The sequence below is a fragment of the Hevea brasiliensis genome, chromosome 14, assembly GCF_030052815.1.
Source record: "Hevea brasiliensis isolate MT/VB/25A 57/8 chromosome 14, ASM3005281v1, whole genome shotgun sequence".
NCBI classification, from domain to species: Eukaryota; Viridiplantae; Streptophyta; class Magnoliopsida; order Malpighiales; family Euphorbiaceae; genus Hevea; species Hevea brasiliensis.
In genome coordinates, this window is record NC_079506.1 from 18,952,024 (window position 1) to 19,089,267 (window position 137,244).

General features: G+C 32.2%; 10 protein-coding genes, 3 long non-coding RNA genes and 4 pseudogenes across 20 annotated transcripts in view; 10 read left to right on the forward strand and 7 right to left on the reverse strand.

The window, feature by feature from the left end:
• LOC110640978 (transcription factor GTE7) overlaps window positions 1–2,188 on the reverse strand; it is a 3,149-nt gene extending 961 nt beyond the window's left edge. The window contains exons 1-3 of one of the 2 annotated variants that reach the window (XR_002492203.2): window positions 535–2,187; window positions 207–411; window positions 1–110 (exon numbers count right to left, since the gene is read on the reverse strand). The exon at window positions 1–110 is cut by the window's left edge and continues 30 nt beyond it. Coding sequence is in view for 1 of the 2 variants with exons in the window: in XM_021792556.2 (XP_021648248.2) it covers window positions 58–110; window positions 207–411; window positions 535–1,950 (1,674 nt within the window). In the remaining variant the exon portion in view is untranslated. Of the gene's footprint in view, window positions 111–206; window positions 412–534 lie in introns of both variants that reach the window. The other variant, XM_021792556.2, reaches the window with a different exon arrangement.
• A 5,475-nt stretch (window positions 2,189–7,663) lies between these two features.
• Window positions 7,664–8,526, reverse strand: LOC110646891 (uncharacterized). The gene is made up of 3 exons (XR_002493252.2): window positions 8,296–8,526; window positions 8,096–8,192; window positions 7,664–7,851 (listed from the first exon to the last, which is right to left on the reverse strand). It is a non-coding gene; the product is annotated as an uncharacterized LOC110646891 (long non-coding RNA).
• Window positions 8,527–11,949: 3,423 nt separating this feature from the next.
• On the forward strand, window positions 11,950–24,705 carry LOC131172515 (uncharacterized). The gene is made up of 4 exons (XR_009143032.1): window positions 11,950–12,447; window positions 20,010–20,066; window positions 20,644–21,048; window positions 24,073–24,705. It is a non-coding gene; the product is annotated as an uncharacterized LOC131172515 (long non-coding RNA).
• On the forward strand, window positions 22,479–23,905 carry LOC131172516 (uncharacterized). The gene is made up of 2 exons (XR_009143033.1): window positions 22,479–22,569; window positions 23,641–23,905. It is a non-coding gene; the product is annotated as an uncharacterized LOC131172516 (long non-coding RNA).
• A 10,781-nt stretch (window positions 24,706–35,486) lies between the features above and the next one.
• LOC110646887 (uncharacterized) lies at window positions 35,487–37,313 on the reverse strand. Its single transcript, XM_021800478.2, has one exon. The coding sequence runs from the start codon at window positions 37,103–37,105 to the stop codon at window positions 35,744–35,746; it is 1,362 nt and encodes a 453-aa protein (XP_021656170.2). The 5' UTR covers window positions 37,106–37,313; the 3' UTR covers window positions 35,487–35,743.
• A 3,893-nt stretch (window positions 37,314–41,206) lies between these two features.
• LOC110646889 (fatty acid amide hydrolase) lies at window positions 41,207–56,127 on the forward strand. Of its 4 annotated transcripts, none has more exons than XR_002493251.2 (21): window positions 41,207–41,418; window positions 41,547–41,626; window positions 41,765–41,874; window positions 42,005–42,065; window positions 42,879–43,069; window positions 43,153–43,282; window positions 43,472–43,549; window positions 43,647–43,794; window positions 43,952–44,064; window positions 44,154–44,229; window positions 44,405–44,476; window positions 44,957–45,008; window positions 45,359–45,439; window positions 45,533–45,616; window positions 45,753–45,856; window positions 46,034–46,126; window positions 53,297–53,365; window positions 53,795–53,981; window positions 54,763–54,824; window positions 55,526–55,621; window positions 55,710–56,127. XR_002493251.2 is itself a non-coding variant. In XM_021800481.2 (21 exons), the coding sequence occupies exons 2-21, from the start codon at window positions 41,548–41,550 to the stop codon at window positions 55,770–55,772; spliced, it is 1,827 nt and encodes a 608-aa protein (XP_021656173.2). In that variant the 5' UTR covers window positions 41,209–41,418; window position 41,547; the 3' UTR covers window positions 55,773–56,127. The 4 variants fall into 4 exon arrangements, 3 of the variants coding, with proteins under 3 accessions (XP_021656175.2, XP_021656173.2, XP_021656174.2); XM_021800481.2 differs by having other exon boundaries at window positions 41,209–41,418; window positions 53,795–53,859; XM_021800482.2 differs by lacking the exon at window positions 41,765–41,874 and having other exon boundaries at window positions 41,209–41,418; window positions 53,795–53,859.
• A 343-nt stretch (window positions 56,128–56,470) lies between these two features.
• On the reverse strand, window positions 56,471–61,730 carry LOC110646890 (phosphoglycerate mutase-like protein 1). 4 transcript variants are annotated; one of them, XM_058135027.1, is made up of 10 exons: window positions 61,626–61,730; window positions 60,901–60,971; window positions 60,639–60,746; window positions 60,432–60,511; window positions 59,342–59,504; window positions 58,865–58,943; window positions 58,639–58,723; window positions 57,320–57,439; window positions 56,860–56,904; window positions 56,471–56,773 (listed from the first exon to the last, which is right to left on the reverse strand). In XM_058135027.1, the coding sequence occupies exons 2-10, from the start codon at window positions 60,955–60,957 to the stop codon at window positions 56,659–56,661; spliced, it is 852 nt and encodes a 283-aa protein (XP_057991010.1). In that variant the 5' UTR covers window positions 60,958–60,971; window positions 61,626–61,730; the 3' UTR covers window positions 56,471–56,658. The 4 variants fall into 4 exon arrangements, with proteins under 4 accessions (XP_057991010.1, XP_057991008.1, XP_057991009.1 ...); XM_058135025.1 differs by having other exon boundaries at window positions 58,639–58,727; window positions 58,869–58,943; window positions 61,626–61,728; XM_058135026.1 differs by lacking the exon at window positions 61,626–61,730 and having other exon boundaries at window positions 58,639–58,727; window positions 58,869–58,943; window positions 60,901–61,584.
• Window positions 61,731–65,947: 4,217 nt separating this feature from the next.
• LOC110646886 (receptor-like protein EIX1) lies at window positions 65,948–69,410 on the forward strand. Its single transcript, XM_021800477.2, has one exon. The coding sequence runs from the start codon at window positions 66,114–66,116 to the stop codon at window positions 69,255–69,257; it is 3,144 nt and encodes a 1,047-aa protein (XP_021656169.2). The 5' UTR covers window positions 65,948–66,113; the 3' UTR covers window positions 69,258–69,410.
• Window positions 69,411–75,810: 6,400 nt separating this feature from the next.
• On the reverse strand, window positions 75,811–76,426 carry LOC131172824 (uncharacterized). Its single transcript, XM_058134360.1, has 2 exons — window positions 76,224–76,426; window positions 75,811–76,143 (listed from the first exon to the last, which is right to left on the reverse strand). The coding sequence occupies exons 1-2, from the start codon at window positions 76,422–76,424 to the stop codon at window positions 75,811–75,813; spliced, it is 534 nt and encodes a 177-aa protein (XP_057990343.1). The 5' UTR covers window positions 76,425–76,426.
• Window positions 76,427–77,103: 677 nt separating this feature from the next.
• LOC131172825 (putative F-box protein At4g17565) lies at window positions 77,104–78,643 on the forward strand (annotated as a pseudogene).
• A 6,451-nt stretch (window positions 78,644–85,094) lies between these two features.
• LOC110645288 (receptor-like protein EIX2) lies at window positions 85,095–88,285 on the forward strand. Its single transcript, XM_058135640.1, has 2 exons — window positions 85,095–87,245; window positions 87,396–88,285. Exons 1-2 carry the CDS (start codon window positions 85,095–85,097, stop codon window positions 88,233–88,235), a joined length of 2,991 nt encoding a protein of 996 aa, XP_057991623.1. The 3' UTR covers window positions 88,236–88,285.
• A 2,706-nt stretch (window positions 88,286–90,991) lies between these two features.
• On the reverse strand, window positions 90,992–94,148 carry LOC110645295 (receptor-like protein EIX2; annotated as a pseudogene).
• A 1,501-nt stretch (window positions 94,149–95,649) lies between these two features.
• On the forward strand, window positions 95,650–101,630 carry LOC110653231 (disease resistance protein RGA2-like). Its single transcript, XM_058135618.1, has 5 exons — window positions 95,650–96,025; window positions 98,070–100,731; window positions 100,999–101,097; window positions 101,296–101,357; window positions 101,448–101,630. The coding sequence occupies exons 1-3, from the start codon at window positions 95,723–95,725 to the stop codon at window positions 101,055–101,057; spliced, it is 3,024 nt and encodes a 1,007-aa protein (XP_057991601.1). The 5' UTR covers window positions 95,650–95,722; the 3' UTR covers window positions 101,058–101,097; window positions 101,296–101,357; window positions 101,448–101,630.
• Window positions 101,631–110,966: 9,336 nt separating this feature from the next.
• Window positions 110,967–112,549, forward strand: LOC131173352 (protein trichome birefringence-like 12; annotated as a pseudogene).
• A 6,937-nt stretch (window positions 112,550–119,486) lies between these two features.
• On the forward strand, window positions 119,487–121,362 carry LOC131172826 (receptor-like protein EIX2). The gene is made up of 3 exons (XM_058134361.1): window positions 119,487–120,204; window positions 120,306–120,705; window positions 120,753–121,362. Exons 1-3 carry the CDS (start codon window positions 119,487–119,489, stop codon window positions 121,360–121,362), a joined length of 1,728 nt encoding a protein of 575 aa, XP_057990344.1.
• A 5,549-nt stretch (window positions 121,363–126,911) lies between these two features.
• Window positions 126,912–130,012, reverse strand: LOC131172827 (receptor-like protein EIX1; annotated as a pseudogene).
• A 4,836-nt stretch (window positions 130,013–134,848) lies between these two features.
• Window positions 134,849–137,062, forward strand: LOC131173224 (putative disease resistance protein RGA3). The gene is made up of 2 exons (XM_058135225.1): window positions 134,849–136,705; window positions 136,980–137,062. The coding sequence occupies exons 1-2, from the start codon at window positions 134,965–134,967 to the stop codon at window positions 137,036–137,038; spliced, it is 1,800 nt and encodes a 599-aa protein (XP_057991208.1). The 5' UTR covers window positions 134,849–134,964; the 3' UTR covers window positions 137,039–137,062.
• Window positions 137,063–137,244: the final 182 nt, after the last annotated feature.

Below are 137,244 nucleotides of genomic sequence, written 5' to 3' on the forward strand. Positions count from 1 at the left end.
AGAACCTATCCTGCAAAGCTTCAACGCATATTCCCACATCCTTCTATCTCAAAGTCTTTACGAATGTGCATCCTCAGAATCACTTCCGGAAGAGCTTCCTGAATCAGAATCTGCAATTTTTTTTTCCAACTCACATTTAGTGTTTGTGGCAACAGAATTTCGCAACATTACTCTTCAAGATTGATCAGAAGGATTTAAAATCATACCACTAGATGAGGAAGATTCATCACTTGAACTACTTGAGCTGCTAGAACTACTACTCGCATGGCCATTGTCCTTTTCAATCTCCACAGGAGGGAAACTGCTAATTGGGATCTCATCACCAATGTCCACATCCTCATCACCAGCATCACCTTTCTTTGGCTTCTTTGCCTCAGATGCAACATCCATCCTCTCATTTACAAGTGCCTCCTACATCAAATACCAATAGCAAATCAGAACATGCTATAAGTTCAAGTAATGCTGGAATTTAAGCAATGCTATCTATCTGCAACATTATGAAGAACAACAATCGAAATCAAGAGAGAAGTATACCTTATTGCCTTCGCTAGCAGTAGTGGCCACATTGTTGATACCCATTAATGCTTGACGCTTTATCTTGCTAACCATCTTCTTATAATTGGTCACAAACCGATCAAGCTCCCAGAGAGTCTCCGTATCAACAGCTTCAATATCTAGCTCAATCTCATCTCCCTCCTGCCTCAAATGCCCATTCCTCTTCTTTATTATCTGCACCACTTGCTCCATCTTCTCTTGAGGCAAGCTCTGCAGCCCAATCCCCAATTTGTGCTTCTCCTCAAGAGACATCTCTCTCTTGTTAGGATCTTTGGCTTTGGGTTTTGGTAGTTTAACAGGCTTCACTGGAGGAGCTCGCATTGGGGAAGGAGTTCGTACAGGCAATTGCGATGTAGATTGAGCGTTAGACCCACTTGTTGGCATTGATTTCCCAATTGGATCAGATTTAGGTAAATTTTGCATTATATTTTCCTGATCTTTTTTTACCCTGTCAATGTCACCACGATTGGGTATGTGATCCCATGAACTAGCTTGCACTTCTTGAATTTGCCCAGGCTCATATTCATGCACCTGATCTTGATCATCATCTCCCACTTTATCTCCAATGGGTCGGTACCATTCCTCAAATCTGGAAAGAAACTGCTCGGCAAGATTATGCACTTCGTGACCTTTAGGGTTGTACTTCATGGCATTGTTGAAGGTCAATCTCACATCAGCAGCAAAATCCATGGGCGAATCGTACAAAAATTTCCCCAATTTAGACTTGACGGTACCCAAATCCATAGGATTCTTGATTATATCAAAATAATCATGAAGCTTCATACCCTCAACATCCACCGGCACATTAAATACATGAGCATGCTTGTGCTTCATCAATCTCGTCAAAATCTGGGCACATTTCTTCATCAACAGGCCGTGCTCGGGTTGATTCGATCGCTTCATATCTTTGGCCCCAAATCCAAAATTTGCTGCTGGAAACGGTCGTTTATTCCCCAAAATTTTCTTGTTGCTGTTGGTTGTTACGATCGATTTCTTGTTCTGGAAATTGGAGCTAGATCTGAACTGGAACCCAGAGGAATCGATTCGATTCTTCAACTGCCGGATCTGTTCCAGCTCCGCAACCAAACGATTCTTCAGCTCCACCAGCTCCTTCTTCGAATACGTCGCAATATTAAACGTCATATATCCACCACTGTTGATATCGCTCGCCGGCCTCCTGTTTATCGAGGACGCGTCGTCTGATGCAGCGGGTTGCGTCAAGGCTGGTGGCCCATCGAAGTTGATGACAGGCTGAGCCGCTTGGAATTGCCTTTTTTTGGACAATTTAGGGTTAGGGTTAGAGAAAGGGACTTTGCCCATGAATTTAGCACCGCCTCTCGGCTGTGACTGCGTCCAATTCGGTTCGTTACGATTAGCTAAGACTGCAGACGCCATGAAGAGTCCGGTAGAATTCCGGCAGTTCTCTGGCGAGGGCTTCCCAATTTGGATGAACAAGAAATCATGAATCGTATAGAGCGTGCCCCCCACGCGCAACCTCTATTAACACACGCGCCACTGAAGTATTGATCTGCGAACTCAAAAAATTTTAAGGAAGAAAAAAATAACGACTAGAGAGATATGCGCTAAGGGTTAGGGTTTGGGGATTTCCCTGGTAAGAGCGAGGAAGATAGGAGGGCAAGGGTCGCTTCTTAAAGGCGATGAGATCTGCCCGGCAAAATATCGGGCAGGATCTTAACCGTTAAAATAATTTGATTGCTTGATCTGCAGCCCGTGAGGCTGACCGTGTGACCTGGCATGGACGGTTAAGATATGGAGTTGGGAATACGTGGCTTTGTTCAAAGCCGTTGGATGGAGAAAACTGGTTGGGATTGTGATTTGGTACTGTCGTGAATTTGGGTTGAATTTGTCGTGAATTTAGGGTTTTTGTGGAGATGGGGTCCACGGGGTTGATGACGTGGTAAAAGCCAACTGGGTGGTCCGGCGTGAGCGAGAAGCTGCGCGCATGTGATTTGCGAATGCAATAGCGAGTGCATATGAGAGAGGATATTTTGGGCAATTGCAAGTGAGATGATTGGACTGCTGTACACAGAGCTCAAATTACGAAATCACCCTTTGCTAAAGCACATGCTGACATGCACACACCCAAAGAGAAATTGTAAGGTAGAGTCAGGCAACCAACTCAGACATCGATTCAACCAATGAAATATTGACAGATAAGCAAATGAGGCCAAGTCAATAAAACTGTTCTTTTCATTGTCTTCTTAACTACAGTTAACGACGAGAATGGTGGGGAAAATTCCCGCCTTTAAGTTCTAAGCCTAATATTTTATATATTTATATATGTTTTCTTTTACAAACATTTGAATTTAATTTAAGATTTCACAATTACTTGACTTAAAAACTGAATGGTTTCATATAAATGAATTTTATAAAATTTTAAAAAATTTATTTATAAATTTAAATTTTTAATATTTAATTTAAATAAAAATTAATTTAAAATTTTTAATAATTAATTTTATAAAATTTATTACAATTAAATTAAATATCAAACTTAAAATTATATATATTTTAAATAATAAAATTATCTTTTATTATATTTTATTTTATTTTTTTATAATAAATATAAAATTTATTTTATTTGAAATGAATTTCATATTTAATATAAAAATTTAAAGGTAGAGTAAAAGATAAAAAAAAAAACCTTTTTTTTTAATTTAAAGATAAATAAAATATTTTATATTATTAAAAATCTTTTAATTCACGTTAAATATAGATAAAGTTAATCCCTCAATCATAGTTCATAATAAATAACACTCAATTTGTAACTTTCTTTTTTTTTATTTGTCACAAATTGTAGTCCATTTTCCTTTTTGAAATAGTTATTTACTTATTAATTTACTTATATGTCCTTATTCAATATGCGTTAAAAATGAAAATTTATTAATTTCAATAATTTTTTTGTTAATTACATGAAATTTAATTTTTAATAAAGCAATATGAGTAAGGGTATATTAGGAAAAATTAAAGAAAATCAAATGTTTTAACTATATTAATTATATTTTTAATATATGTGAAATTGAAAGTAAATGTAAATCTCTCTTTGTGAGACGGAGAAAATAATAACTAAATAATAAATTTTAGAACATGACAAACATTCTACAATATTGAATAGCATAAAAAAAAAGTAAAATTTATTAATTCCAATAATAATTTAGTAACACGAGATTTAATTTTTAAATAAAGCAATAAGGGAGGATGGTATATTAGGAGAAAATAAATAAATAAATAAAATTTATTGCTTTTAACTATGTTAACTACATTTTATTAATCCATGGGAATAAAAGTAACTTATATTTGTTGATAGAGGGAATAATAATTAATAAATTTTATAACATGATTTATGAGATTAAAATAAAATAAAGCAAAATGGTGAAAAATATTAATTAAGAAGAGCAAATAAAAATAGGGGAAATTATAAAAAAAAAAAACTTTGTGATTTAAGCCATTTTTCATTTCAGGATATGTAATTCATTTTGTGACCAATAGTACCCTAAGATTTTATACCATTAGCAAACAATGACTTTTTGTCTTCTCTGCATCAAAAAGTGCTGACATGAAAAGAAAGCTGATCACATAAAATATAAAATAATAAGAAAATTATAAAAAAAAGGTACTATGTAATTTTACTTATTTTTTACTTTAGAGTCTGAGATTTACTTTGTAATAAAGTATTACTATGTAATAACGTTTCGTTAATAAATTAAAATGTTTTATATACTGCTGTTAATTTTCATTGATGTGCATTAAAATAATATTCTTAATAATAAAAAAATTTAAAAAAAAACATAATTCACGCAATGCCAAGATATTTCATGGAAGAAAGAGATTTTATTCACTTTAGTAATGCTGAATCCATAAGTGAAGATATACTTATGTAGAGTTTTATATGAAGACTCTAACTTTTAAAATCACTATTACCAGATTTCTGAACCTAAGTTTACATTTTCACTTTTGGAATCATTATCAAGAATCGCTGATGCATGGCATAAACTCAATGATGAGTTACTGGATTAGTATAACTAAGAATTTGGATAAGAGTCACGATTTTGCCATTGAGTGGCTTGATTGAACCGGTGCTTTTGATTGGCTAGTCACTTGTTTCTCCATTTTATGAGGTGACTCATACATTTCTTCACTTTAAGCACAGCTTCTATTCTCATTGCCTTGAGGAGTTTATGGTTGAAGTTGCCCCCAAACTCCCTAGCACTTCTAAACATCATGTTAGATTATTCAAGCTTAGAAACATGGCCATAAAAAAATATTAAAATTGACAAATTGAGTTTTTCAAAGAGCAGAATATATATAAATTTTTTTATGGTATTCCGAAAATGAAAGATCTCAAATTCTGGCTGTTATTATGAGTTAAAAAATTTACTTGATTTGCTAACTGTATAAAACCTCAAGATATCACTTTGTCATAAAATTAATCACAGACCCTGAAGTGAAAATAAGTGAAACCATGTAATATTCTTTTATAATTTTTTCTTTTTTAATTTAACGTTAGCACGTTTTGACAAAAAGAATATGAAAAATTATTGTTTACTAGTGGTGTAAAACCTTAGGATATCACTATGCCACAAAGTGAATCATAAACCTTGAATTGAAAATTATTGAAATCACATGATACTTTTTTTTGTAATTTTTCCTTTATTACCTTTATGTATTTCATTTGTGCTTTTATGTTACTTATTTTACTAAAGAATCCATCTCTCTTCTTTAATTTTTGTAGAAATTCTGAACCCAAAATAGAGAGGTTCTATTACATACTAAATCTTGGGTTTATATATATAGAGATGGAAATTTTTTTAAAAGAAAATTAATATAGCAATTGATGAAAAATCTAAAATTAAAACTTTAAAAGAATCAAAATAATTAAAAAAATATATATATATATATAATCATATTTCTATGTAATTAAATAAGATTTATAAAAATATATTATAAAATTAAGAAATTACAAAATTTTTAAAATTATAAAAGAGAGTGATATATATTTAGCAAATTAACAATAAAAAAGATTAATTAAAGAATTAGGTTAAAAAGCAGGTTAGAATAGTGAAACATTACTAACTAAGAAGGATTCATATATATGGTGAAATATTATTGTTATTATTATTATTATTGTACTTTTTTTGTAATAATCTCTGATTGGTTTTCAAATTCAAAGATTCATAATTCTATAAATAATTTTAATATTACTAATCTAATTAAGAGATTATAATAAAATTTTCATATCACTTAAAAAAAATTGATTAATAAAATTCAAAGTTCAATCTAGTAGGAGTATTAATTGATTTTTGTCAACTTGATGAATGGTGACTGATGGGGCTGGTACAAACTTGAACTGTTGTTGTGCTTTGAATCTAGAACATTCCACAAGCCAAAGGTTGTTCTTCTTACAGGTTATTGGCATATGCAGCATGCACATTTTGACAAGCTTCAAAATTCCCATCAGGCTGATCTGTAAAAGCATCTTAATTAATTAAACAAATGGAAAAGAAAGACCTCCCAGTCTTTTATATATATATATATATATATTCAATTTCATTTGACCCATGTAACGTTCATTTTTTTTTTAAAAGAAGAATATTTCCCAATTTTTGAACAGTATCGGCACAATGGTTTTGGGCACAGGCTTAATGCTTATTTGACATTATTATTATTAAAATTACTGTTTAAAAAATTATTTTTTTAAATATATTAGTTAAAAAATATTAAAAATTAATTTTAATTAATTTTAATCATAAAAATATTAAAATAATAAAATTATTTATTTTAATAATATCTAAAATAATATTTTTATTTAAAAAGAGAGTTTCAATATCAATTCAATGCTAAACAAACTGTTAGTTCTCCCGGTGAGCCTTTGCCTTTTCACTCTTTCTTGGATATTTGGTTTCAGAAATCTCGCACAAGATTTAAACTCCATTTGTCTTATAAAAATATTTTATATAAAAAATAAAAAAATATTTTTATTATACTATTGAATTAATAATATATATTTATATTATATATAAGTAATTTTGTATTTTAATAAAATTAATAATTTAAAAAATAAAAAATGAATTTTCTTTTGAAAAAAGAAAATTATTTTACTTAAAAATAATTTATTTTTTTTATCAGTAAAATATTTTTTGTTAATTCATTTTTTTAATATTTAAATATTAAAAAAATATAAAAAATATTTTCTAACCGTGAAATAAAAGGAGTCTAATAAATCCTAATGATTTTCTTTAATAATAAAAAATCTTTAATTAATCCTGATAATTGGTATAATTCTCTAAGTCAATCATCTCAAAACATGCTAACAGTTTTTTTTTTTTTTTTAAATCAAAGCTAACAGTTTGTTATATAGTTACATAAATTCTTCTGCAAATTGATCATTGAATAATGTGATTTATATATAATTTTTCTGTTAAATTTACACTGAATAATGTGATTTTATAATCACTCTTGCTTGGAGCTTAGGTTCTTGTTGAGTCATTTCTTGAAGTTTACTTAAACAAGAAAAAAAAAATCATTTCCCCAAATAATAATAAAAACAAAGAGGGATACCCAGGTTTTACTTTAGTGGGTAGTTGGCTCTAATATAATAACCACATAGAATTTAGCATAGGAAGTGCCAAAATATTATTACTTACATCGGGTTAACTGAGAATACAAGATATAAGATGAATGATAGGACTCATTTATTAAATATATAGCTCTCATATAGTTGTATATTGAGTTTATAATAACGGATAAAAATTTCTCTATAAAATATTAGTAATTTAAAATTATTTATTTTTAAATTTAATTTTGATGCGTAAAAGCTGAATTGAAGATATCTAAATGTAAGCATTAAAAAAAAAATCACTTTATCTATCAAATGATTTGTTCCTTTCTTTACATCATCAGTTACTTTCTATCAGAAGCATATTAAATCACTTGAATAGCACTCTTTCTTTATTAGTTACACGTATATTTTAATCACTGTCAAATTGCAGTAAACAAACATATGTTATCCAATTAAATGTCTGTTCTGTTCTGATCAATATAATAAAGAAAGAAATTTGATCACAAGAAGAAAGAGATAACACAAGAAAAAGCATCAATGGAATTCTCACAGCAGATCTCTATATATTTAACATAAAAATAAATTACTGATATATATAAAAACTGGTGAGAGACTTTTTGCAGTAAATGACAGAGGCATGCATGGATTAGGTCACAAACACAACTGAAGGTTCACAGCAACAACCATCCAAGAGACAGCAGCAACATAAAGCTGCAAGGCTGCATATCAAACAAATAATAATTAATCTTTTAAAATTAATTCTTGTTCAGAACAACTGAGTTTTACTTAATTTAATCGTAATATCTAAACATGATATATTGAAATCGTCTCTAAAACTATGAGATGGTGATTTCAAAAACTTAATCAACTTTGAAATTAGCGGCAACTTAATTTTATATATTTTTTTTTTGTTTTGCAGAGAGGCAAGAAAGAGCAAGTTAATCTTAAAGAAAATATAGATACCATCCCTCAAGAAATCCAACTTGTTTTTGGGTTTGCGGTGGAGGAGCTGCATAATACTGAGGAGGAGCCATCACAGGAGGAGGCCCTTGATAAGCACCTGAAGGGTATTAATTAAGTGGCATAATATAAACCATTAGGCGCATGATCATGATTAATGATGAGGAATTAGATAGAGAAAGAGGTTTAAATTAATTAATTACCTGGTGGAGGGTAAGGATAACCATACTTGGAATCATTCATATTCTCAAGAAAAACTAAATACACAGAGCACTAGAAAGAGCTGATGGATATGGGATTTGCATATGAGGGTTTAGTCACCATAGCAAGTTATCTCTCTGTATGTACGTAGATATAGCAGTAAAGCAGAGGGAATGTATTGGGTTGAACGAAAGCGAAAGATGATGAAACATATGTCAAGATCAAAGTATAAACTTGGTGTGTTGTCTGGATGAATTAGAATATGTCCGTTTCCACACGGTTTTCTCTTTATATATGGTTTCTACTTGGTTGTAAAGCTAATCAAGTGTATATTTCACAATACAGTAGGTCATCAACTCATCATTTGAAACAACTAGTTTAAATCTATGGAAAAACTTTTATAGATTAGCTCAATCATGGAACAAATAATAATTTCATTTATTTTGTAACAATCTTATTTTTTTTATATAAAATATTTTTAATTAAACTATTAATTTATTACTATTTTATTCATTTTGTTAAATTAATATTTTTCATAATAATATTTTTTAAATGTATAGTATTTTACATGTATTATTTTTGTTACTTAAACTTTATTTTAAGAGAGCTATTTTAGAGTTGGACTTAATTGAAAGAAGAAATAGGAGTAAAGTGAAAAGATTAGAAAAGTTCAAAGATTTATTATGTATTTAAAAGTAAAAAAAAAAAAAAAAAATTCAAAACGTAGAAGTCCTCCCCCCCCCCCTCCCACTACTCCCTCCTTCCCCATCTTCTTCTCTTCTCCGGCGACCCACGCAGGCAATGGCGGCTATTTAGGCAACCACTGGGCGACTGTAGCACCCCATCCAATGAAGATCTGATGCAATTTTGGAGGAGAGAGAGTGATGCGAAGCGTCACTTTCCAAGCCAATTACGGCGGCTCTCGGCAGTGGCTGGACCTATCATCAGTGGCAAATGATGATAGGCAGCGAGTTTGGTGCCCATAATCACGAGAACTGAGTTAAGAGAAAATTTGTAGATTTGAAGCTTTTTAGTCAGATCCTGGATGATTCGAGAGTTAAATTGATGATTCGGGACCATCATTGAATTCAGCGCGATGAATGGGACCAACCCCACTCCAATTAGGCATCATTTGAAAAATGCGATTATTGAACGATCCAAATTGTTTTGTAAGATTTTCGAACCTTTTTTATTCTCACAAATTAAAAATAATTATATGATAATTTTTAACAATTTATGAGTTTCATTTAGGTATGATCGGATCGATGATAGCTCACTAGCACTTAGGACTAAATGACCCGATCTTGACTCCCGGTAGGCCATCTCGGAAGGTGTTCGTGCTTATAGTCATTTCCAGTATTTTTAGACATTTCAGATGCATTCCAGGTAGCAGAATTTGCAAAGGTAATCCATAACTCAACTTATGTAGCTTTTATCTTATTTAAGCTAGCTAATTAAATCTATAAAATATTAATGACTTGGTAAAATTAAGTAAAATGAGTTTAATTAATATAATAATAATGTAAAGGACCTCCAGGAATATTTTTATAATTTTTGAAGTGCTAAAAATAATTATTTTAAACTGTAAAGGAGTGAGAGACTCGAGTTAGAGTTTGAATGATTGAACTTAGATTAGGTTCTTGTAAGTCTCGGATGGGCATGTAATGTTGTTATTGTGGGCTTGAGGCATTGTGTATTGTTTTTTGCTGAATTTTCTTGCAAGAGGTTAGGTTCAATTATAGAGAAGACTACTGAAATTTTAGTAAGACCTTAAAATTTATTCTTGCTTCTCTAAATTGAATTAATTAGTTAATTTTTGTTAGACTTTTAATAAAGGTTAGTGTCTTTGTAGGTTACTGGGGCCGGTCGTTTTCTACTTTCCAACTGAACCAGCTGTAATTGTGTCGATCAATCTGTAAGTTGGATATTGATTATTTTTGTAATTTTAATATTATTTATAATTTTGACATACTCATATATTTTATAAATATATTTATATACTTGGTTAAATAAAATATGAGCATTATTATTATTGTATATTTAATTATTATTAATTACTTGTATTTGTTGTCCTGAAGATAATTTGGAGCTTTGTGTGTGTGTTTTTATAATGTATATGATGGATATGAATTAAACGGGTAGTCATGATTTGAGCTAGTTTTGCTGAAACTCGGTCCTTATGGATATAAAAAATCGGGTTGAGACACGACTTTCAGTTGATCTCGTTGACCCCTACACGTGGATTTAAGTTAAAGTTTTGCTTAAGTTGAGCTCGTTGACATAATTTAGATTGAGAGAGTTGTATAGGAGGATTAACTTCTATATTTATATATTGATGTGATATATTGGATATGTGATTAGCTCCAAATTATCTTTTTATGCGAGTATTAGGTGAATTATTTATTACATGTGTTTAGCTATTTTATGTAACTAATAATTGATTACTAATAATTAATAGTTATTGTTGACGGTTGATAAGTTGATATATGTTTGAAATTATATATAATTATTATTATTATTAAGTAAAATGATTAATAAGGGTATATATTATATAATTTATTTTATTATTAAAATAAATATATAATTATTAATTTAATATATTATATTATTAATTTTACTAATAAATAAAAATTAAATAATTTAAAAAGTATAATTATAAAATAATATTATTTGATTACACTTAAAATCCCGTGGCCATCTTATCTAATTATAAAAAAATAATAATAATAAAATTAGTAGCACTAGCATATTCTCATCGCCATCCTTTGCAAAATAAAGTAAATCCCCAACAAGTAAGGGCTCCTCGCGCTTGTGACGATAACATGTTGGGCTTTTATGGTTTTCAAGCTAATTGAATTTCAATAAAATCAATTTAGGTAATAGATAATCAAATTTTAGTGGTATTTAATTTTGAAGAATGATATTTTTGATGAATTTAAATTACATTCATATTTTATATATTAGACATCTATTATACGAATTTATTTATATAAATACTTAATTAAATATAAAATATAAGTTTTATATAATAATATTTATAAATTTTTATATATTTTATTTTAAATTAAATAGAATTTAAATATTTTATAAAATTATTAAAATTTTAAAATATAAATTATTAAAAAAATAATTTTGTATGTAAATTATTAATTAAAATATATAGAATAAAACAAATTTGGGTATTTTTTTAAAAAATAATGATTGAGTTTGGGACGGAATTGAATAATTAAAAAAAAATTTTAATCAAGTTTGAAATAGGTTAGAGTTTTGAGAATATTAATCAGGTGTGAATACCCTATCCATTATCATCACTCTTCGTGGCTAGTGAGTGATGGCTGTATACAAATATCTTTTACAAAATGAAGAGAAATGAGGGACGAAAATTAATAAAAGATATTTTTGAAAAACAATAAAAAAAAATTACATAACTTTTCACTAACATCTCTAGTATTTAGAGCTGATACAAACTACAGCTAATAAATACTCTATCAATTATTTTTCAGCTATCAGTTAAGTTTATCAAACACCTTAATGTAACAACCCTTAAAAATAATAATAAAAAAAAATATTTCAAAAGAAAAACGGGAGGAGGACCCCCCCCCCCCCATTTCTCTTCTTTCCCTCTCCTTCCCTTTCTTCTTCTTCTTCTTCCTTTCTCCGGTGACCGGCCGGCGACCCTCCGGCGACCACCAAGACCACCAGAAACGGCGGCAAGAGAGGGAGAGGAGAGAGAAAACGCGCGCACAGTGGGCAGCGGCTTTCCGGTGCGATTCTGGCTTCGTCCGACGTCCGATCGAGGCGATTCCGGTGGCGTTGGAAAGCTTGTTCCGAGAGCTTTCTTTTGACACCAATTTTGAAGCAAATGGAGGTCGGATGAGTGAGATATGGAGGAGAGAAGTTTCGGATTTTTCAAGCTTTTTCGTCAGATCTACGACGATCCGACTGTTGGATCGACGATCCGAGACCACATATGGACTGAGGAAGATGAGAGGAACATGGTGGTATGATCAGATCCGGCAAATGTCGCCGGTGACCGGCGGCCGGCCACCGTGCGCGGTGGTGCCGGCGGTGGCCCGGTGAGCTATGGAGATGGTTCAACTTCCAGAGGCTTCCTCATAAATTTTTGGAATTTTTGAGACACAGATAAACTTCGGGTAAGACAATTTTTATTATTTCTCTGTCTGTGGAGCATAAATACAGTGTTTCTTAAACAGGAAAAATTGGAGAAAAATTCTAAGAAAAATATATGATGAAAGTAAAATTATTTGAAGATATTCTATGGTGTTAGTTGAATTTTTGGGTGATCGTAGAATATTTTTGAGAAATATGGATGGATTTTAGTTATATTTTTAGCATGTGGGCATATAAGATTAATTGAAATTAAGATAATTAAATTTTATATAATTGGTTGAAGCTTGAGGATGGAGGTTTAAATATGTGAATATTTAATTGGGTTGAATTAGGAATATGTTAGTTGTTGGAAACTTATGGAATCGAGTAAAATTCTTGAATAAAATATTCATGGGTGATTAGAAAATTACAATTCATTTTGCAATAGCCTTATAATATTATTAAGGATCATGGCAAAATTTTAGAAATTTTAGAGCTTGTTTGAGTGGATTTTGGAAAAATGTCAATTATATGGACTAAAACGTAATTTTTAAAATTTTGAGTATAGTCTGATTTGGAGGGCCCAGGAGGGGCCATGTGATATTAATGAGATGTGATTGTGGAAATTGAGAATTTAGAAGTGTTATTTGAGCCTCTTTGCAGGTTGGGTAGGTCCTGTATAGGGAAACTCACGGATTTCCAGGTATGAATTAGTCATCTATTGCCTCTTTAGAGTTTTATTTTGAGTTAGTACTAATAAATTTATAATTTAATTATTAGGTGATCGAGATCAACTATTTTCCCGCATCCAATGACCACAATAGTCGATTGTCATCGTGAGTAAAATATTAATTTTAATTGTAATTTCGATATTATTATATGTTCAGCATGCCCATGCATCACTTATATGCATATATTTATGTAGTTAAACTCTAGGCACGAATTATGTTGCATTCATAACTGTTAATGTGCCATGAGTGTTGTTGTGGTAATTTGGAGCAGTGTGCGTGCGTTGGCGTGCGTGTGATGTGGTGTGGACTATGGATAGGACGGGGTAGTCACGGCTTGAGTTCTTCGCTGGGACCCGTTCCTTCGAGGGGTAGTCACGGCTTGAGTTCTTCGCTGGGACCCTCGATTTGGTATTTAAGTGGAAGTCCGATTGAGTTCTTATTGGCACTGTGTTGGATTTAAGAGAGCTGTATAGGGGATCAGCTCCCATATATTATGATTGATGTTACAGGGTGCGTGAGTGCTCCAAATTGCCTTTTTGATGTTATGATGTGAAAATGTTGTGTATGTTGCATTTCACTCTACAGGGTGCATTAGTTTCAGATAGTTATAGAGATTATGGTTAAAATTGATATTTTACTCTCTGAGTCGAACGCTCACTCCTGTTCAAAAATTTTTACAGGCCACAGGAGGAGTTATTTTACAGAGCAACCTGTTTTCTTCCTCGCAGGTTTAACGTCAATTATTTAATTGTTTTACTATCTTTTCTAAATTAAAAATCTAGAACTCCGCATGTGTTAGAAATAGTGTGGACCTTGGTAGAGGTTGTGTGAACTTAAATTTTTAAGATTAATAAATGAAGATTTGTATGGTATTTAAACAGTTTGTAAATGAGGTAACAGGGTTGAGCTGGGCTCCCCTGATTTTAGTTTCTGAAAATTTCTGGGCTAAGTTGGCTCGAAATGAAATTATAACAGTTTGATTTAAATTATTTTATATGCATATTGGGCCTAAATTGTGGGCCTGGTTATGGATTTGAGGAATAGTTAGGCTTACTACGGGCCTCAGGGGCTTTAAGTCGCCTGTGTCCTAGTACGGCCCTACCATAGGTTGGGTCGTGACAAAGTTGGTATCAGAGCTTAGGCTCTAGATTCATGGGAAATAATATACTTGGGAGTGTAAAAGGAGTCTTGTTAGGATGTTACATGCGGAGTATAGGATTCTGTTTCGTCTTTTCCTGTAATTCTCTGTTTCTAGATTCTACGTTATACCTCGGGAAATATAAAAGTGCCTCAATTAGTGTCTTGATTTTCGTGGAGTACACAGAAATGTGAAATAGAGTTAGTAGACATGTGAGGTCTATCATGAGGATACGTACTCCAAGAAATGTTATATTTTGTCAGTATGAGTTTAAATGGTGTGCCCATTTCGTGCAAGGCACGAGTACATAAAGGTGAGTCTTGAAAGTACAGTTGCCCTAGATAAGGATGAGGATACCACTGCTGGCAGTCATCAATGGATGACCCAGTTAGAATAAGTTTGTGATAATAGAATATTCAAGAGAGATAAGAGATTAGGAGACCTAGTCCGCAGACGTATCGTAGTAACTATACAATGTTCTCAATGTCCGCTCTGTAGTCGCAGACTAAGATCGACATGAGATTATTGTGTAGAGCCGCGTGCATCCCCGTGGTGCTCCATAATGAGGGTGTTTATCGATGGCCTCTGCTTTGGTACAAAGAATACCGCAATGCAGTTCTATATCCGCAGAGGAGTTGGGAACTCTGGTTAAGAGTCTAGAGCTAGAATATCGAAGGTTACAGCTTAGGTGGTAACTAGAGTCAATGACTTCAGTTACCTAGCATGAGCTAGAGTTGCATTAAGAGTTGCCATCAGACCAGAGGTTTCGGACTAGTTGCAAAGTAAAAGTGACACCTATAGAGTGAGACCATCTAGTCTTCGGTATGGAATTTTGGATGATTTTTGCAGAATGACAGACGTTTTGCTTAGAACTTAGTGAGAATAGGATACCTTGTGTGTATTAGCAAGGTGTAAAGTGCAACCCTACTACCTAGGGACGGTCAAAATTATGAATTGATGATTCATAGAGATATGATATGATAGGAGAGTCATTAATTTGACATGGTTTGGGCAAGGTGGTAAATGTAGTACCTTTGTTGCAGCAAGTTAAGGTGTAGTCCTATCTTTTCAGAAGGGATCAAAAGTTATTACTAATGATGATGACCAACCAAATAGTGTCCCAGATGGGACTGTAGAGTGTGGTAGAGAGTAGTTGGCTCGGGTATCCTGGAGAGGATACAAGTTCCATTATAGGAATCATATATAATCAGATCATGATGGATGTAAATTCTTTGAATTGGATGACAGGTTTGGGTGCCCGGAATCTTAAGTTTTGGCTAGTTGAGTAAACATGGAAAATAATAATAATAATAATAATAATAATAATAATAATAATAATAATAATAATAATAATAATAATAAAATTACTGCAAAATTAGTTCTCGAGGTAGTAAGGGTATTATGTAAGCTAAAGGATAAGAATAGAGATCATACAATAAAAGTATGACTGTAATTTGCTGAGTTCCTTTCTAATTTCAAATTATTCAAAACAATAGTATAATCTAATTATAATAGTGTTAAGAGTAATAAATTAGCCAAGATAAATCACAGAAGACCAATGGATAAAGAAAGTGCAGAATGAAAGTTTGGACAATTGATTGCAGATGCAATATAATCTAAATGCTAGTGGAAGTACTAGCTAGAGTGGTCAAAGGACCAAATCTGAGTAGCACAGACATATGATAACGCGATAGAGACTCTGAAAGATATAGTTAGCAAGTACAGCTATTATGTTAGGAAAAAGAATGGAACCAGGGATAGAATAGTCAAGTTCTATTTTGGGTAAGACAAAGGAAATAAATGAAAGGACAACCTAAAGAGCGCATAATAAAAGGAACAAAGTTAAGATATAGGATAGGCTAAGTGTTATTCTTGGCAAGGAGAATGATAAGGATGGAAAACCCAAAATGGGACCACATTAGTGAGAAAAGTGAAGGAGGTATGGAATACAATAATAATGAGTAAATGTTAGAAGGTGTGCGATGGTATTGCGGACTACCTAAATAGGTAGAGAAAGAGAAGTTAGTAAGCGATAAGTTGAATAAAAGTCATCTAAGGGATCAAATAGGTATGATGAGGAAAAGAATGATAGATAATGACACATAGGTTTTAGGTTAGACTTTTGAGATAGTGAGAAGGTAGTTAGAGGTTCGTTATGAATGTCAGCAAACATTTTTAGTGTGATCAATGTAATCACTTTGCTGACGCAATAACGACAGAGCAACAGTAGGGGTAGAATAAAAAGTGACAAGTATGGATGGTAATAAATCACTAGAAAGTTTAAGGATCAAATTAATTACCATAGATAAGGGTGGAATTAGTGTTTGAAGAATCTATTAGCGAGAGAAATCTTTCAGGAATCAACAAAAGTTAAGGGCACAATATAAACGATGATAGATATGAATCATTGGTCGAGTATAAGTAAAGTTAATAAATTATAAAATATTATGTCAGGAAGGACGATGGTACAGTAAAGGGTTCATGCAGATGATGCCTTATAGGTAGAGCACAATTGTGCTAGGAGATGATGAAATTTGAAGAGAAAGACCAAGAAACATAGATTAAACGTTATTATATGGACAATCGGGCGTAGTTGAATATAAGAGGATATTTTTCTTTCTTTTCAAGTTTAGTTTGTGCTATTGGTTCTAGAGGGTTATATAAGGAACGGAGACAGAGTCAAGGAGACCTAGTTATTTGAGAGTTTGGTAGGCACCAATTCATATACAATTTCGTGATATGAGAATGACTGTAAGTGCATACCTAGTGTTAAGTATGAAAGGACGATTACAGTAATAACAAGAGTCAAATTGAGTTAGCTACTAAGGCTTGTGACTATTTTAAATTATGAGCTGGAGAGAATACTAATTGTGAATGAGTTACAGCGAATGAGATTGTTGCTAATAGGAAAAGATGAAGCTGAAGTTTGGAAAGCTATGGGCAGTATATGTGATTTTATTAAGGAGAATGAACATGTGAAGTATTTTGTTTAGGATTAAGGCATGGCACACATTTCTCACAGCCGTGTTAGTTCAGATGGAATTTATAGTTTCAAGGGCTCATATCCATCTAGGATGTGTAATTTCCTACTAAGAGAGGTAGGGAATGATAATGTTCTGATAGTTAAGTTGGTAAAAGGGGATGCAAAAAGAATTTTCTATGGTTAATTATAAGTGTTACAAAAGGTGAAGAATGTGCTGGTAAGAGAAAATCGTAAGGTTAGAATTCCCGAAGTAATAGAACTAGTAACTAAGAAATAAAATGAAAGTTAAAGTTGATGATGGGATGGACATCCTTGAAGGAAAAAGGTGTAAGGGTGAAATAGGACTAAAATTAAGGAATAAGTACAGCAGGTTGAAAAGATATCAACAATACCAAAAAATAGGAAAAGGAAAGTGGATAAGATGCAAAGGACAGAAAAAGAGCTCGATAGAGCCAGTTATAATGATGAGGATAAGGAGGAATAGGTATGCTAGGAACACACTAAGAGACGTTTAAAACAAGTTATTATGAGATGATAGATTAAAGGAGTAGTAGAGCCTCGATCTGAGTGCTAATGTGTCAGAAGTAGGCCACATACTAAGAAGCTATAGGAAGAAGTCTAGATATTTATATTCCAGAGAAGGAGTGAGAATTGATAAGTCGCATGGGTTGAGTTGTCAGAGAATATAAACACTTTTGTTACCTAGAAGGAGAGACCCAGTTTACTTTCCAATATTGATAAATGATACACTTGGCTCTTGGAGGAGACTCTACCTGACTAGTTACATAAGATCGATAGAGGTTGGTCTAAGTACCTTAGTAATGACACAAGAGAGATTAAAAATTTAAAGTATAATGGGAGTGAGAAGATTTATAGGTATTAACCATCAAGTCATAAGAAGAGTGAAGATCTCAACAAGATGCCTAGATTAGGTGCTACAGGAAAGCTACTCATAGGATATCATGGAATAAGGAACATAAGTTATGTCATTGGGGAAAACAGAGATTATTAAAACAAAGGAATGATGACTGAAGTCACCAAGAGACATGTTGGGGCGTAATAAAAGTGAGGTAAGCACTAAAGTTGATTGAAGTTATGAGACATCAAGTCAAGAACAGTGAGATATAGCGAATACTTGAAATGTCAGAAGAATGGTCAATGAATAGCCAAGAGATAAGAGCATCTCTAGATAGAGATGAAGACAAATAGGACGCCATAGTAGAATAAGAGAGTAATAGAATGTCATATATAATGTACAAAGAGTTTGAAGAATAAATGTTTTACCAATCTCTGCAAAGCTGGAGGAGTAATGATTGCACTTGTTCTGATAATCTTCTTTTCCATATCTCTGGTTTATTCGAAAATTCGAGGACGAATTTTTCTTAAGGGGGGAAGAATGTAACAACCCTTAAAAAAAAAAAAAAAAAAAAAAAAAAAAATCAAAAGAAAAACGGGAGGAGGACCCCCCCCCCCCCATTTCTCTTCTTTCCCTCTCCTTCCCTTTCTTCTTCTTCTTCTTCCTTTCTCCGGTGACCGGCCGGCGACCCTCCGGCGACCACCAAGACCACCAGAAACGGCGGCAAGAGAGGGAGAGGAGAGAGAAAACGCGCGCCGATGGCGGCTTTCCGGCGCGATTCCGGCTTCGTCCGACGTCCGATCGAGGCGATTCCGGTGGCGTTGGAAAGCTTGTTCCGAGAGCTTTCTTTTGACACCAATTTTGAAGCAAATGGAGGTCGGATGAGTGAGATATGGAGGAGAGAAGTTTCGGGTTTTTCAAGCTTTTTCATCAGATCTACGACGATCCGACCGTTGGATCGACGATCCGAGACCACATATGGACTGAGGAAGAGGAGAGGAACATGGTGGTATGATCAGATCCGGCAAATATCGCCGGTGACGTGGCGGCCACCGTCTTGGCGGTGGTGCGTGATGGCAGGTGAGCTATGGAGATGGTTCAACTTCGAGAGCTTCCTCATAAATTTTTGGAATTTTTGAGACACAGATAAACTTGGGTAAGACAATTTTTATTATTTCTGCATGCATGGAGCATAAATACGGTGTTTCTTAAACAGGAAAATTGGAGAAAAATTCTAAGAAAAATATATGATGAAAGTAAAATTATTTGGAGATATTCTATGGTGTTAGTTGAATTTTTGGGTGATCGTAGAATATTTTTGAGAAATATGGATGGATTTTAGTTATATTTTTAGCATGTGGGCATATAAGATTAATTGAAATTAAGATAATTAAATTTTATATAATTGGTTGAAGCTTGAGGATGGAGGTTTAAATATGTGAATATTTAATTGGGTTGAATTAGGAATATGTTAGCTGTTGGAAACTTATGGAATCGAGTAAAATTCTTGAATAAAATATTCATGGGTGATTAGAAAATTACAATTCATTTTGCAATAGCCTTATAATATTATTAAGGACCGCGGGGCAAAATTTTAGAATTTTTAGAGCTTGTTTGAGTGGATTTTTGAAAAATGTCAATTATATGGACTAAAACGTAATTTTTAAAATTTTGAGTATAGTCTGATTTGGAGGGCCCAGGAGGGGCCATGTGATATTAATGAGATGTGATTGTGGAAATTGAGAATTTAGAAGTGTTATTTGAGCCTCTTTGCAGGTTGGGTAGGTCCCAGGTATAGGGGAAACTCTGCCGGATTTCCGGCATGAATTAGGCTGTCTATTGCCTCTTTAGAGTTTTATTTTGAGTTAGTACTAATAAATTTATAATTTAATTATTAGGTGATCGAGATCAACTATTTTCCTGCATCCAGCAGCCACAATAGTCGACGGTGTACTGTGAGTAAAATATTAATTTTAATTGTAATTTCGATATTATTATATGTTCAGCATGCCCATGCATCACTTATATGCATATATTTATGTAGTTAAACTCTAGGCACGAATTATGTTGCATTCATAACTGTTAATGTGCCATGAGTGTTGTTGTGGTAATTTGGAGCAGTGTGCGTGCGTTGGCGTGCGTGTGATGTGGTGTGGACTATGGATAGGACGGGGTAGTCACGGCTTGAGTTCTTCGCTGGGACCCGTTCCTTCGAGGGGTAGTCACGGCTTGAGTTCTTCGCTGGGACCCTCGATTTGGTATTTAAGTGGAAGTCCGAGCTGAGTTCTTCGCTGGCACCAGGTTGGATTTAAGAGAGCTGTATAGGGGATCAGCTCCCATATATTATGATTGATGTTACAGGGTGCGTGAGTGCTCCAAATTGCCTTTTTGATGTTATGATGTGAAAATGTTGTGTATGTTGCATTTCACTCTACAGGGTGCATTAGTTTCAGATAGTTATAGAGATTATGGTTAAAATTGATATTTTACTCTCTGAGTCGAACGCTCACTCCTGTTCAAAAATTTTTACAGGCCACAGGAGGAGTTATTTTACAGAGCAACCTGTTTTCTTCCTCGCAGGTTTAACGTCAATTATTTAATTATTTTACTATCTTTTCTAAATTAAAAATCTAGAACTCCGCATGTGTTAGAAATAGTGTGGACCTTGGTAGAGGTTGTGTGAACTTAAATTTTTAAGATTAATAAATGAAGATTTGTATGGTATTTAAACAGTTTGTAAATGAGGTAACAGGGTTGAGCTGGGCTCCCCTGATTTTAGTTTCTGAAAATTTCTGGGCTAAGTTGGCTCGAAATGAAATTATAACAGTTTGATTTAAATTATTTTATATGCATATTGGGCCTAAATTGTGGGCCTGGTTATGGATTTGAGGAATAGTTAGGCTTACTACGGGCCTCGGGGGCTTTAAGCTGGCCCAGGTCCTAGTGCCGGTCCGGCCCATAGGTTGGGTCGTGACACTTAATGTAATTGTTTAGATGTCTATAAACACCTTGATGCAATTGTTAATTCGGCGTGCTTAGCAAATTGCAATAGGAGGCTATCATAGTGTTCAAATTTGAATGTCAATGCGTTCAAATTTCAGTATATTTCTTACACACGTTCAGATTTGGGGGATGTCAATGTGTTAATAGTTTAATAATAGATTATTTATTTTGTAATATAAAAATTAAATTACATATAAATAATTAAAAAAATTTATTTAAATTTACCACGAATTTAAGGCATAAAAATGAAATTTTCATATTGAGAATCATTACAACCTTTCATATTGAGTTAAACTAACCGGCAAGTCTACTATAATTTTCAACAATTTTTTTTTCTTATTTTGCCTGATATATTTCAAGAAAAACTTATTTAGATATGATTTTTCATAAATTAAGATATAAATAAATAAATTTTATTTAGGATTAATTATAAAAAAAATATGAAATTTATTAATTTTTGTAATTCAATTTTAAAATTTATATAATTATTAATTAAACTTTCACGTTTGATTAGTATCTCAAATTGACTTAACAGTTAATAAACCGTTAATATGTGATACTTGATAATTGTAATAATTTTTGTTTTGATTAAGAGCTGTACTTTATAAATTTATTAATAGCCGATATTAATAGATAAATAATTAAAGAGAATAATTATTTTTTATTTTAGTGATTTGATCCATTTTATAATGGCCTAGAGAATGAGCAACTAACACATCTGCTTTAGCGAAGAAATGATTTTAAGTAGAAAGTAACAAGATTGAAAAAAATTAACGATAAAATTATTAAAAAATTAATGCAACTCAGTGAACAATTTAATAAAAATGATACATTAATTAGTTATTTATAAAACACAATTTAAGTATTGATAAAGATAAAAATTATAATAAAATTTAACTTGTAATTTCTTATTTGTTAAAATATATTAATAATTTATTGACAATCAAATCAATTAAAACATTAATCAAACATGATTTAATTAATAATCATACAAATTTTAAAATTTAATTAAAAAATTAATAAATTTCATATTTTTTAGATAATTAATTTTTTTAATTTATTTTATATATAAATTTAATTATATATATATTAATCGACTCTAAATTTTTGAGATAAAGACTTAATTGAGTTGGGATGTATATATATATATTAAGGGCCTGTTTGGATTAACTGTTGAATATAACTGATAACTGTTACTTGATGGCTGTTACTGATAGCTGATAGCTGATAACTGATAGCTGATGATAGCTGTTTTTGTAACACCCCTGATTTTTTATATATTATTATTGGGCTTCGTGTAGGTATCCTCAATTCGCGGAAATTCGACAGTTGTCCGGATCTGTGAATTTCCGCATGCACTACCTACCGGAAAAGTCTCCGAATTGGATCGAGGTTTTGGCTACCCCACCATTGTCAGGCATCCCGAGCGCGTTCCCGAAGTCGGAATCGGCAAAGGTAAACCCGAACCTTGTTTTTTCGTAATTTTCTAGTGCTTAAATAGGATTAAAAATCCATAAAATATTCGTGGTAGCTTAGAAAATTACGATTCTTTTTGCAATAGCTTAGTAATATTGCTAAGGACCGCGGGGCAAAGTTTTATAATTTTTAGAGCTTGTTTGGGCAGTTTTTGCAAAAATGATCAATAATAAGGACTAAATTGAAATTTTGCGTATTGTGATGGGTGATTGATTTGATGGGCCCAGGAGGGGCTGTGTGATGTGATTGAGTTGTGGATATATGGATTGTGGATATAGAAGTGTGTTTTGAGCCCTTTTGCAGGTTGGGTAGGTCCTAGGTATAGGGGAGATTCTGCCGGATTTTCGGCACGACTTAGGACGTATTGGGTCTTTTCTTGATTTGTATTGGGTCATTTGTATTAAATAATTGTAATATAATTGTCAGGTGAGCCGATGCCTTCTTCATCCGCCCAGCCACAGTGATTGCCGTCAAGTCTGTGAGTAAAATATTAATTTTAATTGTAATTTCGATATTATTATATGTTCAAGCATGCCCATGCATCACTTATATGCAAATATTTATGTAGTTAAACTCTAGGCATGATTTATGTTGCATTCATAATTGTTAGCGTGCCATGGATGTTGTTGTGGTAATTTGGAGCAGTGTGCGTGCGTTGGCGTGCGTGTGATGTGGTGTGGACTATGGATAGGACGGGTAGACACGGCTTGAGATCTTCGCTGGGACCCGGTCCTTCGGGGTAGACACGGCTTGAGTTCTTATTTGGGACCCGATTTGGTTATTAAGTGGAAGTCCGAGCTGAGTTCTTCGCTGGCACCAGGTTGGATTTAAGAGAGCTGTATAGGGGATCAGCTCCCATATATTATGATTGATGTTACAGGGTGCGTGAGTGCTCCAAATTACCTTTTTGATGTTATGATGTGAAAATGATGTGGGTGTTGCATTTCACTCTACAGGGTGCATTAGATTTAGATAGTTATAGAGATTATGGTTAAAATTGATATTTTACTCTCTGAGTCGAACGCTCACTCCTGTTCAATATTTTTCCAGGCCACAGGAGGATATTTTTGAGGTTAACCTGCTCCCTTTCCTCGCAGGTTGTTTATCAATGTTTGTGTAATTTTATTAACTCCTAGAATTTCCGCATGTGTTAGAAGTATTTATTTGATTATGGTCTGTAATATTATTATCATGTTGGACCTGTAAACGTATAATGATATGCATGTTTGATGGATTGGATGAGGGAGCTGAGCTCCCATTTATTATTATGTTGATGAGTATGTGGAGGGTGAGCTGAGCTCCCCAATTGACTATATATTGTGTTTACAGGTCGGGTGAGTCGAAAACTCCCCGTTGGTAAGTCCATTTTATGGCCGGACTCTGTCCGTTTGTTTTCTTGAAATTGGGCCCAAATGGGCCTTAGAGTTGGGTTAATGAACAGTTAGGCTTACTACGGGCCTCGGGGGCTTTAAGCTGGCCCAGGTCCTAGTGCCGGTCCGGCCCATAGGTTGGGTCGTGACAAATGTGGTATCAGAGCTTAGGCTCTAGATTCATGGGAAAGAATATAATTGGGAGTGTAAAAAAGAGTCTTGTTAGGATGTTACATGCGGAGCATAGGATTCTGTTTTGTCTTTTCTGTAATTCTTTGTTTCTAGATTCTGCGTTATACCTCGGGAAATATAAAAGTACCTCAGTTAGTGTCTTGATTTTCGTGGAGTACATAGAAATGTGAAATAGAGTTAGCAGACATGTTGAGGTCTATCATGAAGATACGTACTCCAAGAAATGCTATGTTTCTGTCTGTATGGGTTTAAATGGTGTGCCTATTTCGTGCAAGGCACGAGTACATAAAGGTGAGTCTTGAAAGTACAGTTGCCCTAGATAAAGATGAGGATACCACTGCTGGCAGTCATCAGTGGGTGACCCAGTCAGAATAAGTTTATGATAATAGAAGATTCAAGAGAGATAAGAAATTAGGAGACCTAGTCGGTCAGGACGTATCGTAGTAACTATACAATGTTCTCGATGTCTGCTCTGTAAGCTGCAGATTACAGTACCGACATGAGATTATTGTGTAGAGCTACGTACTTCCCTGTAGTGCTTATGATGAGGATGTTGCAGCGGTCTGCTTTGGTACTGAATACTGCAAGCAGTTTTATATCTGCAGAGGAGTTGGGAACTCCTGGTTAAGAGTCTAGAGCTAAAATATCGAAAGGTCACAGTTGGGTGGTAACTAGAGTCAGTGACTCAGTTACCCTAGCATGAGCTAGAGTTACAGTAAGAGTTGCCATCAGACCAGAGGTTTCAAACTAATTGCAAAGTAAAGGTGACACCTATAGAGTGAGACCATCTAGTCTTCGGTATGGAATTTTGGATGATTTTTTGCAGTATGACAAACATTTTGCTTAGAGCTTAGTGAGAATAGTATACCTTGTGTGTATTAGTATGGAATAAAGTACAACCCTACTACCTAGAGAAGGTCGAAACTATGAATTAATGATTCACAGAGCTATAATATGATAGGAGAGTCATTAATTTGACATGGTTTGGGCAACGTGGTAAATGTAGTACCTTTGTTGCAGCAAGTTAGGGTATAGTCCTATATTTTCAGAAGGGATCGAAAGTTATTATTAACAATGGGGACCAACAAAATAGTGCCCCAGATGGGACTGTAGAGTGTGGTAGAGAGTAGTTGGCTTGGGTATCCTGGAGAGGATACAAGTCCCATTATAGGAATCATATATAGTCAAGATCATGATGGATGTAAATCCTTTAAATTGGATGGCAGGTTTGGGTGCCCGGAATCTTAAATATTGGCGAATTGAGTAAATATAGAAAAAAATAATAATAATAATAATAACAAATAAATAAAATTACTGCAGAATCAGTTCTCGAGGTAGTAAGGATATTATGTAAGCTAAAGGATAAGAATAAAGATCCTACAATAAAAGTATGACTGTAATTTCCTGAGTTCCTTTCTAACTTCACATTATTCAAAACAATAGTATAATCTAATTATAATAGTGTTAAGAGAAATAAATTAGCGAAGATAAATTATAGAAGGCCAATGGATAGAGGAAGTGCAGAATGAAGGTTTGGATAATTGATTACAGATGCAATATAATCTAAATGCCAGTGGAAGAAGTACTAGCTAGAGTGGTCAAAGGACCAAATCTGAGTAGCACAGATATGTGATAACGTGGTAGAGACTCTGAAAGATATAGTTAGCAGGTACAGCTGTCATATTAGGAAGAAGAATGGAACCAGGGATAGAATAGTTAAGTTCTATTTTGGATAAGAAAAAGGAAATAAATGAAAGGACAACCTAAAGGGCGCGTAACAAAAGGAACGAAGCTAAGATATAGGATAGGCTAAGTATTATTCTTGGCAAGGAGAATGACAATGATGGAAAACCCAAAATGGGACCACATTAGTAAGAACAGTGATGGAGGTATGGAATACAATAATAATGAGTAAAAGCTAGAAGGTGTGCGATGATATTGTGGACTATCTAATTAGGCAGAGAAGAAGAAGTTAGTAAGTAGTAAGTTTAATAAAAATTAATCTAAGGGATCAAAAAGGTATGATGAGAGGAAAAGAATGATAGATAATGACACAGAGGCTTTAAGTTAGACTTTTGAGATAGTGACAAGGTAGTTAGAGGTTCATTATGAATGTCAGGCAAACATTTTTAGTGTGATCAACAGAATCACTTTGTAGTGAAGCAATAACGACATGACAACAGTAGGGGTAGAACGAGAAGTGACAAGTCTGGGTGGTTATAAATCACTAGAAAGTTCAAGGATCAAACTAATGACCATAGATAAGATTAGAATTAGTGTTGGAAGAATCTATTAGTAAGAGAAATCTTTCAGGAATCAACAAAAGTTAAGGCACAATATAAACGATGATGGATATGAATCAGAGGTCGAGTATAAGTAAAGTTAATAAATTATAAAATATTATGTCAGGAAGGACAATGGTTCGGTAAAGAGTTCATGCAGATGACATCTTATAGGTAGAGCACAATTGTGCTAGGAGATGATGAAATTTTAAGAGAAAGACCAAAAAACATAGGTTAAATGTTGTTATATGGACAATCCGGCATAGTTGAATATAAGAGGACATTTTTCTTTCTATCCAAGTTTAGCTTGTGCTATTGGTTCTAGAGGGCTGTATAAGGAACAAAAATTGAGGCAAGGAGACCTAGTTATTTGAGATTTTAATAGGCACCAATTCATATACAATTTCCTGATATGAGAATGACAGTAAGTGCATACCTAGTGTTAAGTATGAAAGGACGATCAGAGTAATGACAGGAGTTAAATTGAGTTAGCTACTAAGGTTTGCGACTGTTCTAAACTATGAGCTAGATGAAGTACTATTTATGGATGAGTTTCAATAGATGAAATTGTTACTAATGGGAAAAGTTGAGGCTGGAGTTTGGAAAGCTATGGGCAATATATGTGATTATATTAAGGAGAATGAACATGTGAAGTATCTTGTTTAGAATTAAGGCATGGCACACATTTTCCATAGCCGTGTTAGTTCAGATGGAACTTATAGTTCTGGGGCTCATATCCATCCAGGATAAGCAATTTCCTACTAAGGCTGGTAGGGAATGATAATATTCTGATAGTTAAGTTGGGAAAAGGGGGATACAAGGAAAATTTTCTATGGTTAATTACAAGTGTTACATAAGGTGAAGAATGTCGATAGGAGTAAATCGTAAGGTTAGAATTCCTGAAGTAATAGAACTAGTAATCAAGATAAGACTAAGAAACAAAATGAAAGTTAAAGTTGATGATGGGATAGACATCTTTGAAGGAAAATGTGTAAGGATGAGATAGGACTAAAAATTAAGGAATAAGTACAGCAGGTTGAAAAGATATCAACAATACTAAAAAATAGGAAAAGGGAAGTGGATAAGATCCAAAGGACAGGAAGAGAGCTCGATAGAGTCAGTTATAATGATGAGGATAAGGAGTGTCTAACCACTGCCCCTGTGTTAACACTACCTATGAGCGGTGAAGGATACAGGTGTCTTGTGACGCCTTGAGTTGGCCTAGGGTGTGTTTTGATGCGAAATGGAAAAGTAGTGGCTTATGCTTCAAGGCGGTGAAGAGGCATGAGCGAGAACTATCCCACCCATGATTTGGAAATGGCGGTGTAGTCTTTGCACTAAAAATGGAGACACTACCTATATGGTGAAGTGTGCGAGATATACACCGACTATAAGAGTTTGAAGTACATCTTCCAACAGAGGGATTTAAACTTGAGACAGAGGGATTTAAACTTGAGACAGAGGAGATGGATGGAGCTTCTGGAAGACTATGATTGCACCATCGGTACCACCACAGGAATGCCAATGTAGTAGCAGATGCTTTAAGCGAGAAAATCTTCAGCGGTTTGGCGCACATTTGTGAGAGAAGAGACCGTTGATTCGAGAAAGTACATGAGTTGATGGATCAAGGTTTAATCCTAGATCTTTCAGATGAGGGGTCTTGTTGGCTCATTTTTGGTGAGGCGGACTTGTGAGATAGAGTTAGAGTTTCCCAACACAGAGACCAACAATTAATGAAGATCATAGAAAGAATACAGCAGGGTGAAGGTGGTGAGTTTGGATTTGCCAATGATGGCGCCCTAGTGCAAGGTTCTAGGATATGTGTGCCCAATGTGGACAACCTCAGGAATGAAATCATGCGAGAGGCACACTATACACTCATGAGTGTCCACCTGAGTTCCACCAAGATGTACCATGATGTGAGAGATAGCTATTGGTGGAATGGCATGAAGAGAGGCATAGCAGACTTTGTGTCCAAGTGCTTGACTTGTCGAAGGTGAAGTTTGAACACGAGAGACCGTCGTGAAGTTGCAAGAGCTCCTATCCCGGAATGGAAGTGGGAAATGATTTCTATGGATTTTGTGGATCAAGGTTGCCTCGTACCACGCGAGGATATGATTCGATATGGGTAATTTTATACCGCCTAACCAAATCATCTCACTTCTTGACTGTGAATACTACATATTCTGTGGCATATTACGACCGGCTCTAAATTCGAGAAATAGTCAGATTGCATGGAGTTCCGCCCATAATATCTCAGAGGGCCCTGATTCACTTCTCGGTTTTGGAGAAAGTTGCAGGAGGCACTTGGCACAAAGTTGAACTTCAGTACGGCTTTCCACCCTCAGACAGATGGACAGTCCGAAAGGACAATCCAAACACTGGAAGACATGTTTCGCATGAGTGTTTTGGATTTTGGAGATTAATGGGATGAGCAGCTAGCTTTGGTGGAGTTTGCCTACAACAACAGTTATCACTTCAGTATAGGGATGCCACCCTATGAGGCACTATATGGAACAAAGTATAGGTCTCCTCTGTGTTGGACGGAAATGGGGAAGCGAAGGTGCATGATGTAGACCTAGTGCAAGACACTTGAGATAGTTCCTTTAATCGAGAACGATCAAAACTTTTCGATGGCGTAAGAGTTATGCACCCAGACGGAGGGATGTGGAGTTTGCAGTGGGCGACTATGTATTCCTGAAGATTTCTCCAATGAAGGGAGTCATGAGATTTGGAAAGAAGGGCAAGTTGGCACCTCGGTATATTGGACCTTTTGAGGTTACTGATAGAGTTGGAGCAGTTGCCTACCGGTTGGAGCTACCACCCAACCTTTCTCACGTTCATCCCGTGTTTCACATCTCTATGCTCAGGAAATACATTCCCGATCCTTCTCATGTACTACAGTCGGATGTAATAGAACTAAAGGAGAACTTGACATTTGAGGAGCAACCTGTAGCCATAGTGGACTACCAAGTGAGACAGCTAAGATCAAAACAGATCCCTATGGTTAAGGTTTTGTGGAGGAGCCAGTCAGTAGAAGAGTGCACCTGGGAGTCAGAACGGGACATGCGTAGCAAGTACTCTTATATGTTCAATGTGTAATCATGTACTTTATTCTGCCTTGTGTAAAATTCGAGGACGAATTTTCTGTAAGGGGGGAAGAATGTAACACCCCTGATTTTTTATATATTATTATTGGGCTTCGTGTAGGTATCCTCAATTCGCGGAAATTCGACAGTTGTCCGGATCTGTGAATTTCCGGCCAGACAGACCAGCTACAGGAAAAGTCTCCGAATTGGATCGAGGTTTTGGCTACCCCACCATTGTCAGGCATCCCGAGCGCGTTCCCGAAGTCGGAATCGGCAAAGGTAAACCCGAACCTTACTTTTTCGTAATTTTCTAGTTGTTTATGAGGATTTAAATTCCATTAAATATTCGTGGTAGCTTATAAAATTACGATTGTTTTGCAATAGCTTAGTAATATTGCTAAGACATGGGGCAAAGTTTTATAATTTTTAGAGCTTGTTTAGGCAGTTTTTATAAAAATGATCAATAATAAGGACTAAATTGAAATTTTGCGTATTGTGATGGGTGATTGATTTGATGGGCCCAGGAGGGGCTGTGTGATGTGATTGAGTTGTGGATATATGGATTGTGGATATAGAAGTGTGTTTTGAGCCCTTTTGCAGGTTGGGTAGGTCCTAGGTATAGGGGAGATTCTGCTTGATTTTCGGCACGACTTAGGACGTATTGGGTCTTTTCTTGATTTGTATTGGGTCATTTGTATTAAATAATTGTAATATAATTGTCGTGAGCGATGCCTTTCTTCCTCCGCCACCGCCACGGTGATTGCCAAGTCTGTGAGTAAAATATTAATTTTAATTGTAATTTCGATATTATTATATGTTCAAGCATGCCCATGCATCACTTATATGCAAATATTTATGTAGTTAAACTCTAGGCATGATTTATGTTGCATTCATAATTGTTAGCGTGCCATGGATGTTGTTGTGGTAATTTGGAGCGGTGCGTGCATTGGCGTGCGTGTGATGTGGTGTGGACTATGGATAGGGCGGGTAGACACGGCTTGAGATCTTTGCTGAGACCCGGTCCTTCAGGGTAGACACGGCTTGAGTTCTTCACTGGGACCCCGATTTGGTTATTAAGTGGAAGTCCGAGCTGAGTTCTTTGCTGGCACAGGTTGGATTTAAGAGAGTCAGTATAGGATCGGCTCCATATATTATGATTGATGTTACGAGTGCGTGAGTGCTCCAAATTACCTTTTGATGTTATGATGTGAAAATGATGTGGGTGTTGCATTTCACTCTACGAGTGCATTACATTAAGATAGTTATAGAGATAATGGTTAAAATTGAGATTTTACTCTCTGAGTCGAACGCTCACTCCTGTTCAATATTTTTCCAGGCCACAGGAGGATATTTTTGAGGTTAACTTGCTCACTTTCCTCGCAGGTTGTTTATCAATGTTTGTGTAATTTTATTAACTCCTAGAATTTCCGCATGTATTAGAAGTATTTATTTGATTATTGTCTGTAATATTATTATCAAGTTGGACCTGTAAACGTATAATGATATGCATGTTTGATGGATTGGATGAGGGAGCTGAGCTCCCATTTATTATTATGTTGATGAGTATGTGGAGGGTGAGCTGAGCTCCCCAATTGACTATATATTGTGTTTACAGGTCGGGTGAGTCGAAAACTCCCCGTTGGTAAGTCCATTTTATGGCCGGACTCTGTCCGTTTGTTTTCTTGAAATTGGGCCCAAATGGGCCTTAGAGTTGGGTTAATGAACAGTTAGGCTTACTACGGGCCTCGGGGGCTTTAAGCTGGCCCAGGTCCTAGTGCCGGTCCGGCCCATAGGTTGGGTCGTGACAGTTTTATATTAAGTGTTTGGTAAAATTATATTTAGCTGTTGCTTTTAACGTGTGAAATGACTAATAAGGGTATATATCATATAATTTATTTTATTATTTAAATAAATATAAAATTATAAATTTATTACATTATATTATTTATTTTATTATTAAATTAAATATATAATTATTAAATTAATATATTATATTATTTAAATAAATATATAATTATTAATCTTTTATATTATATCATTTATTTTATTATTGAAATACGAAAATAATTATTTTTTAAGATAATTAAATAATTTTAAAAATATAGATAAAATAATAAAATAATTATTATTGTTAATAGAAAAATTTATAATTAATTTTAAGTTTTTGGATATAAATAAATATTTTATATTTTATGTTATTAATAAAAAATATTTTAACAAAGCTGAAATACATTAATTAAAATATTAAAATTATAAATAAAAAATAAAAATATTAATAATATTAATTTTTAAGTTAAATAAAAAAAGATAATATAGTCAAAATAAAAAATAAAATCAAATCAGCTATCAGCTGATGAGAAACAACTCTATTTTTAGAGCTGATATAAACTGCAGCTGATGGGTATCATATCAATTGCCCATCAGTTATCAGCTCTATTTTTTTAAACTTGTCAAATACCATAATTTACCTGTTTATATGTCTATCAGCTATCAACTGCACCCAACAGGTAAATCAAACACCTCCCTAAATTTAGGATAAGATAGAGGCAAGTCGTGTCGTAGGTGAGGTTGCTGGGAGTCGGTGGTAACGTTCTCCCAACAGTGATGCCACTTCAAGTCAAAGTAAAAGCAACTACTAAGCCCACATATGTATAATGTTTTTGTTTTTTTAAACTAAAACCACACAATAAATTGGTGCCACGCTATCTCTTAAACAATATCAAAGACAGTGAAATTTTATTTATTTTTTTTATTTATGTCTGACAAGTACACTTGTTAGAAATTATATTTTTTAAAACTTAAGAATGATATAAATATACTTAATATATAAATTAATTTTTTTTAAAAGTAATTTATTTTTAAATTATAAAAGACAATAATATTTATAAAATAATTTAAAGTATAATAAATTCAAAAATAGATTGCATCCATCATAAAATAAATGAAGTTTCTGATATTTAATAAAATTTATATATATTAATCTCTTATATAAATTACATAACGATTTAATTATTAAATTTTATTTTAAATAATAATTTGATTCTAATATTTTATTTTAATTAATAAATTAATATTTTTATAACTAGTGAATTTTAGAACAAATTTATTAATAACATAAATAACTAGAGGCATATTGAGCCCATTATAACTACATCTCTTGCACTGTAGTGATGAATAATTTTGGAAGAGGCAGATAAAAATATTTAAATTCAAAATCTTTTTACTGTTTATACTTTTTGAGAAGTAAAAAAACTAACCAGTTTGTTCTGATTGATCAAATTAAGATATATATATATATATATATATATATTTTTTTTTTTTTAATTTAGTTTTGAATTGATTGCCATCAAGTGAGATTGAAATTTAATAGAAAAAGGAAAAACATGAATTATAATCCTAATTGAGTTGATTTCCACACAACAGATGCAATCAAATTAATTCAGGATTTTGTAAAAAATAATATCAATTCTAAACGTTTTATCGGTTCGGTTCAATGATATTTTAATCACTCTTCTCAATTTCAATCCTATATATAGGGGTTTTATTAGATTTTGAAAAATAAAAAAATTTGAGATTTTTCAAATACACGTCGGTTATATAGACAACAATCAACCTTTGAGTTCATTATCACATATGGACACCATAATCAGAAGACTAATTGATATCCCAAAAGACCCTCTCAACTTGTTTGACATTAAAACTTATTTATTAGTAATATAAAACTTACGTATGAACGCCTTTTTAGTAAAAATGTTGTTTCCAAATAATAATAATAATAATAAACCTTTCTTTAAATTTCAGATTTCCGCAGTGTAAGCCTTTTTTTTTTCTTTTAGAACAAGCAATATAGTTAAATCATTTATTTATAAAAAGCTGATCCAAAAATTATAATTTTTTTTTCAATAATATTAACTATTTTAGTAATCATTAATTATTTTAATTCCTATCAGTTGTTTTACTATCCGTCAGTGATTAATTGTTTATACAGTGATTTAAAATATAAGTATTCAATAAAAATAGTTATTACATTACACGTTAAACGTGAAAATAGTAATATCATCTTATTGACCTGGTCAAAATATTTCCTCAATCTTTAAAAGTACTACAATAAGTTTTCAAGAATTACTCTACAACATCGATCAATAGAAATAAAAGAGATGGTATTTTGATAAGTCAAAATACTATAAGCTACTTTCAAAGCCATTGCCCAACAAGACATATGTTTACCAAAACCAAAATCACCAAAACCAAAATCAGCAATACAGTGTGTATATATATATATATATATATATATATATATATATATAGATATATATATATGTTAGTTTGACAATTAAATGCTCTGAATAAAATCTTTTCGAGAATAAAGATTTTACAAGCTTACTCTCTAAATTCTTTTCCAAAGGGACTAAAAATTCTTTGCATTACTGAATCCACATTGATGCTTTTCAAGACCTATTATGATTTATCACAAAGCAAACTCACCATTCATCGTTCCACGTTTTCTACCTTAGAATCAGAAAACATGATCTACGCTGAATTCAACTCTCAACGTTGAAAAGACAAGACAAATGAAATATTGCTTCAAGATTTCTTTTTTTTGGTGGGAAGAAAGAGAGGGGGGGGGGGTTGGGTTGGTGGGTGTGTGTGTGTGTGTGTTAATGAAGGTTGACCACCATCTTATTCCTGGAAGAAATACAGTAAATGGAGCACAATCACCATGTTTACAAGAAGTGTCAATAATGGCAACTTGACAGGAATCTAAAATGAGGCTGAAAGATACCCGAAGATACAAAACAGAAGACAAGAATCTGCAATATTCCTAGCTTTAAAATTAATGAAAACACGAGTAAAATGTTAAGCTCCGATGATGCACCTCAGTCCCTTTAGTTCTCCACACACAGATAATGAACTAAACAAGCTATTGAATCCTACTACTAAATGTTCTGGAAAAGCACTGGTTTACAAACCTTCTTTATTCAAAAGGGTTGGCCCCTGGGCACGGGTTAGTAAACAAGTTGGATATCTCTGAAGACAGTTCAAAGTTATAATCCACAAAAGAGTAGACTATTGAGACTATCGACAAAAGCCTAGTTCCAAAAGTCCAATAAAGAAGCATATAACGATTTGAAGATGAAGGTGAACCAGTTTGCAACCTATAGGAAAGAGAGCTGAGGCCAATAAAACATGACTTGAGATGTGGAGGATGTCTTTAGCTTATCATATAGAGAAGGCTTTATGGCTCTAATATCACTTCAGCTTGAATAGTCACAACAAGTACAACTATTCTTGTTGGTTTAACTAATTTGTTGAATTGTGGCTTCTTGACGATAATTAAAAAAAAAAAAAACACTACAACTATTCTTGCCATAACAATAGCTATGGCTTACCAGTATTGACTCGAACCTTTTCAGCTGGAACCTTAGCACAGATGCATATTCTTCTTGTTCACATGGTTCCCAGCTTTCAAGGGAATAATCCAATCAACAATGACAAAAGGAACTCCAATCATTTTGTTCTTCCAAAATTATTGAATTCTACCCCTTCAGTGAGCATTCACGTTCACATTTCAACAATTATTCATCTATCATATAATTAGATAGCTAACAATTGTGCGTGTCTGTGATTCCATAATCGTTCCTGTTACAATTTTCGAATAAAAATCAAACCAGTAGGCTATCCTAACAAGTCAGATCAAGATTCGCACCGTTTAAGCTAAAACTAAAGGAATAGCAAATTAATAAATCAATGATCAACCTTTGACAACACAAAATACTACCTTATTAGCAAAGGATATCACTAAATTCAGCAGCTAAGAATTTTGTGCATGCACATACATAGAACATAGAACAACTAACTAACTAACAAATTGGATCAAGATTCACACAATGGTTTAGCTAAACCCTAAACAATTAGCATAGAACACAGTAACGACTAGCTAATTACCCAAAAAAGAACACATATTTTAGAGGTCAAACAAAATTAATAATGATTCTATTTTGAGGTCAAACAAAACTAACAATGATCAACATTGATCTCAAACACTGTATACAAAAAAAAAAAAAACCAACAATTCCACATAATATTAACCTTAAAGCACATAATTAAGCTTAAATTAGAAGCATATCTATATATGGGTAATTAAATATTTATAGCTTCATTTACCATAATCACACAGAAGATTGTGAAACCTTGGAAACCACCAACTTACCATCCTGATTCAGAGCCCACCGCCACCAATATGTCTCATTTCACCACTTACTGGCATCCCACCAACCCCCTGGTAAGAAGGAGGTGCCTGCATTACACCTCCCTGCGCAGTGTAGTAGACCTGCCTCCCAACTGTGCTATCATAAGCCACCGGTGCGTAACCGGTATCCGTTACCCCCACTCCCGCCCCACTTGGCCTCACTACCCCCATGGGTCCCGTCGCTGCAGATATTTGAGGTGGCTGTTGTTGCTGTTGAGGGACCATATTGTACACCGGTTGCTCCCTGTAAACATCAGGTCCTCCCATCCTCTGCATGTAATATGGTTGACCTGTTTGGCTGGTGACTGGTCGCATTACTTGAGTGTGATAAACTGTGCCTTGAGCTGGACCCGGAAACACGTAAAACTGTTGTTGTTCCAGTGGAGCCGGCGTGGTTGTCACAGTCACCGCCGAGGGCTGGTAACCCCCGGTGGCGATCTGTTTCTCAGGCCAATATCCAGTAGGAGCAGTCAACGTTGGCGCGACAGTTACCGGCGAAGTCACCGGAGGAACTTTATCAGGCAATTTTTGAACGTAATACTCACCGGGGTAACCGGCCACCAAATTATCATCACTGTTTTTTCTATACATAGTTTGCTGCTCCTGTTCTCTAATCTGTATCCTCTGCAACTGGGTCTGAAGGTTAACTGGATCCGACCCTATAACCCGATCATCGTGACCCACCCCGACATGCACTTCTGGTAAATCAGGCACTTTGACCTGCGGCGGAGGAGTAGGAACACCCTTATCTAACCCAAACAAGAAATCAACATTATTCGGCGGCGGTTTGTTGGTATCAGGAACATGACAAGGAGCGGAATTCAAGGCCTCAACGAAACGGTCCCGTTCCGATTTGGATCCTTCGGAGCCGAAACTCGCCGGAGAAGGATTGACCGGGAACAAGAAGAGGCGCATACGTGCAGGTTTAGCGGAAGCTCGATAAAGACGATCATACTCATGCATCATGTGTTCAAGATCATCATCATTAGTAACAGAAATCAAAGCATCAAGATCTTCACCTGAAAGCTGATACTTAAAAGAAATATCAGTATCTCCGCAAACGGCAGCAAGCTTACTGATCATGACGGAGAACTTAATATTCCGATCAACGGCAAGAATTTTGGTCTCCCCACCAATGTAAGAAAGCTGGTTATCATGAGGGCGAGGATGGATCTTGCCGCCATAGCTGCACATAAACTTAGCTTTATAATCCTGAGGCTGCTGCTGCTGGGATTGGTCCTCCCATGGCGTGGGATTCTCGAACTCAATTTCGCGGGATCGAGGAGAGGAGTGGCCGGAATCTGGGTATGAATTATAAGAATAGTTCTCCATGTTTGTGGGTTTTGCAAAGGGAGTGGAAATGGAAAGAGAGCAGAGAGGGTTTTGAGAGGCGGGTGGTGGAGGGTGGAAGGGTAATTAAAAGTCCATGAGCAAGAGCAAGAGCAAGAGTGGGAAGCGAAATAGAGGGGTGAAGATGAGGAGATTTTTTGTAGGATTTTTTTGGTTTTTGAAAGAGGAGGTTGGATGGAATTTTGGTGCTGCTAATGGATGGGACAGGTGGTGGCGAACGAAGAGAGGGTGAGGAAGAGAGGGTGAGGAAGAGTGGTGGAGGATAGTTGGATTTGAGGAGGCTGGTGGGGCCCTGCCAGCACTCAAATTGAGATAACATTTTAATATTTGTTTTCAATTATTGTTAAATTGACGTTTAAAATTGTAATTTTTATTTATTTGAGGTAAATTATTATTTTATTTTTATATTTTAAAAATATATTATTTAATTTATTATTTTATTTTTATTAAATTATTAAATTTATTTATTATTTTTTTATTAATAAATACCGTCACATTATTATTAATTTTTTTTATTTTAATAAATTTATTTAATTTAATTTTATATTTTAAAAATATATTAATTAATCTATAAAATTTGATAATGTTAACTATTTAATTATGTAATTAATTTTATATTTAAAATATTTTAATTTTTTTTTATTTCTCTTTTATCTTTTTTCATTCTTTTCGCTTGTTTCTTTTGTTTTTGTTCGTAATTTTTTTTATTTTTTTTATTTTTATTTATTGATAAAAATAGTATAGATTATTCAAATAAAAAAATTAATTAATTTCTTTAAATTCTTAAATAATTAAAAATTATTATTTTTTATTAAAAAATTATAAAAAATAATATCTAATGAAGTGAAAATTAAAAAAATATATAAATTTAAATTTAATCTCTATATAGTAAAATTTTTATTTTTATTTAATAATATATTTTAAAAAATATTATATTTTTCAAAATATATATATTAATTAATTAGTTTAATTAAAATTACAAAATTAAACAATAATAATTTTTAAAATATAAAAATTAACTAATTAATTTTTTTAAATAATAATTTAAACTGCATAATAATAAAAAATTTAATAAATAGACTAAATAGTTTAATGAAAATATTTTAATATTAAAATTATTATTTTAATATTTTATTATTTAAAAATTATAAAATAATATTTTATTATTAAATATAATATTTATTAAATGTAAATTTATTTAATCTTAATTAAAAAGTACATAAATTTATTTAATCAAAAACTTAATTTTATATTTATTTAGGTCTTAATTGAAAATACAAATACTTATTTTATTATTTTCTCACAATAATACAATATTTGTTTAATATTGAGATCGGAAAATAAAATTATTTTTTTAAATAAAAATATTATTTTAAATATTAAAAAAATAATTTCCTTTAATAATACCCAAGAGGCCATGGTGGCCCTAGGAAATGAGTTTCGAGGAAAAAACAAATTGCCGTGAAGAGTGGGCACTGGGCAGTTGGAACCATTGACAATGAGGTTGTGGAATGCTTAATCAGTCTACCATGGGGCCATGCATACTTAATTTGTTGACTAACATAAAATCTTGCTCATCATATCAATTTATTTTACATAATATAAATTTTTATTATTACATATTTTACCAATTTTAAATAATATATATTAACAATCAAATAAATATGTAATCTTATAAGAATATTTTTAAGAAAAAAATTAATATTAAAAATTTTCTTCATCAATTTAAAATTACCATATATACCAAATTATCATATATATTATTTTTTTTTCTCTATAATTCTCCATTTAAAAAAATAGAAAATTTTCATTGAAAACTTTAAATCTTTTATTATTTTTGTTTAATATTTGATAGACTAATTAATTTATTTCCTTAAATGAATTAAAGGTGTATATTTTTATATTTAATAATATATAAACTTTTATTTTTGAAATGCCACTATGAAAATCAAATAAAAGAAATACAATAATTATATATTTTATATTTGTACACACTATTTTTGAAAAAAGAGCTCAAAAAATAAATAAAAAAATAATAATTTTGCATAAAATGCCTGCACTATTGAATGGAAATTAATGGGTGGGAGAAATGAGAAGCATATTTGATTGGAAACTCATAGTAAGTGGAATCTTGGTGTGTGCAAATGATGAGTTGGTGAGTGTGTGTGTGTGTGATGTGCAATTATAAGCAAACAAATTGGATTAAATCACAAGCAATAGGAAGCCTAAGACAAGCTTTTTCAAAGCATGTCAAAATTAAGATTGGAAGAACATGATTGATAAGCCTCCTTGCCAATTAATCACACCAAAAATTATAATAGCAATTAATTAAAAATTGATTTATCATGTTCTCCACCTCTATATTTTTAGAAAATATCAATGTCACATCATCAATTTTATCGGGTTACAATAAAATTTACAGATTATCCATTAAAAATGATGATTAATAAAACTTAAATTCTCAATTTAATAAGAATGCTAATTGAGTCTTATTTAGCTAAAAAATAATTTTTTGCTGAGATGTATCTTTATTGAAATAATGTCAATTTCTGTTGAGATGTATCTTTACTAAAATAATGGTAATTTTTTTTTTAGAATTATTAAAATTTGATTTTGTTTAAGTAGATGCATTAAATTCCCAAACCTTATCTACTCATAGGAAAGTCAAAGAATGCTAATGAAACTTATGAAAGCAATATGGACCTAGATGAGCTAAACATCTAGATAAGATAACCCATTTGCTTAATTATTAATATAAATACAATAATTGATATATAATTTATTTATAAAAAATAATTACATTTATTATTATTTTCAAAGTTTTAAAAATATCAATTTTGAATTTAAAAATTGATAAAATTATAAATATGATTATGGTCTTCAACACTCCACTCTATTATAATATATTGAGTTCTACATAAGTTCTTATATTAGATGAAGTTTTAAAATGCAATAAAAACAAGCTATTGAGTGTTGGGATAGATTAATGAAAAATGGCACTTCACAAAAATCCTTCTGAAATTTAATGTATTTTATATTCTGATATTTGTGTTCCTAAATGTGAATTTTTAATTAATATTTATATTGGTGGAAAATGCTTAAAAAATATTTTTGAGAAATTAATTAGTTAAATTATAGAACATTAAGGTAGTTTTTTTTAAAAAAATAAAATTTATATTCACATTCCAAATTTTTAAATAAAAAAATTAATTTCTTAAAATTTAATTAGGATTTGAAAAACTATTTTCATTTATAATAAAAATGTTATTTTTCAATTATATTAAAAAAATAATGACTTTTTGTAACTAAAATTATAGTTAATTTTCTATAAATAAAATTAAATAATTATTTAAAAATATTTATTGGAAAGAATAAAAAATAATCATATAATTATAAAATAAATGAATAATATATATTAAAATTTTAAAAATAAATATATTTTTAATTATAATGATTTATTTTTCTAATTGTGAAAATTTATAAAGGAAAAATATTTTACAATTTTGTATTATGAAATTATTTTTTATTACACACTGAAGAATATACTTTTTTTATATTTTCCTTTAATTTTTATAAAAAAACATATTTTTTTAAATGGAAATGAAAAACAAAGAAGTTGAATATTAAAATTTTGAAATTAAAACTAAGTAAAATTCTAATCATTAAAATATGGCAATTTTTTAATAAAAATATTCCAAAATTTTTATACTAAGTTGAATAAATTTCCCTAAAAGCAAATTACCTTCGATTCAAGGGATGGATTTTAAAATAATATTTATTATTTTAATTTTAATTTTAATTAAAATTAAAATTTTTTATTTATATTATTTAATAATATAATATTTATATTAATTTTTAAAAATTTAAAAATAATTCACCGTTATTTTAAAAAATTATATAACAATTAATTAAATAATTAATATCTAATAATTATCCATGAATGAGACAAATAGCTTTTACTTAAAAGCAGCAAAGTTGGGCCAAAAATAATGGAGGTGGGCCCAACAAAAAAGGAATTGGAGGCCGGAAGACGTAACTTCTGTCCCATATAAATTTGCCGGGAGTTGAATGCATCAGCAAGAGAGTAATGTAATTAAACGGCAATAATTAAAAACATCCAACGGCTATCAACTACCACATCGTCTCTCTCTCTCTCTTAGTCTTCAACGCCTTCTATCTATACATTTTGACAACCTTTTTCACTCTTCTTACTAAATCTGCAAGACCCTTTCTCCCTCTCTCTTTCTAAAGTTATTTTTTTTTTCTTTCAGAAACTGACTTCCGCCAATCTTGAGGTTTGTGAATCTTTCCATTCGTTTTGATTATTTGTTCTTTCATCTCTTTTGATTCTTGATTTTATCGACTTAGCATGGACCCTTTTTTTTCTTGATAAAAAGTTATTTTTTTGTGGTTTTTGTTACAGAATGGGAAAGAAGCTTGTAATGGTTCCTGCTAAGGATTTGGATTTGTCCGCTGTCGAGTATAAGCCTGAGGTTATCCAAGGTTGCTATCCAATCAAACCCACATTTTCTTAAATCTATATATGTGCTTGAATTTTTGTATGTGTTGTGTATACTTGAATGATTATGCATATAGATGCAGAGAAGACGTTTAATTGATTTTTGTTTGTTTAAATTATAGCTCCACATTTGACCGGATTGGGATTTAAGTTGTTTGTAAACTTACTTGAGGCTCCAGTTATAGGTTCTCTTATCATATCTTACTTAAAGAAGCAGAACAAGATGGATGAGGTTGGATTTCTATGTGGATTTTTTTTTTCAAAATTTCCTTTCAATTCTACTATTTCATTGTTTATTGGGTTGGTGTGCTGTGACAAAGATGATTTTGACTAAGAGGGCTTTCAATTATTGTTACTATCAGATGTTGCGAAACACTGAGATACCAGAAGCACCCATGTTTAAACCTGAATTCCCTCCTCAAGGTTTGTTCTTATTCTTTTCTTTCTTAATTATTTCTGTTGATAAGTGCACACACAAATGGTTGCACTTATGCTTCCACGCATTCCATGTTAGTTTGAAACATTAAGCCACACACGGAATCAGTGAATTTGAAGAAAGGCCGGCCTGTTGATGAATACAAAGTCAACAGAAAAATGTGTTGGGCCTATGTGGATCTCATTTTAGGGATATTTGGAATTGCATTATTGTAGAAATTCTACGAATTATAGGCTTGCTGCAATGTATTTGCTCCCCTTATGTGAAAAAGCACGTGTTTGTTTCTCTGTTTTCTTGTCGAAGATAAAAGACACATTTTTTTTTATTAACGTTAGTTATCAACTTGTTACTTCAGTGAGTATCCCTTCTCCTCTTGGTTTTCTTGATTTTGAACCGTAAATTGTGTCATCATTTCCTTTTTCCTTAAGAGGCACTGGCATATTTTCAAGTTACTTTTGATTGCCAGTTTGTGTTTTGCAAAAACAAACCTTTGTATGGATCCTGGATAAATGGAGAGAAGGAAAAGGAAAATGATGTATAAACTCTTAGAAAAGCTGGCCATTCTCAAACATTATCAAGTCATTTTCTTCCTTTTCTGCTATAAATTTTCAAGACTAGTTGGGTCTTGTGTGAACGTTTCTGCTTTATGAAGACAAGATGGAGAATTTGATAATGTCAATAGGAAAAAATGAAACTTTTATTTTGAAATGCTTGGACAATTGGAAAAAAAAAAAAAATCATGCTTTATTCATTGTGGTTCTTTCCATGAAGCTGACAAAGTGATTATAATATGAGTTCAGAACCAGAACCTGGTATGGTTCTTGTGGATGAAGATGGAAAACCAGAAGATCGGGTTGAATCAGCACTGAAGTGTCTTCCTCATTATGATCCTGCTAGCTGCTGGAATGGGGACTCAGCTCCATCATTCAGATATTGGAAGATACGTGATTACGCACATGCTTATCGATCTAAGATTGTAACTCCATCTATGGTAAGTCATTCCTAGCGTCTAGACTAAAGTCTCAGTTTTGTTTTTGTATTAAATTAGAGAGGAAGGATCTTTTTATCTTGTAGGTTGCAGAGCACATAATCTCAGTTATAGAGGAGTTTCAAAAGAAGAACCCCATGGCACCATTGTTGATTTCTTTTGATGAGGAGGAAGTCAGGAAGCAAGCTGCAGCTTCCACACGGAGGCTTGAGGAAGGTACTGCTGAATTACATTTGATGATGTATTGTAATTTATGGATAATTGCCTGTGGTAAATTTTACTCTTTTCTAAGTTCTTATTTAATTTAATTATAAATGGTCACAAAATGTGATCATAAAATTCCAAGAAAAAGTTCTTCCAAGATCCAAGACTGTCTTTTGAAATTTACTGCTGCAATTGGTGCAGGAAATCCAATATCCATATTGGATGGAATTTTCATAGCAATCAAGGATGACATAGATTGCTATCCCCATCTGTCTAAAGGTGCATTTTCTTCTCTTTCTTCCTCTTGTTAATATTTCTTAAGAATAGTAATAGTATAAAACTAACATCTTAAAAAACTACTATATCACAATGACAGGTGCAACAACATGGATGCATGAGGTTCGTTCTGTTAACAGGGATGCAGTTTGTGTTTCTAGATTGCGCAGCTGTGGTGTGATATTTGTAGGGAAGGCAAATATGCATGAATTAGGCATGGGCACAACTGGAAACAATCCAAATTATGGGTCAGTTAGTTGTGTGGGATTTTAGTGATTTCTAATATATATATATATATATATATATATATATACACACACACACACACACACACACACACACCTTTATCGCATGATTGGCATGATAATTTTAGTTTTAGTTCTTAACAGTTACATTTAAGTGCAGAACGACAAGAAACCCCCATGCATTCGAAAGGTACACAGGTGGATCTTCCTCGGGCCCAGCAGCAATTGTAGCTTCTGGAATATGCTCAGCTGCCTTGGGAACAGATGGCGGAGGTTGTATAATGTGATATATCAGGTCTGACTAATAGTTAATGCATGTGGCATACTAATATTTTATTTTAATTTAATGCTGGAAAGGGCAGGTTCAGTCCGCATACCCTCTTCCCTTTGTGGTATAGTGGGCTTGAAAACAACATATGGACGGACAGATATAGGAGGGTAAGAATTTAATCACCTGTCAATTATCGCATATTACCACAAGCCTGAAACTTAGTATTTTTATGATTTGTTTATTCAAAGAAAAGAAAATAATGATCTTGTATGGCATGATATTTGAAGTTATAATTTTTCAGTAGTAGAGATTTCTTATAGTGCTTTTTTTGTTTTGACACAGTTCAATATGCGATTCTGGTACTGTGGAAATTATTGGACCAATGGCATCTTCAATGGAGGATGTCATACTAGTGTGAGTATGTGAAGCTTGTGATGGCAGCTATGTGATCTCTATAAGAAGTCAGACAATACATATTTGCATTATACTGGAACAAGCTGCAGGTTTAGATTCTATTGGTACCAGTGTCACTTTCAAGGCAATACAAAGTGTGCTTCCTTTGGCAGTATAGCTTCAGAGTATCTGTTAAAATGTTTCCTGTGCTGGCCATTTTTACCCCTGGAACACCCCCCAAACCCCCCCCCTTCCACAAATAAAACAAAAATCAGTCCTCAATCCTCCCTCCTAAACAAAAGATAAGGAGAAAGAGAAAAACGAGATGGTTGCATTTTGGTGTCATTTATAGTTTACTGGTCATCATACTTCCCAGGGTCCACTTTTATTTGATGTTTGAACATGTAAACTGTGTTCCTTGATGAAATGAACAGTTGAGTTGAGTTTTGGTAATTACTTGTTGGAAAATGTTGGTCACCTTGCATACTATTGATTCCTCAGGTATGCTGCAATGTTGGGCTCCTCTCCAGCAGATAGAATCTGTTTGAACCCGGTAACTTCATAAAATACAACAGCTATCCAAAGCAATTGTAAATTTATTTAAAATTTGTTTCTGTCCCTAATCTTTTTAAAGCTCTAGTCATTTGGCTCTACCAATAATTTCAAGTCTTAAATAGAGCTGGGATTTTATTTTGAAGTGAATAATACAAATTTACTATTGCTGGTAATGGAAACTTGTTTTTCCTAATATCTAGTTGCAATTGTAGTCATACTTGTATCTTGTTCTGTGTTGACATACTTTGTACATGCTAAGGAGGTTAAATTTTAAGTTCTGACTACTTGCTAGGCTTCATTTTTCTTTCAAGATATGATCCTTACAATGTTCTACATGTTTTTTTGCAGTCTCCCCCATGTTTGCCTAATTTGTCATCCTATGGAAATACAGATATTTTGGGATCATTGCGACTGGGAAAATATACAGCGGTGATCACACTTCTCTTTTTTCTGAATGTGAATCAAATTCTCTATTTTTAGCAGTCAAATTATATTTGTTAACAAATGATAAATACCTTTCAGTGGTTCAATGATGTGCACTCAACTGACATCTCCGATAAGTGTGAGGATATTCTTAACCTTCTATCTAAAACACATGGCTGTGAGGTAAGTCCATCACTACCATAGTGTGCTTCATTATTGCTTTAAAATACATTTTATACTTAATTAAGTAATGGCTTCAACTTTATATAAACATCTCTCACTATACTAAGAATGAAACTTTCACTGGATATGATTCAAGATGGTAGAGATTGTGGTGCCTGAGCTTGACGAGATGCGCATTGCTCATCTTGTTTCAATTGGATCCGAAACGCAGTGCTCATTAAACCATGATATTGAGGATGGGTATGTTTCTTTGACTTTTCTGGGGAATATATCAATTGATAAACTATAATGTCTAACACAAGCTGAATATTCTTGCTGTGAATAACTGATAACTTGAAGATGATTGTTATCATTGCTTCGTAGATGAAATAAATTTTGGATTGATAATGTCTCGAATTCTTTCATTTCCTTTCTCAGGAAAGGCAAGAGATTGACATATGATACCCGTACCAGTTTTGCACTATTTCGATCATTCAGTGCAGCAGACTATGTTGCTGCACAGTGTTTCAGGTGAGACTAGATAAAAAAAAATGTAAATTTATAATTTTCTTTTGCAACTGAATGTTAAAGCATTTTCTGTGCATATGGTTGAAGTTTCCATTTTTATAGCTTAAGTTTCTGAAGGCCTTATGTTATGTTATATAAGAGGAATGAGATTTCTGGGCATGTTATTATTTCAAATTTTGAAAATATATATATATATATATATATAAAGTTTCTGAAGGCCTTATGTTATGTTATATAAGAGGAATGAGATTTCTGGGCATGTTATTATTTCAACTTTTGAAAAAAAAAAAAATATATATATATATATATATATATATATATATATATATATATATATATTTGCTTGATTATTTTGATATGCTTGGTATACCCTCTCATTCCCTCTTCAAATCTTAATAATTTCATTTCCTAGTTATCTTTGGTGATACTATAGAATCAAATCTTTTCTAAATGAACAGTGTCAATGTGATAAAACATAATTGGTGTTTGAATGATGCCTGTCTCAATAGACACACTAATACTATTTTAGATGACGTTGTCATAATGATGATTATCAGAAACAAGAGGGATCATTGTGTGACTGAAAACAATTATGCAGTCACTTTGAATTCATATGCTAGTTTGGATGACAATTATGTTATGATGATTATCAGAAAAAGCAAATCTCTAAGTTTAAGCTGTTTGGTGAGGATCATAAAGGTTTTTATCTTTAGTATGCTTGAAAGCATAGATCCAAACTCCAGACCACTTGATCAAGGTGACTTGCATGTCAGATTATAGAATTGCTTAATGATATTTGTTAAGCTATTAGGTGAGTGCTCATGAATAGGGTTCACTTTGTAACAAATGATGACAATGACTTTTTCAAATCATATCACAGGACCAGTAGCCTGATAGCTTTCAAATTCTAAAGCTTATTCAAGATGCAAGTACATTGTAGTGGTATCCATATTCCTGGAAGGACTTAAATATTAAATTGGAAATTCAGGAAGGCTCATCTGCTTCAGTGTTGAATTTACTTTTATACTGTGGTGTCTGCCTTTTATTTTCTCAAACTGTCCACATATAGAATTCACTTGTAAATGAGGATTCAAAACATTCATTCCTCAATTAATCGTTGTGTTTATATGTTTGTAGTTTTCTACTTCCCTCCCTTTGTGAATGAAGCTAAGATAACGAATTATTGGTAAGACAGATTTAATGGGGGATTTGAGGAACTCTTATCCATATTTCTCAGATGATCTCTCTCTAGAAAATAATAACAGAAAGTTATTCTCTGTTTCCATGTTCCAGAGTCTGCAAAGAATGATGGTGGGCTTTGTCATTTTCGCCAAATCCCTAGTTTGAAAATTCAAAAATAGTCATTTGGTTCATGTTTTATGCCTAGTTTTATTAAATGAATAAAATGGTTTTATATTTGGTTCCAAACAGGTAATACATATGCATACATGGGAATGTTAGTTCTAGGATACTTAATGGAGATTATGATGTTCCTCCAAGGATGTAGTTTACTTTTCAAGGTATCATATCCTTGATTTTTAAAATAATGCAGTTTCAGGATCCTGTCAGTAGTTACCTAGAATTAAGGGTTTCTACTGACTACAGAGAGTTTAGAAGAATATAGACAGAAAGGAGGAAGAAGAGAGAGAGAGAGAGAGAGAGAGAGAGAGAGAGAGAGAGATAGGTACGAGAATTAGAATAAGAGAGAGAAGAAATTTAGAGAGAAAGAAGTCTGAGATTTTATTGATTTCAGAATGAATCTCAATTACATGAATGACAGCTATTTATTGTATTACTTGATAACTGTAATTGAGTAATCTCAACAGCTATAACAACTTCTCAACAACTAACAGTTTTTTCCCTCCAAAACTGCTACTCTTCTTTTCTATTTCTAAACTTTCTCCTCCTATACGTGACAATTTCCCTCCCTTTAGAACCTTTTTGACCCCAAGAAGGTTTGAATGATGGAAACTAAGCTTGCAAAAATGACTGGTCCTCCCAAGTTGCATCTTCTTCACTGAAATGCAGCCATTTAACTAAGCCCTGCAAAATTGGAATCCCATTTCTTTCAATAGTTCTAATATGCAACAGCTTCTCTGGAAGCACTTCCCAAGTATGATCTTCTTGTAAAGCTGGAAGGTCCAAGATTGGAGTGATATTGTCCCCTACCTTCCTTTTCAACAAGGAAACATGAAAAACTGGATGAATAGTAGAGGAAGGAGGTAATTGCAGTTTAAAAGCCATTGCACCCACTTTAGCGACTATCTGAAATGGCCCATAATACCTTGCTGATAACTTGAGTGACCTTCTAACTGCAATAGAAACTTGTCTGTAGGGCTGCAACCTCAAACATACCCAATCTCCAACCTGGAACTCTTTTTCTGCTCTTTTCTTATCTGCTTGCTGTTTCATTCTATGCTGGGCCTTAGTTAAATTCTCTCGTATAATTTCTGTCATATACTGTCTCTCCTGAAGTAAATTAGTAACAGCCTGGACAGGAGTGGAATCAGAAAAGGGAAAATGAATTTCAGGAGGGTGATAGCCATATAAAGCTTCAAAGGGACTCATCATGAGGCTGCTATGGTGAGTACTATTATACCACCACTCAGCTAATGGTAACCATTTGTTCCAAGCAGCAGGCAAATGATGTGTCATACACCTCAAATAACATTCTAAACACTGATTTAACCTCTCAGTCTGCCCATCAGATTGAGGATGATAGGCAGTAGTGTAATGCAATGAAGTCCCAGACAACTTGAATAACTCATTCCAAAAGAGGCTTGTGAAAACTTTGTCCCTATCGGATACAATGGAAAGAGGCAGTCCATGAAGCTTGTAAATGTGACTGAGAAACACTTTAGCAATAGAAGCAGCAGTGTATGGATGAGAGACAGCTAAGAAATGCCCATACTTAGTCATTCTACACACAATTACCAAAATAACATCCTTGCCTTCAGACCTAGGCAATTGCTTAATAAAATCCATTGAAAAATGGTGCCAGGCTTGTGTGGGAACTGGTAGTGGCTGCAATAAACCACCAGGTAGGCTATGGTCACTTTTACACCTGGCACACACATCACACTTCTTAACCCATTGGATCACATCCTGCATAAGACTTGGCAAAAAAAAAAAGTCTTTTCAACCTCAAATAAGTAGGGTGAATACCAGAATGTCCTCCCATAGTAGAGTCATGATAGATGGCCAGCAATTTCTGTCTAAGTGAAGTAGCAGGGCCCACAAACCGCCTGCCTTTAAAGTACAATATCCATTTTTTGCATTCATAACAAGGATGAGAGCTATTATCAATAACTAATTGAGCCAATAATTGCCCAATTTGAGTGTCCCTTTCATAACTGGCTATCAATTCATTAGTCCAAGCAGGCTGGATGACTGTAATGACAGTACAAGTAGATTCTTGCTCTACTTCCCTCAATGGTATCCTAGAAAGAGCATCAGCCACTTTATTCTCCACCCCTTTTCTATACAAGATCTTGTAATCCAAACCTAATAATTTGGAAATGCCTTTTTGCTGCAAGTTAGTATGTAGCCTCTGTTCCAAGAGGAATTTTATAGACTCATGATCTGTTTTGATATAAAATTGCCCTTGCCCCAAATAGTGTCTCCACTTAGTAACAGCAAATGTAATAGCCAATAATTTCTTCTCATAGACAGATAAACCCTTATTTCTTGGTCCAAATGCCTTTGAAATGAAAGTAATTGGATGTCCCTGCTGTTGCAGCACTGCCCCCATACCAAAACTGCTAGCATCTGTTTCGACAATGAATGGCTTTGTAAAATCAGGAAGTGCAAGGACTAGAGCTTGAGACATTGCAATTTTAAGGTGATCAAAAGCACCTTGAGATGTTGAATTCCATTGAAATGAATCTTTTTTTAACAATTCAGTCAGTGGTTTGCTAATAGAGCCATAGTGATGGATGAATTTCCTATAATAACCAGTGAGGCCAAGAAAACTTCTCAATTCTTTAACATTCTGTGGCACAGGCTAAGTCACCATAGCTTTGATTTTATTAGGATCAGTAGCCACTCCATTTCCAGATATGACATGCCCCAAATACTCAACTTGTCTTTGAGCAAAAGCACACTTAGACATCTTAGCATACAACCTTTACTGCCTTAGGACTTGAAATACTGCCTCCAAATGCTTGACATGAGTAGAAATGTCTGGGCTATAGACAAGTATATCATCAAAGAAAACCAAAACAAATTTCCTTAGAAAATGATGAAAAATATGATTCATGAGAGCTTGGAAGGTTGCTGGTGCATTTGTAAGACCAAATGGCATAGCCTTGAACTCAAAATGGCCATGATGTGTCCTAAAGGCAGTCTTGGGAATATCAGCAGGCTCCATTCTGATTTGATGGTAACCAGCTCTCAAATCTATTTTAGAAAACATAGCAGCCCCATGTAACTCATCAAGTAAGTCATCAATCATAGGTATTGAAAACTTATCCTTGATTGTGAGATCATTTAACTTCCTATAATCAACACAAAACCTCCAAGTACCATCCTTTTTCTTAACCAACAACACAGGTGAAGAATATGAACTAGTACTAGGCTGAATAACATCATTAGCCAACATTTCAGATACCAACTTCTCTATTTTTGCCTTTTGGAAATGTGGATGCCTATAAGGTCTCACACTAATAGGTTGTGTATTTGGCTGCAATGGTATGGAGTGATTATGGTTTCTAAAAGGAGGCAATGTCTTAGGCTCCTCAAACAAATCTTTATAGTCATCAAGTAATCCTTGAATTTCATTATAATCTGTAGAAGAATTACCTGAAATTGCAGCTGTCACATAAAAGAGCTCAGGTAACTCAGAATGCTCTGCTAGTTGTGGTTGCATTAGTGGCACTTCAATATAAAATTGAGGGCTTTGGAAATCCTTCCCCTTTCTCTGCCACATTTTATTAATGTCTTCACATTGCAACATCTTACAAGTAACAGCTTTATCATTGATCCCATACAATGTGATCTCCTTCCCATTCTTCTTGAAAGTGACTCTAGAGTTTACAAAGTCAAATAAAACTGGACTAATAGTCCTCATCCAATCTACTCCCAATATAATATCAAAACTCCCCAGCTCCAACAATTTGAGATCAAACACAAATCTATGCTTTCCCACCTTCCAAGGAAATTCAAAGTGCAATATGAAATTAATTTTCTGCCATTAGCTACAGAAATAGGTACTGCAGAAGTTTGGACTATAGGTAGCTTTAATTCCCTAGCCACTCTAGCATCAATAAAGTTATGGGTGCTACCACTGTCAATTAAAATCAGCAGCTCTCTATTCAAATACTGACCTTTCACCTTAATAGTTTCAGTCCCCAACTTCCCATCAATGGCATTAAGGGAAAGTGTCATCTCCTCCTCCATACTACCCAACACATCTTCCCATTGCTGAACTTCCATGTTGCCTTCCCTTTCAATCTCCTCATTTCCTTGCTCAATCCATTCCTTCCTACTTGAATCACTCCCACATAAAGCCATAACAGTCTTTTGCTTGCACACATGCCCTGGAAATATTTTTCTCCACATCTATAACAAGGTTTGGGCTGTTTTACATTTGTTTGGTCGTTAGGTTTTGTGGATATAGGTGTTTTAGAGGCTTGAGAATTGGCTGCATTGTTGGAAGTGACAGACTGAGATTGTTTTGGATTAGAGACTGTGAAATTAGGTTTAGCTTCATTGTTTGGGGGTTTTGTCAATTGAGGATAATTTTGATGTAATTGAGAGGTTCTAAAGGAAGGGTTATAAGTTGAAGTTTGAGATCTGAAATTACCAGCATAGGATCTTGAGGGATAAGTGAACTTCTTGTTGCTTTCTAGTAACTGTTCTTGAAATTTTGCAATCTCAAATGCATGAGAAAGGAATGCAGGCCTAACAATCCTTACCATAGGACGGATTTCATCCCTTAATCCTCCTATGAAAACTGACAGAAAATATCCCTCTTCAAGATAAGGCATAACCCTCTCCATCTTTATCCTCATCTCCTCAAATTTATCCTGATACTCCATTACATTCCCAATCTGCCTTGTCTTCATAAATTCCTCCACAACATCTTCCATTCCTTCTTCCCCAAATCTAGCACATAATGTCCTCTCAAATTCATCCCACAACATTTCACTTTTCCCTTTATATCTAGCACATAATGCCCTCTCAAATTCATCCCACAGCATTTCACTTTTCCCTTTACTCCAATTCTGAAACCAAGAATCTCCCTTGTCAATCAAGAAGAGACTAGCAATTCCCACACGTTGCTCCTTAGGAACCTTGTAAATCTCAAAATACTTTTCACACTTTCTAAGCCAAACCCTAGGCTCACTATCATCACAGGTCACCAACTCAATCTTGGGCAAAATTCTTGGATTATCATCAGTGTTTACTGCAAAGGATGTACTGAATTGATCCTTAGCAGTTTTCTTAGGAGGATTTGGCAGAATCCCCTTACTTCCCTGTCCTTCATGTTCACTATTCACCTCAACTTCCTTATTCCTTTCATTAAAGAAGCCACACATCATTTTTTTCATCTCATCCATTATTTTTTTTCCCATATCATCTAATTTCTGCTCCATTTTCTCCATTTTCAGATCCAGCTTCCTCTCGGCAATTTCTTGCCAATTGCGCACCTTTTCCTCCAGCTCTTCAATTCTAACAGTTTCTTGATTCACCACTTGACTTCTAGGCATCTCGTGACACCCCTGATACTGATCTGGATCAAAGCCCCCCCAGGAACCAGGCTCTGATACCAATTTGTCAGTAGTTACCTAGAATTACTGACTACAGAGAGTTTAGAAGAATATAGACAAAAAGGAGGAAGAAGAAAGAGAGAGAGAGAGATAGGGACGAGAATTAGAATAAGAGAGAGAAGAAATTTAGAGAGAAAGAAGTCTGAGATTTTATTGATTTCATAATGAATCTCAATTACATGAATGACAACTATTTATAGTATCACTTGATAACTGTCATTGACTAATTTCAACAGCTATAACAACTTCTCAACAAACTAACAGTTTTTTTCCCTCCAAAACAACTACTTTTCTTTTCTATTTCTAAACTTTCTCCTCCTATACGTGACAGATCCTTTGCTCAAATTAAAGTTCTGCAGTTGGTTACATTTCATTCTTTTTCATTCTATCCATTTTGTTTCAGGCGAAGATTAATGTACCATCACATGGAAATTTTTAAAAAGGTTGATGTCATAGTGACCCCAACAACTGGGTATGCAATCTTTACTGTTCAGATTTTACTGTGCTGCTGTCAATGAAATCACAATACTGAGACAACATTTATTGAATCACATAATTTGCTCTTGAGCTATTTTTCTTTTACAATATAGGGTGTGATTTATTCTTTAAAAATTGACACTAATCAAGGCATCTTGAAAGTGAATTATATTCTATGAATATGATATATATCTAGTATGTTATGTAATCACCATGACAGATTACTAGCTGCATAGGGAAAAATTTGCACATAGATTTATAATTTTCTTTATAAAAATGCTATTTTCATTAAGAAAAACATTCACTATTACTTAAAATTATCTGGCGTTGCTTATATATGCGATATTCTGTGTAAAGTTTGAACTAATATTATATTTCCCTCTCTCTCTCTCTCTTTCTCTCTCTTTGCATCTCTGAGTGACAGCATGACAGCACCCAAAATACCTCCTAGTGCGCTTAAGTATGGGGAGACTGATATGCAGGTTGCAGGTTTGAGTTCATCTCTCTTAAGCTTGTATAGTATTACAGTAGACTTTTGTAATCAGGTGGTGACAAATATAAAGCATGACCTCAAAAAAAAAGAAAAGGAAAAGATTGTTGCAAATTTCCAGGTCAATAGATGTGATTGGAATGTAGATGAAATCTATGTTGACTGTTATAAGTAATCTCAGATGCATGTGGTGCAACCTAGTTTGGTTTATTCTTGATTAAGTTATCTTCTCTGAGAAATCCAATCAGAAATTTTCAAACTGGAGCAATTCCAAATCACATCTTTATTTTTCCAGTTGCCAGGTTCAGGATTTGCATTACCATAATGAACTTGTCTGGAAATGATGCTTTGGCACATACATATTTTAATATCGATAGACTTGCATCACCAATTTGCATCATAGAACTCATTGTCAGCTTTAATGGTAGCAAGTGCTTAGTTCTTGCTCTTAAAATGTAGATGTTTCTTGTCAGCTTTAATGGTAGTACGTGCTTAGTTCTTGCTCTTAAAATGTAGACGTTTCTTACATTAGGATGATTAATTTGAGGTTGGATTCCTTTTAAGCCTCAATTATGCACATCTGAAACCATGCTATGGAATAAGATTCAAGGTATTTCATGTTGGTTCAAGCCTAATTGGACATAGTTTTTTCTCAGGGTTGATATCTCAAAATTTGCCTAAAACATGGGATCCTAGTACTCCAAATTCAATGTAAAAAATGGAAGATTTAACATCAAAGAAAATTAAAATCCTCCTGTCAAATAAGTTGTCGACCGATAATTCTTCTGTCATTTGCATTTGAAGCATATGAAAAAAAAAATGGTGGTGGTGCTGCTGCTATTAATGTTAGTCAATGGTAATTCAGCATGGTATCTTTCTGATCATATCTTTGTTGATTTCAGCCTATCTTATGCGCTTTGTTATTGCCGCGAATCTTCTTGGCCTTCCCGCAATATCTATTCCTGTGAGTCATACTTATCGCCCTTGGAAACATATAGTTTGAAATGTTCCACTTGATCTCAATTATTTGACATGGAAACTAAGATTTTTTTTTCCATTTTCCTGTTTTGGAGGAATTTTCTGTTATTTTAAGATATTATTGCAAATAAACAACTAAAAATGCAGTTGTTACTGAATTCTCTCTTCTTTCTCCCACTACTGTCCTTAATCATAATAAATGAAAATTCAAATTGGCCACGTTAAAGGTATGTTAGTCCTCTATCTTAATAAACAACTAATCTCAATTTTTTTTTTAATTTTAAAAAATAAAACAAGAATAATGAAAAGAAGAAATTTAAAGGCTAATTTCTTAACTGCTTTACTCAAGGAATATGCAAGTGGAATGATCTCTAGAAAGTAGCCATATGAAGAGCAACTATTTGCATAAGTCAGGATTTTTCCAAAGATCCATAATCTTGGTAGTCAATCATTTTAATTTGGCCACCCTAAATCAAAATTATTAGTCAAGTGGCACTGCCTTCATGTGGGGGTGTGAACTAATTCACATCAATATGTACACGTGTGTGCAGGCACTTTAAAAGTAATAGGTGATGCATCTATGCTTTTAGTGCCCTTCTGAGTTGCAATGCCTACTCTCAGGATGAATAACTGAAAATTTTGTTAAGCAGATGTTTCTAGCTTACTCATGTAGTGTTTGACTTTCAGGTCGGTTATGACAAACAAGGGCTTCCAATAGGTTTGCAAATAATTGGCCGTCCATGGGCAGAAGCAACAATTTTGCGTTTGGCTTCTGCAGTAGAGGTATGATTTCTCGTCACCTAGAAGAAAATTGCTATTTTCCCTGTGACTGGTGCTTCAGTTGTATAAAACAATCATTTTATGTTCTCAGGAACTATGTGGAATGTCTAAGAAGCAGCCTGAATCATTTTATGATGTTCTGAGGACAAAATGAATCATCATGTGCAATCTTTCTGGTTCAGTGTGGCCTCAGCTGAAATTCCTCTTGAGGAATCTGGCATGAGTACTGTCTCAAAAAAGACGATTACTCATCAAGGTTCATAAGTACTGTTTCAAAAAAGACGATTACTCATCAAGGTTCATAAACTGATGTTAACTATTGTCATCACTTGTTATGACAATAACTAGAAAAAATGTCTTTTAGTGCTTGTTATTCTAAGTAGAGGAGTTGCAAGGTTGATTCATTGATGTGGGATTAGAATGTGAAAACATACAAGAATAATCTTGATAATTGTTTGGAACATGATGCTCGGATTCATGGTAACAAAAATATTTGAAACTTACGCGAATGATGGCTTGTATCGTGACAGAAGCTGAAAATGGCATTTATGCCATGTTGGAAGAGTATACATTGCCTCAAGATGCATTTATGAATCAAAGATCATTGAGAAGAATCAATTTAAAGGCTAATGTAGTTATTTAGTCGAAGTTTCACAATCCTTGCTTTTGATCCAAATAGAGTACTGATTTGCCTGCATATCCCAGCAGTAAAGACCTGAAATTTTATTCAAAAGCTCTCAGGTTTGAATCTTGATGCGATTTGCGTAGGTAATGTCCCCGTTGTTTAGCTCATTAAATGAACCCATAAAATGAAAAGGAAAAAAAAATACGTTTGAATATCATGGTACCATCTCAAGCAAGAATTCATCCCAGTTTTCATTTCAAATAAGCAGCCTTTGTCTGTTTTAACAAGCCCAACTCTTAAAGCATCCTAGTTCTGTGCAACATAAGTAAATTTTGCATAGTACAGAAGCCATAGTCTTCTCAGAATGCCAATACTCGACTAAGAATGCTCAACTCAATTACAATCCGCTTACTGCTTAGATGACCGAGTTTGTTTTGGGTCCCTCCTCCTCTGAAGCATCGCTAGGAAGATCCAGCCCTTGAGGAATCTTTCCAGGATAGTTTGTTGTTGCAGGATCTGATCCAGTCATACTGAAGGAAAAGTTACAAGTTTGCAAAATTCCTGAACAAGACAACAGGAATGCCTCTTTATACTTTATGAAAGATTACAAACTCACCTTCTGTCAACAATGACCATGGATCGAAGCTCGCAATTTGCAAAGCTGCGTGAAACAAGTCATTACTGGCTTTTAGGATAGGTAGAACAAAAACACAATTGAATTTCATACCAAGTGCAGTAAAAATGTACAGCAGAGCCTACTCCTAAACCAATGGATATCACATTAAAACAAGAGGGATGCATTTCAAGAACATAAAAACAAAAAGCATAAAGGACCGAAGCTGCAATCATTTATGTAAGTGGTAGAGCAAGTAAGAGCTTTGTTAACTCCACTTTTGTTGAAAAATAATGAAAATGGAAAGTGAATAAGTTATAGTTAACAAATCCGAAGAACAAAATTGCAGAATCCCTAAGAAACTCTGAAGCCTGCACAAACAATCTACTAAGCTAATTGTTGTTGCATAAAAAATGCCAATTGATATCTTGAAGCCAGGGTAACAGGCATCAAGGACACTTACCGATCGCACATTTCTTTTTTCATCAATGGGTGACAGTCATTTCCAAATGCATTTAAGGTATGAAACAAGAACCCACTGTGGGTAACTATAGCTATCTCTTTCTCTTTCCTTGTCCACAACCTGCAAACTGAAATGTTGAGGTCCAAGGTGCAACATGCTGCACAAATTTACATAAAAGTATACATATATGCCAATATATGACTTCTTTTAAAATAATCATTATCTACTTTAGAAATTTTACTGCAATACACAATAAATTACATCTAAAATGGGCCATAAATTAGTGAAGCACACACTTGTAGGGGTGAGCAGATTTCGGTTCAAACCGAAAAATCGAATCGAACCGATTCTATTCGGTTCAATGGGTTCGGTTTTAAAATTTAATCGGTTTGGTTCGGTTTTATTTTAAAAAAATTTCGGTTATTTCGGTTTTAAAGAGAAAAAATCGGTTAAACCGAACCGAACTGAATAATAATTTATATATTCAAATCGAACCAAATCGAACCGAATCGATTTTTGAATTGATTTAATTCCAGGGGGAATTTATGAATTATATTTAATTTCACATATATAAATTATTTAATTTTATTGATTAATATTTATTAAGTTCAAACCAAAGTCAAAATTAGACCAAATAACTTAAAAATCAAGTCTAAATTAAAAAATCAATCAAAAATCAAAACTGATTGGTTTGAACCGAACCGAACCAAAATAGAATGGTTCGGTTCGATTCGATTTTTCATCTATTTCGGTTAGATTCGGTTTCTAAAATAAGTAATTCGGTTTTCATAATTTAATTCGGTTCGGATTGAACCGAATACTCACCCCTACACACTTGCTTCTTGTTTTTTTCTTTTTCCTATTTACAGTCGGGTATTTTGCTGAAAATTATTGGCTCTATAAATGATGTTAAATTCAAGTCAAGAGAATAGTTGGAAAATTTTGCTATATTCAATCCTGTGAATGATGAGATCTTGAAAGAACAGGTTAAATATGATATAGAAGGCAAGAAAATTAAACATAGCAATCAAATGAGGATGAGACAACTGGAGTAACCTTTTTGCTTCGGAAGGTATTTAGTTGATCATACTGACACACATTGAATATATAATAAAAATAAGGCTCTCAAAGGCTAGCATCATTTATAACCCAGATAATTTAGTGATCTTGGTTTTATATGCTCAAATGCAAGAAGATTTTGTAAAACCCTAGAAGGTCCACAGTTTTTGCAGATGCAATTTAAATATCCTATTGTTTCCAGAATTATGAAATGAAAAAAAAAAAAAACTAGAGTTCTATCATTACTGAGCAGTATTTACCAGTTCATGAACTTCAATCCTCTGGCAATAAGATCTTCTGTTGGCTCTCTCACATTGGCCTTCCACAGTACATCCTCATCAGTTTCTACCTGAAAAAGAACCTCAAAGGTTATTGAACAGGACAACTAGAATTTAGTCTAACCTAGAGAAGCTACCCAAAGATGACTGCAAATAGAGGAGCTTATAACAGTTACTTGTTCAATTTATCTTAAAAGTATCCAAGTACTTGCCAGTGAAAAGTCAATTGCGGGGAAAAGAAACTGATAGTCACTCATGTTTCCCCTCCTGTCACAAGGACGCACACCCTGCAAACAAATATGACTCATTAGAAAACTGTGTAAGGCTTCATTTATGTACTTCAAGTGCAAGAAAGTATTCCATTTTCCTCCAAGAGAGAGACAGAGAGCCATTACGAACGAAGTTTTCTAGGACCTCAAATTTTTTTTTTTTTTTATATGCAAAAAAGTAAAGGAATTAGCATCAAGGTCAACATCTAATATTATTATATGAGTGCATCAATTATTTCCTCTAGATGCTCTCAAGAAACTTCAATGCAAAGGTAAAATCCTAATTTCCTTGGCACGATCCAAAGGCTTATCCTGGAACAGAACTATATTATGAAGCAATTGACAATTTGCTAAAACATTCTTTCAATTAGAAGGATCTATGACATCAAGAAAAGAATATATCATAGAAAGCATACAAAATGTTCTCGACAAAGTTCTACAGCAATGAAAGGTGGGGAATTAAGACTTGAAATTGCTGCTCGACCGCTGTTTCCAGCATTTGCCACCATCAGTGGCAGTGCATCTGCTCTATCTGTATAGCCGTCGCCACCAAAAACTCCAGCAGCTGTTTGTAATGTCCTAAAAGTCACAGTTATCATTGCTTTAATAAGTCATATTAGAAAAGTATTTGATTTTTTGGGGCACTGAATCAATATGAACGAACCAAATTTTCTAAAAGAAAAAAGAAAGAAAGAAAAGAAAATCCCTACATTCCCACACTTCCATCCAATATAAGATGTCCCTTTAAGTAATTTGGAAATTGCTGATAGTCTACTTATGCAATAGGTTCCTGATAATAGCTTATCACTGAAAACAGTGCCAGCAGTATCTTAACTCCACCCAAGCATACAAGAACCAAAACTTAAAATTGAACTACTCAAATGAAAAAGCTGCTGATACTAGTTAAATGAAACCTCAGCCAGTAATTAATAAATAAGATTCAAAATAGCCAGTAATTAACATTCTTATTTGACTCTTCATTCTTGGAGGTTCTGATCTTTTTGCAATTCTTAGTGGAAGAGGGTGTTTAAACATGTGTCTGTCTTGACAACAATGGCATCAATACCATGTCTTCCACTAGGAGGAATACAAGTAATAAATATAGATGTCTATTGCTTTCTAGCTGGACACAACTTAAAAAATGTCATGAATCTCATTGAACATACAAAGCTCAATAAAAATTTAGAACATCAGAGTGAGAAAGAGGTGACCATAACAAATGACATCCGTCAATAATGGAAATTCCATTTATCCAAAATAGCGTGATGTCAATTTCCTTACCGATTAACTATATAAACCTTTCAAATGCAGAAAATGACAAATATATAGATGTATATCGTTCATCATTGAAAGCACGAAGACTGCTTAAGAAAATGCTGAATTTATTGCTAGTCAAAAAACAAACGAACCACAACAGCAGGAATAAGTACACTGTTTAAGGACTGACAAATGAAAATTTATCAAAAAAGTGCTATCAACAGAATCATAGGATGTCAGCTTCAGCACCTTAGCATAGGGGATGCAATAACCAACTCAGTCCTCTTGAAAAGCCCACATGTCCGAACATGCTTACGCAAATTGTCAACCTATAAAAGCAGCGAAAAGAATTTTTATCATAGTTTTTCTGCATATGTCCACAACAGATGTCAACAACATTAAATGAATGTGTGTATGCGTGTGTGTGTTTTGTAATGCTAATGGGTTTTGTGTTACCTGCTGCCAACCTAGTTGTGTAAGTTGTGCATCAAAATATTCGTGAGACAAGTAAGCTTTGAAGTTCTTTTCTCCCTCTACATTGTGCAGTCCTTGTGCATGCCTCACCTGGATGAGTGGTTTTATAAGACCAGAATGCCTTGTTTTGCGAGCAAAAGCCAAGAAAGAATGCAATCGTTGACGTCCTTCAGACCAAATATGTAGCAACTTCATATCCACAATGGACACAGTTGATAATTTGAAAAACAAATTTGATACCAACCAGGTGAAGAGTTTTGCAGCGGTGCAATGGAAACAGACTTAGACCTGGACAATCCATATCTGCAACTGAACCTGATAAAAATTAACTTTCAAATATAAGGCAAGACATGTAATAGCATTAAACCCAAAGCCGACATCAAGTACAATTATATAATCAAAACATTTTAGCTTCCAAGGCAACAGAGGGAAATACAAGCAAGTGTATAAGAGAAATTATTAAAAAAGAAAAAGAAAAAGTGCAGAGCTTTTTGTGAATATGCCAAATAGCTTAAAGTAAATAACGTATACTCCCTTGCGATCAATTGTCACAGGCCCACAGCACTCCTAATTCTTAACAGTAGTTCAAATTTCCACTACACTCCATATCCAGTGGCCTGATGACACTCTGATTACAGTTTAAGGATCTTCACTTCCTCTAAAACAAAATCAATCAAACTGAACCAAATCTAACAAAATAAACCCAAAAGAGAACAAACAAACACAATACACATCCCAATGGAATCAGAGAAAGACGCAGAAAGTCAGATGCAAATGACCAAAAACCACAAAACCCGAAATACACCCAAGAAAAAAAAAAGAAAAGAAAACCCAGTAACAATAAACATAATACGTAGCCAATAAAGCAAACCCAGTAACAATAAACACAACACATAGCCAATAAAACATTATCCATGCATGGTGAAGTTTCAAGAACTATAGGTTTGAAGGGAAGATGATGAAAGCTACCCGGAAAGAGAGAGGAAGAGGAACAGGAGAAGCAGACAGGAGGCAAAAGAAAGTTGAGATGTAACCTAATAGTATTAAAAAAAAAAAAAAAAGCTTGATGATTGATTGGACTGATAAAGTTGCAAATAAAAACTATTTTGTGCTGTCTTTGTCTTTACTCTTCAGTCTGTGTAAGTGGCACGTCTCATTGAATCCATCCCAGATCTAGCATAAGAATCTTTGGGTCTTGATGACGTGGGAATAGGAATTCTAATTGGGTAAATTTAAAATTAATTCAATTACAGATTAATTTCATTTCTGCTGTTTTATAATTATAGGTGAAAATTCAGTTTTTGAAGTTTGATTTTGTTAATAAAATAATTTTTAGTATCTAAATTAATTATTAATTACATTAATTTTTATTTAAACTAATTTAATTTTAAATTTTACTTTATTAATAAAATAATCATTACATTTAAATTTTATATTCATATAATTAATTATTTTATATTTAAATAACTATTTTAGTGTTAATATTTCATATTTAAATAACTGTAAAAAAATATGCAGTTATTTAATATTATTATCTAATATAATGATCAGAAAATTATATTATTATATGAGAAATAGTTATCGACTTTTTAGTATGAACAATATATTATTATTTAAATATAAAATTTATATAAAAATTATTTGATCAATAAAATAGAATTTTAAAAATTAATTTATTTTAAATTTTAAAAAAGTACCAGAAAACGAAATCAAATTTTATAGAGTAAATTATTATTCATAAAAAAATAGATTGATATGTAATTTCAAATATATTTTAAAAATTAATTTGTAATTTATCCATTTTAATTTTACAATAAATGGGCTTCTAAATTATATTAAAAATTATGATTTTATCATATTATTTAAATAATTTTATCATATAATATTGGTTTTGACAATTAAACAACAAAACCTTATATTTCTTTAAATGTTCATATAAGCTTGTTTTGGCTAATTATAAATTAAAAAAAAAATAAAGGATTAGTTGGTAAAAAAAATTCTAAAATTTGATAATTTTTATAATTAATTTCTGAAATTTACATAATTATTAATTAAATTATTATATTTAATTAATATTTTAAATTGACCTAACCATCGTATTTGCATTATAAAAAAAAATCAACCATAAAAAAGCATGCTTTTGATTTTTTTTAAAGGTTTCATTAAAAAAATTTAATTAAATTTTTACATAATTATATTTATTTTTATTTTTTAAATAAATTTTAAATTAAATAAATTAATTTTTTATTTTAAATACAAAAATAAAATAAAAAATTTAATTTGATCAAATTCTTATAAAATTTTATTTTTCATATAAGAATTATAGCTATAATTTTATGGAAAAATAAGAGAGTGAATATAGAAAAAAAAATAAAGGATTTAATTTGAAAATTTTATTTCATTAAAATGGATTATAATTAAAGCAAAATTCTATTAAATTCGATGGAATTTAAAATAAATTTTATAAAATTTATATAATAACATTTATCAGACTTCATTGACTTAAGAAAAAGATGAAACCACAAACCAGCTTTTTGATTTCTAAGTTTATTGTAAATTTAGTAACAATACTATTTATCTTGTTATATGAATTTTTTAGAACTATGTGAGTTTATTAATATATCATTAATTTTTTATAAATTTATTAATTATTATAAATTTATTAGATGTGATTTTTTTATAGAGTAAATTATTATAATTTTTAATTTTATTTCCAAGGGTAATATAGAAGGTGATCACAAATGAATTTTAATTTTGAAATTATACTAAATATAATGTGAATTATGTGAAATTTAATTGAATTTTGTATTTTAAATTGTGACATACAAAATAATAAAATTTATTTGAAATGAATTCTAAGCATGTGATTGAATTAAACTAACACTATGTTAGTGATTTGGTATTGCATCATGACTTTCCTTTTACTGTAGATTTTGATTGTTGAGAAAGTGAATGGATTCACAAAATTGGAAATTGTATTTTAATTATTGATTCTATAGCTTTTTTATTATATATATATATAGGGGTTAATAGTGTTTGGTTTAAACTAAATAAATCAAACCAAATTAAATTGCTTTAATTCAATAATTTGATTAAATTTTTAAGGTAATTTTGTTTTTTTCATTTCAGTTTTAAATTTTAAAAATTTCAATTATTTTAGTTTAATTCAATTTAAAGAGAAAAAATCAATTAACCGAACCGAATTGAATTGTTCAATTATTATTATAAAGAATTCATATAATATATATATATTTTATATATAAATTATTTTTTTTCATTGATCGATGATTATTAGGTTTAAATTAAAGTCAAAATCATATAAGATAACTTAAAAACGAAGTCTAAATGAAAAACCATCAAAGTCTAAAATTCGATTTTTTTGTTAATTTTTTAGCATAAATTAAATTGGTAGAAATGAATTAGTTATAAAAAAAAATTAAAAACAAAAGTCAATGGTTTAATAACATCATTAAAGTTTTACCAATAGAAATTATAAAATTTTATTATGATATTGTCACGATTATTTTTCAATATTAACTATTGGTATAAAAAAATGCAGTTTAAAAAAAATAAAGTAATTTTAATTTTAAAAAGTGTTTGTCTTACATTAATTTATAAGCTTCAAAAATAAGTTGACATAATATTTTTTAGATTTATAAATTAAATTTATAAGTTAAAAAGAAATAAGTTAAGGGACTTAATTTTTTATTTTAATATTTATAAGTCTTGTATTTATAAATTAGTTTAATTAAATTATTTTAATAATTAATGCACTTACAAATTATTTTTTATTAATATGTATTATTTATTAATTACTTATAAATAATTTAATTAAATATATAATTATTCAAAATTTTTAATAAATATCAAATTTTAATTTATATTGATTGACTACATAAAAAATTATTTTTTTATTAAAAAATAGATATAAATATTAGATTTTTATTTGTTAAGTCACATGAAAAAAAAAAAAAAACATAGTTATTTCAATCTCTGTCGTCCATTTTTTGCCTTGGTCCATCTCAATACCATAGACGGGTTACGCCCTTCTTGACATATGCAATCTGAATCAAGGCGCAGCTCCTTTCGAAATCTGCTTGTCAATTGCTTTTTAATATCCAGCAGCTTCTTCTTCTTCTTCTTCTTCTTCTTTTTAATTCATAGTTCATTCTTAAAGAAAAAAAATAATAATACTCTAAACTTTTCAAACCTTCTATTACATGACTTAATTATTGTAAATATTTTATAATATATTTTAATTTTTATAAAATAAAATTAAAATATCTTTTAAATCTTAATTAACAAATCACCGTAATAATATGAATGGGCTTAATATTTTTTAATTTAAGATTTTAAAAATATTTTAATTTAATTTTTCAATAATAAAGCGTGTTAATGGACGTTGAAAAAGTCAAGATACTATGAGAATTTTTGTTTTTATCAAATTTAGATATAAAATAATGAAATAATGAAGTCCATTTTTTTTTTTTAATAATAGTCTAAAAACTGCAGAATGATGAAAGGAATTTACTATTCTATATAAGTTATGCTATATGGAATAACCTATGTGCTATATAATTTCTCCGACGGATCAGGGACAACAAAGAAACAAACGGCGTCGTTTTCCAGACCAGTCATGCGCAAGAGTGTAAATGGATAACGAGTCCCACAAGAAATGCATGAACTGCGGCTGAACACAAAAGCCATAAGTGCAACTGCCGTTGCCAATGCATTTGCGCTGACGAGCAAGGGCATTTGTGTAAAATAACCGACTAGAAGATGAAAAGGCAAAAAAGTCCAACTTCTGTAGGTAAACCAATCGTAATTTTCAAGGGTAAATTCGTCATTCTAACCATCCGAAATCAATCCTTGACGTACTGTTTCAATACAATACGGCTTCTATTTTAACTTTGATGGATTATCATGATTCCTCTGTTTGGTTAGTGTGAAAATGAGAAAGAAAATATTCGAGCCAGTCATCATTCACGGAAGTAGACTTCAAATCCGTTACAACTTTAAATGGGTGCATTAGATTTCGGTCTCTAAGCAAATCCATAAAGTTGCGGCTCCATCATAGGATTGCGTACATCCGTTGACCTTACTCATATGAACATTCTTAAAAATTTAGTTCAGTTTACGCACCTTTTTTTTTTTTACTATAAAATGTCAGCTACGTGCGGGCCATGTTGTTTAAAAGCTTGAAAACTGCAAACGACATTTGATTTTCCATTGTTTTTCAAAGTTTCCCAAATTTTTTATTTGCAGAACCTTATCATCTCTACTAATTTATGTGATGCTTTTTGACTTTCTGCATTAGTTCTCCTTATTTATTTCTTGTTTTCTCCATTTAATGGATGAAATGAAACTCAGACTTTGGCGCTTTTAAATAGTATTCTTGCAATTCAAGAAAATAGACTACATTTATTGAGGGACTCTTGGTCTGCATTAATCCACAGAATGAGGGTTGAACTAATAATGGGGAGAGTTTCAGTTCTTGGTTTCGTTCTTGCAATTCTTAGCATCCTAACTAGTGATTTTGGTTGTAATGGAGATGGCCTTTCCAGGACCTGTTCCCAATCTGATCTACAAGCTCTTATTGACTTCAAAAATGGCCTTCGAGATTCTGGGAACCGGCTCTCATCATGGCAAGGGAGCAACTGTTGTCAGTGGGAGGGTATCAGCTGCAATAATAGAACTGGTGCTGTCATTTCCATTGACCTCCACAACCCATATCCAGTAAGTTCTGCATATTCTTTGAGTACAAGCAGGCCCGAGTTTTGGAACTTGAGTGGTGAGATCAGACCATCAGTGCTAAAAATTAAGTCTTTACAGTACCTGGACTCGAGTCTCAACACATTTAATCAAATCCCAATTCCTGAATTCTTAGGATCCCTGCAAAGTTTGCAATATTTGAATCTATCAAAAGCTGGGTTCAGTGGAGCAGTTCCTCCAGCTTTGGGAAACCTATCTAGCTTGCAGTTTCTTGATGTTTCTTCTGAATTTTCAGATCTTTCTGTTAATAGTTTTGATTGGGTTCCTGGTCTTGTCTCAATCAAATATCTTGCTATGACTGGAGTTGACCTTTCCATGGTAGGATCCACCTGGGTTGAGGTATTAAACATGCTTCCACATTTGACTGGCTTGTATCTTTCAAACTGTGGCCTATCTGGTTCCATTGCATCTCTTAATCCGGTTAATTTTACTTCACTTGCTGTTCTAGACCTCAGTTTCAACAACTTTAACTCCTTGTTCCCAAACTGGCTTGAAAATGTTAGCAGTCTAGCATATTTTGATCTAAGTAGCAGTGGCTTGTATGGTAGTATACCACTTGGTCTTAGTGAACTTCCAAATCTTCAGTACTTAAGTCTTGCTATGAACAATAATCTTTCTGCTAGTTGCTCTCGGCTGTTCCAAGGCAGTTGGAAGAAGATTGAGGTTCTGGATTTTGCTATGAATAAACTTCATGGTCAACTTCCTGCTTCCATTGGAAACATGTCAACCCTCACCAATTTTGATCTGTTTGTCAATAATGTTGAGGGTGGGATTCCTAGCTTCATTGGCAAACTCTGCAACCTGCAAACTTTTGACCTCTCTGGCAATAATTTGATAGGCAGTTTGCCTGAAGTCCTTGAAGAAACAAATTGTCTTCCAAATAGTCCGCTTCCAGGTTTAATGTACTCGAGACTAACCAGCAATCATTTAGTGGGTAATTTGCCAGACTTGTTGGGTCAGCTTGAAAATCTTGCAGAACTGTCTTTAGACAACAACTTGTTACAAGGTCAAATTCCTGCTTCTTTAGGCAACTTAAAAAACCTAGCCAATTTGGGACTTGCAGGGAATCAACTTAATGGGACTCTCCCTGATAGTCTCGGTCAACTTTCTCAGCTCTCTACCTTGGATGTTTCTCTCAATAATTTGGCAGGTTATATTTCTGAAGCACATTTATCAAGGCTTAGTAACCTGAAATTCTTGTTCTTGGCTTCCAATTCATTAGTTTTCAATGTCAGTTCGAACTGGTTACCTCCATTTCAGGCTCAGAATCTGGATTTAGGTTCATGTCATTTGGGTCCTTCTTTTCCAGGTTGGCTTAGAAATCAAAAAAAAGTAGTGGCTCTAGATATCTCCAATGCTAGCATCTCTGATGCCATACCCAACTGGTTTTGGGATATTACCTCCACCCTATCATTGTTAAATGCTTCTTTTAATCAGTTAAGTGGCCAGCTCCGAAATCCATTCAGTGTAGCTCCATTTGCAGATGTTGATTTCAGCTCCAATCTTTTGGGAGGACCTATTCCACTTCCTGATGTGGAGATAGAGTTACTTGACCTCTCCAAAAATCAGTTTTCAGGTCCCATTCCACAAAATATAAGTGAATCCATGCCAAACTTGATTTTTCTCTCTCTTTCAGATAACCAATTGACAGGAAATATCCCGGTCTCAATAGGAGATATGCTGTCTCTCCAAGTTATTGATCTCTCACGCAACAACTTGATGGGAAGCATTCCTGCAAGCATAGGGAATTGTTCCTTCTTAAAGGCTCTAGACCTTAGTTTGAACAACCTATCAGGGATGATTCCAGTGACATTAGGCCAACTAAATCAGCTTCAGTCACTTCATTTAAGCAACAACAAGCTTTCAGGAAACCTCCCATCATCTTTTCAAAAATTATCAAGCTTGGAAACCTTGGATCTTGCAAATAATGAGTTATCAGGTAAGATTCCATGGGGTGGAGGTGGCTTTTCAAGGCTTAGAATTCTCAGCTTAAGGTCAAATGCAATTTCTGGTGAAATTCCCCCCACACTGTCAAATTTGAGTTCACTGCAGGTCCTTGACCTTGCCGTAAACAATTTGACAGGCAGCATGCCAGTCAATTTTGGAGATTTTAAAGCCATGTCTCGTGAGCAATACATAAACCAATATCTGCTCTATGGGAAGTACAGAGGCCTCTACTATCAAGAAAGCTTGGTGGTGAATATAAAAGGGGGGCCTAAAAAATACACTAAAACTCTTTCCTTGGTCACCAGCATAGACCTTTCAGGCAATGACTTGCGAGGAGAGTTTCCTGATAAAATCGCAAAATTGGTGGGTTTGGTTTCTTTGAACTTGTCAAAGAACCAAATCATTGGCCACATTCCTCAAGGCATTTCAAACTTGCGGCAATTGTCATCTCTTGATCTCTCGAGCAATGAGCTTTCAGGTGCAATTCCTTCTAGCATGTCCTCATTATCATTTTTGTCTGCCTTGAATTTGTCAAAGAATAACTTCTCTGGCATGATCCCTTATACTGGTCAAATGACAACGTTCCCTGCTTCCTCTTTTGCTGAGAACCCTGGTCTATGTGGAGCTCCATTAATCCTTAAATGCTTAGGTGATGATTCAGATAGAGGAGGGACTGTTATAGAAGAAACTAGCAGTGATGGCTTCATTGATAAATGGTTTTACCTGAGTGTTGGTCTGGGATTTGCAGCTGGGATTCTTGTTCCTACGCTAATTTTAGCAATAAGAAAACCTTGGAGTGATGCCTACTTTGGTTTTGTGGATAAAATTGTTGACAGCTCGATGCGGGCGAAACGCAGAACAGCTACAAATAGAAGAAAGTGACATGTCTCTGGAGATAGCTCTTTTCCTTTGGTTTTCTAAATTGTATATGTAAATTGTAAAGCCTTTTACATGTTGTTATGTAATTTTCTGAATTTGGGAAATGAGTTTGGCGAAGAAAGGAACTGAGGTTTTTAAGCTTCCACTGCATGTAGAAAAAACAGAAATGATTTTACAATGGCAACATAAGAGAGTTGCTTAATTCTGTTGGAAATGCATGATATATGATGTTAAAAATGTATTTGAAATTTAGAACAGAAGGCACTAGCAATTTTAACAGGCTACTCTAAATCAAGTTCTAATCTATATCTATCTGTTTATATAAGTATAATGAAGCTGGCTTCTAAAATAACTTCATCGAAAAGTGCCAAGTGGCATTCCATTAGATTTTTTTTTTCTTTTTGTCATTCTTGCCCCTCTACCCCTAATAATTTTACATCATTCTTGTTGAATGGTTAGTGCATATTTAGTAGAATGCAATTAATCAAACAAAAATGAAACTGTCAAATTTAAACATCCAACTCTCAATAATCAAGCTTTTAAGAAGAGTTCATGAATACCCCCTCAATTCCTATTCCCCTTAGCATAAAACATGGACATAAAGGACTCATCTCTGATACTTAAAACAATAGAGAGGGACCTGTACCTTGCCAAGAGTGTAAGCAAAAGCTGAACCAGCAAGAACAGCACCAACAATGATTATGTCAGTTGTTGTTGCTATATCAGAGAAACATATTTTTGTTCTGGAGCTCTTCAAAATCCCATCTTTTAAGTTCTTTACTGAAGAACTCGTCTTCTTTCCTCTGAAGACATACCAAAAAAGCACTGCAAAAATAGAAGTTGTAATTGCTCCCAACCCAAGCAGGAATCCATCTTCAAAGATAAACGTAAAATGTGAGACTGATTGCTAATGCTTTTCAAGTGAGATTTCTTTTAGTTGCACTTGTGACAGAACCTAAGAGCCTTTTATACTCTTCACTTGCAGGTAAATGTTATTATTAGTCAAAGAACTGCAACAAGATAGTACTTGATCAATAACTGAATTAGTCAACTAGAATTGAATAATGAAAGGTTTCAAGGATTTCAAAGCCCACAGAAGCCAAAGTTACCACTGATAAGGTTTATTTACCACTGATCGTCCCCACAGAGGGCTTAACTGGTAAAAGGGAGCCAAACAGAAGAATCAATATATAGAAAAAGAGATAGATATCATAAAAAAAATGTAAAGATGCAATTAGCAAATTTAAATCATTCGATGGTGCTAATAAATATTTTCACAGCACTAGCCATCATAAAATCAATTCTGATTGGGGCTTCAGTGGAATTCAGTGAGAAACCAAACACAAAACCATGGGATATAAAAAGTATTCAGCACATGAATGGTTTAAGACAGAACCATCATAGCATCATGGCTTCAAAAGGTTCACTTTCTCAACCATTAACCAGTGAAGGGGCAGATTGAGAACGGCTGTATTATGGAAAGTCAATCACTATATTATTTCTTTGTATATTCTGTATTCTGTATTCCTATTTAAGATTTCTTATTTAGGATTTCTTCCTAATTAATAGAGCATAATTATAGAAATCAATTGTATATATATACCCATGTACAGATTAATTGAAATTAAGGAGAATCATCTCTTTCTACATGGTATCTGAGCAGGTCATCTATCTAAGGTGACTATTTGTTCTCACCACCCAGCTCAGGAGAGACCTTGGCTGCCAACCGGCTGTTTCAACTCCGATCAACATCGCCGGCATCGCCTCAACCCCCTCATTCCACCACTATATGCTGTTGCCTGATCCAGTACACCATTAAAAGACTTCTTAGGTTTGGCTCTCAGATCCTATTTCTGTATTTGCTTAATTTGTAATTTTGGGTTATTTTGCTGCTGTAAATACTTTGGATTAGCGTTTTGACTAGTTTTCTTTGTCTCAACAAATGGCAGATATAATAAGAATATTATTTCTGATGTGATTCCGGTGATGACTAAGATCATGGAATACAAACTTAATGGTTCGAATTATCTGGAGTGGAGTAAGACTGTTAGGGTCTATTTGCGTAGCATTGATAAGGATGATCACCTTACTAAAGATCCACCTACTGATGATACACGACAAACTTGGCTAAGAGGGGATGCTCGGTTGTTTTTGCAGCTTCGGAACTCGATTCACAGTGAGGTAATTAGTTTAATTAATCACTGTGAATTTGTTAAGGAATTGATTGATTACTTAGATTTTTTGTATTCTGGTAAAAGGAATATCTCACGTATTTATGATGTTTGTAAGGCATTCTACCGTGCTGAGAAAGAGGATAAGTCTCTCACGGCTTATTTTATAGATTTTAAACGGGTATATGAGGAACTTAATGTATTGTTGCCTTTTAGTCCTGATGTGAAAGTTCAGCAGGCCCAACGGGAGCAATTGGCTGTTATGAGTTTTCTTGCAGGCCTTCCTTCACAGTATGAGACTGCTAAATCTCAGATTCTCTCCAGTTCTGAGATTTCCTCTTTGCATGAAACGTTCACACGGGTCCTTCGTACAGAAAGTATCCAATCTTCACAACCTGCCAGTAGTGCTCTTATTAGCTGTAATCCAAATGGACAATAGGGTAATAGAAGAGGAAGTAGAGGAGGAATTACAGGCAACAGAAGTAATCAGCGTAATGGAGAGGCTAGTTCTAATCAGGACTCAAGAGAAGTCATTTGTTATTATTGCCATGAGCCTGGCCATACAAAATATAATTGTCCGCAACTTCAGAAGAAAAATCAGCGATCACAGATGGCAAATATGGCAGCAGAGGATTCTACAGTATCTTCCTCTAAGAAAACTATTTTGGTATTTGCAGAGGATTTTGCACAGTTTTCCCAGTATCAGGCATCTCTAAAACCTACCAGTTCCCCTGTCACTGCGATCGCTGAGTCAGGTAAATCCACTACATGCCTTGTGTCTTCCTCATCCAAATGGATTATTGATTCTGGTGCGACAGATCACATGACAGGTAATTCTAGTCTTTTATCTGCTTTTCAGTCTAATCTCACTTCCTCTACGGTTACTTTAGCTGATGGTTCTACTTCTTGTGTCATGGGTTCTGGAACTGCGAACCCGACTTCGTTAATTTCTTTGTCATCTGTTTTGTGTCTACCAAAATTCTCTTTTAATCTATTTTCTGTTAGTAAACTTATTTGTACCTTAAATTGTTCTGTTTCCTTTTTTTCCTGACCAGTGTTTGTTTCAGGATCTTATGACGAAGCAGATTATTGGTAGAGGACGTGAGTCAGGTGGTCTCTACATTCTGGAAAATCATGTACTGCGGTCGCTTGTTTGCTCCAGTACCTTAACACCTCTTGAAGCTCATTGTAGATTGAGCCATCCTTCTTTGTCTACCATGAAGAAGCTGTGTCCTCAGTTTCAGTCTTTATCAGTACTAGAATGTGAGTCGTGTCAGTTTGCAAAATATCATCGTTCGCCTTCTGTGTCTAGAGTCAATAAACGGACTTCATCCCCTTTTGAGTTAGTTCATTCTGATGTTTGGGGTCCTTGTTTTGTTACTTCTAAAACTGGATTTCGTTATTTTATTACTTTTGTTGATGATTACTCTCGTGTTACCTGGTTATATTTAATGAAGAATCGTTCTGAGTTATTTTCTATTTTTTGTGCCTTTTGTAATGAAATCAAAACTCAATTTAATATTTATGTGCGCATATTAAGAAGTGACAATGCCAAAGAATACTTTTCAACACAATTTCAGTCTTATATGACACAAAATGACATTCTTCGTCAGTCTTCCTGTGTGGATACCCCATCCCAAAATAGCGTGGCCGAAAGAAAAAATCGGCATCTTCTTGAGGTAACTTGTGCTCTTTTTTTTCAGATGAAAGTTCCTAAACACTTTTGGGCGGATGCAGTTTCTACGGCATGTTTTTTGATCAATCGTATGCCGTCTTCTGTCCTTAATGGGGAAATTCCTTATACTGCTTTGTTTCCTACAAATCTTTGTTCCCTGTTGAACCCCGTATTTTTTGTTGTACCTGTTTTGTGCGTGATGTTCGTCCACAGATTACTAAATTGGATCCAAAGTCTCTCAAATATGTCTTCCTTGGGTACTTCTGGCTCCAAAAAGAGTACCGCTGTTTCTTTCCTACTCTTAATCATTATCTTGTTTCTGCAGATGTCACATTTTTTGAGTCCACTCCATTTTTTCCTCTATCATCTGTGTATGAGAGTCAGGGGGAGGAGGATAATCTCTTAATATATACTGTCCAACCAATGTCTAGTCCTCTCCCACAGCCTGATCCTTCTGTCTCTAGACCTACTCGACCTCCCGTTGTTCATGTTTATTCCAGGAGATTGGAGATTCCTGACTCAGATCCTCCACCAACTACTTCGTTGGGAGATCCTGTACCTCATACTGATCATGATTCTGATATAGACTTACCCATTGCTCTTCGTAAAGGTAGACGTTCATGTACTTATCCTATCTCTTTTTTTGTTTCTTATAATCAATTGTCTTCTTGTTCTCGGTGTTTTGTTATTTCTTTAGACACTGTTCCTATCCCTAATACTATTGGTGAGGCACTATCTCATCCTGACTGGTGTGCTGCTATGAAAGAGGAAATGGAGGCTTTAGATGCTAATGGTACATAGGAACTGTTGCCTTTGCCCACTGATAAGAAAACTATTGGTTGCAAATGGGTATTTACAGTAAAGTTAAATCCTGATGGTTCTGTGGCTAGGTTAAAAGCACGCTTTGTAGCAAAAGGATATGCTCAGACATATGGGGTTGACTACTCTGACACTTTTTCTCCTGTAGCTAAACTTACTTCTGTTCGCTTGTTTATCTCTTTGGCAGCTACATATGATTGGCCCCTACACCAATTAGATATCAAGAATATTTTCCTTCATGGTGATCTTCAGGAGGAGGTGTATATGGAGCAACAACCTGGGTTTGTTACTTAGGGAGAGTTGGGTAAAGTTTGTAGGCTTCAAAAGTCTCTTTACGGCTTGAAACAAAGTTCTAGGGCCTAGTTTGGGAGATTCAGTAAAGCAGTACAGGAATTTGGTATGCAAAAGAGTAAGTGTGATCACTCAGTATTTTATAGGCAATCTGAAGCTGGTCTAATTCTCCTGATAGTCTATGTGGATGACATTGTCATCACTGGGAGTGACTCTGCAGGTATTTCATCTCTTAAAACCTTCCTCCAAACCCAGTTTTATACCAAAGACTTGGGATTGTTAAAGTATTTCTTGGGTATTGAAGTTATGAGAAATAAGAAGGGTATTTTCTTATCTCAAAGAAAATATGTCCTCGATTTATTGACAGAGACAGGAAAATTAGGTGCTAAGCCATGTAGTGCACCAATGACTCTAAATTTACAACTGTTAGTAGGGGACAGTGAGTTGTTTGAAGATCCAGAGAGATACAGGAGATTGGTAGGAAAATTGAACTACCTTACAGTTACTCGTCCTGACATTGCTTATGCCGTTAGTATGGTAAGTCAATTTATGTCTTCCCCAACTGTTGCTCATTGGGAAGCCTTGGGACAAATCTTGTATTATCTGAAGGGCGCTCCAAGAAGAGGTTTGTTATATGGTAATCATGGGCATTTGAAAGTTAAATGTTTTTCAGATGCCGACTGGGCTAGATCTAAGGTTGACAGGAGGTCAACTACTGGATATTACGTTTTTGTTGGAGGAAATTTGGTGTCTTGGAGAAGCAAGAAGCAGAGTGTAGTTTCTCGATCTAGTGCTGAATCCGAATACAGACCCATGGCACAATCAGCATGTGAGGTAATGTAGATACTTCAATTACTAGATGAAACAGGTTTTAAGACCTCCCTGCCTGCGAAATTGTGGTGTGATAATCAAGCTGCTCTCCATATTGCTTCTAATCCGGTGTTTAATGAGCGGACCAAACATATTGAGATTGATTGTCACTTTGTTCGTAAAAAGATTCAACAACAGATCATCTCAACAGGATACATCAAAACTGGAGAGCACAATTAACATCTATGCTCCAACTTGAGGGGGAGTGTTTACAAAAACTCTGAATGGAGCTAGGATTGACTACATTTGTAACAAGTTGGGCATGATTAACATCTATGCTCCAACTTGAGGGGGAGTGTTATGGAAAGTCAATCACTATATTATTTCTTTGTGTATTCTGTATTCTGTATTCCTATTTGGGATTTCTTATTTAGGATTTCTTCCTAATTAATAGAGCACAATTATAGGAATCAATTGTATATATATACCCATGTACAGATTAATTGAAATTAAGGAGAATCATCTCTTTCTACAAGCTGAAATCGTTTTAAGGATTTTAGAAGCTACAGAAATATCATTTTCGAAATCAAATTGCAAAATGAGTAACAGATATGGTTACTACAACCTACATCACAAAACAGGATACTGCCCAAACAACAATCCAAGACAGACAATTATGCTGCTTACAAGGATTCATGATATCAATATTTAGATTAACAATAAAAAAAAAAACTCACTCAAACTTACCAGTTTGGACTACCAAAGCATTACAATTCAAGATTTGGAAACACTAATGGTTGTTGCCATCTTCTTTGTCTGCTGATGAGGGGTCCAATGTGGCTTTCTTCATTGGGCTTGATTCGGCTGAGCCTGTACCCATCAACACTCGTTTGACTCCTCTTCCCACAACACCAAGATAAGTGACCGCAGCCCTATTTGTGTGAGCAGTGGGAACAGTTGGAGAGTCAAAACCTCCACTGCTGTTAGCAGCCGCCATCTGTGAAGAATTCACAATAGCTGGAGCTGCATTTTTCTCACCGCCTCTTGCCTTGGCAGATGCCATTCCCAGGATTTCAGAAAGAATAAATTTTGGGTTCAGGGCCAGCTGTTGAAGATCTTCAAGCTGCAAATCCAGAGATTTAAAATAAACACAGGATAGCTCAAAAGAATATTTCTAATATCTGATATAGTCATAATACTTGCCTTCTTTTCCAGCTCTCCAGATAGGCCATTTAGTGTTTCAATCTCTGATTCTTTATCTGTAACAGCTTTATCATTCTGCAAGCCATTGGATGACTGCTGGACACCCTCATCTAATTCAGAAATTGCCAATGATTTTGTTGATTCTGAGGAACTCTTTACTTCATTCACAAGCTGCTGCAGCCTTGACTTGCAAATTGACATTGCTTCCTTTTACCAGTCAGCATGATCATTTTAATCCATAAATTAATGAAAAAGAAACAGATGACAAATGGGACAAAAAAAAAAAAAAACCACAGAATAACTTCAATAACATTAAAATAGACCACAATAATGCAGTTTGGGGAAAACAGAATTTGGGTCTCCATTCTTTTTTCCTTTAGAATATGCCATTGATATCTAGTTTGGAAGAAGAAAATGAATTTACCAGGCTGGTGAAGTCTCCAACCATCCAGTAGCAGCTCTAGTCAATGCCCTCTTAATCATTCATGTATTGCTGAACCTGACATCTAATTATCTTCCCAAATAGAACCTCAGTGATCTTGTTCACATAACCATCCCAAGAACAAATCTTCAGCTATCCATAAGAAATAGTACAAAATTTTGGTCAGAATACAAATATGAACCCATAATACTCCTAACACTAAAACCGCAGAAAAGGAAAAAAGAGGAGAAATAGAGAGAAGTTGCCAAAACAAGAAGAGGCAAGAGACTAACCAATTTACAATTCATGATTGACTAATCCAATCACTTAAAAAAATTCAATTCCTTAATTGAGAATGTATGGTTGAAAATTACGGTAATTGTTGTGTTTATATCAATTTTCAGTGTGCTTAAGCTATACGGAAATGGGTAATTTTCAGTGTGCTTAAGCTATACGGAAATGGGTAATTTCATGCTCTCTGATTATCTTCTCAGCCAAATTGCAGATGAGAGTGGCAGAGATGAATTTGAGCCAATTGTTTTTTGGTCATTTCAGAAAAATGCTTTTTAAATCATAATTTATATATAAATTTTATATTTTTTTCCTTGCTCGTTCAGAGTTCTCAAGACCCACTCTCCTGTCCTATTACGGAAAGGATTTAAGATCGAAATCCTTAACAGTTTGGACATCTACGTACTTTCAACCTCTCTCTTTCTCTATATATATATATTTCAGTACGAGCTACAAAATATTACCCTAGTGCTAGCTCTTTTCTACTTCTGCAACTATGGTGGAATACCCGACTACGAGCTCCAAAAGATTACGGCTTTCTTTTCTTGAGTCAAACCAAACTGGTCTGAACTTCAACCTGAACTTCTGGAATTATACTTTTAAAGCTATCTTTCGTGCAAATCATTCACTTTAAGGCTGCTTGTTCTTCTTGGCGTTCCATTGCAGAATCCTATGTCTCTTCTTTCCCTCAAACACCATTGCTCCTTCTCCCTGGAAACCAAGAACATCATGTGCGTTGCTTCTTTAGTCTTGAGGACAATAAGGCATATCAGATCAAGAATATTGGTAACTTGTTCGGTGATGATGCTTGGTGCGTTGGGTCGTCTCATGGGTGGCTAGTGCTTTTGGATGATGAACCCTTCCTCCTCAACCCCTTTTCGCAAGTTCGAATTCAGTTGCCTACAATTGAGAGGTTCATGTTTCAAGTTCATAAATCCTACTTCATCCAGGAGTTGAGAAAGGATTTCATCAGCAAAGCTATCTTGTTGTCAGATCCATCTCATGACAACAACTATGGAGTTGTACTAATTTTCTGTTATCTTTCAAGGCTTGCTTTCTATAAGAAAGGTGATTCAGGTTGGACTGTTCTTAATGGTGCATCTCAGTGCTACTGTGATATCATATACTGTAATGATCTTCTTTATGCATTAACCTGTGACAATTCCATTCAAGTCTGGGATTTTCATGCTTCTTTGCCAATAAAGAAAAGGGAAATCCACCCTTCAGCCCCAAGAAAAATGGTGGAAGCTTCACAATGTTTTAGACGCACACATTTTTGCCAAATTTGCTGGAAATAAGGTATGTAGGGAATTTTGTTAATCCTGAGGGCAAAGTTGTTGATGAGGCATATCTTCTGAGTGCTGACGACACCCAGCCTTTGGTTTGCCCATATAAAACAATGATGTTTCATGTTTACAAGCTGGATTCCGGTGAGCAAAAATGGGTGGAAGACAATTTGAAAGATGAAGTACTGTTTCTTGGGGTTAACCACTCAATGTCACTCACAGCTCAGTATTTTTCAGGATTTGAAAAGAATTCTATTTACTTCACAGATGATAATTGGATCCAGATGAATGAGGACTGCTGTTACGGAGGCCATGATTTTGGCATCTTCAGCCTGGAAGAAAAACTTGTGAAACCTTTTTATGCCTGTGATTAAGGGAGGATTGATCCACCACCTTTTTGGATAGTTCCAAATCCATGGTGATGGAGAGACATATATGACTTATAGCAGTATACGGAGCTAGCAACTTGTCTTTAATTAGTTAATTTTGTCAATGGTTTGATTACTTGTCCTAATGTTAAAACATATTTCTTCTAAATCGCCTTGCAATTTTATTATCACTTTTCACCCTACAATCGGCAATTGGGCTCGCTGCACAAATATTCACTTTCCCTTTTCTTTATTCTTCTCGCGGGCCTGGCTGCATTATTTCACCAAGCAGAGCTTTCTCCCTTTATAAACTTCCACAATCGGTGAGATGAGTCCAATTTTAATTGGACTTCTAATAAAATTGGACTTCTAATACCAAATTATTGTACAATTAATCCAACACCGAAACTCTTTTTTTCTTAATTAATTTTAAAGTTTAAATCCTAATATAATTTCAACTTCAATTTTCAATATTGTCCTTAAAATATTTGAGGTTATTACTCATCTTTAAAATATTAAGGAATAGTATTTTTTTTTAAAATATAAATTACAGGCCTACAATTATATAGTATAATTTACAATTAAAACAACAATTGAGTGCATTATTTTTTTTAATATTTTAATAAGGTATTCATGGCTAGCTAATTAATTTTTCGCGTACCATAAACATTTATATACATAAAAAAAACTTTGTAAAATAATCAAGTAGTACTAATTAATTAAGCTATTTACTTTATATATTATGTTATGATTGCATCGATCTCTATTTTAATTAATTAAAAATTATGAATAATATATATATATATATATATATATATATATATATATATATATATATATATATATATGTTAATTTATTTAAGTATATTTTTCAGTGAATTTTTAATTAAAATAACAAATTTAATGTGAGATTTATTCATAAACCCGAATCAATTTAAACTCATCTTCAAAGTGGATTAAACTTAAAATTCATTTTTATGTAAAGCTGGCCAACTTACCATCCAATTAATAATTTTTTTTTGTGGGCTAGGGTTCAATTGAGTAGGTTGTTTCGGTTTATTGGGCTGATTGCTAATTTTTCACTATGGGCTTTATTGTCATGGTTTTATCGGTGATTCATTCCCGTTATTAATCTATGTGTGCATGTGTTCTATCTAAAACGAAAAAGAGGACAAAAAGCCAGGGACAGAGCCGGTGTGTGTGAGTTTAGGGCCAAAAAACCGAGGTAGGTCCATCTGCTAGTGGGATGGTCCTTTGAATCCCACATTAGTTCTAGAGTATGTTCGAGTGTGGGTTATATAAGAAAAAGACTCCATTAAAATTGCAATGTTTTTTAACAGTGGTCCATTCCTATTACTAACCTCTGTGTATATGTGTTCTATCGACAAAAAAAAATCAATGGTTAGTATAGTTTAAATAGCTCAACACCAATTCTAAACACAAACTCTATGACTATAAAATCTAAAAATCTCAAATCTGTAAATTTGTCCATTGCCAATTTACTTAAAACTACTCCATCCCAAGATCTCAAAAATAACAATAGTAATTCAATTTGCCTTAGATTCACAACTTTTGAGTTTTAAGCAAGCCAACATTAAACCAAATTAACAATGAGAAGCAAATCAATCAAGCTGAACAAAATCGTGCAAATAACACAAGCGGCCATTAGTTTTGTGCAAAGCAAGAGACTTCTACATGAAGAACATGTTGGATTTTGCTAGTAGTGCTAGGGTTAGTTATGGAAGCATAGCTGGTGGAACCGCTCAATTGCCTAAAAGTTTTAGTATCAATTCTTCAAGGGAAATCGACGGCCTATCATTATTCCAGGCAAGGGAAACCAGCTACCAAAGGGTCTAGTGGAATGAGAAGAAGTTATAGTGTTGGAGTGGGAAAGATTGGGAGAATTGATAAGGAAGCTTGTCCATTTAGAGAAGATGATAATGACGCCAAGACAAATTTGTATCCCAGATGTAGAGGCCATGCAATTAGAAGAGAATTCATATTAGATAGATAATTCCATAAAAAGGGTGTTTGACAGATGAGGAAAACTTGCTTAAACTCAATTCATCATGTATTTAGAATGTAAAAATATATGTGGGTGATATTGAGACTAACTCTCAGCTAACCAAGTCAACCAAGTCTGTTACTTAACAAATGAAATCCTTTTCAATTGCACAAATTCATTAGTTGTATTATCCCTAAGAATCAGGTTGTATAGTTTCTCATATCCTGCTGTTATATTCCAATCTTTGTACCACTATTTATATTTTGTAACCTTCACGCTTGAATCAACAAGAAAAAAAAAATCTTTTGTAGTAGCAAACCTTTTGTGGTATTAGAGCAAAAACTCTCCAATGAGTCCAGATCCTATAATGACAAACAAAAATGTCTTTAACCCACCTTAGCTCACCTCCATAGCCATTCCAATTAACCTGCAAAACGCCTTAATCACCATCAACGCTGCAACACAACTCCTTCTAAAATTATCTTCCAACAACTACGCTTGATGGCGCGCTCAATTTCATGCCCTCCTTATCAATCTTGACCTGACTGGATACATTAATGGAACAATATCCTGCCCTCCATCCACTATAACGATAGAAGTCACTTCTTCTAATCCTGCCCATACTATTTGGCTTCGCCAAGATAGCCTACTCCTTCATGCCATATTGGCATCAGTATCTGATTCATTAGTTTCACTAATTTTAGCCTCACAAACATCCAGCGAAGCTGCGGAAAAATTAACAAAATTCTTTGCTAACAAATCTCGCTCTCATGTCATGCATCTGAAAGAAAAGCTTTCTACATCTCATGGCTCAAAACCATTCTCTGAATACCTTCAATCCATTAAAACTATTGTTGATGAACTGACTCTTATTGACAAGCCTTTAACTGATGATGGTCTCACCATTCATGCTCTCATTGGTGTTGGATCAAAATTTCGTGAATTGACCATTGCCATTTGAGCCTGAGAAATGCCCGTCACTTTTGAAGAACTTCATGAAAAACTCACGGACTTTGATATCTTTCTCAAGAAAGAAAACTCATATGAAATTCCACCTTTACTGCCAATGTCACAAGACACAGCTCATAACCACTTAAAATTCCTTAAACTCTCAGACACGATTCACCTCTCAACCAAAAAATTTTTCTCACCCAAGAGGACAATCCTCTCGTCCCTTCCAGCCACGCAACAATGACTCTCGCACACAATCTTACGTGCAATGTCAGTTTTGTGATCACTATGGTCACATGGCGAAGACGTGCTTTAAAGTCAAGAACGGGAACCATTAATTCCCATTTGCAAATGCAGCAATTGCTTCCAGCGCAAACTCCTCCCAGTGGCTCCTTGATACTGTAACTTCACACCATGTCACTAGTGACCTTGGCAACCTGTCCATCCACTCCGAATATACAGGCCCAAATGAAATCCTTATAAGTGATGCTTAAGGTTTAACAATAACACATACAAGATAGACAACTCTTACCCATCCTTCAACTTCCTTTCATTTAAAAGATGTTTTATGTGTTCCCACCGTGAAAAAGAATCTAGTGTCTTTTTCACAATTTTATTTCACCAACAATGTCTCCATTGAATTCTTTCCTTTATTTTTCAAGGTGAAGGATCTCAACACAGGGGCGCTCCTCATTCAAGGCAGGAATAAAGACAACATATATAAGTGGCCAACGAAGGCCTATCCACCTTCCTCTGCTCCAATAACTACTGCTAGTGTCATGGTCAATTGGCATCATCGTCTTGGTCACCCGTGCCATAAAGTTCTTCACCACTTGTCCAAAAATAACTCTCATTGTTCCTTCTGGTAGCTCATTTTGTGAATGTTGTTCATGTAATAAAAGTCACCGATTACCATTTGGTGATTCTTCCTTGTCATCTAATTCCCCTTTAGAACTTGTGTACTCATATGTTTGGGGCCTTGCCCCTTTGCTTCTATGTTATCTTCGTTGATCATTATTCTCGTTATACATGTTTGTTTCCTTTAAAAATAAATCTAAAGTTGCTTTGGTTTTTCCAAAATTTAAGGCACAAGTTGAAAAATTTTTCCAAAAACCAATCCTTCGCCTCTACACTGATGGAGGGAACGAATATTTAGCTCTTAAGTCTTTCCTAGAGACATATAGGATACAACACCTGCTCACTCCACCTCATACACCGCAACATAATGGTATTTCCGAAAGGAAACACCAGCACATAGTTCAAACTGGTCTCACTCTTCTCCAAACCTCTTCCTTACCCATTCAGTTTTGGTCTCATGCCTTCCAAATTGCTTGCTACTTAATCAATAGGCTTCCTACACCAGTTATTTCCATGTTGTCTCCATGTCACAAACTTTTTTTTTCGGAACTGCTCCTAACTATTCAAAGCTTCAAATTTTCGGTTGCCCTTGTTTCCCTTGGCTTAGACCTTACACTCGTCACAAGTTACAACAAAAATCCTTTCCCTGTGTCTTTCTTGGTTACTCCACTTATCAAAGTGCTTATCTCTACTTTGACTACAAGATAAGAAAAACTTATGTCTCCAGACATGTTAATTTTGAAGAGTTCATTTTTCCTTATACCACTCATAATTTTACTCTTCCCAGAATTGCAGATTCGGTCAAATCTACTTGGGCATCCTTTGTTACTCAAACTCCTTAAAATATAAACATATATGTGGGTAAAACATAAATTTTATTACATTTATGTAATGAAATATACATTTTTTTTTCTCCATCTTTAAACTTTTTTTTTTAAATAAAATTTTGCTCTATTTTGAGAAAGTAAAATTAAACTTTCACCTTCTCCATAATCCAATATAAAGAAACCTTAACTGAACTTAGATTTCTTTTATTGTTATTAATTTCATTACACGTAACAAGCATGAAACAAAGATATTTTCTTTCTCTATTTCTTCTTCATTTTCTAGCCAAATCAACCGCACCAAATTATGCTATCTTAAAGTACATTTGCATTGGTATAAAAGAAAAATGCTAAAAAGATCCTTAATGACAATGAATTGCTTATAACATGTCTCCTTCATATAATATATATTGAGACATCTAAACGCAAATACTTTTTAGCATGAAGTAGATCATTTCAATTTTTATATATTGCTTTATTTAAATATGTTAACAATGATTATACTTGCACAATGCGCGGGCTAAAGTAGTTTTCACTGCTCTGTTCTCTGTTCCTAAATGAATACATAACATTGGGATATTGTTACAAGGAATTGACATGAAATTTTCTAAATGAACTCTCTCTCTCTCTCTCTCTCTCTCTCTCTCTCTCTCTCTCTCTCTCTCTCTCTCTCTCTCTCTATATATATATATATATATATATATATTAACAGTTCCATCTCTTTACAATTACAAAACGTTCATGCATGTGCTTTGGCACCTAATATATTTGTTAGCATTCCATCCTTCCTCGTCCTTTTAGGGCCTAATTGAAAGAGAACAATAAAGTAAATAGTATCAAGACAAGCACAACATACCCAAATTTGTGGGAAATCTTTAGACAAGAAATAATGGTATCTCCTATCAATGGTAGTGGAGGGACCCTTCTTCTATTGCTCTTTCTTTGTGTTCATTGATAAGACCAAAATTATTAAGAAAAAAGGGAAAAAAAATTGCAAACGTTATTAGACTAAATGTAACACAGATTATGAGATATTTGTTTCCATCAAATTTTAGTACCTGTTTAGCATTGTGATTGGAAGGCCAAAATTACTTTTCAAGAAACAAACGCCATTTTAGATGCTATGGAAAAAAAATTATTTTGTTATTTTATTATTTTTATAACAAAAACTTATTAAATTTAATTTTAAAGTCATTTTGTAATTTTTAATACTTTCTATTTAATATATTTAAAAAAAATACTTTTCTCAACCACACCTCCAATGATAATGCCAAACAGACCCCTTAGAGGTAGCTAAGAATTTTATCATGGAAATCCAATATAAGAATGACATAATTCAAACCTTCATCTCATAGATTGCGGCAAGGTCAGTTACATAGAGTATAGAAATTTCAGCACCTTGATACTAAATTATCTATCAGGAGGAAACCGGAAAGAAAAAGAAGAGAAAATTCTATTATGATGAGATCTTTCTTGACACCAAAGACACACATAGAGACATATTTAATTTGTCTTATAGAAAAGTGAAAATGTTCTTTTCATGGATTGCGAAATTTTGGCAACTTGTTTGCAAGTTTTCCATCAGAGCAGGTTTTCATTCACGGTATGCAAAGGAATTGACCATAGAATAAGTCCATTGTATTGATCTCCCTCTTATCTATTTAGTGTAATGGGTTATTATCAGAAGCACTAAAATAAGTGCAGGTTATTTTCTGGGAAGTTTCTCTTTTTATTTTTTTACTTTTTTTTTTCCTCCAAGAGATGACAAACTTCACCTTCCCAATAAAGCAAATAGAAACTATCTATAAACATGGATTTCCTGGTTTCTGATTTGCATATAAGCACAACTTGAGAGTTAAAACTGAAAATGATGAGCATTTCAGTTTTTGGTTTGCTTCTTGCAATTCCTTTTCTCTTAACCAGAGAATCTGATTGTAATGGAGATTCCCCTTTCAAAAACTGTTCACGATCTGATCTCTCAGCCCTTAATGACTTCAAAAATGGCCTTGAAGATCCTGGGAATAGGCTTTCATCGTGGCAATGGAGCAAATGTTGTCAGTGGCATGGTATCAGCTGTGACAATAGAACTGTTGCTGTCATTTCCATTGATCTCCATAACCCATATCCAGTAAATCCGGTATATCATTCAAGTTTGAGCAGGTATGGATTTTGGAACTTGAGTGGGGAGATTAGCCCTTCATTGCTAAAACTCAAGTCCTTGCAATACTTGGACTTGAGTCTCAACACGTTTAAAGACATTCCAATCCCTGAATTTTTAGGATCTTTGCAAAGCTTGCGATATCTGAATCTATCAAAAGCTGGGTTTAGTGGTGAAGTTCCTCCATCTTTAGGGAACCTCTCTAGCTTGCAGTTTCTTGATGTTTCTTCTGAATATTCACTAATGGCTAGTAATCTTGATTGGGTGACCAGTCTTGTCTCACTGAAACATGTTGTTATGGATGGAGTTGACCTTTCTGTGATAGGATCCAACTGGGTCAGAGTGTACAATGTGCTTCCACATCTGACTGGCTTGCATCTTTCAGGATGTGCCTTGTCTGGTTCCATTTCATTTCTTAGCCCAATTAATTTTACTTCACTATCTGTGCTAGACCTTTTTTTCAACAATATTAATTCATTGTTCCCTAACTGGCTTTCTAATATTAGTAGCCTAACCTATGTTGATTTAAGTATGGCTGGTTTCTATGGTAGAATACCACTTAGTCTTTCTGAGTTACCAAATCTTCAGTACTTGAGTCTAGGTAGCAATAATCTCTCTGCAAGTTGCTCCCAGTTGTTCAGAGGGAGTTGGCAAAAGATAGAGGTTCTTGATTTTTCTTTCAATAATATTCGTGGGAAACTTCCTGCTTCCATTGGAAACATGTCATCTCTCATCAATTTCAATCTATTTGACAACAGTGTGGATCGTGGGATTCCTAGCTCCATTGGTAAACTTTGCTACTTGGAAAATTTTGATTTATCTATTAACAAATTGACAGGTAGTTTGCCTGAAGTCCTTGAAGAAACGCATTGGGGTTTAAACAGTCCCTTGCCTAGTTTGATGTACTTGAGCCTATCCAACAATCATTTAGTTGGTAATTTGCCAGAATGGTTGAGTCAACTTAATAATCTTGTAGGATTGTCTCTAGACTATAACTTGTTTCATGGCCCCATCCCTGCTTCTTTAGGAAACTTACAAAACTTAACTGGTGTAAACCTTTCGGGGAACCAACTGAACGGGACTCTTCCTGATAGTTTTGGTCAGCTTTCTCAGCTATCTGCCTTGGATGTTTCCCTTTATAATCTGATAGGTTCAATCTCTGAAGTGCATTTCTCAAAGCTTAATAAATTGAAGTTCTTGGGATTGAGCTCCAATTCATTCTTTTCCAATGTCAGTTCCAATTGGGTACCTCCATTCCAGGTCCAGGATCTTGAAGTAGGTTCATGTCATCTGGGTCCTACTTTTCCAGCTTGGCTAAGAACACAAAAAGAAGTTACATCGCTTGATATCTCCAATGCCAGCATCTCTGATTCCATACCAAACTGGTTCTGGGATATTTCCTCCAACCTGTCACTGTTAAATGTTTCTTTTAATCAGTTACATGGCCAGCTAAAAAATCCTTTGACTGTAGTTCCCTTTGCAGATGTTGATTTGAGCTCCAACTTTCTAGAAGGACCAACTCCCCTTTCCACTTTTGAAATTGAGTTGCTAGAACTCTCCAACAATCGTTTTTCAGGTCCTATTCCAGAAAAACTTGCTCAATCCATGCCAAACTTGGTCTTCCTCTCTCTTTCAGGTAACCAATTGACTGGAGATATCCCAGTCTCTATAGGAGCTATGGTGTCCCTTGTGGTCCTTGATCTTTCAGGTAACAGCTTATCAGGTAGCATTCCTTCAAGCATTGGGAATTGCTCTTTCCTAAATGCAATGGATCTTAGCTTCAACAAATTGTCCGGGGAGATTCCATTGTCTTTTAGTCGGTTAAATCAGCTCAGGTCACTTCATCTGAGCAATAATAAACTTACAGGAAGCCTTCCATCATCTTTTCTAAATTTATCAAACTTGGAGACTTTGGATCTTGGTAACAACAGATTATCGAGTGAAATTCCACCATGGATTGGAAGTGGTTTTGCAGACCTTAGAATTTTGAGCTTAAGGTCAAATGCATTTTTTGGTGAAATTCCTTCCACTCTGTCAAATTTAAGCTCACTGCAGGTCCTTGACCTTGCTAAAAACAATTTGGCTGGAAGCATTCCAGTCACTTTTGGAGATTTTAAAGCCATGTCTCTGGAACAGTACATAAATGAATATCTACCGTATGGGAAATACAGAGGCGTTTACTATGAAGAAAGCTTGATTGTGAATATAAAAGGTGGGGCTCAGAAGTATACAAAAACTCTTTCCTTGGTCACTAGTATAGACCTTGCCAGCAACAACTTACATGGAGAGTTTCCTAAAGAAATCACAAAATTGGTGGGCTTAGTGGCTTTGAACTTGTCAAAGAACCAAGTCATCGGTCAGATTCCTGGAAGCATTTCAAACTTGCGGCAAATTTCTTCTCTTGATCTTTCGCACAATAGGCTCTCAGGTGCAATTCCTTCCAGCATGTCTACATTATCATTTTTAGGTTACTTGAATTTGTCCGACAATAACTTCTCAGGCATGATCCCTTATATGGGGCATGTGACAACTTTTGATGCATCATCTTTTGATGGGAACTCTGGTCTTCGTGGAGCTCCACTAGTCCTCAAATGCCCTGGTAATGATTCAGATGGAGGAGGAGGTTCCATTGTAGAAGACAGTAGTGATGGTTTCAGTGACATGTGGTTTTACTTGAGCATTGGCTTGGGATTTGCAGTAGGTATTTTAGTTCCTTTTCTGATTTTTTCTATCAGAAAACCTTGGAGCCATGCCTACTTCTTGCTTGTGGACAAAACTGTTGATAGACTACTATATTTGGCCTGCAAAACTGCTACTCGTTTCAGGAATCGTTGCAATTTCCAAGCCTAATTTCATTAAGTGCTTTAGTGCAAATCCGGTGGAAGTGAGTTTCATATAAAATAAAGGCATGTAATTCATCTGGTCTTGTCCTACTCTGTTGCATAACATAATCTCTTTTAGCTTCAAGCATTTTGTAACATATTAGTGAATTTGCATCAATTCATGGTAGACAAGATGTTTCACCTTCATTTTAGCTTCAAGCACTCAATAAAGATCTCTTCTTACATCTTTATCTCTCAATTCCTTAGCAGTGGGGAGATAAATAAGGGGTCCAGGGCCAATTTCTTAATAAGTAACATTCAAATCCATTTCACAGATGGTAAAATAAGATCTGCAGCAAAATATAGTCACACTTCTCAAATCTCAACAATTTTTTTTTTCCAAAGAACATATTCCCCCTCTTTGAAAACTAGAATTTTGTAAGAATTCAATTCAATTGGTTTTTTTTTTTTTTTTTTTTTTTTTTTTTTTATCAATTCTCATGTTTGGAATGAAATACTTCAATTAATTTTTATTTTAAAAGAAATAAATATAAGCATGATTGTATATTTATTTTTTTTGTAAATCTATATCTATATATATATAAAGCATAGTGTTATTCTCAAGGAAATGACATGTGATACTTTTCTTGAAAAACTTGTCACGTGTCACCTTCTATAAATGCTTTTCTCTATACTAATTATTATTTAGTTTTTTTTATTTCTCTTTTAATTATTATTGTTATTTATAATATTACCTTGACATTTATTATTTAAATTATTATTTTTGTTAAAATTTAATTTTTAGAACCGTACCGATTTAAATCATGAAACCAAATTATAAATTTTAGAAATCGAACTAAAATAGATAAAAAACCGAATCAAACCGAACCGCTCTATTTCGGTTCGGTTTGGTTCAAACCGATCGGTTTTGATTTTTGATTATTTTTTAATTTAGACTTGATTTTCAAATTATTTGGTCTAATTTTGACCTTGGTTTGAACCTAATAACTATTAATCAATGAAATTAAACAATATATATATATATATATATATATATATATATATATATATATATATATAATTCATAAATTCCCCATAAAAATAAATCAATTCAAAAATCAATAAAATTATTCAGTTCGGTTTGACCGAATTTTTTCTCTTCAAAACCGAACCGAACTAAAATAATCGAAATTTTTATAATACAAAACCGAATCAAATTATTTTAAAAATCAAACCGAATTACTGAATTAAGATGGTTTGGTTTAGTTTATTCGATTTGAACCAAATAATGCTTACTCCTAATTAAGGCCTTTTCTAATTAAATACAATATTTAAAAATTATTTTTATTATTTTATAAATACTAATTATTATTGAATTTTTTTATTTCACTTTTAATTATCATTATTATTTATAATATTACCTTAACATTTATGATTTAATTTATTATTTTCTTTAAAATTTAATTTTTAAAAAATTAAGACATTTTATGATTAAATGTAATATTTAAAAATTATTTATATTATTTTTTTATAAATTATTTATGCAAAAATATTATTTGTCACATGTTACCCTTAATAATAATAATAATAATAATAATAAAAGGTCATTAATGGCCATTAGTTTAAAAAAATGATTATTAAATTGTGATCTCATAATTAACTATTATATAATTTAATCAAGCTTAAATTATTTTATATATTTAATAAATATTTTTATTACATTGTTATAGTTTTTATTATGAAATTTTATTAAAAATTTTGAGAGACCAAAAATGTAGTTAATATAAAAAGTTATAAAAATAAAATATAGAGATTTGACTTATTTATAATTAGTATGTATTATTTTTTATGTTAATAATTTAATATTTTTTTTATTTTATTTTTTTAAGATTAATTAATGCTCATTATTATAATTATTGTCATTATGGCTAACCTAGAACGATTTAATTAAAATGGCCAAGTAAATAAGAAATATTTTACTATTATAAAAATGGCCAAGTAAATAAGAAACATTTTACTATTATAAAATTGAATTTGAATGATTGTTACTATTTTTTAACTAAATAATATTTAATTAAAAATTAATTTTTATTTAAATAATTTTATTTATTTATCTATATATAATATGTTATATGATATATTTAATATACATTAAGTATTCTCTTTTCACCGATTATTTTCATTTCATCTAAATGCTTTTAAATCTTTGTTTGATTTGTACTATTTTTTTTCATTATTTCTTTCAAAAGTTATTAATTATGATTCTAAAAATTTATTTATTTAAATATATTTACTTAATATTTATTTAATTATTAATTTTTATGAATTTTTTATTTTATTATAATTATATATTAAATACAATGATAACTAATATTTTGATTATTCATATTTTATTATCATTAATTTTTAATAGTTATTTTAAAATTTTAATTAAATATCTATATTTTTATACATAAATTATTTTAATTAATTATATGATAAATTAATAAAAAATTTATTATTATAACTAGTAAATTTTATTTAAATTAAATTAAATAAAAAAGAAATTTTAATTTAAAATTAATTCAATAATAATAATTTATCTTATTTAAAATGTAATTAAAAATTAATTCAAAAAATAAAAATGACAAATGCATGGGTATTTTGCTAGTGATTTATTCCAAAGGAAGCCAAAAGAAACTGAAAAATATTCATACAACATTTCTACAGATAAGAGGAGTGAATAAATCAGCAAATTGTTCAAGAAGCAGAAAACTTGCAAAAAGAAAAAAAGAAAAAAAAAACTCAGTTTGAGAAATTGTCAACAATTCCATCCACAAAACTGAAGGATATGTCACCCCAAGGTCTTTTGATTGCAAAAACCAAATAAGGAAGCAATAAACTTACTGCAAATCCCATCCCAATGCTCAAACAAAACCATTTGTCAATGAAGCCATTAGCATTGTCAGCCTCAGCGGTGACACTGTAGTTTGGATCACCGTGTAGACACTTTACAGTAAGGGGACTGCCACATAGACCAGGGTTTCCGATGAAAGAGGATGCACTAGAAGTCATCATGTGATCTGTGTAAGGGATAACACCTGACAAGTTATTGTTGGACAAATTTAAATATGCCAAAAATCACATTGAAGACATTTTTGGGGGAATTGGACCCCAAAACTCATTGCAGGAGAGATCAAGAAATGACAGCAGTTGCTATTCTGAAATGCTCTAAGGAATCTGGCCACTGATGTGGTTTCTAGACAAATTCAAAAACACCAAACCAACCAATTTTGTTATCTCTTCAGGGAGCTGTCCATAAAAATTGTTTCCTGAAAGGTCTATGCTAGTTAGAAGGGAAAGAAGGGAAAGAATCTTGCTATATACAAGAGGCTGCCCATTTATGTTGACATTTAAGTTTTCCTTGAAGAAATGTAATGATGATCCGCCAAATGAGAAACGACCATAGAACAAATAATGGAGTCCATTTTGAATTTTTGCCATGGCTTTAAGATTACCAAAGCTAGCCGGAATGGTGCCGTTCAACTTGTTTTCTGCCACGTCCAGGACTTGCAATGACCTCAAATTTGAAAGTGCAGGGGGAATTTCTCCATAAAAGGCATTTGATCCCAGTCTAAGTATTCTGAGACTTGGGAATGCTTCTCCTATCCAAGGTGGAATATTTCCAATCAACCTGTTATTTCCCAGGTCTAGAGTTTCCGGAATCGACAAATTCTGGAGAGCTGATGAGATTGCTCCTGATAATCTGTTGTCGCTCAGATGAAGTGTTTGAAGCAAATTTACCTGGCCTAGAGATTCTGGAATCACTCCCAACAAAAAATTTTTCTGAAGATCTAAATCGGAGAGGGAGAAGCAATTCCCCATGCTTGGAGGAGTGCTTCATGTTAGATTACCTGAAAGATCAAGGGCTATAAGTGACGACAACTCTCCAATTGAGGCTGGGATTGCACCTATAATCTGGTTTCGGGAAATAGAAAGGAAACCCAAGTTTGGCATGATTTGACCAATATTTTCTGGCAGAGGACAAGAGAAATTGTTATCTGAAAAATCTAGGAGCTGGACTTCAACACCTGGACGAGGAATGGATCCTTTGAGGTGATTAGAGCTCAAATCAACAACTGCAGAGAGAGAGATATATTTAATGGAATTGGTAAATGACCCTCTAAATTATTGAAAGAGACATTCAATCGAATCAGATTCCCTGACATGTTCCAGAACCAGTTTGGAATAGAACCTGAAATACTAGTATTTGAAAGATAAACACCTTTAATGTGTTTTTGAGACTGAAGCCAAGCAGGAAACGAATTGCCTAGATAGCATGAATTTATTTCAAGGTCCAAGAGTTGGAATGTAGGAACCCAATCAGAACTGACATTCACAATTAATGAATTATCTGATAGTACCAAGTACTTCAATTTACTTAGCCTCAAAAAATTTGCTTCTGAGATAATACCTGACATTTCATTGTTGGAAACATTGAGGGCAATAACTCAGAGAGCAGACCCAAACTATCTGGGAGACTACCATTGAGTTTGTTTGTTTCAAGTCTGAGCTCAGACAAACACTTCAAATTTCCAAAGGAATGGGGGATTGGACCTTGCAGAGAGTTACGTTCTGAATAGAGTATAACAAGATTTTTAAGTTGACCCATCCAATTTGGCAACCTACCAGCTACCTGATTGTCAGTGCACTCAAAGTTCAGCAATTTGGGCAGAGGACTTTTAGAAGGGCAGTTATCTGTTTCCTGGAGAAGTTCTGGTAAACCTCCTGTCAAGTTATTATTCGACAGGAATACTTTTTAAAAGTTACAGAGCATACCTATGGAGCTTGGAATCCCACCCTTGACAATATTGTGTGACAAATCAAGATAAATGAGAGCTGTCGTATTTCCAAGGGAAGCTGGAAGTTTTCCATGTAACTTATTGATTGAAAAATCAATTTCTTCTATCTTTCTCCGGCTTCCCCAGAATAATTGGGAGGCACTTGCTGAGAGATTTTCATTACTATTAAGGTCCAATGACTTTAGATTTGGCAATTCACTGAAACCAAGTGGAATCCTTCCGTACAAGCCACTACTGCTGATGCCAACAAATACAAGGGTGCGAATGTTCAAGATCCAATTTGGTAACATGGAATTGAAGTTGTTATGACCAGGTCTATGACTGAAAGTGAAGTAAAATTAATAAAAGGGAGAGAATAGGTGATACTGGATAGACTACAGAAAGATAAATGCAACTCAGTTAGAAATGGAAGCTTGTTTAATGTTTCAACCCATCCTATTCCTACAGTTGAAAAGTCTACTTGATCCATTGCCAAATGTTTCAGTGTGATAAGACCAGTCACCCTGTCAATATTATCAGCTGTTAGATCTTGAAAATCAGAAGAGATATCAAGAAACTGCAAGCTAGAGAGGTTTCCAAGATTTGGAGGGATGGCACCACTAAACCCAGCCTTTGATAGGTTTAGATATGGCAAGTTCTCCAAAGAGGACAAGAAATCAGGAATGCTGCCATCGAATGTGTTGAAACTCAAGTCCAGATATTTCAAGGACTTGAGTTTAGTGAGTGAAGGTCTTATCTCTCCGTTTAACGATGAAAGATCATACCTGCCAAAAGAATCATAATCAGATGGATTCCGGAGATCAACTGCAATAACAGCTCCAGTGGCATTGTCACAAATTATTCCCCACCAGCAACAGCAATGGCTTCTTTGCCACGAGGAGAGCCAGTTTTCAGAATCTTGAAGACCCTTTTTGAAGTCAAGAAGAGCTTCTCTATCTGAATCTTTGCAGGCTAATAATTCTCCCTGTGCAACAGAAACATGTTTTCCTGTTATCAAATGGGTGAGAAGCAACAAAATCCAGAGAAGTGGTAAATTCCCCATAAATCAAGACTCAAGGCCCTGTTCAGTTGAAGAGGATTAGGATGGCTTATCGAGGAAAATCTTGGTTCTTCTCTTTGTTTCATCGCTTACAACTTAGTAATCTGTGCTATACTATCTATATGGAGGGAGCACCATTTATTATATTTCCTCCGTTTATGTTGAGATAACACCATCACCTCTCCTTTTTTAGTTTTAAAAGAAAAAAAAAAAAGGAAAGAATCTAATTAACTATAATGATTAACCACTAACTAAGAATCTAATTAACTGTAGTGATTATGCCACTAACTAAATCTTGTTAATTAATTGAGATCTGCTTTTTGCTTTAGTTGATCAAGTCTATGTATTTTAGTAATTCCTTATGCTAAAAGCACCAAGTCTTTGGAGAAGAAATGAGTTTCATATGGACAGAAAACTTGATTTAGTATATAGGACAAAAAAATGGTGGAACACAGGCATGATTTACACTGTCAAATGCCTTAAAGTTATTCTGCTAACAATTGTTAAGCTTACGAAGTTGCAATTTATTGACCAGGGACATTTACAGCTACCTTTCTGCTCATAGAATCATTCCTTATAAGTTCATGTTCACTATTATCTAAATATTGAAAATAATAAAAGCAAAGTGATAACAAAGAAACACCACAGACTTCCTTATAACCCTTCAAAATGGTGATTGAGTGCATGCATGCATGCCTCGCAATACAGAAGATTAGCCATGCTCATGGTGGGAAGAAGCTTCATGTATAATGTTCAGCAGGAGAATTTTGCATGATGGATCATGGGCTTCAACTCAACGAATACTCTTCCTTGTCATGAACAATCAATTTATGTGCTGCAACCATTGGCCTTTCATGTAAGGCTTTGGGCTTCAAACTCCAATGGGCCTAAATTCAAGACACTTATAATATATTAATCATGAAATATTATATAAAAGAAAGTCCAACATATAAGAAAAAAAATGAAAAAAGTAAAAAATTCCATTGAAAAAAAAATAGTAGTAAAAAGTTAAAAAAGTTTAATCTGCAAAGTTATTTGATTTAAAAATATTTACCAATAAATATATATCATTTTACATTGATGATAAACTAATTAATCATGAAAAGACTAATATTTACCAATAAATTGGCTTCAGGTTTTCTATCAGAGCAGCGTTTGGTTCACGCCATGCAAGGGAATTGATTTAGGATTAATTTGATCCTGTAATTTGTAACTTACATGCACTGAGGCACAACGTCAAGAGAGGAAAATTCACTTCCACAGATTGTACCAAAAATAAATAACTTTTGCAATTGCTTAATGGGAGTGTTGATTGAGTACTGCCAATTAAATCAATCTTTGATTTAACCAAAGATCAATCAAAAAATATTCCTTTCCTGTCGTTGGGTTGCTCTTTTGCTTTGATTCATTACTTGTTCCTTTTTGTTACACTTTCTGAAAAGGAGGAAATGAATGCCTTACTTCCGTCTCCTACCCAAAGTAATGCTGATTCTTTCTGTAAGGATTATAAATGCATCTTCGGACTTCAGACTCACCTATCTATCATCAATCTTTCTCATCTCCATTTCCATTATCATCAATCTTTTTCATTTCCAATTTCCATTAATCTTTCTCACGATTCTTCAAGAATTAATAATGGCTGAACAAATTCCATTCAGTATCTTAGAACAAGTATTAACAAAGCTGGGGTCGCTTGCTTTCCAAGAAATTGGATTGGTCTGTTGTGCCAGAGATGATCTAAAGAAGCTTGGAAATTCTCTCTCCACTGTGAAAGCTGTACTTGTAGATGCTGAGGAGAAGCAAGAGCAGAGCGATGCTGTGCGAATTTGGATAGGGAGGCTTCAAGATATTGTGTATGAAGCGGAGGAATTGGTAGATGAGATGGCAACTCATGACTTGAGGGGGATGGTGCAAGGCCAAAGGAAAGTCGCAACACAGGTAATTTATGAATGCAAATAAATAAGCAATTGTTTTACTTTTACATGACTTTGTTTATTTTATTTCTTGCATACATACAGTGTTTGGATCTATTAGCTAGACGTGGAATTTATTTCATTTATGAACGAATATTATTAATAAAATTCATATTGAATATGATTTATTTTCTATTATAATATTTTTAGATGTAGACATAATTTCTAGCAATTTATTTTAGACCAAACAAGCTCTTAATAAAATGATAGGTAACTCGTTTTAAAAAAAAAATGATAAAATAAAAGATATTTATATATTTATAGAAGAAAATATTCATACCATATTGAAAAGTTAAATATTTCAATTTCAATTTATATTTTCTTTATTAATTTAGGTATAAATTAATTATAATTTAATTCTAAATATTCATTTTGTCTAATATAAAATATAATATAAAGCAAAGATACTTAAAATTATGAAGTTAAATTATTTTTAATTATAAATTTATCATTAACTTTGGACATGCAATTCTACATTGATTCTAAAATTCTGGACATTCAATTGCAAACTTCTTGACCAACTTTACTGTATTATAATTTTCTTTCATAAATTCCTTTTCATATCAAATTTAATAGATTTTATTTTAATTTGAAGCCACTTAATTTGTTTATTAAAAAAGCTTTTTTAAATTATTATTATTATTATTATTATTATTATTATTATTATTATTATTATTATTATTATTATTATTATTATGCCAAATGACCAATAAACTCCAAAATTTGTGAACTTCTTTTATTTTAGTCAGATATCTTAATTTTATTAATTTAATCTACAAACTTTTACATTAATTTCAATTTTAACAACTAGCATAATTTGAATGTTCAATTGATAAAAATAATTCAAATATTTTTCTACATTAACATCATCCATCCTTTTTAAAAGCTTGAACTTTTTTAAAAATATTAAAATAATAATTATATTCGTATATTTATTTATAAATTATATAAAACCACTTTGTGCTACTAATTAATTCTTGTATGTTTTAAATTAATAAAAATAATTTTTTCACATTAATATTTAATTAAATCAATGCTATTTGAATTTGAATTTAACTATAATTATAGCTTATTTTAATTTAAATTCAACAAATATGCTTATTAAAATTGTTTTTATTATTAATATATATATATATATATATATATATATATATAGAAACATTTAGGAGTTCATGAATAAATATGATCAAAGTAAATATGAAATTTTTATTAAAAAAAATAACTAAGAAAGAGAGGATAAATGTATGAACGGATTAAAATGCTTTTATAAATTTAATTTAATTTTTTTCAAATTAATTTTTTTTAAATCCTTCTTCACCAAATTTTTTTTGTTTATAAGAAAATAAATTAATATTCAATTAAATTAATAATATTTTAATTAGAATTCAACTATTAATTGTAATCTTATTTTAATTTTGATTTAACTAATATATCTATGAAAAAGTTTTTTCTTTTTTAATTTTGTACCATTATCTTTCAATGTTGTCTTCAAACAATCATAAAATTAAGAATTTTAAGGTTCATCAAAATACTATTTGATAATGTAGAGAGAAATTGATTATTCATGTGGAAAAAGAAAGGAAAAAAAAAATATTGCCAAACCATAAAAAAGTGGTATAATTAATCACATTCATATGGGGTTTTATTTTGCCCTACTTATTGAAATTCTTAATCCAATAGAGGTTCTTAAATATTATATGTTATTTTAATATTATTGTTATGCACATAATTTATAAAGCCTCTGTATAATTTCATGTTGAATTTGATTTATTAACATAAAAGTTTTTTTATGTATTCTTTCTCATTCTAAATAGGTTTATAATTAATTGCTTAAATTTTATTGCTGTTTTTTATTTTTATAATTATATCATAAATTTAAATAAATTAAAAATAATTATATTGTAAATAAAAATTATAATTTTAAAAAAGTCTAATTAAAAATATAAAAAGCACATATGCACAAGATCCATAGAGAGTAATTAATAAAAACTTGTTGTATATATGTGTAGGTATTGGACTTCTTTTCCTCCTCAAATCAGATTTGGTTTCGTCTCAAGGTGGGCCATAGAATTAAGGACATTAGGGAGAAGTTAAAAGAGGTGGAAAATGAAATTTCTAGCCTCAATTTAGAGAAGAAAATAATAATAGATGTGAGAGATAAAAGTAGTGGAAGGAAGACATCCTCTGTACTGAAACCTGATATAATAGGCAGGGAAAAAGATAAGGAGAAAATGACTTTGTCATTGTTGAATCCAACTAGTAGTCAAGGAAGTGTTTCTGTGAATGCTATTGTTGGCATTGGGGGCTTAGGAAAGACTGCACTTGCCCAGTTGGTGTATAATGATGAAAAGGTTAAAAATTACTTTGAGAAGAAGATGTGGGTATGTGTTTCTGAGGAATTTGAGGTGAAATTGCTAGTTAAGAAGATCCTTGGAAGTGCAACTAATAGTGAAGTTCTTAATTTAGAACTAGAAGAACTGCATATTCGTCTTAAAGGGAATTTAGAAGGGAAGAGGTATTTGTTGGTGTTAGATGATGTATGGAATGATGATCAGAAAAAATGGGATGATTTGAAAGCTTACTTGTTGGTGGGTGCCCCAGGAAGTAAAATTTTAGTCACCACTCGTTGTACAAGAGTTGCATCAGTCATGGGTGTGGATTCCCCATATGTTTTGCAAGGTCTAGCAGACAATGAGGCTTGGGATTTATTTGAAAAATTAGCATTTGGAGAGTGGGGTGGTGGGGTGAATCCTAACCTAATAAAAATTGGAAGAGTGATGGTAAAGAAATGTAAAGGAGTTCCACTTGCAATAAGGAGTTTAGGAAGCCTCATGCGTTTGAAAACTAAAGAGAGTGAGTGGTCTTCCATTTTAGAAAGTGACTTATTAAAGTCATTTCAAACAAGTGAGAATGAGAATGTTCTTTCTGTGCTGAAGTTGAGTTACTATCACTTGCCCACTTATTTAAGGCAATGTTTCACTTATTGTGCCATGTTTCCCAAAGATTACGAATTCGATAAAGAAACATTGATTCGTTTGTGGATAGCGCAAGGATACATTGTCTGTTCAAGTAAGGATGACGATTTAGAGGATATTGGAGATCAGTACTTCAATGAATTATTATGTCGATCATTCTTCCATCAGTCAGAAAGTATGGATGGTTATAAAATGCATGATCTTATCCATGATCTAGCACAATCGATAGCAAAGGATAGGTACTTTGCAGTAGAGAATGTTTGCGAAGGAATCCATCATGTATATTGGCCATCTTCTTTGAATGAAATTGAGATGCTGGTTAAAGTGAAGGGCATGAGGACATTATTTTTTGAAAGTTTTCCTAAAAGTGTAACATTAAAAAAGGTTTCAAATTTTCAAAGGTTACGTGCCTTGCATTTAGGGTGGAATATAAAGGGAGTACCAAATTCAATAGCAAGATTGAAGTATTTGAGATATCTTGACATTTCTAGGTGTAAGATGGAAACGCTCCCAAAGTCCATAAATAATTTGCAAAACTTGCAAACTCTAATACTCTCATATTGTAGAAGGCTTCGAGAATTGCCGAGAGATATAGAAAAATTGATCAGCCTTAGGTGCCTCATGATTAATGGATGTGAGAGCCTAAGATGCATGCCAATTGGATTGGGGAAATTAACTTGTTTGCGCCAACTGTCAGATTTTGTGGTGGCTTGGGATGAAGGCTCTAAGGGGGCTATGCTAAATGAATTGAATAGCCTAAACCAACTTAAGGGAAGGATTGTCCTCCATGACCTTATAAATGTGGAAAATGTTGAGATAGAGTCCAACCAAGTGAATTTAAGGGAAAAGAAACACCTCCAGTATTTGGTGTTACGTTGGAGTTTTTCTTTTCTTTACGAGGAGACTGGAGTTGAAAAGAATGAATTATTTTTAGAAAAGCTTGAGCCTCATCCAAATTTACAATCCTTGGTTGTGGAATCTTTCATGGGTGTGAGATTTTCAAGTTGGTTGTCTTCTATCACAAATTTAGTAGAAATTAAGCTTTTTCATTGTAAAAAATTGAAGCAGCTACCACCATTGCACCAACTCCCTTCTCTAAAAACCCTTTGTCTTGAAGAACTTGTTTCTCTGGAGTATATATCAGATGAGGAGCCTTCCTTTTTGGCATCGCCATCAATTACATTATTCCCATCACTGCAAGAGATTGAACTCAATGATTGCTATAATTTGAGAGGATGGTGGAGGAAGAAGAGGAGTGGGGTTGAACTTGCTCAATTTCCTTGTCTTTCAAAAATGCAAATCCGGGACTGCCCCAAGCTTATTGTAGATGATGGTGAAGTCATTGAATGGGGAAGTTTCAGGAGTCTTCAATCTCTTTCTATTGGATTTCTTTCAGAATGGACATCTCTACCAAAGGGGCTTCAATTTGCGACAAACCTGCAAGAGCTCACCATCGATTATTGTTCTAGTTTGATGGCTTTACCAGATTGGATAGGCAACCTCACATCCCTTCAACGGCTAGAAATTTCCTATTGCCCTGATTTGAGATCGCTGCCTGAGGGAATGCATTTACTGACTTCTTTACAGAAGTTGAAGATTACAGGATGCCGCGAGTTGTCTGCAAGATGTATGAAGGAAAAGGGTGTGGATTGGCCAAAGATTGCTCACATCCCTAATCTCGAGATTCAACCTCCAGGTTTTTGAATATTCCTATTCCCATTTCTTATTCTGTATTTCTTTTAACACCCTCACGATTTTTACGTGCACTTCCTTCTCACATTGTTCTGCTGCAGCTCAAGCTGCTTCTATTTTGAAAATTAACTTCAGTTCATATCTTAACAATTAAAAAAATAAAAATTAATGGCCTTTGAGGGTTATTTACTTTTTTTTTATTCATTTCTTCTTTTAAATTTCAATTTAAATTATTTAAAAGTAGATATTCTAACCATGGTTATATTGACAGAGGAATATTTTCAATTTCGCTTATATGGAGAGACAGATTCAGGGGAAAGAGTAATATAATACAGAGGATCTCAAGTTTCAAATTTACCACAAAAAATATGTGAGAATTACTATTTATTAAATTGAATTCTTTTCATTTCTTAAATGATAGTAATTCCATGGTCTTGATTATTTTGCCTTCAATGCTCAATTCTTTTATATGATTTTTCTAGATTTTACTTTGAACTATTTTATAAGCATAAATAGAAAACCTCTCTAACAAAATGTAAATTACTCTTCATCTTATTTAATGACGCAGTGATACATGTCTATGGAGATGGATATGCAAAGTGAAACAATCTTGTGCTATTTTTAATTCTGGTAAGTTAGTGCTTCAAAATCAAGAATCCGAAGCTACTTTTGTCTTTAATTAAAGGGGTTAATTAGTTTGGTTCTCATTCCTACATGCAGGAGTTGGAAGCACAATTCTACAAATTTGATTATTCTCCATATAGGCAATTTATAGTAATCTATTGAATGGCATTTGTACCTTTCATTTGTTAAATTCTAATAGTTGAAGTGTTGATTTAAGCTGTACATAATAAATAATTATTTTAAAACATTTATTACATATATGTAACATTGAAAATAGAACTTATTTTTTATAATTTATAAATAATATTAGCTAAATGATCATTTTCTTTTTTTTTTATTATTATTTATTTGTTATTAACTTAATCATCAGAGTGGACATGCTGGGAATATCCTAGCACACTTACTAGATGATATTTTTTTTTATGTTTGGATCCATAATTAATATGGATCAAAGGATTTTTAACAACATAAAATATCTTATTTATTCTTTATATTTTTGGAGGTAAAATATCCCTCTATCCTTTACTCTTTCCTCTTTCAATATTTTTCCTCCAACTATATCATCTTTTTTAGCTAATAGTAATAAATTATGCTTTCATTTTCAAGAAAAAAAATCAAACTTTTTATCTACACGTATTTTCTCTACACATATTGAAAAAAATATATATAATTATTTAAATTTTAATAACATATACTTAATATTTAAATTTAATTTTGAAAATTTATTTTAATTTTACTTTATTAAAGCTTTAAAGAGTATAATTCACATGTACCTTTTCCTTTAGCCAATATTTGTAATGAAACAATTTTCTCTTAGCCAACATTTATCGTTTGGAGGCTTTTTTATTTTTTTTTTTCTCAACTTTGTACCAATTAACAAAAATCATGTATGTTACATAAAAAGTGTAAGGTACAACATGCATTATTTTTTGCCATTGCCATTTAATATGGCTAGTTTTGTTAAAAAAAAAATATGACCGGTTAATATTAGGATTAATTTTAATTAAATCAAATTATTCATCTCACTTTTAATTTTAATTTTTGATTTTAATTAAATTTAATTATTTTATTTTTAATAAAAAATGATTTTAATTTAATTTAAATTAAATAATTATTATTCAATTTAAAATTAATTTAAATTTATCTATAATACGAAATTGAATTAGACAATGACAGATACATTAATATGCTTGTTTGGTTTGAGTAAATAGGATGGATTTATATGAATTCAATTCAATATATGTTTTAATAAATCAAATAAACTGAACATGTGATATGTCACATTGATTGTATCATTTGTAAAAATTATAATTTAATTGATTCAATTTAATATATATTTGAGTCAGTTAAATCAATTTGAGTATTTGACATGTCATATTGATTATACTATTTAGTTAATTAAACTTTTAATTGAGTCAATTGAATCAATTGATTGCATGCAATGTTACATTAATCATATATATTTAAGTCAATTGCCAAATTATAATTCAGTTGATTCAATTGAATGTTTATATTGGAGTTGAATTAATTTGAGTATATTGCATATCACATTAATCATATATTTTAGTCAATTGAGTTTTTAATTGAGTTAATTAAATCAAATTGATTATGTGTAATGTCACACTAATTTTGTACATTTGAATCAATTGCAAAAATTATAATTTAATTGAATATATATTTGAGTCAATTGAATCAATTTGAGTATGTGACATGTCACATTAATCATATCTATTTGAGCCAATTATGAAAGTTATCATTTAACTAATTCAATTGAATATATATTTAAATCAATTGAATCAATTTGAGTTTGTAACATGTTACTTCAATAATTTATTTTAGTCAATTAAGCTTTTAATTGAGTTAATTGAATCAATTGATTTTGTATAATATCACATTGATCATGTATATTTGAGTCAATTATAATAATTATCATTTAATTGATTCAATTGAATCATTTTGAGTATATAATATATCACAATGATCATATACTTTAGTCAATTGAATATTTAATTGAGTAAATTAAATCAACTGATTATGTACAATGTCACATTAATCATATATATTTTAGGTTAATTGTGAAAATTATCATTTAAATAATTTAATGAAATATATATTTTAGTTAATTGAATCAATTGAGTATGTGACATGTCACATTAATCATATATTTTAATTAATTGAATCAATTGAGTATTTGATATGTTATATTGATCATATATTTTTGTTAATTAAGCCTTTAATTGAGCAAATTAAATCAATTGATTATCTAATATGTTACATTATGTCAATTGACCATATATATTTTGAGTTAATTGAATCAATTGAATCAACTGACTATATATATTTTGAGTTAATTGTGACAATTATTATTGAGTATATTGAATCAATTGATCATGTTATATGTCATATTATATTAATTGATAATATATATTTTGAGTCAATTGAATCAAACTAATTATATATATTTTGAGTCAATTGTAACAATTATTATTTAAATGATTCAATTGAAGACATATTTTAGTTAATTGAATCAATTGAGTATACGACATATCACATTATGTTCAATTATTCATATATATTTAGATCAACTATAACAATTATTATTTAAATGATTCAATTGAATATATATTTCAGTTCACTGAATTAATTAAATATGTGAAATGTTAAATTGATCATATATTTTAATAAATTAATCCTTTAATTAATTCAATTGAATAAAAGTATATAATTTATTTATATGAAATATTTTTTTAATTAAGTCAATTGAATTTATTTGAAATTATAATATTAATTAATTATTTATTATTATATATAAATTAGTTGAATCAATTTAATCAATTTATATTGTTAGTTTAACTGAGTTAATTTAATCAATTTAAATTCAGATTGATCATTTGTTTAATTATAATAAAGTAATATATATTATACTTTTTAAATATTAATTTACACATTAACATAAAAATAAATAAATAAAATATATTATTTATTTTTATTTTTATTTTTAAATTTTTTTAATTTACATAAATATATATTTTTTTAAATGTGTAAACCTTGTTCTAAGAAAAAAGAAAATTGTTGATTAAAGAAAAGATGAGAGAAAAAGTAAAAGAAACTTTTAATTTGTATTAAAATTTGTAGCTATAATAAAAATGCAACAGACACAATTTAAAATTTAAATTTTAAATCTTTGTATTCTCCCATAAAAATAATTTAAAGGATATTTTAGTAAAATGACTTAATTTTTATACATAAAATGACTTTTATTATTCCTATTGTTCCACAATTAATGCGGATCAACTTGATCCCTCAAGCATTTTCCTTTATATTTTATAGATATCACTAAAGTTGAGACAACTTGAAATTTACGGTCAAGAAATCTATAGAAACTCTCATTTGAATCACTAGTTCAAGCATTGTCACCAAATGATTAAGGGTGAGCATTCGGTTCGAACCGAATTAAATTATAAAAATTGAATTATATATTTTAGAAATCGAACCGAACCAAAATAAGTAAAAAACCGAATCGAACTGAATTGCTCTATATATTTAATATATGTATATATATAATTAATTAATTAAATATAATTCATAAATTTTTCATAAAAATAAATCAATTCAAAAATCAATTTGGTTCGATTTGATTCGATTTAAACATATAAATTACTATTCTGTTCGGTTCGGTTTAACTGATTTTCTCTCTTCAAAACTGAATCAAACCAAAATAATCAAAATTTTTATAATATAAAATTTAACCGAATCGATTAAATTTTAAAATCAAACTTATTAAACCGAATTGATTCGATTCAGTTCATATCTTAACAATTAAAAAAAAAATTAATGGCCTTTGAGGGTTATTTATTTTTTTTTATTCATTTGTTCTTTTAAATTTCAATTTAAATTATTTAAAAGTAGATATTCTAACCATGGTTATATTGACGGAGGAATATTCTCAATTTCGCTTATATGGAGAGACAGATTCAGGGGAAAGAGTAATATAATATAGAGGATCTCAAGTTTGAAATTTACCACAAAAAATATGTGAGAATTACTATTTATTAAATTGAATTCTTTTCATTTCTTAAATGATAGTAATTCCATGGTCTTGATTATTTTGCCTTCAATGCTCAATTCTTTTATATGATTTTTCTAGATTTTACTTTGAACTATTTTATAAGCATAAATTGAAATCTCTCTAACAAAATGTAAAATTACTCTTCATCTTATTTAATGACACAGTGATACATGTCTATGGAGATGGATATGCAAAGTGAAACAATCAAGAATCTTATGCTATTTTTAATTCTGGTAAGTTAGTGCTTCAAACTTCAAGAATCCGAAGCTACTTTTGTCTTTAATTAAAGGGGTTAATTAGTTTGGTTCTCATTCCTACATGCAGGAGTTGGAAGCACAATTCTACAAATTTGATTATTCTCCATATAGGCATTTTATAGTAATCTATTGAATGGCATTTGTACCTTTCATTTGTTAAATTCTAATAGTTGAAGTGTTGATTTAAGCTGTACATAATAAATAATTATTTTAAAACATTTATTAAAAATAGATAACATTGAAAATACAACTTATTTTTTATAATTTATAAATAATATTAGCTAAATGATCATTTTCTTTTTTTTTTAATTTTTTTATTATTTATTTGTTATTAACTTAATCATCAGAGTAGACATGCTGGGAATATTCCAACACTCTTACTAGATGATATTTTTTTATATTTGGATCATAATTGAGGGATCAAGTGAATCCACAATTAATGTAAATCAAAGAGTTTTTAGCAACATAAAATATCTTGTTTATCCTTTATATTTTTGGAGGTAAAATATCTCTCTATCTTTTACTCTTTCCTCTTTTAATATTTTTCCTTCAACTATATCATCTTTTTTAGTAATTAGTAATAAATTATGCTTTTATTTTCAAGAAAAAAAAAATCAAACTTTTTATCTACACTTATTTTCTCTACACATATTGAAGAAAATATATATAATTATTTAAATTTTAATAACATATACTTAATATATAAATTTAAATTTTGAAAATTTATTTTAATTTTACTTTGTTAAAGCTTTAAAGAGTATAATGCACATGTACCTTTTCCTTTAGCCAATATTTGTGATGAAACAATTTTCTCTTAGCCAATATTTATCGTTTGGAGGCTTTTTTATTTTTTCCTCAACTTTGTACCAATTGACAAAAATAATGTATGTTACATAAAAAGTGTAAGGTACAACATGTATAATTTTTTGCCATTGCCATTTAATATGGCTAGTTTAGTTAAAAAAAAATATGACCGGTTAATATTAGGATTAATTTTAATTAAATCAATTATTCATCTTACTTTTAATTTTAATTTTTGATTTTAATTAAATTTAATTATTTTATTTTTAATCAAAAATGATTTTAATTTAATTTAATTTAAATAATTATTATTCAATTTAAAATTAATTTAAATTTAATCTATGATACGATATTGAATTAGACGACAGATACATTAATATGTTTGTTTGGTTTGAGTAAATAGGATGGATTTATATGAATTCAATTCAATATATGTTTTAATAAATCAAATAAACTGAACATGTGATATGTCACATTGATTGTATCATTTGTAAAAATTATAATTTAATTGATTCAATTTAATATATATTTGAGTCAACTAAATCAATTCGAGTATTTGACATGTCATATTGATTATATATTTAGTTAATTAAGCTTTTAATTGAGTCAATTGAATCAATTGATTACATGCAATGTTACATTAATCATATATATTTAAGTCAATTATCAAATTATAATTTAGTTGATTCAATTGAATGTATATATTGGAGTTAATTGAATTAATTTGAGTATATTGCATATCACATTAATCATATATTTTAGTCAATTGAGTTTTTAATTGAATTAATTAAATCAAATTGATTATGTGTAATGTCACACTAATTTTGTACATTTGAATCAATTGCAAAAATTATAATTTAATTGAATATACATTTGAGTTAATTGAATCAATTTGAGTATGTGACATGTCACATTAATCATATCTATTTGAGCCAATTATGAAAATTACCATTTAACGGATTCAATTGAATATATATTTAAATCAATTGAATCAATTTGAGTATGTAACATATTACATCAATAATTTATTTTAGTGAATTAAGCTTTTAATTGAGTTAATTGAATCAATTGATTTTGTGTAATATCACATTGATCATATATATTTAAGTCAATTATAATAATTATCATTTAATTAATTCAATTGAATATATATTTAAATCAATTGAATCATTTTGATTATATAACATATCACATTGATCATATACTTTAGTCAATTGAATATTTAATTGAGTAAATTAAATCAACTGATTATGTACAATGTCACATTAATCATATATATATTAGGTTAATTGTAACAATTATCATTTAAATGATTTAATGAAATATATATTTTAGTTAATTGAATCAATTGAGTATTTGATATGTTATATTGATCATATATTTTTATTAATTAAGCCCTTAATTGAGTAAATTGAATCAATTGATTATCTAATATGTCACATTATGTCAATTGACCATATATATTTTGAGTCAATTGAATCAACTGACTATATATATTTTGAGTTAATTGTGACAATTATTATTGAGTAAATTGAATCAATTGATTATGTAATATGTCATATTATATTAATTAACCATATATATTTTGAGTCAATTGAATCAAACTGATTATATATATTTTGAGTCAATTGTAACAATTATTATTTAAATGATTCAATTGAAGATATATTTTAGTTAATTGAATCAATTGAGTATACGGCATATCACATTATGTTCAATTATTCATATATATTTAGATCAACTATAACAATTATTATTTAAATGATTCAATTGAATATATATTTCAGTTCACTGAATTAATTAAATATGTAAAACGTTAAATTGATCATATATTTTAGTGAATTAATCCTTTAATTGATTCAATTGAGTAAAAATTTATAATTTATTTGTATGAAATATTTTTTTAATTAAGTCAATTGAATTCATTTGAAATTATAATATTAATTAATTATTTATTATTATATATACATTAATCGAATCAATTTAATTAATTTATATTGTTAGTTTAATTGAGTTAATTTAATCAATTTAAATTTAGATTAATCATTTGTTTAATTATAATAAAGTAATATATATTGTACTTTTTAAATATTAATTTACACATTAAAATAAAAATAAATAAATAAAATATATTATTTATTTTTATTTTTATTTTTAAGTTTTTTTAATTTACATAAATATTTTTTTTTTAAATGTGTAAACCTTGTTCTAAGAAAAAAGAAAATTGTTGATTAAAGAAAAGATGAGAGAAAAAGTAAAATAAACTTTTAATTTGTATTAAAATTTGTAGCTATAATAAAAATGCAATAGACATAATTTAAAATTTAAATTTTAAATATTTGTATTCTCCCATAAAAATAGTTTAAAAGATATTTTAGTAAAATAACTTAATTTTTATATATAAAATGACTTTACGATCTCTATTGTTCCACAATTAATGCGGATCAACTTGATCCCTCAAGCATTTTCCTTTATATTTTATAGATATCACTAAAGTTGAGACAACTTAAAATCTACGGTCAAGAAATCTACAGAAACTCTCATCTGAATCACTGGTTCAAGTATTATAACCAAATGATTAGGGGTGAGCATTCGGTTCGAACCAAACTAAACCGAATTAAATTATAAAAACTGAATTATATATTTTAGAAACCGAACCGAACCAAAATGAGTGAAAAATTGAATCGAACCGAACCACTCTATTTCGGTTCGGTTCGGTTTAAACCTGTCAGTTTTGATTTTTGATTGATTTTTTAATTTAGACTTGATTTTCAAGTTATTTGGTATAATTTTGACTTTGGTTTGAACCTAATAACCATTAATCAATGAAATTAAACAATTAATATATATATAATTAAATATAATTCATAAATTTTCCATAAAAATAAATCAATTTAAAAATCGATTCGATTCGATTTGATTCGATTTAAACATATAAATTACAATTCTGTTCGGTTCGGTTTAATCAATTTTTTCTTTTCAAAACTGAATCGAATCGAAATAATCAAAATTTTTATAATATAAAATCAAATCGAACTGATTAAATTTTAAAACCAAACCGATTGAACTGAATTGATTTGGTTCAATTCGTTTTTTCAGTTTGAACCAAAATCTGCTCAGCCCTACAAATGATGTAAGAGATTCTTATTGTATTTCAAAGTTTTTAGTTTATATTTCAAAGTTTTTAAACATCTATGTGAATTTTAACGGACACCTTGCAGACAACATTGCAATGCAGAGGAAATAACAAAAGATTAAGGTCTATACTATTTTAACTCATTATCCTTGTTCTGCATCATTAGACAACAAGGTTGTTAAGTTTTTAAAATAGATTTATTTTACTATACAAATATGTCAATTTATTATTTTATTCTAAAAATAATTTTATTAAATAGATTTTTTTTATACGCATATATTAAAATGATATTTAATTATTAACAAAAGAAAATAAATTCTTGTATCGTTCAAAGGGGACATTTTAATTTTTTTTATTGGATTTTAGGTACAAATATAAATCTTCTCAGATAGAAATAGTAAGTTTTATTGCCATTAAAATAGTCGTTACTGAATAATTGTCAACTAGGCTTGTTTAGTTCTGGTGCATTTCTTGGTCCTGAATGCATTTTGTTGGAATCTTATGGCTCCCTTCTACCGGAATACAATGTTATCTCTTTTTTCTTTCTCCTTTTTAAATATTGAAAATGGCAACCTCACTTGCTCATCACTGATCAAATAAAGGTGGCAACCAAAACAGTTGCACTTGCGAATGATGGATAGAAGGAAACATATCGCGTAGATGATGACGCTCCTGCAGATGAATGACCCACCGTCAATCATTTTTATGATGTTCTCATATTTAATACTGGGCATTGGTAATTTCCTCTCTAATGAACTGATTCTTTCACCTTTTAATGCTTTGGCATTTCATCTGCATTATTGCAGATTCATTGAAAAAAAAAATGGTAGCTTGGTTTATGACATGATTTGGAACACTTAGGGACGACTAGATATGTCTATAGTCTTACATTCTTATGTAAAACACACGGTAAGGAGTCTTGTATTGCAATGTTCTTGTCTTGTATTGCAATATTCTTGTCCTTGTCAATCACTATTATTTTGTATTGCTGTTTCTCAACTCTCATTGTCCTCTTTCTCTTTTGGACATTAATTCTCTTGCCTGTATTCCACAGCCGTAGTGTTCCTTTAATTTGGTAGAGCTTGACACAATATTCATTTATTCTAAATCTAACAATTCAAGAAAAACATACCAAGTATTTTCACAAGTAGTTTACAACCATCTAGGTTTCACTTTAAGTAACTACATGGTCTTAACTGGGTTTTTGCTCTGGAGACTCAAGGTATAATTCCCAGAAATGAAAATTGGCTTATTACCTGATATAACTCAGAAAAATTATTGCTTATCAAAAGGTATTTCAAAAATAAAGTTTTCCTTCTACTTTCACATATGGCAATTACTTTTGATGCATTAACAAAATGCCCATGTAATTGTGGTGTATTCAAATTATGAGCTCAGAACAAATTGGGAAAATATCTGAGGACATTTATGATAAAATACTAGTAGGATGACTGTTAAAACATTACGTGATATGTGTGCAGAATGATCTAGTTACAATGATGCAAAGGTATATTATGTGTAAAGGGAATAATAGAATGCTAGAAGCATGCTAGCTGGAAGTTGAGGGAAATGAATACCAAATGAAAGAGGAACATTTGTAAACGGAATCTGGAATGCTCAACCATGTGTGAGCAAAGAATTAGATTAAGAATAATTATTTTCACTTTTTTGCATCCTTGTACTGGCAGATCTGCTATTTTGCTTATTCTTTCTTGTTATGCATTTGAAGTGTCTAAATGCATCTTTAAATTATATTATTTCATCTGGAATAGGTGGGGTCATGACAAATTTCCAAATGACACACCTTTTGTTTTTTATCATGCTGGCCAACAGATACTTCCTTCCCTTGGTTTGTTTGATGGATTTAAAGTTGTTCTTGAGAATATGGTCTCATATATACAAAAGGAAGTTCCTGGCAAGACATTCAAGTTTTGGCGTCTGCAATCACAGCGGCATTTTTATGGCAGTGGGTGGAACCAAAATGGAAGTTGCTTGTTCAGTGAGGCCCTCAACGAAAATGAGGTATGAATAAGTTGATGGCAATTCACCCTTTATGCTTTCTTACCAAGTGTGATAACTAATGACAAAGTATTAACCTGTACTGGAATGCTACACCACAGGTTCAAATTTTGAACAAAATTTTAATTTGATCTTCAACACCATGACCCTTCATAGTGTCAGTAGTTCTAATCTTGCCTTTATTTATATTTCCTCATTGATATTGCATACTGATACCTGGACAGCTTGATTTGTGGTTTGATCCCAGCAAAAATGGAGTTAATAAAGAAGCAAGACAAATTGATCATGCAATTGAACTGACATTGAAATGCACGGATATCCACTCGCTGGGTCTAACTCATTTGAGCGATTATAGAGCACATGCACACCCTTCAATTTGGTTTGGGAAGAAGGATGCCAATGGCAATCTGGGGTCAGAATTGCATGCATTGGTGCCTACCTGGTGTTCCTGACGCATGGATTGATATATTGTCAGAGCTTATCTGTTAAGGCATTTTGAAGAACCGATAAAGAGAGAAGGCAACATTAACAAGTTATATCCAGACTTTAATTATTTTGCGGATTTCTGTACATTACACAATAAAATGCTGTGTAGTTTCATGGACTAAGTTATAGAATCAGGCAATCAGAATACAAGCTGGTGTTTTAGACAGACTTCCTTGAGATATACTTCCAGTAGATTCAGATCAAAAAAGCTTCCCGCTACGTCCTTTTTACTTTGACGTTCTGAAGGGAAATAAATTTATTCCCAGTTGTAAGTTGACAAAAAAAAAAAAAAAAACGAAAGAAGAGATGGGAAATTCTTTTGGGTTGTGAAATAGGTGATTGGAAGGTTAACTGAATGACTTCATTTTTCTTCCAACTTGGTCATGTACGTTTGAAATATCTAATGTGTGTGCATGATTATTTCTTTCAATTTGTCTTCCACTCTTCTTAAACTGGAAATTCCTGTTAGGTTTTGAGATCCTAACAATCTGATTTTAGTAGAACTTTGGCAGAAATAGAAGAAATTAGAGAGAGAGAGAGAGAGGAAATAGAAGAGAACTAGAGAGAATTCTAGGAGGGAGAGTGATTCAGGAGTACTAATTCTTGAATGAATCTCTTCCTTGGTACATAGCTACTCTATATACAGTTATTCCCTTGTAACGTTCGCCGTCTGTTTATCCCGAGCAAACTCCAGCTCCCTAACTACTTGTAACTTCTTAGCTAACAACTCTTTAACTTCCTCACTATTTCTGAATTACAATTGCCCCCAAAACTATTTCTTTCTATCCCTTGTTCTCCTATATGCAATACCCTCTCCATTAGCACATTCTTGCCTCAAGGAATATGCAAAATCTTGAAATTGTGCTCTAATGAAGGATACATCTTCTCAAGTTACATCTTCACGTGGCAGACCAACTCACTGAATTAGGACTTTGAGAGACCTGCTGATGATCCCTGTTAATAACCATAGTTTGCAGGACTTGTTTCGGAGCTAAAACAATCTGAGCATCTGGCGTAGTTGGTAAATCCAGAATAGGTGTTTGATTGTCACTTAATTATTTTCTTATTTAAGACATGAAAAACAGGATGAATAGTAGAAGTCTAAGGCAGTTGTATCTTGTATGCAGCTGCACCTAGCCTTGCCAACACTTGAAATGGCTCATAATATCTGGCTGATAACTTCAGGGGCCTTTTGACTGCCACTGAAGTTTGCCTATAAAGCCGCCACTTAAATACACCCCTTCAGATCTTCTTTATCAGCCTCTGTTCGTTGAAATCTACAAACACTTCTTTAGAATACCAGTAGTCAATGGGACAAATATCAGTAGTCCATATTCTTAATTTGGTTCAATTAAAGTATGAAAGTTGACAAATAAGTCCAGCTTTACCTTTGATATTCTCATGCACTGGTTAATGAATAAAAAATTAAATAAAACAATACATATTCTATTTTAACCGAAAATGATGAATAATAATAATAATAATAATAATTATTATTATTATTACAAGAGAATAAAAGAAAATAAAAATAATAATGACGGAAAGCTATTTTGTTGCGAAGAATTCTGTACATGATTATTATAATGATGTTTACTTTGTTTTTATTGCCTTTATTTATACTTTATTAAATTTAGTTATTAAATAAATTAAAATAAATAAATTTAATAGTCTTTATGCACAAAGTAAGTGCGAGGGAGCAGTGAGGGGTGAAACCATATGGTCCCTCCACAAAGTTTCTAAAATTAAAAAACTACTCATAATTTTAATGCCATTTTTCAAGAAAATTACTATTTACCGTCTAAAATTTTTAAAATTAAATTTTATCTATAAATTTTATCATTTTTTTTAATTATTGTTTGTCCTCCAATATTTTTACCTTTGTGTAAATTTCATTCATATTTTTAATATATTTTATTTTAATCTCTTAATATTTTATATTTTTTTTAGTTTCTATATTTTTATCAAAATTTCATTTTGTTTTTTTATTAATATCCTAATTGTTGTTCCTTTTACCCAGAAACTGCAAAATCAAATGGAAAGTACATAGGGTATCCGGAAAAATTATCCTACCCAAAATTAAATCCGATTAACATTCTTAAAATCTAAATTCATCACAAACTCAATTAAAATTTATTCTCAACTATTTGAACTCATCCCAAACCCAATTATTATTATCCTAAAAATACTCAAATGCATTTTAATTTTAAATATTTTAATTAATACTCTACATAATAATTATTATTTGATTCATTTCATATTAAAATAAATATTTTCATTTTTTATTTAGTTTTTTATTCCTTAACCAGAGGGCATAAAGAGCCTCAAGGTAAAATTGAACTTAACTGACACATAATTGACCAAATTTAAGAATTTGCACTTAATTGGCTCTCGTTGCTAATTTAAATTTCTATTAAAATTTTGAATAATTATATGATCTATTAAAATTAAATAAAATATTTATTTTTACATAATTATTAATTATTTTTTTTAAATATTACTTCATAAAATGTAATAATATAATATTTTTACAGTATAATTGTATCTAAAAAATCATATATTATTAGAAAAAATTTATCCATAATAGCAAATCTAACAATAAATATGCTAAAAATAAAATCTGAAATATTATGCTAATGTTCAAGAAATAATAATGAAAAAATTAAAATTCAAAATAATTTTTAATTTTTTATATTACTAAGTTAAATTATAAGTAAGATTATTTTATAATTTTTGAGCTCTTGGGTAGTGAAGTGATATGGTTATACCTTTGTATTTAAAAGGCCTTTTGCCAAATAAATACAAACTTTTACTTTGTTGTTGATTATATTTAAAATTTTTAATTTTAAATAATTTAATCAAAACTTTTAAAATTTAAAAGTTTTTATCTAAATTTTGAAAAATAATTTGAAGATTTTGATTTTTTAGACTTAAACTGTCATGCCGCATGCCATATCATATCTTCTAATTCTTTTTATTTGATTCATCTTTCTCTCTCCTTCTCTCTTTCTTGTAAAAAGTCAAAATTCCTAAATTAATTTTTAAATTTTAGATAAAAATTCTTTAATTTTAAAAGTTAAGTTACCAACATAAATTTTTAAATTTATTTTGTCAACGAACCTATTTAAAATAGATAAGCTTGGGAAAAAAATCCAACTCATCTGCTTAGATTATATATATATATTAAGGAGTTTTATTGGTGAGAAATGTTGTATACTTAATAAACCACAATCCAACACTTGTCATTATCAAATTAAATCAGATGATGATATTTTAATATGGTAATTTAAGCTAAATAGCAAGTTCTTGTAAGTCAATTTTATAGTCTCAACTTTTATATATATATATATATATATATATATATATATATATATATATATATATATATATATATATATATATATATATATATATATACACGCACACTTAAACATGGTTGTACATATTAATTTTGACATTTTTTTTTAAAATATTCGGCTTGTTTAATTTTAAAGAAACTATTACTGCTGCAATAGGACTTCTTTTAACATTCTTTAGTTGATGTTGTAATTTTTGATGAGACAAAAATTGTATTAGTTGTTAATTATAAGGTATACAAGTTGATTATCTTTATTAGGCTCTGATTATTTTGTAGAAAATAATTTATATATATAAAAAATAATTTTTGTAAAAATTATTTTTTTATAAAAATTATTTTTTAAAAACATTTTATATTATTTAGTTACAATATTAAACTAATAGTATGTGTTTATATAAGTATTTTTATATTTTAATAAGATTATCAAATTTAGAAAAGGACATTCTTAAAAAAAACTTAATTTTTCTTTTAATCAGAAAAATATTTTCTGTTAAATTAATTCTTTTTTTAATTAGAAAAATATTTTCAGTTGATTATTTTTTAGTGTTTTAAATAATGAAAAATACAAAAAATGATTTCCAAAAAATATTTTTTATAAAACAAATGTAATCTTAATTTTTCAAATTCTATTACTTATAAATAGATAAATTTATTTTATTTAGAAGTATTTAAAGTTTGATAAAGAATGAATCACTTTTTCTTGAAATCAATATGTTGAAATTAAATTATGCCATCAATATGATGAAAATTATTAAAGCAGCACCTTTATATATTGTAGTCCGTAAGCAAAATAATTAAAACAAAATATAAAGAGCATAAAGATTAACAAAACAAATTAAACTAGGGCAGTAGAACCAGCCACAGATATATGTATAAGATTAAAAGGCAAAACTACGATTAAAGCACAAATACTGTTAAAGCATAAATAATATGTAACAAAACAGATAAATTAAAGTGCAAGATATAAATCAATTAAAACATAAAATAAAGATGGGCAGTAAAACTAGCCACTGATAGATAAACAAGTAAGAACAAAATTTTCCGAAAATGGACTTTGATTAACACTTGAAAGTTACTTACATATGGAGATAGAATTTAAAGTAAAAAGGGTAAGAATACAAGGAAAAGGATATCGGATGAGAGGAGAAAACTAGAACTTGGTAAAGGAAAACTCTTATGGAAAAATTCTGTCTAAGCTTGGGTAGAACCTCTCCTTTTATAGATGAAGGAGGGCCTTATACAATAATTGAAAGTTACTATTACACATGTGAAAAGTTGGCAAAGTTGGCCGAAAGTGGAGTTTCCTGTAGCCATGTGAAGTGAAAAAGTTAAATAAAGTCTGCTAAAAAAAAATGTCTTTTCTACAGCCTTGTCAAAGTGAAAATAAGTGAAGTCTGCTAAAAGTAAAAACTCCTGTGTTCATATGATGATTCAGGAGTGCTTTAAGGTGGAGAAAATGCCAAAATAGTCATCTTCATTGTCATTTCCAAGGCTGACTGCTTCCGATGATGTGCTAGCTTTACTGGAAGTTACAGAAGAATCTATCTTGCTTGATAATAGTTGCTTCATTATAGTGAAATATTCTTCTTCTGTTTTAGCTTGGGCAAGTAGAGCGCTTGCATGTGATTTTTGGGCAAGGAAAGTTGAAGTTAAAGTAGAGGGAAGTTGCTTTTGGCGGTCCTCAGACTATTTTAGAAGACATTTTTCCACAGTTGCCAAGGAGGCTTTTTTAGTTTTTTGGAACTTAGACCACCATTTGACCTTGAATCTTTGGATCAGAATAGGGCCTTGAATAAGTTTTCTAGGTTTAAAGTTATATTCCCAAGCCAGAACCTAAGAAACAAAGAACTTGAAAACAAAAAGAGTTAATGGATGAAATAAGTCTTCTTCTGGTGGAGGGACATATCTGGCTTTAAAAGTGGTATACCCTTGATAAATTTCAGAAGGTAAGATTTTGGGTGTGGCTCTCATCCATGCCCATTATTGAGCAAACCATCTGGGAAAGTGAAAAGTAGAGACAATGTTGAAAAAGAAGAGCCAGATATGAGTTAAATTGGAGTTTTGGTTTAAAAAGGCATTCATCCAGGCTTGGTGGTAATCCCAGTAAGTGAAAGTTTGATTGGCAGGAAGGCTTTTTTCATATCTGGCTTAGAATTTTTTGGGAAGTGAAAGGTTTTGTCCCCAATCCGTTGGGTGTATAACTTTAACGATGGTGCAAGTTGAGTAATTTGGAGAGGGAGAGTTGAGTTTTCCGAGAAGTGTTTTATTTTGATTAAACCGGTTTCAATCAAAACGCTTTGATAATAAGCTTTGTCTTTAGATTGTTCCCACGGTTTGTAATGCCAATAATTGAAGAACTTTGCTGCATACAAACTAGGGTTAGAATCATAAAAATCGTCTTCAACAGTTAAAATGTTTTGGAAAGATTCTTTGACAAACCATTGCGGAGAGGAACCGAAATTTTGTGAAAAATTTTGAGAAACAATTGGTTCCTCAGGCTTTAAAGTTAAATTCATTGGGGAAACAAGCTTGGGGGTTAAATTAGTTTTAGAAGCAGTTTGTTAAGTTAAAAAGGTTTGGGAAATAGTTTGAGAAAGAGGTTTTGGTTTATGTAAAATAATCTCTTTCTCTGCATTTTTTAAACAAATATCAGTGATAGCATCTTTATATGGCCCCTCAGGAAGGGACCCTTTCAGAACCTCACAAAGCTCAGGATGGTTAATAAGATTGGCTAACTATTCCTGTAGCTGGCTTTCTTGTGATTTTGGAGGTTCCTTTGGGGCTTTAGAAGCTTGTGAAGTGGAAGGGTTTTGTAGTAGATCTATCTCTTTTTGGAATAAGGAATTCCAAGAAACGATAGGGTTTTGAGGGGTGACTTTTAGTTGAGTTAAAGCAAGAGCTTGGGATTGGCTTGAAGGCTTTTGTTTAGATGAGGAAGTTGATTTTGCTTTTGATTCTTTTCTCTCCTTTGGTGAATCTCCCGATGGTTTTCTAGGAATCACGGTGAGGGGTCTACAAAAATTCTCGAGTCAAGAAGTCAGGGATAGAATTCATATCTCCTTTAATATATTCAATATCAAAATAAAAAATACTCAAAATAGCTTGCCATCTAGCAAAAATCAGTTTTGAAGCTATATTTTGAACATATTTTTTCAAAATTTCTTTTGCAGATTTGCAATCTATTCTCAAAAGGAATTTTTGATTGAGTAAATCGCTTTGGAACTTTTGAATACATATAACTATAGATAAAACCTCCTTTTTAATAGTGGAATAATTTTTCTGAATACTATCCCAATGTCCAGAAACATACTGAACTATAACTTCTTTATCTTTTTTCTTTTGTTTTAATATTCCTCCATATCCGACTTCAGAGGCATCCGTTTCGACAATTTTGAAAGCAAATGGATCAGCAAGATGTAAACAAAGGATTTGCTTTATTTGGGCTTTGATTTTCTAAACAAGGGAAGTCTGTTCCTGTGTCCAGGGCTTTGGATTTTTCTTAAGTCTTTCATGAAGTGGTTGAAGCAATCTGTTTAAGTTAGGAAAGAAATATAAGACATAGTTTAGACATCCTAGAAATCTTTGAAGTTGAGTTTTGTCAAGAATTTTGTCAAGAAATTTATGAGTGAAGGCAAGTGATCTTTCTATTGGCGAGATTATGCCATTGGAAATATAGTGTCCTAAGAACCTAATCCTAGTCTGGAACAGCTAACTTTGGACTTAGAAATTACTAATCCATTTCTTTTGGCAACAAAGATAAAAGTTCTTAAATGCTTGAAATGTTGCTCAATAGAAGATGAAAAGATTAAGACATCATCAATGTAAATGATGCAGAATGCAGAGTATGGGTTAAAAATGTAAACGATACAGTGTGGATGGTGGGATTCCTAGCTCCATTGGTAAACTTTGCTACTTGGAAAATTTTGATTTATCTTTTAACATATTGAGAGGTTGTTTGACTGAAGTCCTTGAAGAAACGCATTGGGGTTTAAACAGTCCCTTGCCTAGTTTGATGTACTTGAGCCTATCCAACAATCATTTAGTTGGTAATTTTCCAGAATGGTTGAGTCAACTTAATAATCTTGTAGGATTGTCTCTAGACTATAACTTGTTTCATGGCCCCGTCCCTGCTTCTTTAGGAAACTTACAAAACTTAACTGGTGTAAACCTTTCGGGGAACCAACTGAACGGGACTCTTCCTGATAGTTTTGGTCAGCTTTCTCAGCTATCTGCCTTGGATGTTTCCCTTTATAATCTGATAGGTTCAATCTCTGAAGTGCAGTTCTCAAAGCTTAATAAATTGAAGTTCTTGGGATTGAGCTCTAATTCATTCTTTTCCAATGTAAGTTCCAATTGGGTTCCTCCATTCCAGGTCCAGGATCTTGAAGTAGGTTCATGTCATCTGGGTCCTACTTTTCCAGCTTGGCTAAGAACACAAAAAGAAGTTACATCGCTTGATATCTCCAATGCCAGCATCTCTGATTCCATACCAAACTGGTTCTGGGATATTTCCTCCAACCTATCACTGTTAAATGTTTCTTTTAATCAGTTACATGGCCAGCTAAAAAATCCTTTGACTGTAGTTCCCTTTGCAGATGTTGATTTGAGCTCCAACTTTCTAGAAGGACCAACTCCCCTTTCCACTTTTGAGATTGAGTTGCTAGAACTCTCCAACAATCGTTTTTCGTGTCCTATTCCAGAAAAAACTTGCTCAATCCATGCCAAACTTGGTCTTCCTCTCTCTTCAGTAACCAATTGATCAAGATATCCCGTCTCTATAGGAGCTATGGTGTCCCTTGTGGTCCTTGATCTTTCAGTAATGACTTATCAGGTAGCATTCCTTCAAGCATTGGGAATTGCTCTTTCCTAAATGCAATGGATCTTAGCTTCAACAAATTGTCCGGGGAGATTCCATTGTCTTTTAGTCGGTTAAATCAGCTCAGGTCACTTCATCTGACCAATAATAAACTTACAGGAAGCCTTCCATCATCTTTTCTAAATTTATCAAACTTGGAGACTTTGGATCTTGGTAACAACAGATTATCGTGTGAAATTCCACCATGGATTGGAAGTGGTTTTGCAGACCTTAGAATTTTGAGCTTAAGGTCAAATGCATTTTTTGGTGAAATTCCTTCCACTCCGTCAAATTTAAGCTCACTGCAGGTCCTTGACCTTGCTAAAAACAATTTGGCTGGAAGCATTCCAGTCACTTTTGGAGATTTTAAAGCCATGTCTCCGAACAAGACATAAATGAATATCTACCGTATGGGAAATACAGAGGCGTTTACTATGAAGAAAGCTTGATTGTGAATATAAAAGGTGGGGCTCAGAAGTATACAAAAACTCTTTCCTTGGTCACTAGTATAGACCTTGCCAGCAACAACTTACATGGAGAGTTTCCTAAAGAAATCACAAAGTTGGTGGGCTTAGTGGCTTTGAACTTGTCAAAGAACCAAGTCATCGGTCAGATTCCTGGAAGCATTTCAAACTTGAGGCAAATTTCTTCTCTTGATCTTTCGCACAATAAGCTCTCAGGTGCAATTCCTTCCAGCATGTCTACATTATCATTTTTAGGTTACTTGAATTTGTCCGACAATAACTTCTCAGGCATGATCCCTTATATGGGGCATGTGACAACTTTTGATGCATCATCTTTTGATGGGAACTCTGGTCTTCGTGGAGCTCCACTAGTCCTCAAATGCCCTGGTAATGATTCAGATGGAGGAGGAGGTTCCATTGTAGAAGACAGTAGTGATGGTTTTAGTGACATGTGGTTTTACTTGAGCATTGGCTTGGGCTTTGCAAGAGGTATTTTAGTTCCTTTTCCGATTTTTCTATCGAAAACCTTGGAGCCATGCCTACTTCTTGCTTGTGGACAAAATCGTTGATAGACTACTATATTTGGCCCGCAAACTGCTACTGCTTCAGAATCGTTGCAATTTCCAAGCCTAATTTCATTAAGTGCTTTAGTGCAAATCCGGTAGAAGTGAGTTTCATATAAAATAAAGGCATGTAATTCATCTGGTCTTGTCCTACTCTGTTGCATAACATAATCTCTTTTAGCTTCAAGCATTTTGTAACATATTAGTGAATTTGCATCAATTCATGGTAGACAAGATGTTTCACCTTCATTTTAGCTTCAAGCACTCAATAAAGATCTCTTCTTACATCTTTATCTCTCAATTCCTTAGCAGTGGGCAGATAAATAAGGGGTCCAAGACCAATTTCTTAATGAGTAACATTCAAATCCATTTCACAGATGGTAAAATAAGATCTGCAGCAAACTATAGTCACACTTCTCAAATCTCAATAATTTTTTTTCCAAAGAACATATTCCCCCTCTTTGAAAACTAGAATTTTGTAAGAATTCAATTCAATTGGTTTATTTTTTTTATCAATTCTCATATTTTGCATGAAATACTTCGATTAATTTTTATTTTTTAAAAAATAAATATAAGCATGATTGTGTATTTATTTTTTTGTAAATCTATATCTATATATATATATATATAAAGTAGAGTGTTATTCTCAAGGAAATGATATGTGACATTTTTCTTGAAAAACTTGCCACATGTCACCTTCCATAAATGCTCTCCTCTATACTAATTATTATTTAGATTTTTTTATTTATTTCTCTTTTAATTATTATTTTTATTTATAATATTACCTTAACATTTATGATTTAAATTATTATTTTTATTAAAATTTAATTTTTAAAACCGTACCGAATTAAATCATGAAACCAAATTATAAATTTTAGAAACCGAACTAAAATAGATAAAAAATCAAATCGAACCGAGCAGCTCTATTTTGGTTCGGTTTGGTTCAAACCGATCGGTTTTGATTTTTGATTATTTTTTAATTTAGACTTGATTTTCAAATTATTTGGTCTAATTTTGACCTTGGTTTGAACCTAATAACTATTAATCAATGAAATTAAACAATTTATTTATATATATATATATATATATATATATATATATATATATATACATATATATATATATATATAATTACATATAATTCATAAATTCCTCATAAAAATAAATCAATTCAAAAATCAATAAAATTATTCGGTTCGATTTGACCGAATTTTTTCTCTTCAAAATCAAACCGAACCAAAATAACTGAAATTTTTATAATACAAAACCGAATCAAATTATTTTAAAAATTAAACTGAATTACCGAATTAAGATGGTTCGGTTCAGTTTATTCGGTTTGAACCGAATAATGCTTACCCCTAATTAAGGCCTTTTCTAATTAAATACAATATTTAAAAATTATTTTTATTATTTTATAAATACTAATTATTATTGAATTTTTTTATTTCTCTTTTAATTATCATTATTATTTATAATAATACCTTAACAATTATGATTTAATTTATTATTGTCTTTAAAATTTAATTTTTAAAAAATTATGACATTTTATGATTAGATGTAATATTTAAAAATTATTTATATTATTTTTTTTATAAATTATTTATGCAAAAATATTATTTGTCACATGTTACCCTTAATAATAATAGTAATAATAATAATAATAATAATAATAATAATAATAATAATAATAATAATAATAATAATAAAAGGTCATTAATGGCCATTAGTTTAAAAAAAATTGATTATTAATTTGTGATCTCATAATCAACTATGATATAATTTAATCAACCTTAAATTATTTTATATATTTAATAAATATTTTTATTACATTGTTATATTTTCTATTATTTTTATTATGAAATTTTATTAAAAATTTTGAGAGACTAAAAATATAGTTGATATAAAAAGTTATAAAAATAAAATATAGAGATTTGACTTATTTATAATTAGTATGTATTTATTTTATATTAATAATTTAATATTTTTTTATTTTATTTTTTTAAGATTAATTAATGCTCATTATTATTATTGTAACACCCTGAAATTTTAATTTTTATGAGTATTTTGGTATTTTAATTTTATTTAAATTTTAGGAATTTTTTTGAGATTTTTCGGATTTTGAAAATCGGGTTCGATTTTCCGAAAATATAAACTTTGATGAATTTTAAAAATTAATTTAAAGACCACGTGGCAAAACTAAAAATATATTTGGAGTCTACGTATTTTTCTGAATTTTCTGAAATTTTTTCAGAATTTTTGGGCCTCTTTTTCGGTCCCGAGGCAGAGTAAAAATTCAAAATTTTGTATTCTGAATCGAACCGGCCGAATCGAACCAGACCGGATCAGACCGGTCGAATCAGACCGGCCTTTTTCCTTCTTCCCTTTTTCTTCCCTGCGCGCGTCGTCCCTCTCCCTTTTCTCTCTCGTTTCTCTCTCCTCCCCACCCCCAGCCGCCTTGACCAATGAGATCGGCGCCCACCTCACCAATGGCCGATCACGCTGAATCACGGAAAAACGCGCGCGAAAATGCCCCCTGCACGCGCGCGCCGCTTTAGCTTCCCCGGCCAAATCCGGCCGATCCGGCCACCAATTGGACCGGGTCTTGTATCCAAAATCATCTACTCGGCGAGAGCTTTCCATAGACACCAAGAACGCCAAAATCCATCGAGCGGATTGTCCGATTTTTGCTCGGGAAGATTTTAGCCCATTTCGATTTTTGGGCTAGATTTCTCGAAAACCGTGAATCCCACGAGAAAACCAAGGCCACCAGCACGCTCCATTCGTCGAGAGCTTCGCAACGACATAAATTTCGAATTTTTCCGACACCGTTTTTCGGTGGGTCCCACGAAACTTCGCAGTGTTTTTCCGAGCATTTAATGAGCTTAGAAAATTCTGAAAAATTTATGTACTAACCCCCGTGTTATGGGCTTCGTGTAGGTATCCTCGATTTGCGAAAATTCGATAGTTGACCGGGTCTGCAAATTTCGGGCCAGACAGACCCGTTACCGGAAAAGTCTTCGAATTGGACCGAGGTTTTAGCTAGCCCCCCATTGTCAGACGTCCCGAGCGCGTTCCCGAAGTTGGAATCGGCAAAGGTAAACCCGAACCTTGCTTTTTCGTAATTTTCTAGTGCTTAAATAGGATTAAAAATCCATAAAATATTCGTGGTAGCTTAGAAAATTACGATTCTTTTTGAAATAGCTTAGTAATATTGCTAAGGACCGCGGGGCAAAGTTTTATAATTTTTAGAGCTTGTTTGGGCAGTTTTTGCAAAAATGATCAATAATAAGGACTAAATTGAAATTTTGCGTATTGTGATGGATGACTGATTTGATGGGCCCAGGAGGGGCTGTGTGATATGATTGAACTGTGGATATATGGATTGTGAGTATAGAAGTGTGTTTTGAACCCTTTTGCAGGTTGGGTAGGTCCTAGGTATAGGGGAGACTCTGCCGGATTTTCGGCACGACTTAGGACGTATTTGGTCTTTTTCCTTGTTTGTATAGAGTCAAATTTATTAAATAAATGTAATATGATTGTCAGGTGAGCCGGGACAGCCTTCTTCCTCCGCCCAGCCGCCACAGTGATTGTTGTCAAGTCTGTGAGTAAAATATTAATTTTAATTGTAATTTCGATATTATTATATGTTCAACATGCCCATGCATCACTTATATGCATATATTTATGTAGTTAAACTCTAGGCACGATTTATGTTGCATTCATAACTGTTGATGTGCCATGGATGTTGTTGTGGTAATTTGGAGCAGTGTGCGTGCGTTGGCGTGCGTGTGATGTGGTGTGGACTATGGATAGGGCCAGGCGATCACGCTTGAGTAATTCTTGGGACCCGATCCTTCGAGGGGTAGTCATGGCTTGAGTAATTACTGGGACCTCGATTTGGTTATTAAGTGGAAGTCCGAGCTTGAGTAATTACCGGCACCAAGTTGGATTTAAGAGAGTCGTATAGGGGATCACCCCATATGTTATGATTGATACTACAGGGTGTGTGAGTGCTCCAAATTACCTTTTTGATGTTATGATGTAAAAATGTTGTTGATGTTGCATTTCACTCTACAGGGTGCATTAGTTCTAGATAGTTATAGAGATTATGGTTAAAATTGATATTTTACTCTCTGAGTCGAACGCTCCTCCTGTTCAATATTTTTTTCAGGCTACAGGAGGATTTTATTTTGGTTAACCTGCTTTTCTCCCTCGCAGGTCAATTATTACTGTTTGTATAAACTCGTTAAATCTTAGAATTTCCGCATGTGTTAGAAATGTTATTTGATTTGGGTCTGTAAACTAAATTATTATTTTGGGACCTGTAAACTTAATATGCTATGCATGTTTGATGGATTGGATGAGGGAGCTGAGCTCCCATTTATTATTATGTTGATGAGTATGTGAGGGTGAGCTGAGCTCCCCAATTGACTATATATTGTGTTTACAGGTCGGGTGAGTCGAAAACTCCCCGTTGGTAAGTCCATTTTATGGCCGGACTCTGTCCGTTTGTTTTCTTGAAATTGGGCCCAAATGGGCCTTAGAGTTGGGTTAATGAACAGTTAGGCTTACTACGGGCCTCGGGGGCTTTAGGCTGGCCCAGGTCCTAATGCCGGTCCGACCCATAGGTTGGGTCGTGACAATTATTATTATTATTATTATTATTATTATTATTATTATTATTATTATTATTATTATTATTATGGCTAACCTAGAACGATTTAATTAAAACGGCTAAGTAAATAAGAAACATTTTACTATTATAAAAATTGAATTTGAATGATTGTTACTGTTTTTTAACTAAATAATATTTAATTATAAATTAATTTTTTATTTAAATAGTTTTATTTATTTGTCTATATGTTATATGATATATTTAATATACATCAAGTATTCTCTTTTCACCAAGTATTTTCATTTCATCTAAATGCTTTTAAATCTTTATTTGATTTGTACTATTTTTTTCATTATTTCTTTCAAAAATTATTAATTATGATTCTAAAAATTTATTTATTTAAATATATTTACTTAATATTTATTTAATTATTAATTTTTTATGAATTTCTTATTTAATATTTCCTAAACTTTTGAATATTTTATTTTATTATAATTATATATTAATTACAATGATAACTAATATTTTGATTATTCATATTTTATTATCATTCTTTTTTAATAGAGTTATTTTAAAATTTTAATTAAATATCTATATTTTTATGTATAAATTATTTTAATTAATTATATGATAAATTAATAAAAAATTTATTATTATAACTAGTAAAATTTTATTTAAATTAAATTAAATAAAAAAGAACTTTTAATTTAAAATTAATTGAATAATAATAATTTATCTTATTTATAATGTAATTAAAAATTAAATTAAAAAATAAAAATTATAAATGCATGGGTATTTTGCTAGTGATTTATTCCAAAGGAAGCCACTGTAAAAGAAACTGAAAAATATTCATACAACATTTTTACAGATAAGAGTAGTGAATAAATCAGCAAATTGTTCAAGAAACAGAAAACTTGCAAAAAGAAAAAAAAAAAAAAACTCAGTTTGAGAAATTGTCAACAATTCCATCCGCAAAACTGAAGTATATGTCACCCAAAGGTCTGTTGATTGCAAAAACCAAATAAGGAAGCAATAAACTTACTGCAAATCCCATCCCAATGCTCAAACAAAACCATTTGTCAATGAAGCCATTAGCATTGTCAGCCTCAGTGGTGACACTGTAGTTTGGATCACCGTGTAGACACTTTACAGTAAGGGGACTGCCACATAGACCAGGGTTTCCGATGAAAGAGGATGCACTAGAAGTCATCTTGCGATCTGTGTAAGGGATAACACCTGACAAGTTATTGTTGGACAAATTTAAATATGCCAAAAATCACATTGAAGACATTTTTGGGGGAATTGGACACCAAAACTCATTGCAGGAGAGATCAAGAGATGACAGCTGTTGCTATTCTGAAATGCTCTTGGGAATCTGGCCACTGATGTGGTTTCTAGACAAATTCAAAAACACCAAACCAACCAATTTTGTTATCTCTTCAGGGAGCTGTCCATATAAATTGTTTCCTGAAAGGTCTATGCTAGTTAGATGGGAAAGAAGGGAAAGAATCTTGGTATATACAAGAGGCTGCCCATTTATGTTGACATTTAAGTTTTCCTGGAAGAAATGTAATGATGATTCGCCAAATGAGAAACGGCCATAGAACAAATAATGGAGTCCATTTTGAATTTTAGCCATGGCTTTAAGATTACCAAAGCTAGCCGGAATGGTGCCGTTCAACTTGTTTTCTGCCACGTCCAGGACTTGCAATGACCTCAAATTTGAAAGTGCAGGGGGAATTTCTCCATAAAAGGCATTTCATCCCAGTCTAAGTATTCTGAGACTTGGGAATGCTTCTCCTATCCCAGGTGGAATATTTCCAATCAACCTGTTATTTCCCAGGTCTAGAGTTTCCAGAATCGACAAATTCTGGAGAGCTGATGAGATTGCTCCTGATAATCTGTTGTCGCTCAGATGAAGTGTTTGAAGCAAATTTAGCTGGCCTAGAGATTCTGGAATCACTCCCAACAAAACATTTTTCTGAAGATCTAAATCGGAGAGGGAGAAGCAATTCCCCATGCTTGGAGGAGTGGTTCATGTTAGATTATTACCTGAAAGATCAAGGGCTGTAAGTGACGACAACTGTCCAATTGAGGCTGGGATTGCACCTATAATCTGGTTTCGGGAAATAGAAAGGGAACCCAAGTTTGGCATGATTTGACCAATATTTTCTGGTAGAGGACAAGAGAAATGGTTATCTGAGAAATCTAGGAGCTGGACTTCAACACCTGGACGAGGAATGGATACTTTGAGGTGATTAGAGCTCAAATCAACAACTACAGAGAGAGATATATATTTAATGGAATTGGTAAACGACCCTCTAAACTATTGAAAGAGACATTCAATCGAATCAGATTCCCTGACATGTTCCAGAAACAGTTTGGAATAGAACCTGAAATACTAGTATTTGAGAGATAAACACCTTTAATGTGTTTTTGAGACTGAAGCCAAGCAGGAAACGAATTGCCTAGATAGCATGAATTTATTTCAAGGTCCAAGAGTTGGAATGTAGGAACCCAATCAGAACTGACATTCACAATGAATGAATTATCTGATAGTACCAAGTACTTCAATTTACTTAGCCTCAAAAAATTTGCTTCTGAGATAATACCTGACATTTCATTGTTGGAAACATTGAGGGCAAATAACTCAGAAAGCAGACCCAAACTATCTGGGAGACTACCATTGAGTTTGTTTGTTTCAAGTCTGAGCTCACACAAACACTTCAAATTTCCAAAGGAATGGGGGATTGGACCTTGCAGAGAGTTACGTTTTGAATAGAGTATAACAAGATTTTTAAGTTGACCCATCCAATTTGGCAACCTACCAGCTACCTGATTGTCAGTGCACTCAAAGTTCAGCAATTTGGGCAGAGGACTTTTAGAAGGGCAGTTATCTGTTTCCTGGAGAAATTCTGGTAAACCTCCTGTCAAGTTATTATTCGACCGGAATACTTTTTGTAAGTTACAGAGCATACCTATGGAGCTTGGAATCCCACCCTTGACAACATTGTTTGACAAATCAAGATAAATGAGAGATGTCGTATTTCCAAGGGAAGCTGGAAGTTTTCCATGTAACTTATTGATTGAAAAATCAATTTCTTCTATCTTTCTCCGGCTTCCCCAGAATAATTGGGAGGCACTTGCTGAGAGATTTTCATTACTATTAAGGTCCAATGACTTTAGATTTGGCAATTCACTGAAACCAAGTGGAATCCTTCCGTACAAGCCACTACTGCTGATGCCAACAAATACAAGGGTGCGAATATTCACAATCCAATTTGGTAACATGGAATTGAAGTTGTTATGACCAGGTCTATGACTGAAAGTGAAGTAAAATTAATAAAAGGGAGATAATAGGTGATACTGGATAGACTACAGAGATAAATGCAACTCAGTTAGAAATGGAAGCTTGTTTAATGTTTCAACCCATCCTATTCCTACAGTTGAAAAGTCTATTTGATCCATTGCCAAATGTTTCAGTGTGATAAGACCAGTCACCCTGTCAATATTATCAGCTGTTAGATCTTGAAAATCAGAAGAGATATCAAGAAACTGCAAGCTAGAGAGGCTTCCAAGATTTGGAGGGATGGCACCACTATACCCAGCTTTTGATAGGTTTAGATATTGCAAGTTCTCCAAAGAGGACAAGAAATCAGGAATGCTGCCATCGAATGTGTTGAAACTCAAGTCCAGATATTTCAAGGACTTGAGTTTAGTGAGTGAAGGTCTTATCTCTCCGTTTAACGATGAAAGATCATACCTGCCAAAAGAATCATAATCAGATGGATTCCGGATATCAACTGCAATAACAGCTTCAGTGGTATTGTCACAAATTATTCCCGACCAGCAACAGCAATTGCTTCTTTGCCACGAGGAGAGCCAGTTTTCAGAATCTTGAAGACCCTTTTTGAAGTCAAGAAGAGCTTCTCTATCCGAATCTTTGCAGGCTAATAATTCTCCCTGTGCAATAGAAACATGTTTTCCTGTTATCAAATGGGTGAGAAGCAACAAAATCCAGAGAAGTGGTAAATTCCCCATAAATCAAGACTCAAGGCCCTGTTCAGTTGAAGAGGATTAGGATGGCTTATCGAGGAAAATCTTGGTTCTTCTCTTTGTTTCATCGCTTACAACTTAGTAATCTGTGCTATACTATCTATATGGAGGAAGCACCATTTATTATATTTCCTCCGTTTATGTTGAGATAACACCATCACCTCTCCTTTTTTAGTTTTAAAAGAAAAAAAAAAGGAAAGAATCTAATTAACTATAATAATTATGCCACTAACTAAGAATCTAATTAACTGTAATGATTATGCCACTAACTAAATCTTGTTAATCAATTGAGATTTGCTTTTTGCTTTAGTTGATCAAGTCTATGTATTTTAGTAATTCCTTATGTTAAAAGCACCAAGTCTTAGGAGAAGAAATGAGTTTCATATGGACAGAAAACTTGATTTAGTATATAGGACAAAAAAATGGTGGAACACAGGCATGATTTACACTGTCAAATGCCTTAAAGTTATTCTGCTAACAATTGTTAAGCTTACGAAGTTGCAATTTATTGACCAGGGACATTTACAGCTACCTTTCTACTCATAGAATCATTCCTTATAAGTTCATGTTCACTATAATCTAAATATTGAAAATAATAAAAGCAAAGTAATTACAAAGAAACACCACAGACTTCCTAATAACCCTTCAAAATGGTGATTGAGTGCATGCATGCATGCCTCACAATACAGAAGATTAGCCATGCTCATGGTGGGAAGAAGCTTCATGTATAATGTTCAGCAGGAGAATTTTGCATGATGTATCATGGGCTTCAACTCAACGAATACTCTTCCTTGTCATGAGCAATCAATTTATGTGCTGCAACCGTTGGCCTTTCATGTAAGGCTTTGGGCTTCAAACTCCAATGGGCCTAAATTCAAGACGCTTATAATATATTAATCATGAAATATTATATAAAAGAAAGTCCAACATATAAGAAAAAAAATGAAAATAGTAAAAAATTCCATTGAAAAAAAAAAATTCGTAGTAAAAAGTTAAAAAAGTTTAATCAGCAATGTTATTTGATGTAAAAATATTTACCAATAAATATATATCATTTTACATTGGTGATAAACTAATTAATCATGAAAAGACTAATATTTACCAATAAATTGGCGTCAGGTTTTCTATCAGAGCAGCGTTTGGTTCACGCCATGCAAGGGAGTTGATTTAGGATTAATTTGATCCTGTAATTTGTAACTTACATGCACTGAGGCACAACGTCAAGAGAGGAAAAATTACTTCCACAGATTGTACCAAAAGTAAATAACTTTTGCAATTGCTTAATGGGAGTGTTGATTGAGTACTAATTAAATCAATCTTAGTTATTTTTCTCATAACCATGACATGTATATTCTAAAAAATTTTCAAATTAAGATATTAATTAGATAGGCTGTTTAAAAAAAAGAATTGTTAGATCAAACTTAATTGAATATTGTTCTTCTTAGAGCCTTAGAGACCACTCTTATACCAGCTAAATGTTATTGGAAAAAATTATAAAAGGGAAAAATTTAACTCCTTATTTAGAAAATTTTACAAGAATTAAATTCAGCTGATTCTTTGGAATGAAAGAATTCAAGCCTTTAATTTTGTGAATTTAATTAAATTCTTTTATTATAAATGATTTTTTCAAAAAACAATTAAAAGAAATTAACATTGAAAAAAATTAGATAAAGCTTTTTTTTTTTTTTTTAGTAGTTGTTCTCAGCCAGGATTTAACCAAAGATCAATAAAAAAATATTCCTTTCCTGCCGTTGGGTTGCTCTTTTGCTTTGATTCATTACTTGTTCCTTTTTGTTACACTTTCTGAAAAGGAGGAAATGAATGCCTTACTTCCTTCTCCTACCCAAAGTAATGCTGATTCTTTCTGTAAGGATTATAAATGCATCTTCGGACTTCAGACTCACCTATCTATCATCAATCTTTCTCATCTCCATTTCCATTATCATCAATCTTTTTCATTTCCAATTTCCATTAATCTTTCTCACGATTCTTCAAGAATTAATAATGGCTGAACAAATTCCATTCAGTATCTTAGAACAAGTATTAACAAAGCTGGGGTCGCTTGCTTTCCAAGAAATTGGATTGGTCTGTCGTGCCAGAGATGATCTAAAGAAGCTTGGAAATTCTCTCTCCACTGTGAAAGCTGTACTTGTAGATGCTGAGGAGAAGCAAGAGCAGAGCCATGCTGTACAAAATTGGATAAGGAGGCTTCAAGATATTGTGTATGAAGCGGAGGAATTGGTAGATGAGATGGCAACTCATGACTTGAGGGGGATGGTGCAAGGCCAAAGGAAAGTCGCAACACAGGTATTTATGAATGCAAATAAATAAGCAATTGTTTTACTTTTACATGACTCTGTTCATTTTATTTCTTGCATACATACAGTGTTTGGATCTATTAGCTAGACGTGGAATTTATTTCATTTATGAACAAATATTATTAATAAAATTCATATTGAATATGATTTATTCTCTATTATAATATTTTTAGGTGCAGATATAATTTCTCGTAATTTATTTTAGACCAAACAGGTTCTTAATAAAATGATAGGTAATAAAAGATATTTATATATTTATAAAAGAAAATATTCATGCCATATTGAAAAGTTAAATATTTCAATTTCAATTTATATTTTCTTTATTAATTTAGGTATAAATTAATTATAATTTAATACTAAATATTCATTTTGTCTAATATAAAATATAATATAAAACAAAGATACTAAAAATTATGAAATTAAATTATTTTTAATTATAAATTTATCATTAACTTTGGACATGCAATTCTACATTGATTCTAAAATTCTGGACATTCAATTGCAAACTTCTTGACCAACTTTACTGTATTATAATTTTCTTTCATAAATTCCTTTTCATATCAAATTTAATAGATTTTATTTTAATTTGAAGCCAATTAATTTGTTTATTAAAAAAGTTTTTTTAAATTATTATTATTATTATTATTATTATTATTATTATTATTATTATTATTATTATTATTATTATTATTATCATTATTATTATGCCAAATGACCAATAAACTCCAAAATTTGTGAACTTCTTTTATTTTAGTCAGATCTCTTAATTTTATTAATTTAATCTACAAACTTTTACATTAATTTCAATTTTAACAACTAGCATAATTTGAATGTTCAGTTGATAAAAATAATTCAAATATTTTTCTACATTAAAATCATCTATCCTTTTTAAAAAAATTGAACTTTTTTAAAAATATTAAAATAATAATTATATTTGTATATTTATTTATAAATTATATAGAACCACTTTGTGCTACTAATTAATTCTTGTATGTTTTAAATTAATAAAAATAATTTTTTCACATTAATATTTAATTAAATCAATACTATTTGAATTTGAATTTAACTATAATTATAATTTATTTTAATTTAAATTCAACAAATATGTTTATTAAAATTGTTTTTATGTTTTTGTTATCATTGTTGTCTTTAAACAATCATAATATAAAATAGTTTTTATTATTTAAAATATATATATATATATATATATATAGAAACATTTAGGAGTTCATGAATAAATATGATCAAAGTAAATATGAAATTTTTATTAAAAAAAAATAAATAAGAAAGAGAGGATAAATGTATGAACGGATTAAAATGCTTTTATAAATTTAATTTAATTTTTTTCAAATTAATATTTTTTTAAATCCTTCTTCAATAAATTTTTTTCTTTATAAGAAAATAAATTAATATTCAATTAAATTAATAATATTTTAATTAGAATTCAGCTATTAATTTTAATCCTATTTTAATTTTGATTTAACTAATATATATATGAAAAAGTTTTTCCTTTTTTAATCTTGTATCATTATCTTTCAATGTTGTCTTCAAACAATCATAAAATTAAGAATTTTAAGGTTCATCAAAATACTATTTGATAATGTAGAGAGAAATTGATTATTCATGTGGAAAAAGAAAGGAAAAAAAAAATTGCCAAACCATAAAAAAGTGGTATAATTAATCACATTCATATGGGGTTTTATTTTGCTCTACTTATTGAAATTCTTAATCCAATAGAGGTTCTTAAATATTATATGTTATTTTAATATTATTTTATACACATAATTTATAAAAGCCTCTGTATAATTTCATGTTGAATTTGATTTATTAACATAAAAGTTTTTTTATGTACTCTTTCTCATTCTAAATAGGTTTATAATTAATTGCTTAAATTTTATTGTTGTTTTTTATTTTTATAATTATATCATAAATTTAAGTAAATTAAAAATAATTATATTGTAAATAAAAATTATAATTTTAAAAAAGTCTAATTAAAAATATAAAAAGCACATATACACAAGATCCATAGAGAGTAATTAATAAAAACTTGTTGTATATACGTGTAGGTATTGGACTTCTTTTCCTGCTCAAATCAGATTAGGACTAGAACAATTGCGTATTCGCCTTAAAGAAAATTTAGAAGGGAAGAGGTATTTGTTGGTGTTAGATGATGTATGGAATGAAGATCAGAAAAAATGGGATGATTTGAAAGATTACTTGTTAGTGGGTGCCCCTGGAAGTAAAATTCTAGTCACCACTCGTAGCACAAGAGCTGCATCAGTCATGGGTGTGGATTCCCCATATGTTTTGCAAGGTCTAGCAGAAAATGAGGCTTGGGATTTATTTGAAAAATTAGCATTTGGAGAGGGGCGTGGTGTAGTGAATCATAACCTAATAAAAATTGGAAAAGAGATGGTAAAGAAATGTAAAGGAGTTCCACTTGCAATAAGGAGTTTAGGAAGCCTCATGCGTTTGAAAACTAAAGAGAGTGAGTGGTCTTCTATTTTAGAAAGTGACTTATTAAAGTCATTTCAAACAAATGGGAATATTTTTTCTGTGCTGAAGTTGAGTTACTATCACTTGCCCACTTATTTAAGGCAATGTTTCACTTATTGTGCGATGTTTCCCAAAGATTACGAATTCTATAAAGAAACATTGATTCGTTTGTGGATAGCACAAGGATACATTGTCTGTTCAAGTAAGGATGACGATTTAGAGGATATTGGAGATCAGTACTTCAATGAATTGTCATCTCGATCATTCTTCCATCAGTCAGAAAGTATGAATGGTTATAAAATGCATGATCTTATCCATGATCTAGCACAATCAATAGCAAAGGATAGGTACTTTGCAGTAGAGAATGTTTGCGAAGGAATCCATCATGTATATTGGCCATCTTCTTTGAATGAAATTGAGATGTTGGTTAAAGTTAAGGGCATGAGAACATTGTTTTTTGAAAGTGTTCCTGAGACTGTAAGATCAAAAAAGGGTTTAAATATGATCTTTTCAAATTTTGAAAAGTTACGTGTATTGCATTTAATATATCCATATGCTAAAGGTCCATATTTTGGAGTGCCAAATTCAATAGGAAAATGGAAGTATTTGAGATATCTTGACATTTCTTGGGGTGAGATGGAAACACTCCCAAAGTCCATAACTAATTTGCAAAACTTGCAGACTCTAATACTCTCATTTTGTATTAGGCTCCGAGAATTACCGAGAGATATAGAAAAATTGATCAGCCTTAGGTGCCTCAAGATTGGTGGATGTCGAAAGCTAAGATGCATGCCAATTGGATTGGGGAAATTAACTTGTTTGCGCCAACTGTCAGATTTTGTGGTGGCAAGGGATGAAGGCTCTAAGGGGGCTATGCTAAATGAATTGAATAGCCTAAACCAACTTAAGGGAAGTATTGCCCTCCGAAACCTTAGTTACGTGGAAAATGTTGAGATAGAGACCAACCAAGTGAATTTAAGGGAAAAGAAACTCCTCCGGTATTTGATGTTAAGTTGGAGAGATTATTATACTCTCGGTGAGGATTGGAATGAGGACTCTATTGATAATACTGAAGTTGAAAAGAATGAATTATGGTTAGAAAAGCTTGAGCCTCATCCAAATTTACAATCCTTGGTTGTGGAATCTTTCAAGGGTGTGAGATTTTCAAGTTGGTTGTCTTCTATCGCAAATTTAGTACACATTACGCTTATGGGTTGTCTAAAATTGAAGCAGCTTCCACCATTGGACCAACTCCCTTATCTAAAAACCCTTCGTCTCGAAGACCTTCATTCTCTAGTGTATATATCAGATGAGGAGCCTTCCTTTTTGGCATCGCCATCATTTACATCTTACCCTTCGCTGCAAGAGATTGAACTCAGAAATTGTTTTAATTTGAGAGGATGGTGGAGGCAGGAGAGGAGGAGTGGGGTTGAACTTGCTCAATTTCCTTGTCTTTCAAAAATGCAAATCCGGGACTGCCCCAAGCTTATTGTAGATGATGGTGAAGTCATTGAATGGGGAAGTTTCAGGAGTCTTCAATCTCTTTCTATTGGATTTCTTTTAGAATTGAAATCTCCACCAAAGGGGCTTCAACTTGTTACAAACCTGCAAGAGCTCACCATCGATGATTGTTCTAGTTTGATGGCTTTACCAGATTGGATAGGCAACCTGACATCACTTCAACGGCTAAAAATTTCCGATTGCCCTAATTTGAGATCGCTGCCTGAGGGAATGCATTTACTGACGTCTTTACAGAAGTTGAAGATTGAAGGATGCCGCAAGTTGTCTGCAAGATGTATGAAGGAAAAGGGTGTGGATTGGCCAAATATTGCTCACATCCCTAATCTCGAGATTCAACCTCCAGGTTTTTGAGTATTCCTATTCCCATTTCTTATTCTGTATTTCTTTTAACACCCTCACGATTTTTATGTGCACTTCCTTCTCACATTGTTCCGCTGCAGCTCAAGCATCTTCTATTTTGAAAATTAACTTCTTTTCATATCTTAACAATAAAAAAAAAAAATTAATGGCCTTTGAGGGTTTTTTATTTTTATTTAACTTTCAATATTCATTTGTTCTCTTAAATTTCAATTTAAATTATTTAAAAGTACATATTCTAACCATGAATATATTGACAGAGGAATATTCTCCATCTCGCTTGTATGGAGAGACAGATTTAGAGGAAAGTGTGATATAGAGGATCTCAAGTTTGAAATTTACCACAAAAAATATGTGAGAATTACTATTTATTAAATTGAATTCTTTTCATATCTTAAATGATAGTAATTCTTTTACATGATTTTTCTAGATTATACTTTGAACTATTTTATAAGCATAAATTGAAATCTCTCTAACAAAATGTAAAATTACTCTTCATCTTATTTAATGACACAGTGATACATG

What these genes read in the sequence shown, in the direction of transcription:
- LOC110646887 (XM_021800478.2), bottom strand. Translation starts at nt 37,105, where the DNA reads ATGGAGAACTATTCTTATAATTCATACCCAGATTCCGGCCACTCCTCT.
- LOC110646889 (XM_021800481.2), top strand. Translation starts at nt 41,548, where the DNA reads ATGGGAAAGAAGCTTGTAATGGTTCCTGCTAAGGATTTGGATTTGTCC. An exon ending in ATGGAGGATGTCATACTAGT is followed by an intron (nt 44,477 to 44,956) that starts GTGAGTATGTGA and finishes TTGATTCCTCAG; the next exon opens with GTATGCTGCAATGTTGGGCT. An exon ending in GTTGCTGCACAGTGTTTCAG is followed by an intron (nt 46,127 to 53,296) that starts GTGAGACTAGAT and finishes ATTTTGTTTCAG; the next exon opens with GCGAAGATTAATGTACCATC.
- LOC110646890 (XM_058135027.1), bottom strand. Translation starts at nt 60,957, where the DNA reads ATGGATTGTCCAGGTCTAAGTCTGTTTCCATTGCACCGCTGCAAAACT. An exon ending in ATTGCATCCCCTATGCTAAG is followed by an intron (nt 59,505 to 60,431) that starts GTGCTGAAGCTG and finishes TGTGACTTTTAG; the next exon opens with GACATTACAAACAGCTGCTG. An exon ending in AACTTTGTCGAGAACATTTT is followed by an intron (nt 58,944 to 59,341) that starts GTATGCTTTCTA and finishes ATTTGTTTGCAG; the next exon opens with GGTGTGCGTCCTTGTGACAG.
- LOC110646886 (XM_021800477.2), top strand. Translation starts at nt 66,114, where the DNA reads ATGAGGGTTGAACTAATAATGGGGAGAGTTTCAGTTCTTGGTTTCGTT.
- LOC131172824 (XM_058134360.1), bottom strand. Translation starts at nt 76,424, where the DNA reads ATGTCAATTTGCAAGTCAAGGCTGCAGCAGCTTGTGAATGAAGTAAAG. An exon ending in CTGGAGAGCTGGAAAAGAAG is followed by an intron (nt 76,144 to 76,223) that starts GCAAGTATTATG and finishes CTGGATTTGCAG; the next exon opens with CTTGAAGATCTTCAACAGCT.
- LOC110645288 (XM_058135640.1), top strand. Translation starts at nt 85,095, where the DNA reads ATGATGAGCATTTCAGTTTTTGGTTTGCTTCTTGCAATTCCTTTTCTC. An exon ending in TTCATCTGAGCAATAATAAA is followed by an intron (nt 87,246 to 87,395) that starts CTTACAGGAAGC and finishes TCAAATGCATTT; the next exon opens with TTTGGTGAAATTCCTTCCAC.
- LOC110653231 (XM_058135618.1), top strand. Translation starts at nt 95,723, where the DNA reads ATGGCTGAACAAATTCCATTCAGTATCTTAGAACAAGTATTAACAAAG. An exon ending in AAAGGAAAGTCGCAACACAG is followed by an intron (nt 96,026 to 98,069) that starts GTAATTTATGAA and finishes ATATATGTGTAG; the next exon opens with GTATTGGACTTCTTTTCCTC. An exon ending in TCTCGAGATTCAACCTCCAG is followed by an intron (nt 100,732 to 100,998) that starts GTTTTTGAATAT and finishes TTATATTGACAG; the next exon opens with AGGAATATTTTCAATTTCGC.
- LOC131172826 (XM_058134361.1), top strand. Translation starts at nt 119,487, where the DNA reads ATGTACTTGAGCCTATCCAACAATCATTTAGTTGGTAATTTTCCAGAA. An exon ending in CTCAATCCATGCCAAACTTG is followed by an intron (nt 120,205 to 120,305) that starts GTCTTCCTCTCT and finishes ATGACTTATCAG; the next exon opens with GTAGCATTCCTTCAAGCATT. An exon ending in TTTGGAGATTTTAAAGCCAT is followed by an intron (nt 120,706 to 120,752) that starts GTCTCCGAACAA and finishes TGGGAAATACAG; the next exon opens with AGGCGTTTACTATGAAGAAA.
- LOC131173224 (XM_058135225.1), top strand. Translation starts at nt 134,965, where the DNA reads ATGTTTCCCAAAGATTACGAATTCTATAAAGAAACATTGATTCGTTTG. An exon ending in TCTCGAGATTCAACCTCCAG is followed by an intron (nt 136,706 to 136,979) that starts GTTTTTGAGTAT and finishes ATATATTGACAG; the next exon opens with AGGAATATTCTCCATCTCGC.